Genomic DNA, 136014 nt, shown 5'->3' on the forward strand with positions numbered 1-136014 from the left:
TTTTTCAAAAATGTCATGTAAACCTTCCTGACTGTTGCTGGTCTCCTAACTTAGTCACACTTTCTGAAAACAACAAATATATTCTGTGAAAAAAAAATCACATAACACAATACAAATCTCATATGTTAGTATAGGATGAATGTTGTAATGTACACACAGTTTGTACAAAACCTGACTGTAAACTTTTTATGTACCGTAAATGCTTAATTTTTGATCCCTCTGTTAAATCTCTTTTAGAAAAGCAAGGAAGTATTTATAGCCTTACTTAAGTTCTAATAACACACTTTATAAACACTCTGTTATGCAAAAGTCCTGTGCTGAAAAAGTTCCGTAGGTAAAGTATGTAAGTTCAATCAGGAAGATGTACTTTAAGCCTTAAAAGTAAAAATACTTCATGCATTGAAGTGAAAGCAGGATTTTGGTTGAGGCAGAGCTCATTGGAACGTATTTTGTACAGGACTGCAGATAATGATCATTTTCATCAAGAATTAATCTTCTGATTATTTTCTCCCTTAATTGATTGATTGTTTGGTTTGCAAAACGTTTGGCTTCTGGCATCTCTACTGCAGACAGGAAGAGACTGGACAAAGTCATCAGGAAGGCCAGCTCCATCCTAGGGATCCCCCTCAACCCAGTACAGGTGGTGGGAGAGAGAAGGATGATAGCCAAGCTATCCTCTCTGATGGAGAACGACTCCCCCCTGCATGAGACTCTGACAGCACTGAGCAGCTCCTTCAGTAGAAGGCTGCTTCACCCCAAGTGTGTGAAGGAGCCTTACCACAGGTCCTTCCTCCCTGCTGCTGTGAGGCTGTACAACCAGCACTGCTCCCGGCAGACCCCATGCACTCCACCACAAACTGAATCTCAGTAAATCACTGTGCAATAATCCCCCCTCCTAGTGCAATGCAGTAACTTTTTACTGCTAACTATTTAAAAATTGTGAAATTCTGTAAACATCATGTGGATGTATCATGTGTTTTGCTTTTCTTTAGAAAAGGGTGTAAATATCCTTGTATTTGTATATCATTTTTACTAGACCTACCTGTGCCTTTATTTTCTCTATCCTTGTGGTGCTGTGACAATGTGAATTTCCTCAGTGCTGGACCGATAAAGGCCTATTCTATCTTATCTTATCTTATCTTATCGATTGAGGGGCTGGAATCATGAAATACAAACTTTGAGGATCACCAAAGTTCTTGTGTTTATCCGGTAATCATGTCAGATGTACTTGTAGCAGTTTAATTTGTAAATTTGTATAAATCTGAATATTATAAGCCTTTATTTTGTATGCAAAAATCTTAAAGGACAAATGACGTGAAGTAAAAAATGTAATATTTTTCTCAGAAGAGTAGAAGTAGATCTGATCAACATAACTCCAGAGAAAACTCTGATTAATAGATCAGTTTGCTGAAGCATATTAACATTTGATTCAGCCTGAGTCAGTGTTGAGTAGCTGACTGAGGGGTTGTTTTACATGAAGCCGTGATGACTAATGTGTTTTTGACACGTCCTCCAGATGGGAAGAAGAGCATTTTCTAAAATCACACTGGAAACCCAGCCGAGAAACTGAAAGATGTAAAACTTCTGAAGGTCAGTACATGTCTGTGCTTGTGCTAAAAACAGAGATTCCAGCAGCTGTTTTGTTTCACCATCATTATTTCCGTTAGGAGAGTGCAGCGTGCCATATTTCATGACAATAGTTCTACCACATGTTGCTGGGGATCCCACCACAGTTCTGGGCGGGGACCAAAATCCCAGCCACACTCTTAACCTCACCATAACCACATCAAATCTTTACCTAACCCCAGCCATCACCAAAGATAGCCACTTTCAAGGTAAAAGCTGGTCAAAGCTGACATTTAAACACGATTGCTTTTAATTCTCATGCTAAACTTAACATTTTCGACAACAAGATTCATCACTTCTGTATCTGAAATTGCACCGTTGACGTTTACAGCCTTCTGCGATGGAGAGAATTGCTTTTTAAAAAGTTTGCAGGCAGAGGTTGAAGTTGGCACATTTAGGTTTCTGATTTTAAGTTGAGATTGAGTTGGATGGTGGGAACTTGTGTTATTTTCTTTATTTTGCACCATTTTAGGATGCAACAAGTTGCAAATACAGCAAATGAAAAAGTAGGTGGAAAAAGTACAGAGTAAAAATAATGAATATTGCTGTAAGAATTCTGCTGTGATGGTGGGCGAAACAACAACATCTGACAATTTAATCCTAAGAATAAAGTGTTTTTTTTCAATCTTTTTCATCTTTTTTCCAGATAACTTTAATACACAGACTTTAATATCTCACTGTGCAGCATCATATCTTGGCTCAGTATGAAAAATTTCAAAAGACACTGAATGATAAATTTGTACAGATATTAACAATAATATTGCTAGAGGAGATTGAACTTTTCCCTGAATGTAATTTTGTCCTCACATTTTTACTAAATTAATGATTTATGAATATTTTTTATTTATTTATTAGTGTAGACACAACATCGACCAGGTAACCTCCTTAAAATTAATAATGAATGACACACTCAACGGATCAATGTTGAAATTATTAGCTGCACTCAACCCCCAGCCCCCCCCCGCGAAAAAAAATCTCCCACCATCTCCCCCTCCACCTCCGCCGAGCGTTACGCATGCGCAGATCTCCTCCAGGAGTGCTGTTTCGGCCTGTTCCGCGGCCGCTCGGTCATTTTCGCCTCTTTGTTTTACTGATAGTGGATTTAACTCGGATTCAACCCAATATCCAGCGGACTGTGCTGCTCCCAGACAGGTTAGTTCGTCTAACTCCATTTGTTCTCTTTATGTTCTGTCCTCGGCGGGTCTACAGCCGGTTCTCGGTCCCGGTTCGTGCCCCCTCCTCCTCATTTTTCGCACGTCTCTTTCCGCTTGGTGCTACGGGGCATGCTGTACGTGTTGTTTTATGTCTGTGTGGTGGTGTATGGCCGCGCCGGGCCCTGCAGTTGCACACCGGGGATGGGGGGGTTTCTAAGGGGAAACGTGCATTGTAAAGGAAGGTTTAACGCTAGCCGGGATGCACACAGTTAGCCGTACCGGTGAAGAAGCACTGGCAGCCGCCTCTCTGCCTGTCTCGTCATGTTTAAATGCTGTTGTTCCTCTCAGCCAAACACCAATTCTTCTTTCCCTTTGAGCTGGAATGTTCTTTTAAAAAAAACAACCCTCCTGGTCCACCATTAGGCTAACCCCTTCCTTCTGTCGTCCAAAGTTCAGTGTGTATGTGTGTGTGTGGATCCACATGAGGTTTGGATTAAATCAAGACAGAAAGTTGCTGCATTTTTTCTCTTCTGGGTGGATGTCGCCCCTCGCCAGACTGCTGCTGCAGAGCCCCGTGTGACATTGTGGGGGTGGGAAGGCATGCAGGGAGCAGCCAACAAGTCTGCAGTTTTTTGTTTTGTTTTTATGTTTTTGTTTTGTTTTGGAGAGGGGGGGGGTCAAGCTAAAATATCACACAGCGATTAACATGTTTCAGTGTGGTGTGGGTACAACAGAACACAAGCAGATTCTGGGGTTTCCTCAACTTTTTTTCCTCGCAATGGGCTCTGCAGCACAGGAAGCGTGGTGAGGGTGATGGGCAGGTCAAAAGGTGTCCATGGTAAAAGTGGGCTAAATGTGGGTGGCTGTGTAAGCATCGTCTCAGCCACATTTCTAAGGTGTACACTTTCACATCAGGTCGCTTTTTCGTGTCATTAAAGTCCCTCTTCACGTTGGCGCTAGAAGGCTGTTTTCGCATTCATCTGGTGAAGTTTAACACGTGAATGCACCACAAGGATATTAGTTGTGGTCCTGTATGCAAGTTGCACAAGTGTGATGTAATGGACATAGGAAACCGAACTCGAGGTAGAAATAATGCAAATTATCATTTAAAGTGTTGGGATTGTTGGTAGGGGTGTTGTGGATCCTTAAAGTTAATTTTCTTAAAACAAATAGAAGAACAAATTCTCATCCCTCTGGTGCAGCGACCTGTCTTATTCTTCCTGTAAAGTTACAGAGACTCATTTCTCAAAATATACCCTTCCTTTCAACACTTTCTGCAGTTTTTTAAAAAAAGAGAACAAGGACAGAAAGTGCTTGGTAGGATTGCAAGTTTTGTCCTTGTACATTTAACGTCTAAAATCTTTCAGTTTTCTTCCAAATTTAGCCCATTAGAAGTGTAGGCGTCCTGACATGTTTGATCTGCACGGTACCAAATCAGTGCGTGCACTGTAAGCCACACTGAGCAGACTTTTTGTGCTCTATCATGTATATGTTGGCAGCTCCACACAGCAGTTAAGTCAGTGAACTGAACCAGAACCCGACTAACAGGGTGGTTGTTGAAAGCCCTTAACTCACATGTCGCCTGCTAATGAATGAATGAATGAATGAATGAATTTATTTGTGATCTTCGGTGCACCTACTGAACAAGTGTTTCCTCTGCTGTTGGGAACCTCAGTAGCTCTAAATGTGGCAAGCTGCTGCTGCTAAGCTGAACCCAGCATGCTCGTGTTTTAACAGCAGAGGGCTGACATCTGATGTTGATGAGTCCAGCCTTTTGCTGCCATGGGACGTTCACTCACTCTTCATTTGAGTTATTTTTTTTTTTGTCAAACTGGCCAGACAACAGAAAAATCTGTGGAGCCTCAGTCAGAAGTGAAAGGGTGCTTTCTAATTTAAGCTGATAAAACGTAAAGATGGTGCTTCAAATAGCTATAAACTAAACCCCTTCATGCAGGTGTCATTTCTTGGCCCTAACTGACCTGAATGACGTTTCTGGGCCAGCTGAATGTCACTTGGCCTGTACTCAAAAATACCATATGATATGGCTGTTGCATAAGACCGCACATACCTGCCATTTTAGGTTTCTGCTTACTTTGCAGGGAATTGCCACATTACCCACAGCTTTTCTGGACAGCTGAACTCTGACCTGAAATTGATCTTTTGAGTTTGTTTTTTTTTTAAATGCTGCAGCAAGATTTCTAGTTTGCAGTTTCCACAAACTATCAAAAGGACATTTATTTTGACTCCCTCATCCCAACTCATTCATCCATGCTCTGTTTAAACGATGCTAATGGTCCCACTGGGAAGTCAGATAAAACTGTTGGCCCTATAGGACAGGTGAGCAGAATATGGCCTCTTTAGGAGTAGTACTGCTTGATAATGAAAAAACAGTAGTGGCTTAGGCACCAGAAGATGCATTTTTTCTTTTCTTGGACAGGAAATTATCTCAGGCAGCTTTCTAAATGAGCTACTGAGCCACTGTGGTGAATCCCTCGCCTACAGATCGAGCTACAGCTTGCAGAAGCTGCTCAAACCTGATCTCACTTTCTCCTCCGTGAGGGGCCGTACCATTCAGGGCCTGTGAAGTTCGGTCCGAATGAGTTTAAAAGCTTATCAGATGCAGGACTATCCTTGGTCTAAACATGATGTTAAGTTCTGGTCAGACCACCATTTAAATCAGCAAAATATTTCAGTACATTTCAAATTGAGTGATCAGCAGAAACACTCAAAATTGAAGCCATTATCTTTTTTCTTTTTTACAAGTGTACCAGTAGCATGCAGCTGTATGCCCACTTTACACTGGAGAAAAAACCCAGTAACATCTGGCTTTCATCTTCAGTGGGAAAAGGTACAATGAGCATTGATTCCTGGGTCAGATGACTCTGCTGAGGTTATCGGCTCCAGCTCTGATTTGCTGTCATGTACATGCCACTGACTGTCACTGGTCTCCATGCTGTTACTGCTGTTCCCTGCTTTGTAGCTGGGACGTGAAACACCAACAAAAACCTGTCTACTGGCGATGTGAAAGTCACCTATCTTATTTAGCGGCTAATTTTGGCACAAAAAGGCTTTAATGCTGCTGACTTTTGAGGGATTGATGAGCCGGAGGTGTGATGAATTGAGATGTAGACTAGAGGACACACAGTTAAACAATACACCACTAAAGAAAATGGTAAGAAAAATGTTCAAACCAGACAGTTTTTTGGCAGTAGGATGAAAAGTCTTTACCTAGAATTAAATCAGTGCTGATGAGTCAGGTCTGTCCAGATAAGATTCATGTCCTCACTCAGCTTTCAGAGATCATATCTTTTTGTGTCTGCGTTTGAGCAACTGGTCGTCAACAGGTTGTGTGAATTGAAACAGTCTGACTTCATTTGTGTTGACGTTAGAAACGCCAGCCGACAGACACAGAGCCTGATTTAGGTTGGAGAAAACATCAGAAAACAGCCAGTGAGCGTCAGACAGTTTCTCTTTCTCTGTTCCACCTCCTGCGCGCTTTATTCTTCGGGTCTTTTTTGGATGTTTGGGTGTCTTCCAGACTCACTTCACAGCTCAGCCAGTTTAATGAAGATGCTGTATGCTAGGTTTATGGATGCTGAAAGCTGTTTTCTCTCTCTGGTGTAACCTTCAGCCGCTGTTTCACCCACAGCTTGTTCTGTTGAGATGTTTGTGACTTCGCTACCAAACCTGTAAAGCAGGAAATCACCCAAAATGTGTCACTTGAATCAGAATTTTCTTTGTTTAGCATTTTTTCTCTTAAGAATTAAAACAGAACAATAAAATATTGTGCTTTTTTAAAAAAAATATTTTTAACACTAATTGCTGGAGGCCTGCTGCCCACTCCGCTTTTCGGGTGAGTGTTTAGCTTCTTCTCACTGGCATGAACAAAGACCTGAGAGAGAGAGAAATTATGCTTAAAGCTGAATTTGAGATTAAAGATTTGTTAAATGATTATTTCACCTCCGCCGTGCCATTCACCAGCTCCCTTCACACTAAACTGCAACGCTCTGGTTAAGAGCCTCTCTTTAGAGAATCAAGCAGGCAATGATAGAACAGGTCAGCTTTTATTTAATGGTCTGTCAGCTGTTTGATGGTCAAGGGTCAGCAAAGGTCTGCTCCAGCTTCTCTTGAAGAGTGACAGCACTATTTAGCCTCTCTGTCACTTTAACGAGCCCAGATAACCTTTGTAAACGAACATCATGGGACCAAATGAGGGATTAATTACTTGCTCGCCTTGTACTTCAGCCAGGCTTGTACAGTAAATGGGTAATAACTGTCATCTCTGGGTCTGCATGCGACTCGGCCTGAGTCCACAGTTTGTGGTTAAAACTGGAAAAGCGAGATGGCACTTCACTGCTGCGAGCCTGTTTGCCAGCAAACCCCACATAATGGCTCATTGCATCCTCCTTGTTGAGGCAAGTCTTCCCACCACTGCAGATTGAATGGTGTGTTTGAATATGTTAACTTTGAGAAATGGAAAAGGGAAATTCTTATTTGTTTAGTCTAAAAAGCAACAGTTTGGCTGACAGGCGTTTGTGAACTCTCAGCTAAACTACAGTGTGTGTACAGGATGTACCTCATCTGACTTAGACCAGAGATTTAGTGTTGAAGTAAGGTCTGACTGACATTTGCTGACATATTATAAGCTAAATCAGCAATTGGTTAATCAGAAAAACTGCCAACAGGTTGATTCGTGGTAACAAATTTATTTATTTTTGCACTGACATCTGAAAGTATCTTCACAACCAGCTGTTTGTTATCCAGTGAGGTTTATCCTCCATCTTCCTCCCTGATGCCACCATTTGAAGTGACATGACCTTCAGTGACCTTGTAAGGACCAGCCAGAATTACATCAGTGCAGATCTTTCATGAGTTTAAATGTTTTCCACAGTTAACACTGGCAATCTTACAATAAGCCAATCACAAAGCCCGGAAAAACGGTGTGAGACAAGCCCCTAGGAAATGCCAGAGCTGCCGGCGTTTGCTTGGTCAGTGAAGGAGGGACATACCAGCTTCCCCTTGGCATCGTATTGTGTTGTTAAGTCCACATTGCCCAGTCTGAGTGGGACTGTAGGACTTTCACACACACTGCTTTGTTTGCTGGTTTAACACAACTACTGAAACCTGACTTGTGGGGTGGTCTGCTTGTGTTGAAGTGCTGAATTCTGATGGCACACATTGAAGTGTTTGCTTCATTGTTTTCGTATGGTTTGACTAAAACATTTCCTTTCTGTTTTGCATCTATTATCAATGTCACATTTTCTTTTCCTAATTTAAAATTGTCTCCTGACAGAGCTTGTCTCACCGTCATGGCGTCCAGTGCCTTTCCCCTCCCCCAAATGCTCCCTTCCTCTCATGGTCTTTGGTGTTTGTTATCAAGAAGGTCAGCAGGTCAAGAGCTTCAGAGGAGGTCCACTTTGACCTAAACATTTTTCTCTTAACAGTGTGTGTTCTGCGTCAGTGACGGCTTTAAGCTACGAGTGACAGTTTAGTTTCAGAATCCAGACTTGGATGGTAGAAGTCTCTGTGATTTGTGTCAGAAAGCTGGTATATTGTTCCCTGCTGCTCAGGAAGTGAGGTGGGGTTTTTTATGCTGCCAGTTTGTGTTGAATAAATAGAATCAGTGGACTCGCATGAGGAGTGATGAAGTCACCACAGATGAACAGAGAACGAGAGAAACCAGTCATACCTAGAAAGCGATTACAAAAGGTCTCTTTATAGTTGACTTTCACTCTAAAGTTGCTTTACGGCACAAAATGAAAACCAGTTTCACACACCGGTTTCAGTTGCAATACAGTTTTATTTCAGTTCTTTGACTGTTTAACTGCTAATAAAACAACATTTCTGCCTGGAATTAGTTGAAATCAGTAGTTTAGCCATTATTGCCTGTATTTATTATGGATGGACTGATTATCGGATGGGATATTGAGCAGTTTTTCAGTGTTTCTGGGTACCCTGTGTGTTGGAGTTTGACACACACAAGCACAGGACTTCAACTGCGTTCAGGTGCACCTCGTAAACTTTGAAATCAACACTGAAATGACCACAAGGGTTGCTTAAAGGGGGAAAGTTTCAGTGTTTGAAATATATCGGCCTTCACAGTACATTTATACAACAGGTCCCCGTGTACATCTGTGATAATGTTCATGTTTTACTGCAATCTCTTTTAATAGTTAAACATACCAATAAAAAAAATGCTGAACAGATAGATTTTTTTCCATCTGCCAGTCAACTTGGCAAAAAGAAAATATCGGACACTGCAAGTAAAGCACAAGCACCTCAACGACAGTGTAGTTGTAGTTTCACAGTGTCTTCATCGCTGGCTGTCATCAGTTCCTTTCTTGGCTGCTGTAAAATCCATGGTCCCTCAGAAGTGAGGAAATGATAGATGACATCCTCTTTACAACAGGAAGTAAAGCTCTTAAGAGAAATGAGGCTTTTATTTGAAAAAACCTGAGTGCTGCTTACTTGCCTACTGCCTACTTTTAGGATGAATGTCTTCTCTGGTTGAGAAAACTCCTTAACCTGCTGCTGCTCACGTGGATTTAAGAAAAGCAGAGAACTCTCATTCGCATACCAGTGAGGCTGCAAAGTTGCTAATCGTGGGTGAGTGTGGTTTTACTGGGTGTCACCACGAACACAAAGCAGGGTGATGTTTGAAAGGAAATACACTCACCAAGCCCTCCCTGGGCAAACACAGGTTTAAAATACAGTATATTGGCACGGCGTAGTCAGGGTAAGTGTGCACTAAGCGCATTTCGTTAACAAAGTGACATTTCTGACAAAGGCCTTTTGACAGGCAGGGTAAGATAAGTAAATTATGAAACTGACATTCTTTTACAAAGTGATGTGGGCAGTAATGATCAAACTTGTAAACCTTCAGCATTGAAACTTTTGTCACTCTAACCAGATCAGGGTCACATGGAGGCTATTTATGCTTCACAATTTTAATTTTCACAATAAAATCTCAGCCCGATTCATTAAAATAGAATCAGATTTATTAAGAGAATGCTCATCTTTTCATAGCTCAGACTGCTTCAGCTGGAATCCGCTGCCTGCAGTTGTAAAAATCACACTAATAATAACAATATTCAGCATGAAGTTGCAAAATTCTGGCCTTTGTTTTTTGTTGAAACCACATCGACTCTCTTTTATCTGATAAAAGCTAATCCTCTGATTTATTTATTTTCCTCCTCCAACGGACAAATGCTTGTTTCAGTCCTAATCATGCTTTTACACAGATTATTTTGAGCTCCGAGTCTTACGATGCTGTCAGAGAGGGAGAGCGCCCTGTAAAAATCAAACTTGTGTCAGACGGTTAATTTAAACGAGAGTGTTTGTAGGGCTGTAAAAATGCCCCAGGCTTATGCTGTCTGCGCTGATACCACCTCAGTGATGAGCATCATGTTCCATCAGAATCTTTATTTCTTATGACTTCTTACCTCAACTCAGATCTGGGTCTGCTATAGATCAATGACCGTGAAGTGGAATAACAAAGGTTTTCCGTACACTGTCCCACTGGTCCCAATGCTCTGACCTCAACTGTTGATTAGCTAATTTCAGCCAGGTGCCTGACCACACATCACAACCTGTCTGATCTGTTTGTCCCTACTTTTCATAACTTGTCTGCAAAGTGGACCGACAGAGTGACTCATCCATTAATCACTGGCTGTGCTGATTCTCCTCTCTTTGGTGCTCTAAGTGTATCTTGTTTTTGTCTAATGAAATCAAAGGTTTGAGAAATGTTGTGTGGCTGAAAAGTTCCTAAAAAGGCCCCACAGGTTCGTGAAAACTGAGCATGGATGCCAAGTTTAATATTTTTCAATTTTTCACATGACTGACGGTCACATATTGTAGTGCATTATGCTGAAAGGGTTTCAGTAGTTTTTTCTTAATGAGAATTTTTAAAAACCTTTGTTTCATTTTGTACAAGACTTTTAAACTGTGATTTTGGTGGTTATCACAAACTTATGGTTGTATAATTTTTACACTTGTCAATAGAGCCCTGGATCTGGGGCTGATACTGATATTAGGAAGTAAAACAAAGATCCTATATCAATTTATTGGCTGATATTCTTTTATTTATTGTCCGAAAATGACATCAGCTGACTGAAAAAGTAAACTTGAGTGGGATATGTTCTCTTTAAAGGGGCATCCTTGTAGTCATTTGCCAGAATATTTCAACAGACAAGATGCTTTTTACAAGAGATAAAAAGTTGGTTACCCCTCCACTGTGACTGGTGAACCACAGGTGGTGAATACACCATTCACAGCCAAAACAAAGCACCATTTAGGAGTCACTGGTGGGTCAGGGATGAGCACCTGGGATAGAGAAGAGCACTTTGCATCTTTGTGACATGAAGCCAAGATTACGCTGTTACACCAAAGCAACATGGTGACTTGAATAGGAAAGGGAGTATTTTATTCTGTGAAACAACAGACACACGCAGCCTTTTATTTTGTCCACTCATCACAATCGGCTGTCTGTGATGTAGCTGGCTCAGGTTCATCTTAAAACATGCTTTTTAGTTGCTGCTGTCATCCACCTGCTGTACCACGATAAATACTGAACTGTAACACAAGAAATTCATAATAATCCTGCCATAATTTATCCTAATGGATTATGTTAAAAGTACAGAGTGACAGCAGTCCTAATTACTTGTATGTAATGACTTTTTATTGGTATAGGTGCTGTCTGGTGAATTGCGTTCATGCCAAATTAACCGCTGAGTTAACTGGCGTTCTTGGAGCTGATGGTTGTTATGTTTTCTCCTCTGGACCAAAGGGCAGTTGACTTCAGGAGAGGTTATCAGTGTTGGTAGCTGCGATTGGCTGGAGCTAAAAGGTGTGGTTAACCAATGGCTGTGCTGTTATCCAGAGCTTAACAGAGTTGATCAACAGGTCATAATGTAACCCAGTGTTGGTACGGCCTGCAACATTTTCATACATTTGTAGGACCAAATGTAAAATGTGCCTCATGTTTCCAACACTTGATAAGCTGCAGGGGAGTCGTGTGTACTCACCACAGCTAAACTGACAGTGATACCTCTCGAGGTCACTGCAGAAACAACACAGCTGCAAGCACCGATGATGATGCTGAAATTAAGTGTTTTGTGAGAGAACCAGGAGAAGTGAAAACTTTGAAATATCTGGTTCTTTAGCTTCCAAGTTCTCTGTTTTGTTCACAATTTTTCTACTGATGAGAGCAGTGACACTGAGCAAAAATTGTCAAGTTGGCTGAGCTCAAAGAAGCTAAAACGTGAAGATTTTGTAAAAACAGCTGTAACCAATATTTTTATAACAATATATCACATCACTGTGTAAAAACAAAATAAATCTGAACGTGTCACTCTCCTGAATCAAATGCAGTCAAAGCTTTATAACGAGTTTCAGCTCACAACTCACAGCAGACATTCAAAGTCAGAAACTCGTTGGTGATCATAGTGGAGCATTTAGCTGCTAAAGAGCCAGATTTCCCTCAGGGGTTAGTAGAGACCAAAAATGGAGATAAAAAGAACTGAATGTCAGACACAAACATGACTCTTAATGATAATGTGTTAATAAGCAACATTAATATGTGCTCTACTGAATTCCACTGCCGCCTGTGTCGCCAAAGCCATTGCGGGTTTGTGTTATCAGAATATGTCCTCATAGTACTTCAGCAGATGGCTTTAGAGGGAAGTAGAGAGCTCACAGCATGTTTCAGCAGATTTCCTTCAGAGCCTCTCTTCCTCATTTGAAGCTCATCTCTTTTGTCTTCTTGCTGTCGGTGTGGCCAGTGTGTCCTGGGCCTGTGGGTGCTGAGGCTGCTTAGTCTTTGATATCTTCTCCTTATGTTGTGTGTTCTGTGTTTGTGTGTCCGTGTGGACCACCCTTTGCTCAATGACAGTGTCTGTGTTTAAGAACTCGAAGGACCTGGATAACAAGCACATTTGGCCATGGTAATAGCATTTGCCATTTAATGGAATCATTTATCCAAAGCTCCTTACGGTGTCATAAGTGTATGCGCTTTTGTGCTTGTGGCTCTGACGGGAATTCCTAACCATTTTATTGTGAGTGCTGCCTTCAAGTAACATAACGAAACCACTAACTCAGGTAGTATTAGTCCTGTAATCTCCACGTTTTCCCCTTCAAGGATCAGTTTTGCTCACCTCACCTTGAGCCACATATGACTAAAACTAAAACCACCGCTGGACCACACAGATAGTCGTATTGTTCAGTCTGCTCACATGGGACATATACTGAGCTCCTTGTTTCATTTTAGTTCAAGCAGCACCACAACATGTTTTAATGTGGAGAGATGCTGGATTAGTTTTAAACAGATTTCTGATTGTCCGATCTTTTGCTTTATTGAATATAGTAAAGAAGTAAACAGCAGCTGTGTAGAACATCAGGTTCTGCTCACCAACAGGAGGTTTCTGGACATCATAGGTGGCCTGCAGATCCTCCAGCATGAGATTTGTCTTCACTGTAACCTTGGATATGTAACATGCACACAAAGGTTGTGTTTATGATAAAGAGTCAAAAATTGGTGTGAATGAATCCACTGCTGGCCTGAGTTCAGTGCAGTTACCTTTGCCCTCATCACTGTGGCTTAACTGTGATGAAGGGGACAGTTATGAGTGTCTAATTTGCAAATTTGTGTGTGGAAGTACATAGACAGTACATTAACAGATAGAGAGCTTGTGCGAACTGCTTTGACAAGCAAATCACCACTACTGATGTTCATGTTTGTGTGAGTTTAATCCTGTTTTCCTTGTTGAAGTTTTGTTTGTAAAATATTCAAAAAAGGTGTGATGAGAGCTGTTTGATCGTCTTCTTCGAATACCTAGATGATGTCATAGTTTCCACATGTCTTTCATTAAAATAAATTTACCTCTGAACCTTAACACAAACAACCATTTAAGATGGTTTAAAAGCATTAGCTTCACTAACTTCACTCCTTGCCTTCACAACCTGAACTCAAAGCTCAATTATTCAAGTGTTGCTGCTTCTTGGCAGCTCGTACGGCCTCCTGGCTGGCTGCAGCCTGCCTTTCTCTGGGTCCCGTCTATTGTCTGCCTGATTTCCCCAGGCACCGAATCCTGGCTGGAGGATTGAGGGCCATCAGATAGAATTAAGAGGAGACAATAACTGTGCGTGTGACCGTGGATGCGTGTGCTCGTGCATGTGTGATTACTTAAAATTGGGCAAGAGCATGTTTAAGTTTTTGTGTAGCTTGTGTCTGTGTTGCCCTTGGGAGGGAGTGTGTGTGTGTGTGTGTGTTTTTGAAGTGAAGCCAAAGCTTCCACAACAAGAAGAGGCCTCTCCTCCTGGCTCCGTCCACTGATGCAGGCCTTCAGTGTCCGTCGCTCCAGCTGGCAGCAAATTTATACCGAGGCCAAACACTCCAATACCCACAGGCAGGCCAACAGGGGCTCTTTGTGATGCCAGAGTGTGTGTGTGAGTGTGTCTCTGTGCGTACTTATCAGCTACTGGGCCAGTTGTTCAGCTCATGATTGACTGCAAATGTTGTTAATCTCCAGCATCCAGAGGACTTCTGTCTGCGTGTTTCCGTTGGTTAAGGCATAAATTACATTATAGCAGTGGCTTTAAGTCAATGAATGCACTGGGAGCTGTGTGGTTCCTGTGTGGCGGCAGTACTGTGTAGTCACAATACCGCACTGTACACTCTGATACATATTTAAACTACATTAGTGGGAGAGAAATTCTGTCCTGATGGTGGTGTGAAGGAAACAGAGGAAAGGTCATGTGGTCAAGACTGCAATGCCAGATTAAATTTTAATTTCTTTTAATGTTGTTTCTCCTCTGCTTTCCGTGGCGACCTACAAAATTTTTTACCTGTAAACAGCACGGTTGCAGTCTGCAGTACACATTCCACAAGGGCTCAGAGAGGAGGGATACCATGTATGACTTTTAACACAAGAAATCTTATGAGAGCTCTCGAATATTAAATCATCCATCTTCGCTCACTGCTCTCCTCCCGCCGTTAAACTCCTGCAGACACAATCCGGTTGTTTATTCCTCCAGATGCTCCAGCTCTGTCACTGGCTCGAGTTCAATACTTTCAGCTCGAGCGAATACGCCTTAGTACAGAATCGTGGCACATGGAAAGTTTTGCTTCGTGTTTGGCATGAACATAATTGAATTATTATCACCAGACAGCTTTTCCAGGGAATAAAGGTAATTACCAAAGCACGGAAACTCTGGACTGGCTGATAAGGCCAAAATTAGCCATCACAGTATGGACATTGCACTGATATTGTAGGGTGCTTCACAAAATATTACCACCAGTTTTTTTGATAAATAATTGTCAGTAATGTGGATATAACCATAAAATGGGTAAATATGAGAGGGCTGGGTATCGATTCAAATTTCAAGAATCAGTTCTTTTTTTAAATTTATTTTATTAATCCCAAGGTGGGAAATTACTTCTCTCCATTTAACCGATCACTGATTGAAACACACACACACACACAACATGCAGTGAAACACACAGGAGCAGTGGGCTGCATCAAGCGCCCAGGGAGCATATATATTGGGGGTTAAGTGCCTTACTCAAGGGCACATCAGCCGGCTAATGGGGGGTGGGGACATTATCACTCCACCACACTCAAACTTTTCCTGCCCGTCCGGTGGGGGAATCTAACCAGCGACCTTTCATGCGTCAATTCAATGATGCGACTAGTGGGGTTAAAGTTCAATGGGGGAAAATGTATAAAAAAAATCAATCTTTGGAGCTAAGAATCAATCAGTTATTCTACATTATGTTATGTTATGTAAGATTACACCCCTGATCTTTTCCCTGTTTTCTGTATCTACCAGTTTTGAAGTTGCTAGTTAAAATAGCACAAATGTGTTAATATGATGTGTGAAGCTGTGCTTGGCAGACGCTAACTAGGAACATACCACTGCGAAATGTCATTCGATATGCACAGTTCACACTTCTCGAAGATCAGATGGTGCCGCTGACCTCTGACCCTGAAACAGCTCTAACCGCTGAAGTCCTCATCGTCGACCTGCGCTGATATTTCTGCACATCTAAGAGGCAGTCACACTCCACTCTGCTTTCAGGTGGTTACACAAGTTCACCAAACTTAAAATATATTTTAAGGCATTCAGCCGATCCTCTTCTTTTTGAGTGATGGTTGTAACGGCTTTCCATTAGCATTGGTAACCATTTTAAAGCATTTGAGTTTTTGGGTTTTTTTTTGCTTTGACCTCAGAATAATCACACAAAACTTGAAACTAACTGCTGTGTTATGGCAGTGTAGCCACTCGTTAGCACCTCTGATGTCAGTGATCCTCTTTAGCCTTGTAGGACTGTTTCTGGGAGTTTCTGGTAGTTGTATTAAAGAGAAGCTTTTCTCTGCTACAAATCTGTGTGATTGTTTGGGTTTCTATATACTGTTCTATCGCCTGTAATGAGTCAAATGGTTTGGAGGGGAACAGTTCCTTTTGGTAATTTCATCTGGAATGTTTGGGTTAGGGCAGTGACTCTCAAAGTTTTTGGCTTGTGAACCCTTGAAATGAATCCATGTGACACCCTTCATCACGGGTGGTTTAGCTGTGAAGTTGTGTGGATGATTTTCAGAGGTGCAAGTGTCACTCTAAAATAAGTAATAAGTAAAAAAAACAACCTTTTTCCTGTCACAGACAGTCTAGTCCCTTTAATCATTTAGTAACTCATCTTCAAGTCAAACACGTTGCGAACCGCTGGATCAGAGGACGAGCAAGCTGTAACCACTGCAGCTGAGGGTGAAGAGATAGCAGACAGTCAAGCAAACAAGCCCCCATGAGTACTTCTCTTCAAGCATGAATTAATACCCAAAAGTTTGTCTGCAGTCATTACCTGCTTATATTTATGCGCTACGGATTTTGCATCAGATAACATACCGTTAACCACAGGACCCAACACGAGAGGAAATAAAGCAGCTGTGATGTGATATTCGTTGCTGCTGATCGTAGAACCCGAGGAACTGGTTTCTGAACGTGTTGGAGGTGTGAATGGAGAGCGGGAGAGCACGTGTGTGTGTGTGTTTGTGTGCGTGTGTGTGCATGTTGTATGTGGGTTTAGTGGGTTTGTGGAAAACAGTTTCTGCTTGACAGGTTTCAGTAGGAGGATGCGTGATGATGAACCCACAGTCTCACTGTGAGTCAGTCCAGTATGACAAAAAGGCCATCAGTTACCCTTACTTTCATCTAAGCTCCAGACTAAATGTTTTCTGCAGCTCCGCATAGTAAGAGGATTTCATTTCTTAATGTTTGGATTTGATGATTGATGGATTAATGGATTAATTGCCCAGTCTTTTAAAATGTGAGAAGAAGCTGTTGCAGCTCTGGCGACAACTCTCGTGTCAGTTTATGAGTTAAACAGTAAACTGTGTAATGGACTGTATCCCTGTGCCAGTACTGTGTGGCACTTTGGTAGCAGCGGTAAAACATCTGCGGTCTGCTGCTACAGAGATGAATATCTGACATTGTGCTTGGGCTCACTTGTAGTCCTTCAGCAGGCAGCAGAAAGCAGAAGTGAGATAGAGCTTTAAGCACAGTAATGGGGGTTATTTCCACATTTGTCTCCAGGACGAATGAGCCTCATTAAACTTTACTGTTAACCGATGATGTTGACAGACTTGAACGTGATCAGCTGTCCTGTCGAGCAGATAAACCAGCCAGACAAACAGAATAAACATGTGTAAGTCTGCCGTTTACTCTCACATGGTGCTTTGTATGACCGTTGATGAACATATAGAGTGTAAATAAAATAAGCTTATGAGGAATTGCAGAATTTTAATTTTAAGAGCTTGTTCACAAGTAGACATGGAAAATAACGATTATTGCCTCCTACTCCCTGAAGAAAAACAAAGAAACAAATAATATTTGTGGTTATATGTTCTACAAGCTGTTAAATGGATGTTTTCCCATTTACTTTACCTGCGCTGCTGTCTGGTACATTATGGCATTTTTGCCTTCATTGGACAGGAAATGAGGGGTAGGGCAAACAACGAAGATCCTTGGCCAGAACTGAACCTGAGTTGCAGTTTAATAGTTTGCATCTCAGGCACTTGACTAAAAGGACATCTGTAATGTCTGACTGTTAGCGGAGAAAACAGCATTTCCAATATAATGGTGAAAGCAGGTGATCCATTGCAGTGGCTGTAGACTGTCTATTGAATTTATGCGTTCAGCTGGTGTCCTTAAAGGACCCTGAATGCAGCAGCAGCCTCAGTGCAGAACTGATCTGAACGGGTTTGTTGTCTTCAGTGTTTTAGCTTATTTTTCAGGCCAAAAATGTGCTGCTTTGCTCATTTCACGAAGTATCTCACCTTATGTTGACCTGTCCCTGATACCGCCAGTCCAGTGTAAATCCATGTCTGTCCAGACTCATATAATGTATTTATTGACTGATAGAGAGTTATGAATCAGCTGAAACTCAGTATCATCCGAACCAGTGAGCTTGTGCAGACTACCGTGCTTCAAATATGGATGTTGTTGTAAAGAAACTATAGATGCTCAGTGCAGCAGCAAGATCTCTGCAATCAGCACAGTTTCAAGATGCACACTTAAGATTAGTGTCCCCAATTCAATATCAGATTACATGTGAAGTATGGTCACAATCTACCTGTCTAATTCCGAGTTATGCCACAGTGTTCACAGAGCTGGGATGTAAATAAAATTGACGAATAACTGATCAAACATGGGTTTTGTCACGTCCTCAACCTTAAAATGTTTTGAGGTTGTTTTATGTTGTTCCTACAGGCGCTCAGTTTGCTTCAGACTCACTCGACCTCAGCTCAACCCTACCGATGCACAAGTAAAACATTACATCACCAAGGAGTCGCTGGTCGTCGTGCGACAGTAACATCTGTGTGAAGCTCAGCAGTGTGTGACAGCTCTCTAATAGGCAGCAGTACAGTGTGTGTGTCCTCAGCAGCCCCTGCCACATTTCATCTCTGTCGACTAACTGGGCTAATTTCACGGTCTGATGAGCAGACAGAGGCAGGCTGGTAGACTTACCAATGTCAGCAGAGACTTTAAAGGCTGCTTTTTTTAAACATTTTAGAGTGTATGTGTGGCTGCAGGAGGATGAAACGGTGGTGGGTGTTCTCCTGGCGCTCCCTCGCCAGTCGTGACTGGAGTGGTCGGACTCCTAAAATTAAGCAATGAATCACACAAAGCGATGGCAGGACAAGTCACCGCTGCCTGGTTGGTGGACAGAAATGTGTTGCCCTCTGCGGAGGACAGCTTTCAGGAACACTGGCCAGGATTAAACTTGTGTGGTCAGGTGGGAACACGTTCTTCCTGTTCGATCTCTCTCTCAGGCATTTTGGGTTGTCAGTCGAACATAGTGGGTGGCACACTGAACTGTTTGTTCCTTTTATTGCAGTTTGACTCGCTGTTAGTAGCTTTTCTTCAGCTGCACAGTCAAACCTTGGGGCTTTTAATTAACAGTCTGACACATTTTGAACTGTGCTTGTTCACTTTCACTGAGATTTAGAGGAGGCTGTTCACCTCATGTCTGTATGGAGAATAAACCAGAAACAGGACAAACAGCCTGTCTGGCTTGTCTAACAGTAACAAAGCCTGCTTTCCAGATCCTCTGACACTCACAGATTAGCCTACTGTATCCTACCTACTGTATGGCATTGCACCATTTTACAGGATTATATGTGACAAATAAACACGTTGATATCAGGATCAGTAGCTGCAACTGCTGTCTGGTGAGATGCAGAAAGCTGGTTCCACCTGTTTCTACCTGTTTCCAGTCTTTAAGCTAAGCTAAGTTTAGCAGGCCTCATATTTTCTGATGAATCCACCTGAACTGTTGTCCTCTCTGTTTCAGGCTCCAATGAGAGGCTCTTCATGATGAGCTAACGCTGTCGGCCGCAACAACCGCAGGAAGAGACGTGGCCGCTGCACCACCCACAGTCGACGCATGGCGGTATTAGGGGTAAGAACCACACACACAGGTTTGCTTTGTCTCTGTAGCAGCCGTGGAAAAACCCAGAGAAATCCCATCATGGCTTTTTATCCTCAAAACTAGAATCGGTTGATCAACCAGTCGGGTAATGAGCTAATATTTTCAGCTCACATATCAGATTTATGAAATCTTTTTAAAAAGTTATAAGATGACAAAATGCACCAACACATTTCAGACTCTTGTCCTTCAGAGGCGACGATTATGACGTCTCCTTGACGAATGTCTTTATCGTCCTGATATCCACCTCAGTGTTGAGACGCTTTCACCGTGTGAGCAGCCAGAGAGGATTTCAGAACCTCTAAATGATGGATGTCAGCTGTCTCAGTGTCTAATACACCAGGAACAACTGGCCATTATCTGACTTATAGCCGGGTGTAATTTCACATCTAGTCATCTGGCTGCTACCATCTGCTGTTATTGTCTGTTTGGTAGTCAGCCTTATCAGTCAGCTTCTGTATTTTCACTCCATAAGACACCTCATTCAGCTTTATCCTACAGTTAAATCAGTTCACCCTCTGAGCTGCTGCAGCTGGCAGGCTTCCGCATATGCTAAGAAAGTCAGTTTAAATGTGACATTTTGTCAACTTTTAAAGGGAAAAGAACCTACAATAGAAGGGTAATTATTTGGAGGAACATTCAGGATCAAAGCTGCTCTTAAATCCTGGGGAAAACAAGCTGTCGGCAGTGGAGTTGATTTGATGAATGCAGAGACAGCAGCAGTCAGATTCAGAGGAAGAAGAGTGGACAGAAACATGAAATGTATGGTCTGACACAGAGACATGTTTAATGTAAAAATGACTCAGGCAGAGCCCAGCGGAGAACTCCGGGAGTCCAAGCACGAGCGGAGCCAGACAGCCGAGTAGGCTCCTCAGTGTGTTCTCTGTGCTCAGGCCCAACCAGAGGGCTGCCTGTCTCGTTCCATCAAAAGAAAACTTCTCTTAAAAAGCTCAGCTCAGACATTCTCTTTGACTTTGTTGTTTTCGAAGTTATCCCTGCCAGCGATGAGTAGATATTCTCTTTAGGCTCTTCCTAATGAAAAAGTCAGTTAGCTTGTGTACAGCGGGATTTAAAGAGCCATGAACCTTGATTGACTGACCTGAAGTCAGCTGGGATAAATGATAAAGAATGATTTTTACAGATAGAAGCTTGTAGTGGTTGTAGTTTTAGTGCAGTTGTATTCACTTTGATTGAAGTAATATGTCTGTGTTTTTGTCATTACTGCGAGTATGTGGTGGACCTAGACATTTTTCTGGGACATGAGACTGTATTTTTAAAACCAAATCACAATTATATAAGATTAAAAAGGTATGCCAGTGTGTTTTGATTAACTTCTTTATCTGTAAATCTAAATAAAAATTGAGTTTGTCATCTCCCTTAAAACATACAAAAGAGGAAGTGTGTGGTTTTTTTGGGGTTTTTTGCCTGACAGACAAAACTGAGGGCAGATGGGCTCACCTACTCTCTTGGGTAATGAGTCATTTCAGTCATTCCTCTTGTTAATTTTCAGTCCCTGGTGTGTGTTTGTCAGTAAATATTCTAGATGTGAATGACTTGGTCTGACTGAAGTTTATTATGTGAAGTAAAATGAAATTAGCTCTAAATTTTGGTGATCGAAATCAAAAGCAGGATCATTGATTTCATCCACAACTCACATGCAGACACTTAACACAATCAACTGACTGCTGTTGGGTTTATTTCTTCTTTTTCAGGGACTGTTGATTGATTTGTTTGGGATCTTCTCTGGACAGATTTGAGAAACTGAACGTTATAACAGACTGAACTTCTTTCTTTTTGTTTTTGTTTTTTTCTTCGTTGAACTCTGGAATGTGTCTATCTCCGACCTGCAAAAAAATCTACCAAGATAAAGTCAAGCTGTTGTAGAATCCCCACCCCCCACCCTCTTAAAGAAGAATTCGAAAATTTAAATGAACTAATGACCTGCTAATGTTTACAAATTCAGATGCAATGGTTTAATAGGGACACAGCATCAGTGCTGAGAAAAAACACTTGAAATAAAAAATGTAATCAAACCATGACCTTTAAAATCAAAAGTCAAATTGTGGCATCCTGGAAACTCTTTTTGGCACTTTTTTATGTCCCATAATAAGGGAGTGTATTGTAATAATAATAACGCACAGAAAGCTGAGTGTCCCTGTTAGCTCGGCTCTGTGAGAACAGAGGACTCCCAGTCACTTGTTGATGTTACTCACAGAGTGAAACCACAGTTAGTCATTCGGTTACTCAACACACTCAGCTTCTGGATCACAAATCACTGCTTGCGACATGGTTTTCATGCACTTTTTTCTTTTAATTTGCACGTGAATCAGCGGCTGTTAGTCCGCATTGTCTCACTGTGATCTGAAGTGAAGACTCGGCGTACTGCAGCTGATCTTGGTTCACCATGTTCACCATGGTTTAAAGTTAGCAATCACCTAAGCAGTTTCTGCCAGCGAAGTTGATTTATTTTTATGTCTGAGTGTTATTGTGAGTCTTTACTTGATGGTGTCTCTGTCTTCAGTCGTATCACAGCAGCATTAAAAAGGTAACACCGAAACAGGCTGCTGTTGCTGCAGTAGACCAGAGAGGGGGTTTCCTACAAAAAGACACATGAAGAAGAAAACACAGGCGATACAGGACCTGTGGCTGGCAGTAGTGATCGCTAAGTGGCTTCGGAGGCAGAGAAAACGCTGAAGAGCAGCCAGCTGATATGGTGGTATTCAGCTCAGTGTTCCTCGTCGTGATTATCGGGGATATCACTGGTTGTTTGTACTTGCTTTAGCTTTTATTTAATGCTTTTAGTGGTGAAGCACTGATGAAACTGTGCCCGCTGTGTGTTTGATGTACCGCCTTTTTTTGGATTCTGTTCCTATACGCTCATGGATTCCCTGTTTTCGTCCACATCTACCAAAACGTGAAAATGTCACAAAAAATGAAATGTTTTCTTTCTCACTCATATGTTCGAAGTAATACACCAGCAGACACGCAAAGAAAAGCCTGGTAACGTTACATGCAGGTGGTATTTTCTTGTGTACTCACTATGAAATTATGATTATGTAGATGCAGATCAAAACCGTTTTGGATTCATTCTTGTGTCTGCCCTCTTTATAGCTCTGTGATGTGATGCATCACAGCTCACAGTCCTGTGATTGTAGAGCCCAACACAGTGGGTGAGCAGGAAGTGACTGATAGTAGGACAGATTAGTGGTCTCAGAGGTTGAACCTAAAACCTCTACCTGCAGGGCCGTCAAAGACAGACAAACTGAACCTGAGAGCTTCCAGGGTTTCCTTCCAAAATGTTAGAAAGGACACGATAACTGAGAATTAACTGAATAAAGAAGTCGCCTTTTGGTGTTGCTTTGAGCAGCAGAGTCAGAGTGCTGGATTTTGTTACATCAGTTTGTGTTGAGGTTTTTTTTTTTAAAGCTTTAAACTTGACACTTTGTTCTTGTTCTGTTGTTGCAGAACCCCGACATGCTGACGAGGAAGATAAAGCTCTGTCACATCAACGCCCACATCACATGTCGTCTGTGTGAGGGCTACCTGATCGACGCCACCACTGTCACAGAGTGCTTACACACCTGTAAGTCCTTCCTCACACACTCTACTCTCTTTTTCCTGTCTTTATTTGTGACTCACAATATTCTTACCTTTCCAGTTCCGCCTCGCTTGGTTTCCTTCCTGTTTTGGTCTCTCTTCTTGTTTATTTGACACATTGGCTCTGTTTGTCTCTCGAGGGTTTTTTTTTTTTTCAGCTCAGAAGGTGTTGCCTTCAGGTTATCCCCCGATGGCATGACTTGTGGAGGCGGAGCAGTGCCTCCGTGATCGTGCAGCTGTGTTTCACACATTCACGACATTCAGTTTCTTCTGATTTGTGTATAGCAAACCGCTGTCATGCTTTATATGAATGTGATTTTATAAAACTGGATGACTCACAGGATCGGAGGAAATGAGAGTCTTATCTCTTCCAGGTGATCTGCACGTTTATTAGCCCTTATAAAAAGGTATGAAGATGTCATTTCTCACTCACCCTGTGGTATATCATTAGCAGCCTGTTTTCCATAAAGCAGGATAATACTGTGGGTTAGAGCTCCAGTTAGAGTCAGTATACTGTCTGGTCTTATGAAACCTCTTCAGGCTGAAAGCTGATTATTTGAAGTCTGTTTTAAAAGGTCTTTGAAAAACACACTTCCACAAGTTGCATCCTCAAATAACTTCTGGGTTTGTTTTTTGTCTCCTGACCTGAGGAATTTAATGGAATCTGTTTATTTTGCACCAGCATCCCCAACAGGCTAAAGATTATAAAATGTTTTTCATCATGCATAGCCTCCTTTCTCAGTCAGTTTTTGCTCTGTTGATCCTTCTGTGATTTATCCTGTGCTGTTGAGGCATCCTCCCTGCGTGTTAATTAACAAGCTTAGTCTAAACCTGAACAATGAGCTGCAACAGTTCTTGTCGTATAGTTTCAGAAACAAAGTCATGGACAGTGAAAATGCGATGTATGTTTTATTAATTTGGTCTTAATTTGATTCCAAGACGACCACGTTATAATGAAGCTTCTTGTTTGGACTGCAGTCTGTTTGGATTTCACTGAGTGATTTTGGAAAGTAATAGTATTAGCATAAAAATATGAGTATAATATAAGTAATATGAGTACAAAAATAAAAAGTTGATGCAGAGTGGCTGTTTTATCATAATGTATCTCACCAGTATATTATGTAAAGGATAAAACTTGCTGCTCATCACGCAGTTCTGGCCTCGATGGACATTATCCCATCTTGCTCACTTACCAAACTAACAGATATTTCAAAATGAAAGTTTTTCAAAAGCTGTTAACTCTGTCCACGGTAACACCTAAGGGTTTGTGTGTTCTTCAAAGGCAGAGAGGAAATCAAACAAAACCCTCTGTGTCTCAAACAAAAATGGCAAGACCTTATAAAGACCACATGGGCTTAATACTTTAATTAACTTCATCTGGAATATGAATTAAAGGTGTTTTTACTGGGTTTGGAAACTTGAAACAGCAGCTAATTTGGTTGTACTTCGATTTTACTGAGGTCTGTTGGGTTCATTCAAAAGTGGTTTTGTGCTTGGGTCCAGTCATCTAATAAACATGACCAAAGTAAGCAAACTTGGAAGCAAAACAGACAAAATATAAAAAATTAACGTCAAGAAAAAGAAAAATGTTTAAGACTGATGGGACAGTTTGATGTTTGCATCATTTTCCATTCATTTTTCGATCATTAGGATCGAACCTGACTTTAGAGTTTTGCTGTTTTCCAGTGGGTTCACATTTGCAAATTTAAGTTTGAGTAAATTTGCATGTAAGGACGTTTTGGCACTATTCATTGCTCTTTTGAAACAGGAAACGCCTCCTCATGTAACCAGACACTTGCTGTACAGCTGGCGAGGCCTCATTTACTGTTTCTTAAGACCATCCTCTTGCTGGATGTTGTTGAGCAGCTCCTCTACAGGTGAAGCCTCCTGTATTACATGTTGGCTTACTGCCCGCTGGAGTGAAACAGAAGTTTTACGACGTTGGATTAGCCAGTTTCTAAATCCTGGGAGTCACCAGATTGACAGGGTCTGATTGCCTAATCTGCAACCTTAAGTGCCCTTTAATTAAAATGTTTTAAATAACATTTAAAACATCAAGACAAATGCTAGAGGTTAGACAAGTTAATATTCTGCATTTTTTGTTGTGAAACCCTAAATACATGGCAGCTTAAAGTAATGACAGGGTTCTGTGGGTTTTGAGCTTGAAGGTCCTCTCACCCGCCGCTGTGCTTGGCGCAGTTTAATCGAACTTGACACATTTATTCAGAGTACCGTGCATGTGCTTCAGTGAGAGCCATCTGATCAATCTGGAGTGTGGACCAGTCAGTCGCTCTCTCTCGCCTTAAAGACTCACCTTAGTCTCTTTTCTTTGTTTTTTTTTAGCTGACACCTCAGAAGTCTTAACAACTGATTCTGAGTGCCTTCATTTTTTCCCCCAGCTGATGTGTGCAGCATGAAGATGTTCTTGTTTGCTATAAATACTCGAATGGCGATGAGGGCAGGCAGCATGCCAAGCAGTGTAATCCCTCGCCTGTCCACCAGAAGGAGCTCCTTCCCCACAAACGGGAGCTGCTCTGTCCACCGCAAATCAGTCTCGTCCTGTGGAAGAAAAAAATAAACGGTGACTCCAGCGTCGGAGACAAAGACATTCACATCACGTCACCATTGCAGCTGTTCTGACAGCCTTCGCTTCACTGCACTAAAACAATAAAATACTGTCAGGTGGTGCTGGATGTGAACTGATGATTTGATGATTTGAAGTGACTGTGCAGAGTTGCTTCTTAGAATATGTCCCATATTGCACACAGGGAGGTGAAAGGTCAAGTGTTTAGTGGTTAAGTTGTCATTTTTAATCAGACTGTTGTTAGAAAAGCACTTTAGAGAGTCGAGAAATACAGACATTAGAAAAATCCTAAACATTTCCTCACTCCAGCTCCTGAAGTCTGAAGGTTTTATGTCATTTTATATTTATGTTTATAATATCTGGTGCTGATCAGACAGAGCAGTCAGTTTGAACCTGTCACTGTGGGCCTGGGGACACTGTGATGTTTTTAATGATTTCATTGATTAATAGGGAAACAAATGGACTAAACAAATGGCTCAAGAGGATATACAGAATCTTTTGGCGACATTGACAACTTAGTAATAGATTAGCAAACTCAAACTCTTAAATCAGTAATATGAGTAGAACCAATGTTTGTGAATTTAAAAATCTGAAGGCAAATCACCAGCTGGTATTCATTTGTAACATATACACCCAACAGACATTTTTATAAAGGGTCCCTTAACTACATGATCACAAAAAGTCACAAACTTTTTTATGCTTTGGGGAGGAGAACATTTTTTTGTGGTGATTTAAAAGAAAGTGACAAAGTGAAGTGGAAACAGATTCAGCAAATAAGTCATCATAAGTCAAAAAAACAAAAAAAAAAACAACAACTTTGGAGCTCATTTAACTACATCCTCTTTTTCTGCACTGGCAACAACACCTGACTGGAGCATCAGCACCACCTACAATTTATCCTCCTGATATTCACAGGTGGTGGTGGATGCAGATGATTTTTCTGTGGTGTCAAGCGACGGGAAAGCTGCAGCCTGACATGTTGAAGTTACTTTGCCAGCCTTGACACTGCATGTCCTGCAGTGTGACTGCGATGTCTATGCTTGTGGCTAGTTAGTATTTAACAAATAATTAGAATTATGGTTTCACAATCACACAGAATAACTGCTAAAATACCTGGTATATACTGGTATGTACTATACTAAATACCTGGTTTACCTATTCATCAATGGCTTTATTTATTAATCTGTAGCTTGGAGAGTAATCATGAATGTGTGTGTGTGTGTATCCAGTCTGTAGAAGCTGCCTCGTGAAGTATCTGGAAGAAAACAACACGTGCCCCACGTGTAGGATTGTTATTCATCAGAGCCATCCACTGCAGTATATCGGGTGAGTGAGGGAGCGACTGCTGCGCCACACACACACACACACACATAAATACAGTTCCCAACTGTTTTTCAGTTTCATGTTCCTCCATTCTCTTTCCTGTCTACTACAGAACACTCCTCCACTCTCTGGGTTTCTTTCTTCACTCCTCTTTCACAAAGATGGTGTGCACACACCCATGCAAGCTCTCTGTCTCACACACACACATGAATATAATAAGGTTCAGTTAAACTCAATTACAATTCCGTTTCTTACATGAACTAGAAAATACAGTTTATTGTGCAAAAAATTATTTATGCAGCTATTCATTAGAAGTACTATTACACCTTTAAATGGATTGTCTGAGACTGTGCAGATTTTCACATTACTCCAGCATTAATTAACGTGATTTTTCAGATTAATTTCTCTGTAATCAGTTGATGGTAATAAAAACCAGTTCGCTCACAGCCCTGCATGTTAACACTTTATTGCAGTAAAAGAGATGTTCCTCTCAGTGAAAGGCAGGCTGCTTTTAAAGCTACCAGTTACTTCACACTGGACTGAGTTGAACTACAGCACAGCCACCCCAGGGAGAAATCTAGTTTGGTTCATTAAAGTAGTTTAAATTGTAGTTTAAACCAGTTTGATATTCAGCCTAAGGTCAGACCAGACTGCCGCATCATATTTTACCACCAGGTGTCGCTGCTGGCTCAGTAGTGGCACCACAACCATTTCTTCTTCTGAAGCTGGAATCAAAATAATAAAATCAGACTTCAGCTCGGTGCAGCTTGGGAAAAAAATGGCCATTGTTGCATTTAAAGTCTGTGAGTTTTTGCCAACACGTTCTTGAAGTAACAGAAAGTTGGCACAAACACTGAAGTAGGCAACATAAAACTCACATACTTCAACACTGCACACAGATACCTCACCCCTTCTTATTACTGGCGACAGATACTTTGTTGACAGAAATATTGGGACACCTGGCCCTTACACCAAAAGGAACTTCAGTGACATGGGAATTTATGCCCATTCATGTGGCTGACAAATTCTGTTCCATTTCTTCCCAAATGTGTTGGATGGGGTTGAGCTCAGAGCTCTCTGTGGGCCCTCCTAGTTCTTCCACACCAAATTCATCCAACCATGTCTTCATGGACCTTGCTTTGTGAGCTGGGGCACAGTCATGCTGGAATAGAAAGGGGCCTTACCTTAACTTATGCCACAAAGTTGGAAGCATTGTCCAAAATGTCTAACATCACTTTGAGCAGTGATTTTCTCATTAGTTAAACAGTAAAGATGCAGTATTTTCATTGTTCGTGCCGCCTCTGATTAACAACTGATTAATGCAACACAAAAACTTAATGTGCACCAGCAATTTAGTCATTACCGTGTAAACTGCGCTGTCTGCAGACTCACTGTTTTGCAGGAAATGTCCCATTTCAAACACATTAGCTGTCTGCACATCTGTTTTTGCCTCTTTGTATGCAGAAAACTGGAGTTGATGGGAAAACATCACAAGTGATGTGAAGGCTAAACGCCCATCAGCCAGACAGATAAAAACCATCTGCTTGTCAAGAGGATTGATCAAAGTTGATGTTTGCGATTGAACTCAGAAATCACAGTCAGACGTCTCCTCACAGAGAATCAGCTCAGCAGAACTAATCCTGCAACTTGTGATTCTGGTTAAGACAGTAACACATCACTAAAACATGCTTGACACTTAATCTTGACTCCTGCAAAAAGCATCCTTCACATAGTGTTTAGTTCTGTGAAGGAATTACTTAATGTACGTTTAGTAATTTTTCTTGGGTAGATGTTGCATGTAAGCTGTTACATGTAAAAGGTAAATGTAAAGATACCATGTGTTACTTTACTAAATAAGTAAGTGCAAGTACCCGTACAAATACTACTTAAGGCCTGAACATCTTGTTCTGCAACTGGATCCTCAACTCCCTGACCAGGAGACCTCAGGAAGTCTGGATTGGAAACCGCATCTCCAGCACCACCACACTGAGCACTACGGTCCCACAGGGCTGGGTGCTCAGTCCACTACTGTGCAGTAATGCACCGCTCGAACCACACCAACAAGTTTGCTAATGACTGTGGTGGGTCTCATCAGCAATTACAATGAGTCAGCATTACAGAGAGGAGGTGGAACTGCTAACAGCCTGGTGCAGAGCCAACAACCTGTCCCTGAACACAGACAAAACTAAAGTGATGGTTGTTGACTTCAGAGGAGACGGGGGGGGGGGGGGGGCATCGACTGCTCTTGGAGATTCTCACTCAAGAGCACCTGGCAGAGAGATTCACCTCAACCCACAGCACCAAAAAGGCCCTGCAGTGTCTATACTTCCTTGGAAGGCTGAGGAAAGCCCATCCTTCACCCCCTGACTGTCAAGGGTGTTCTGAGCAGCTGCATCACTGCCTGGTTTGGGAACTGCACTGTCCTGGACTACAGTTCCCTGCAGCGGGTAGTGAAGACAGCTGAGAGGATCATCGGAGTCCCTCTGCCCTCCATGACAGACATTGACACCACGCGGTGCATCCGCAAAGCAAACAGAATTGTGGATGACACCACACACCCAGCACACACGCTCTTCAACCTCCTGCCGTCTGGCAGGAGGACCTGTAGCATTCGGACCCTAACATCCAGACTCTGCAACAATTCCTTTCCCCAAGGCATCAGACAGACAGAGAGGCAACTTTATTTGTATAGCCCATTTTTACAAGCAGTTTGTCTCAAAGGGCTTTACATAACATCATAGCAACAACCTCTGCCCAACATCAGACTTTTAAGTAGCATCCTGGAGGAAAATTGATTCATTTTCTCAGTGTACTACAAATACATGGTTGTAATGACAATAAACTCCTTGACCTAAAAGTATCTGATGTTTAACATACATGAGCACTAAAAATAATTTATCAGTGTACTACCAGCACTGTCCAACAGGGGGCAGTGTTTTGCTGCTTTTCGAAGCAAACCTCAGCACTAGGCAGCTTATGTTAGCCCCGGAAACAGTGATTCTCCCAGTGGACGGTAGGGGAGACCAATGTGGTGCAGTTTTCAAGGGTTTTTTTTCCTCCAGAAGGTTACAGCAAACACAGCATGGTGCTTCTGTTAGCTGGCTGTCACAGCTGGTTGTCAAAATGCACCATCAGCATCACTGTGCACCTGTGTCACCTGCGCCGCCTGACAGTGAAACGCTGTTTGACACTGACTGACACAGCATATGCTGCACACTGGCCTCTGAGAGCTGCTGCCACCTGAACACTTCAGTCTATCATAACATGTTTGTTGCGGTCGTCCTTAGTGTCAGTTTGATGTTTTCATGTTTTTATCAGGTAGCTGTGCCCAGAGTCGGACTGTAGATCTATTTGTAACCACTCATCATAGGTTACATACTGCATGTGTGCACTTCAAACGTTTTAGAGACTCAAATAGCTATTGGGACAAGAAAGAAAGACATTTTTGACTCGAGCGTGACTTTAAGCAGTTTTGACTTGACTCTTTGGCTCACATCCCCAGATTTTGTACCAGAACAATTTTATTTTCATTTAGTTTCATTTAATTAGGTGACACAAGACAGTGATCACACACTATGGAGCGCAAACAGGACACACAACAGTGACAAACAGGGCTGTCGCTAAATGATTAATCGACTATCAAAATATTGCGCAACTTTCTTTCAATCAGCTACTCACCGCAGCTCTAATGACAAAACAGTAGCACACAGCATGACCAAAGAACAACAAAACTTAAAAGAAAGGGCATTCTTCAGAAGGGCATTTACAAAGAACCGTGAATGTAAAACACTTATGCTTTTGACCCATATTGTTAACTCCCGCAAGCTAATTGAGGTAACTAATCATTTTCTTGTTCTTTGCAGCCATGACAGAACAATGCAAGACATTGTCTACAAGTTGGTACCGGGACTTCAAGAGGGTAAGTGTCATGTACTTCCTGATGCAACACCTGAGAGATCAGTTAATAACCTTAAAACAGATATCTGGTGTTGATGTCTGTACGCGTTCACAAACTTCTTTGGCAAAATTGAGTAAATGTGAGTCAAATATTCTTGTTGTCATTGGTGGGGGCCTAATGAACACAATACTGAATCTTAAATGTCCAGTGAAAGCAGCGACCTTGAGATAAAGATTTTTCTTTTCCTCTCGTTCTCCTATTCTGCAGCGGAGATAAAGAAGCAGAGAGAGTTCTATCAGAAGTTGGGGATGGAGGTGCCCGGAGACATTAAAGGGGAGCTTTGCAACATGAAGACTCATTTAGATCAGCGCAACGGTACGATCCACCTCACACATGCTAACACTGACTGTTTTTTTTTTTTAAATCAACACCCAGAGGATTGACTTGCAGACTGTGTCTCTGGTTTGTTAAACAAAACTGTCATGGATGAATTCATGCCTTTTGCCAAAGGCTTTGTGAAATGATGGTTATGTTGTACATCCAGCAGTTTCAGTCCTGTGTGGTTATGGAGCTAAATGTCAGTTAGCACTTGGTGCTTAAAAAATGCAAATTTAGTGAGAGCAGCCCCTCTGTGAATCCAGTAATGACCCCTGACAGATTGACTGTAGCAGGTTCTCGCCTGTCCAACTTGACCTGAAGGTAGGACATAACAGACAAACAAACAAAGCCTGTTTATCTTAATCTAGCTGAAGGTTGACCAAACGGCTGCAGGGGTCAGCTTGACTGAGGTGAGCAAACAAACCGAGAAGAAAAAAAAACAACCAAAACGCATCCCCCCCTTGTGACGGAGGATTCACAAATACATTTTGTAAAGTTGTAGATTGAATGTAATAGAATGTGCCTGACGTTGTAGTACATTGTAGCACAGAAAAAGCAGATAAAAAGAGCTGATGATATGAAGCTGAAATTGCATTCATTGGCCTAACAAGAAGTATCTGCAGACCCTGATGCAGTAGGTGGTGGTAAGCTCCTTTAAAGCTGGTCTGTGATCTGCCAATAAACGTGAAGGAGGAGGAGTAGAAAAAGGAGAAGAAGGCTGCTGTCATGCTCATGACATCAGATCGTTGCACCCGGTACACCAAAAATGTCTTCACCTACGCGTGTTCTTTTACAGTTTCAGAGAAGTTTGTAATTTGTAGTACATGTTCTGCAAAGGTTCAGACAGGAGGGAAAAAGTCTGCAAGTTTTAGCACAGCAGATTTTATGAGAGCTCTGGAGTATTAGATCATCCATCATCCTCACTGCATCTTAGCCTTTCATATCCTTAGGTGTTCAAAATCTACAGGTTATGAAATTCTTTCTAAAATACAATGATCTGTTCTAAGTATTGGCCCTGAGAAGTAGAAGTACTATAAAAAGACACATTGCGCATCCGTCTTTAGGAGGTAGATATCCACAGCATTGGATTTGATATTTATTTTTTTTAATCATTATTTTCTTTTTTGTTGGTCATGTGAAATCAAGCAGCCACTGGAAAGTTTTTGTTTCTGTACGTTGGTGAGCAACTCATTAGAGTAGGACTGTAGCTGGAGTCAGTGCCAGAATATTTCAGCAAAGACTCATCGATGCCTACATCGGTTAGGAGTAAGCAAGTATTGGGAGCCCATGTTTTTCGACTTAATCTGCAAGGCTTCGACGAAAGAAAATGCAGTTAGTTCCCTTATACAAACACCAGAAAGCAACTTGTTCTCTCGAAAGTTGAGGGAGAGTTTGTTGACTTTGTGTACAAATTCCAGCAGTTCAGTTGGAGTGAACTCACAGTATGATGTTATGGTGGACATAAAACAGCTGGAAAGAATGAGTATTCAGGATTTACCATCTTTTCACCATGCTGTGTAATGAGCGGTGTAAAGTAAAAGGTTCTATTAACCGTGAAAGAGTGAGATCAGTCTTATTTTGGCTACTCTCATACAAGTTACACTGACTTACTGCAAGCCTGAAAAGTTAGGCTAATGTTTGCTTATTTATTTTTTTTTAGTTGATTAATAGCAACGGCTCTAATGGCAAAACAGTAGCACACAGCACGACCAAAGTACAGCAAAACTTAAAAGAAGGACATTCTTCAAAAAGGCACCTCATTTACAAACGGCCCTGAATGCAAAACTGGCCCATATTGTGAACTCCCACAGGCTACACCACAGGGTCGAGCCACTGTCGTGTAGACTAACAAGCCAAACAAGTCTTTGCCATTGCATTCATTTTTTTTACAGTTTCAGAGGATTTTGTTATTTACAGTACATCTTACTTCCCATCTTACTAAGCATTCAGATGGGAGGGAAAAAGTCTGCAAGTTTTAGCACAGCAGAACTAATGATAGTTCTGGAGTATTAAATCTTCCATCTTTCCTCACTACATATTAGCTTTTCTTACCCTCAGGTGTGCATAAGTTACGTGTTGTGAGCTACTTTTTAAAATACAAAAAAATGAGAGATGATCTGCTATCAGTATTGGTCCCCTGTGCACCCCTCATGAAGGGGTGGATATCCACAGTGTTGGATTTGATTTTTTTTTTTTAAATTACTACTTAAATTGTTTGGCCATTTATGCCATTTAATTGATAGAGTGACAGGAAATGGAGGTGAGAGAGAAGGGAAGGTATGTAAGTCTGCAGGCCAGACTCGAACCCTGGTGGCAGCTGTGAAGGGATTGTAAGCTTCTGTACGTGGGGATAGTGTATGAACCAACTCCATCGTGCATCACCCCATTTTATTTTTCCATTATGTGAAATCAGATGGTGACTGGAAAGTTGTCCTTTGTCATCACTGCACAGGAGCCTACTGCCATGCAACCACATTTGCATTCTTTAGTTCACCGTGATTCAAAGTTTAGATGTGCAGACCTTCCAACCTGTTTGCTTTAGTTATTTCATTCTCAACATTATGGAAACCCTGAAAAGAATTAGTTTTTCTAACCAAAGTGTTTCTTTGCAAAAAGTTTTTGTACATTATTTAAAATTAAAACATACAAACTAAATTATTTCCACACTTCCACTTAAATGATTGAATACAATTCACTTATGGTTATCAGTTTGTGTCAGCGCACATATCAGACAATGAAGTATTAATCGTGGAAAAATGGTTTCAGGCACTCAAAACTTTGACTTTGGTGGTGTAACCCAGTGTTGTGCAAGTGATATTTCAGAATCAGGCCAAGTCATACAATTTTGATTGATTGCCTCAACAGTAAATTTAAAAACATTCTTCAAATCACAGGGGTCATTTGAATTGCTCTGTGGGTACACATTCGTCACTTTTCATATAACACCAAAATACACTGCAAACAGCGTGCACACATATTCTATGAGTGGTCTGAGTCTTGTGCTTCTGCAGCAGCTCATCCAGGTCCTGCAAATACAGACAGGTGGCAACTTGGATGCATATTCCAATCTGAATATTCAGTTGAGCCTCGTGGATCAACATCTGGAGGTGGAAGAAGGCCCCATTAGCCCAAATTTTGAACCCACGACTGCTCACAGGTCCGTCATACAGCAGGGAGTTTCTGAGGATGGGGAGGTGGTTGCTTAGCTACTGTTCTGGGCTGTGGATTTTTTTTTTTTATTTATTTATTTTAAGTTGCTTTATTAATCCCAAGATGGGAAATTACTTCTCTGCATTTAACCCATCACTGATTGAAACACACACACATGCAACATGCAGTGAACCACACTGGGAGCCCGGGGAGCATATTTTTTGGGGGGGTTAAGTGCCTTGCTCAAGGGCACATCAGCCAGCTAAGGAGGGTGGGGACATTATTGCTCCACCACACTCAAATTTTACCTACCCGTCCGGTGGGGGAATCGAACCAGAGACCTTCCGATCACAAGCCGCTTCTCCAACCTCTAGGCCACGGCTGCCCCCAAATTTCCTCCTGTAGTCGCTGATCAGTGCTCATGAATGAACGTTTCTGGTTCACATCAGAACATGCTGTTTTAATTATCAGTTCTTTGAAAGGTGCTCTTGATGCAGATCTCCATGTTCATGGAACTCACCAATGCACGGAATCCAACAGCGTTTGGGGTTTTAGTCATTGGAGCCGCCGATGGTTTTACACTAATGCACACTAATCAACAGGTGGCAGTAACACATTAAGATATCAGCAGCAAAGCCAGGGTAGAGGAATGCTGTAAACTGTGGCTGTGGAAAAACAGCCTATTTTTACAACGCCAATGTGTCGCCATGAAACTGCTAAAATGTCATTAAATTTAATTACAAAATTTCTTTCAAGAAAAGGTGGTCACCTCAGCAGTGTGTCTGGTCTCATTGTAGTACGTAAGACATGAGGGCCCAACGAATCTAATGAGTAACGTTAGAATCCTGGCCACAAGTAACTGCGGAAGCCATCAAGCAGCAGAGATGGAGGCAATTTAGCCAATCTGAAAGAGTCCCTGGCCGGCTTGTTGTGCACTACGGCTTTTCCGTGCCAGCTTACGTCCAGGGGCTGCTGGGAATGTGTGTCCAGAGGGCTTTCATGCCGGCAGGCCTAATCGCTTGCTTAATCCCCCTCTCTGATTTTGGTAATTAAGGCTCAAATGGAAGTAGAACTGCTCCCCGGCTTCCCATGACTTGTGGCTTGAAGACAGGTTTAGCTACAGCGCACACTCACACATTTTATGGACCATTTGCACAGACGACAACAATGCAGACCAGAGGGACTCCTCGATTGCTTTTTACCACCAGTTCCATTCAGAGTGCTAAAAAAGAAAACAAATCTGAGGTCTCAGGTCTTGGGTAGTGGTAAAAAATGTTCAACTTTTGATACACAAGAAAAAAACGTAGAAATCAGATATGCAAATCATTTGGTGGCTCGTTGTCCAGCAGGTTTTTTTTTTTTATTACTATTTATCTTGAATCCTTTTTTTGTGTTTTTTTTTTTGTGAAGTTTTTTTGAGGCCAACACTTTGACCAAACCTCCACTCACCAAAGGCTAAATGATGTGCTAGGTTGAAAGTGTCACATTAGCATCAGTAGAAATATCAGTAATATGCCATGTTGCACACTCAGACATCACTGGATTTTGTTCAGTTTTATCATGATAGAAGGACCAAAGAAGCAGCATTTTGATAATCAGAGATCATCTTTTAAGATTCGCAGTGCTTACTATTCTGATGAAATTGATGCATGGTGCACTGTTTGTAAATTGTTTGGAATAACTCCCACGTTTTAAGTAATGACTTTCCCCTCCCCGAAGGACCGAAGAAACAAATCTTGGTCTGGATGGAATAATGTGACCCAAGTCTAAAAAAAACAAACAAAAAGATTAAGAGCCATGGGATTCTTGGTTTGACTACAAGTTTTTTTGTTTTTTTTTGTTTTAAATCTTCAAAGACCTGAATCTCTGCACACAGATGCAAGGCTATATTCTGATGAGATGCAGTGATTCCACTTCTTCCTAACAACCCTACAGTCCACTCTGAGAAACAAGGGGCAACATCAGCAGTCCTCCAGCCGAAGCTAATGTAGTGTCATCATTTTGGTACAAAGTTCCCCTTCATAATCGCAGTGACTAAGACTATGTTGTAGTGCCAGTTGACACGTTATTGCACATTCTCTTAAAGAGAATTGAGTTCAAATTGTATAGTCTAAAATGCCCAGCTAGCAACCTCTAGAGGTTATTCTGTCCCTTACCATCAGTCAAGAGCAGTTGACCTTGTTTTTAAAATTGTTTACTTTCAAGGCCAAAAAAATCTTTTTGATTATCACATGTTGAGACTTTGATATATTCAACTCCGCCGCAGTGGTTTTAAAGTAACTCTCTACAGTTAAACACACAGCCAGACTCTGGCTTGTTTACTTCCTGTCCACGGTGAGAAAATAGATGCTCCTCATTAGCTCTTATTTAAAAATGGCAAACCAAAGTTAACACATGCTAAAGCAGAGATCACACTCCACTAACTACAGGCGACAGTGGGCACTCTGTTAATGTTGCCCCTGCCAGCCGAGCCGAACTGCATTAATTAAAGGCTCATTTAACCAGAATCCCTCAGAAATAGAAACTTTCTCTGGAGTCCTCTTTAACCAGCTGGGTTAAATGAATTCTTCTGGCATGTTGCTAATGACACAGGACAGAGCAGCACCTACTAATTCCTCAGAGCTGAATTCAAGGCCAGAAATGTTAATGCTGGAAACGTTAAGCCCAGTAAATTTAGTTGGTCTTGATGTAACGGAAAGCGTGTCTTCTCTGTTTCTATTCAACATGGAGCTGAAAAGGATTAGTAATTGTATTTCCGCAACCCCCAAATGTCAACGTAAAACTTTGGTGTGGAGAATAGAGGTTGTACTGCAGAGGAATGATAAGAACTGAGGACAGAGAGAGAGAGACGGGGAGATGGCATGCGAAGAACCAATTAATCAGATTACGAAAAAAGAAAATTATACACTGTTATCCAGTTTGAAAAGTTTTTGAAGACATTTTGATTTTTTGCCTTGACTCTTTGTCACCGTTTGATTCAGTTATAATGGCTGTAAGTTAAAGCTAAACGCAGGTGCAGACACAGCAAGCACCTATTTCTTTCTATATATACCAGGGACCGTGCACAAAAAGACTGTTGCATACAACTCAGCAGTGGAACAGGTGTACTGTACATACAGTGTCTGCCAGGAGCTAATTTGGAGCCTCCTGCCCCCTTTTAAAGGCTTTGAAATTCAGGTTACAGAGTTTTCAGAGGCCCTTTACAAAGGCTTCATACTCAAGTGATATGAGAGAAGTTTTCCTAAGGTGTCACAAAGGGGCACAAAAACAAAAGCTCTGACCACTTTGCTTTTAAGTGCACACACTGAGTTTTCTTCCTAGCACGTCTCGACCTGGGCAGAATAAATTGTTGGGCTTCCACCACCACACGACATTCATTTCATTAAATTGCCTGCTATCCTGAGAACTGAACGCAAGAAACTGATGAGTCTGCTCAGTGCACTTTTCTCTTTCTCGGCGATTTCAGCTCATGCGCATACACTTCACTTGTCATTGCGCTTGCCTTTGTGATTTCTCTGCAAGCGAGAGGGACAGAAAAGAAACACTGTAAGAGTCAGCCAGCTCAGTTGTGAAAACCCCCCCAAACACAAACAGCTTCTTCATATCTGTTTGGAGCCACTAATATGCTCTAAGGTAGTTTGAAGGTTGAGACACAGCAATAAGAGCAAGTGCCCCACCCCCACCCTTCTTGGTAAGCAATCAGCGGGGCCCACTCTGGAGACAATCACCACAGAGACACCAGGGCACACTCACACCTTTCTTGGTAATTCTCAGTGGAATTGGTGACAGTTAGCCTGAATGGAAAATGGTCACAGAGGGGTGAACGCAATCCCATTCGCAGTCTGAGCTGAAGTAAACTGTCAACATACACACAAACACACACACACACACACACACACCCACCACGTTATTACCTCCACTGAATCCGGGAAGAATAGACACAGTTTCTTTTGTTTTTAAAGGCTGCAGAAAAGCAATACCCGTCTGTGCAGAATTTTGACTTTGATAACTAAGTTTCACATCTAAAAATTCAATACTACTGCTGTATCACAGCCAACAGGAGGAAAAGTAAAACCATACTTGTCTTGGACAACACTGCAGCAGCTGCTTCACAGTAAACCAGATTAAGGCAGGAAGTCTCTGTATCGAGACAACATGACATTGTGGAAACTCAGATGGATTTTTGTTAAGTTTAGAATAAAAGGATGTCGTTGTCACCACTCGAGGGACACCAGTCCAAACACATTAAACTGTGTTCACCAAAGGTTGCTGTTCTCTCCAGTATTGTTGCATTTTGCTTTGATTCAGGTAGAGCTGATGCCATCCCTCGTGCAGGCTGATAGATTTGGACTATGTGTGTGTGACTGGGTTTCGTTCTGGTTAGAAGTGGTGTATTTGAGACGTACTCAGTCAGCGGATAAGTCACGTTAAAGGATGCTTTGACACCCTCCAATGTGTAATTGCCTTATAAATGGACCTCTGCAGGAGGTGTTTTTACGCTCCAGCAGGCACCAGCTGTTTAAATACTGCACAGAGACAAACATGTTGGACAAGCCTTCAAGACATCACTTAAGCTCAGGCCTCATGACTTAAGGTAACGAGCGTGCTTCTTGATCACTGGGTTGACTGCAGTTTGAGACAGTGGTGTTCATGAACTGTACACTGAAGCAACAGGGAGAAAATATTGTATTCTCAGTCAGGATTTCCAACACAGTAGCTCAATGCTTCTCCTCCCGTTGGTTCTCTCCACAGGAGATGCAAAATCGGAGGACACGGCCAATAAGGAGGCGGGAGAGGAAAAACCAGAAGAGGACAATGACTATCACCGCAGTGATGAGCAGGTAAGTCCTGTCAACAGTTTTTCAATACAGGCTTCTTGTTACTCCCACCAGAAAAGATTTCCATGAACTTTGTACTGTTTACAAACTGACATTAGCACATCTGAGGCACTGTGAGCACCATAACAATGTTATGGATTTAGTAATACAAGTCTGATATCTAAGAATGTGAATAAATAAAATCACAATTCTCTGCACAGATAGGGGTCAGTATGAATATGCTGTTTAAATGCAATTAAGGTGAAGCAGTTTTAGAATTTTTCAGGAAATTTGGCAGGTTGTTTTGTCTTTTAGCAGTGATTAGCAGCAGCAAATTGGATAAAAGAATTATGGGTTTGAGACCAATCAGCCAGGAACAAAAGCACTAAGAGGAAAGAAAAATACTGTTGGTGATAATTGTGGGTACAATTGCCTTAAAAGCCTGCACATCAATTATTGCCTTTATAAAAGTGCCCCCCATGTGATTTATCAGACTGTTTTACAATTACTGCATTCTTTTGTCTTTGGTGTTTGGGCTGTTTGATTTGGGTGTCAGTGCCACACCACCGCCATCTGCTGAACACAATTAAAATGGAAATGGGCTTTTCTTGATTTCATTTGTATTCTGGCACATTCTCAAGTGCTGCATAATGATATTAATAATGCAGAGGGAGCAGAGTTATTGTTGTGCTGGACAGACGATATCAGGAGCACAAAGCGTCTCCCCCGCAATGTGGCACAGGCTGAAGAAAAGCCATTTCAGTTGTTGTTTTTAAGAGGACAAAAAAATCCCAACATGCAGATTTCAAAAAGACAAGCTGGTGGTGTCCCATCAGCCATCTCTTTACTGTCATGTGGGGAAGGCATCCTGCCCTGATGAGGGTGAGGATCTTGCCCTTTAGATGTTCAGCAGTGGTGCAGAGCATGTTTAGAATAGCTAATACAGCAGTGTGTGTGTCAAATGTCAGGAGGAGGAGGAAAACCAGAGATTCGTAGGACTGGGAGAGAAAAAGACCAGCTGATGAAAACAAGTCACCATGCAGGGTGAAAAATTATTCGTGTTGGACTGAACAAAAAGAAAACGGCTGTGCTGGAAAAGGATGTTGAAACAGACAACAGCACCATGTCAACAAAAGCTTTATTACAATGAGGCCACTGCTGTGAGGTTTAGGAAAAAACTCTAGAAGATGGTTGGATATTATTTTGCACACTGCAGGGGTCCAAAATCTTACTGCTTGAAATGTTGGATACCACTTTATTGTTTGCTTAGACTTTCATTAAGCCTTAAAACAATGACGAGATATTTGAGGTCTGAAAACTTGATGCTGTAAAAGTCAGTAAGATCCACTTATTTTCCAAAATGTAGCAACCAGCCCTGACTGTAGAGGCCAGAGGATGTCATTTCATCATGAAAGATGAACTGCATTGTAAAGGCAGAATTATGGCGAAATGCAGAACGAGATTGAAGGGGGTTCACAGTCACATGTGATAAGTTTGAACAAAAGCACAGGAAAGAGAGAGAGGAGCATCACTGGTGTCAGCTGAGGATGTAGAAGCCACTTGGATGTAAGAACCGGCAGGCTAACTGGCACGCATGGCCGACTTCCAGAACACTTCCCCGCTGTCTTCTGGACGACCTTTCAGAGAATAACCTTGGGGCGTGAGGCAGTGCCAGAGAAAGCTAATGAAATCAGTGACAGTTACAATGGAGCCACGGAGAAAAACCTACATTTTAAGCAGAGCATGAAGTAGTGGAGTTTCAGAGGTGAGTATTTTCGGATAAGGTCCGAGGACGGGATGTCCGTGGGGAGAGAAAAAGATTTGGACTCAAAGTTTCTAGTTTGGAGAATTTGCAGAATGCAGCTTTGCTCTGAATTATTAATCCATCCTTAAAATTCCAAAGTCAGTGCTCACACAGAGAGGCTCCAGCTTTCTTTTACACACAACTGCACACACACAGAGAGATTTAAGAAAAACAATAGCAGGAGACGTATTGCCTCAGACCTCGTCAAGCATTCAGGACTCGGTAATGAGCTGGTGAAATGGCATTAAGCTTTCTCTGCGTGATGTTTTTTCTTGATATGCCTCACTCTTGCATCAGTCACGTCTGTGAGTAGCTTCGCGCAGGCCTCTTTGGCACCGCTAATGTAATGTAAGTGCTGTGGAGCCGCTGTGGAGTCCAGATCGCTACAGAAGCTTTTATTTAACGTTATGAGCCTCCCTCATTGCCAGCGCCACCGGAAAGCAGATATTACGATGTTGCTCTCTGCTTGTGAGAGGACGGACGGCGGGTGCGCTGACGTGCTGCCAGTGTTTACTTGAGAAGAGAGATGACTTCCATGTTCAAGTAGAAAGGGTTGTGTTGCTTTTTCCTGTCTCAAAAGAGAGAGATAAAAATGAGACAGAGTGTGACAGGAGGACACCCACAAAATGAAGAAATACGAAGCTTCCGTCTTCCTTCTTCTGTCTTTTGATATGTGGGGGCAGGAGCTCAGTGGCTGTAACACATTCTGACTCCCGCAAGCATCGACTAACAAAACCACCCACCGTTTCACCTCAGGGTGGAGGGACAGTGCGCAGGCCAACACAAACACTAGTTCAGAGGAACGTGCAGTACCAGCAGGGCTGGAAATCCGCACCGACCACCATCTTATAATCCTGAACTCTGCTTTCAGGAGAAAGACGTTACTCAGGAGATGTTGGCTATATCCAAATTCTCATGTTTAGCTGCAAGCCCAGAGGCAGGTTTTAGAAGCGGGGCCACTGCTCCTGCTGTTTTCTCACTTTTGAAGAGCATTCAAATTTTCACTATCTGCACTATCAGCAACCGACCACAAACCGGTTCAATTTGCACCCTTTTATTAAACCAGAAAAGTCGTTTACAAAGCAGCCTCCGTTTCAGGCTACTTGGTGTTGACCTCTGAGGGTGTGGTCACTGTGACGGCTTCTTATTGGTCAACCATGCGGAAACATGCCATAGTTCACCAAATCTAAGCTCCACTGGATAGTTTTGTGCACACAATCCTGTACGTAAACACTGAAATGTTTCCTCAAAAATGATCGTTCAGTCGTTATCTACTCATGCTCCTGTTGATGGAAAGTCACCCATTTGATGTTTTTTGGGCATCCCCAGCTTTTCAGTTGTTATTGTCGACATTCTTTGTTGTCATTTGTTACCTTACTGATGTTATCCTGTTTTGTATCTCCACGAACAGGTCAGCATCTGCTTGGAGTGCAACAGCAGCAAGCTCAGAGGCCTGAAGCGCAAATGGATCCGCTGCTCAGCACAAGCCACAGTCCTGCACCTCAAGAAGTTCATTGCCAAAAAGCTTAACCTGACATCATTTAATGAGGTACAGACTCCATCCACCCACCCAGGAGATGTGCTGACAGAAGGCATCTCATGCCAAAGATTTTCACAAGAGAAATTTCTGTACAAGTTAATAACATTTAAAGAGACATTTGGTGTCAGTGTTTGCACAAAGCTGGCTTTGACCTGCTTAGATCCTGGAAAGGTCATGCAGCGTGGGGCATTTTGAAGTTTTACATCAGACTGTTTCACAATATAAAATTTATCAAAGAGGTGAAATATTGGAGAACCACCTCAGCTCATGAATTATTGTTATTAAGAATCCTGAATGAGTGATGGGACAAGATGAGAGCAACCTCGATGGCATGATGGAGTGTCCGTCACAGCACCTACTTACCGATTGTTCTCGCTTGTCTTAATTCATATACTTAACACATAATGCAGATAAAATCATCTGTGCTTGTTAACTTTGTTTGGAACAAATCTTTTTAATTCTTTGCATTTGTTTAAACTTGTTTGGAGCACCAGCTGGACAGTGTAGGCCAGAAAGTTTAGTTATTCACAAGAAATTACCAAAAGGTCAGCATAATCCTCTGCACTGACTCATTATGTTTGTTATATTTAGCAGGAAGCCAGGCCTGTTTGATATAATTTTTTCTATTTATTGTCTTTACCGCCCCGTTCAGAGCAGCAGGAGGGAACGGTGGGCGATAAGTCGACAGATGGATTTTTAGAACGCCGTGAATAATCATCACAGACGCCTTTGTGTCCTCTATTTGTTTATTTTCTGTCTCCTCTTTCACTGGCTGTCACAGAGATGAGTGGGTAGGCTCCATCATATCATCGGCCTCGTTTGCACAACTTTGGCGAAGCAGCCGGTCTCCCCAGCAGCCTTTGTTGTCCTTCCTGTTGACTGTCCAAAGCTGTTGTTCGAACTGAGTTGGTTTGCAGCAGCGAGGCAGGGCGGGGAGCTTTGTCAGAGAACAGTGCGCTATTTACTCATTCCTCATGTTTGTAAACCCATCCAAATGTTGCTGAATAAAGGAGGAGGTGAAAATTACAAACCTCTTTTTACTTAATCTTCCAAAACGACCAAATATATTAAAATGCAGCATAAAAAAGACTTTGGTTTATCTGAGAAATTCAAAACCACCATGTGTGGATGTTCTGTTTTCACTGGACAGACGAGTCTCGTGCTTTTTTAATAGCTTGATAATGCCTGAGGGGGTAAACCTTTCCAGACCGTCACAAGAAAGAAGAAAAAGACTTGAGAACAGTTTGAAAATGTTTGTTCTTCCTCTTTATTTCCTTGTTAATCATCCTGTCTTGATCCTGAGCCACAGTTTGGGAACTAGTTTTACTGAACTCTTCATATAATGCCCAGTCAGTCTATTTGTTGTCTGTAGGCCTGCACATGCTGATTGTCTTCAGTGTTTGTTAATCTTCAAATTATTTTCTCAGCTAACACAGTAGTTAAGCGTCAGAAAACATAGGAAATGCCCCCAGAGGTTTCCCGCAGCTCGTATTGAAATTCAGATTGGGTGTTTTGTGCTGACAAACCCTGAAGGTATTCAAATTACAATCAGAGACAACAAAGAAAACAAGCAAATATTCACTTTAGAAAAGCTAAAAAGTGACCTTTGTGGTATTTTGACTTAAAAATGACTAAATGAAGAAGTTCTACTGCAAGTCTATTATGATGAAGGTTTTGATTCTTTTCCCAAAGCTGTGGTGCATGGCTCCCTTGTTTGTCAGGTTTTCTTCCCTCAAATTTCTTTTATTGTGACACAAAAGCCCTCACCGACTTTCAAGATGAAACTACAGCTCTCTAGCCATCCTTCTGGATTATGTTGGGTTTCTTCCTAATCACAGACCTGGACTGTTTCCTCCTCTCTGTTGGTGCTGATAAAGGCTGGCTGGTGTTTATCCATCAGAGCTTCTTTCCAGTCAGAGCCAGCAGGTGGCGCTGTGGCTGTTTTTGTTCCCGGCTGTCTCTGTCTCACAGTATAGATGCGGATGTGAGGAGCTGCTTCATACAGTAGCAGTGTTGACCTCACAGGAGGAGCGGCAGATTTAGCCTTGGGTTCAGGATTGAACTTAAATGTTTTACCTAAAATCCTCACTGCTGCAAAGGAGCCAGGGAGACCGTGTGCTCAAAAAAGCTTTCCCAAGCTGTAAGCAGTGATGTTAGAGCTGAAAAATGAGAGCAGAGGGCAGCATATGGGTGCTGGAAGTTTTATGTGCTGACCTATCAGGAGATATTTCTATTCGAACAGGTCAGAAACTGTCCACTAATTTGCTCTTTTGTTATCTCTTCACAGCTGGATATTTTATGCAACGAAGAAATCTTGGGAAAGGACCACACTTTGAAATTTGTTGTTGTGACAAGATGGAGATTTAAGGTGACTCCTCTTCTTTGAGTTGTAGGCCTAATGTGATTGAGTTCATTCTGACAAATTCAGTAAGTCTGGGTGTATCAGACTCTGGACTTGGACTGGGATTCAGTTTTGACTGGTTATTAAAAGTTTATGTTTTCTTAACAAATCACAGATAAAGCAGAGACGGAGAGCTCAGTAATCATGTGTTTATAATGTCATGCTTAGTGTTTTGACTGTGTCGGCCAGCGGAGTTTAAGCGATTTAACTGAACTGCTTTATTGGTAGACTAGACTGTACCTCTGCTACCTTTGCTACGCCTGTCGAGCTTTACATCCCAGCGCTGCTTTGTAACGATAACCGGCTGATTTACCGCTCAGCTTGGGTTCATTTTTGAAACGGTTCAGTCCTAGATTTCAGACATAATTAAGACGAGAACAGTTTCTAAATTATTAATTGTCAGCCGTCAGACTGCGTGCTGCAGAGGCGTATCTCAGCTGGGGTTAGCCTGCTAATTAGCGCCAGGTTAGCTCTGCATGCAAACGATCACCCAGTGCAAACGAGCACCCAGTGGAGGATAGGGTGCAGGAGACAAGAAACTGAACCAGAACACTAAAAAGAACCGGCACGGTTGAAGCTCATCACTGCAGTGCTTTTTAATAATCCAGCCCTGTGTCGTATGTAATACTGCGTTTATTTGAACTAAAACCCAATTCTGAGAATACTTTAGTCATTCAACATTCATGCAGATGTTTGTATTTCAAATGCAGTGGAGTAAATGTAATACATCCCCCCCCCCCAAAAAAAGGAAAGAAAACTCTAGCAAACGTACTGTTACTGTCTGCCCCTGCAGCTGAAGGCTTCACGCATGGTGTAAAGATAACTCTGCACCATGTAATGGTGCAAAATGACAGGAAGTCAGCAGGCTTATCAGTTGATGATCCACGTAGAAAACACATCAGTATTAATGTTGTAGTATTACGTTGTACAACTTTTTGTTTAGGAAATTACTTTGAAGAACAACCTAAACGCCTGCTAATTCAGAGTTACGCCGGCTGCTTTGGGGTGGAGGTAGACAACGTTTAGCCTCGACAGTAACTTTACTTTTCAGTCAGACATGCTGCCGTTTGTGGCTGTTAAATCAACTGACAGTTATCCTCACATATTCAAGGTTTTGGAAGGTGAAAAAAGCACACTGCCCTCTAGACCCTGTGGGTTCAGAGGATTTCTCTGACCTCCACTCTGCTGCAGCGTGAGCAGCAGCGCAGAGCTCGACAGGCGCAGCGTGGTACAGCTGATTAGCCAAGGTGTTTGGAGGAGGGGTTTGGTGGCAGCCCTGTTGATGGCGTTCACAAAAACTGCTCACACTGAGGTTGTGGTTTTTTTTTCTCCCCTTCCAGAAATCCCCCCTACTGCTCCATTACAGACCCAAGATGGATCTGCTGTAGCTAAAATGGACACAACGGTTGTTTTGTTTGTTTTTTGGACCAGTGGCCGCGGACTGTGCCGAAACCTTTTTATTTATGCAAAAGACGATCCACCAACACCAAGCAAACACCTGATGGTCAAAGTCAACACCAGCCAGCAAAATTGGGATCTCAAGGGAAGGGAGGGGGACAAGAACAACAAAAACTGGCAACCTCCAGCACAGATACTGCACACTGGTGTGTTTTTAGGAACTGAAACAACCTTTTTTTTGTCCGCTACATCCTAGATATGTGAACAAAAATCAAAAATGAAAAAAAAAATGGAGAGAAAGCATATATTTATACTTTTGTACAGAAGAGACACATGGAACCAAGACACTACTGGTGCTCTGTTTACACGCAAACAAGATGTCGGGAATCACATCTTTTTGAGCTTGGTGCAGATTTCGTCCTCCTGAGACAAAGACTGAGAGGAGAGGAGGACATGTTTTTTTTTTAGTAAAAGATGTCCCCCCCCACCCCACTCCCCCAATACACTCAACATGTCTTGGGAGCACAGAAACCATATGGAAAAAGTTATATAACATCAAGCATCAATTTTAAGCTGTTTATCAAGTAAATTGTCTCTTTTTATTTTCATTTTGTTGACTTTGTCTATTTTGCTATTGGGTTCTTGATGATTGTCAATTGTGAATAGGCTAAAATGTTTTGTGTAGTAATTTATGTTCTATATACCGATATTGTACATAAAATGTCATTACAGAGAGACAGAGAGAGACAGATTGAAGAGAGACTTAAGACTGTTAAAAGGAAAAAGAGAGTGGATCCCAGAAGTGCTATCTATATTTTGGGCGTTAAGTGTCCAGAGGTGATAAATTAGGATTTTTCTTTAAAGACAGACTCATTATCACTATCAAAATATATAAATGCATCTTTATATCGTCTGCGAAAGACACAAAACAAATATATCAGAATCCTCTGCCGTTTGTGTGTACGTGGGGTCAAAGTACGTTATGCTGCGCTCATAGCATTGCAAGAGTTTAAGGCAGATGAGAAGAAAGCTTCAGCCCTCCTCCCACATCCTGCTCCCACATCCTCCTCGTCCCTCCCTCCCTCCCTCCCGCCTGCTGTGGAACATGGCTGACGTTGTCTCTTTTTATTTTTTGATTAATCGGTCAGTTCTGTCTTGGCAATAATGCCACACAAAAACGCTCAAAAATGCCTGCAAGACATAGAAAGGCAATATTTGGGTAGTTTGTTGTTGTTGATTTGAATCTGTTTTCACACCATGCACATCCTTAAAATGCAAACACAGATACACACACACGTTCAGAGCTTTTGGGTCGAGCTGCTAGCGGCACATGTTGGCGTTTCCTCCTGCCTCCATCAAAGCTACATCACAAATGGTTTCTGTAAGGGTAAAAGTGGTGCTGTAGATCATCTTATCCCATCTGCCCACATGACATTCTGGTGTTACGTACGGACATTTTCTCACCCAGGGGACTTCCTGAGTATGAAGCGTGACAGGCGAGTGAAGGTTACTGAAGTGACAATGTTGTTGTTTATGGGCTGTTCCTCAGTGTCTTGTCCCTGCTGGGTGGGGCTGCAAATGTGCAGAGCTGCACAGATAGTCAAGTGGATACTGTTTTTGTCAAAAAAAAAAATTCTAGCAGGATAGCCAGTGTTCAGTATAATACAAATTTACACAAATTTCCGAGTCTTTTCGGAAAATAAGTCCTAAGGTCTTTGGGAATGAGGTTTTTGAACATTTTGATAATGAAATTCTGGATAAAATGACTACTCTTTTGTCATTTGGTGCTTATCGATGTGTGTATTAATCCTGAGGAGGACTGTTTCTCGGGAACCCGCTGCTCTTACAGTACCTGTGCGACGCAGCAAACCAGCATTCTGTTAAACAGCAAAATGTCTTAACTCACAACATGCTAAACTGTCCTTAAGGTTACCACAACTGGATCCCAAAACGCCATGTCAGACCTCAAGTCGTATTACCTCGCTGACCTGTCCTGTCGGTAAATGACAGTTATTTACCCTTTCTATTTTATTTTGCCTGTGTGTTCACATACGGGCTTCAAATCCATCAGTAGGTTTCAGAAGTCTGGGAAAGTAGAGCAAAATCGTCTTGAAATCAGGGAGGAGGTATTAACCTTTAATAAAGAAAAAACTTTGTCCATTAAAGAGAAATTCCTGTAGTTTTAAACCCCATATTTACTTGAAGTTTTTGGAATTGGTCCAGCAGTTCACCTCAGCCGGCAGCTGCGATGCATCTGCAATCACTGCAATGTAATCTTGTGGGGCAACTCCGACCATCAAAGTTACGTCCAGTAAAAAACGATTATTTTTAGCCGCTCTCAGGCTGAGGTTGTTACTCTGAGTGTCTGACAACGAAGGAAGTCTCTCTCTGAAATCTTGCAAGAGGTGACCTGCTGCAGGAAGTTGACCGCGGGAAGTCAAAGCTGGAGAGAGATGTTGGGGTTTACCGAGAGGAGTATTCAGCTTACTTCACCAATCTACAGGAGAAAACAACTGCAACAACTCACCTCATGAGATTTCAAAGTGAGACTTAAATACTTTAAAGTTTATTTTAACCTTTAAATCCAAAATGTGGGGAAATTGGAATTTGGAAATGGAAAAATGTACAGGAACCCTGCCACATGAGGACCTATGATGTGTGTATTAAATGGTTTTCATAGTGTTCGGGTGTGTAACTCTCCGGCTCAACCGTAACTGCTCCTGCGGTCTTTGAGACCACTTCTTATGGTAACTTTTATGTTTCCAGACTCTTTATGTGTTCATTGTTTTTGGTTTTTAGTTTTTGCATGGGAGTAAAAGCAGGTTAAAAAGCCACAGGCCTCCTATGTGCACGGAGTCGAGCTGCATTTAGCTCGGCGTTAAATTATGATTTACAGTGCAAACATTCTACATGTTTCAGCCATTCATTCTTCAGTTATTTTCAGTATGCCCCCCCCTCCCCCATTTTTTCTTTGCTTTTAACTCTTGATTGAAAAACGACTTCTTGATGAATAAAACTGAATCAGGTAAATTAAAATACCCCACTCTTGATTTGAAATGATTTAAAACCAAAAACAATGAGCCGTGCCAGTTTGCTGTAAAGTCCCTGCAGGAATAACGTAATAAGCTTTGGTGTGTTTTTTTAAGGCTTACAAACAAGACAAATGTCAAAGAAGCTCCTCCAGGTGTCCGACCTGGAGGTTGATGTTACAGTGAGCTGGTTTCTGTGATGTTTGACACCAGGGTCCAGTGTTGTTTTGCCAGTCATCTCCCTGTAACTTCAGTCTTTGCTGTTGGCTTCACCCAAGCCGTCCTCCTTGTCATGTTTAAAGTGTTGTCACCTCTTGCTTCTGCTGTCACAGCTCAGTCTGTCTATGATAAATGTGCATAAGCTTTTTCCTCAGGTGACGAAGCTGTAAACCCCCACAACAAGGTGCTATTACACAGATAACTAGAAACGGAAAAACATTCTCAACACACACGTTCATGTATTATGCAGAACACTGCAGATAAACTGCTCTGTACCGTTTAAGGACTGGCAATGAAACAGGTTACATCTGTATCTGTGTTCCTTTTTCCCTCCATATTGTTTGATGTGGTTGCGTTCACACTGCACCTCACGTTATTTTTGCTCAGTGCTGTTCAGAGGAACACATTCACACCCTGTGCACGTTGATTGTTAGGAGAGTCTAACATCTCAGTCGCCTTGTGTTTTACCTCTGTTGACCATAACTCAAAGTGTATTTTTACGCTTTCAGGTTTACAGTGATTTTGTGTTGGTCCTGGATGCTAAAAAAACAAAAAAAAAAAATCAAATAATACTGATAACCAACACTCAAAACTGTGCCTGAACGCATCCTGTGTAGACACAGAGTGAGCAGGTGCTGCTGAACCTAGACCACCGTGTCTCAAACTAAAGTAATTCCACAAAAAGCACCAATAAAATTCCAACTGATGGTAAAACGCAAAAAAAACAAAAATTTGTTTGAATGAAGGTAAAACACAGCTAAGTTAACATCTGTTTTAAAGGCTGCACTTTCCATTTCTTTGCTGTTACAACCCTGATTCCAAGAGGTTTGGGACATTGTGTAAATAAAAAACAGAAGCAATCATTTGCAAACAAGCTGTGTTTACTCGCAGTGTTCCCGAGCCTGTGTAGTTTCATATCGTTTGTTTGACAAAGCGGTGAATCGTCCCATCCCTGCCTTTGGAGGACGCTCCTTTCCCGCCCAGTCGTGATCTTATCGCCTGCTCCCAGTGAAGCTGTTTACCTGTGGACTGGTCCATACTAGTGACAGCTTGTCAAATTCAGAATAAGCAGATATTCGTGGAAATATTCGCGTATTGGAGTGATTGCTTGGAAAATGAGCCGTCTTTTGTGTGGGCCCCCTTAACTTGAGTCGCTTGCTTACTTTCCTCTAGCAAAACCACATGATAATTAGCGAATAATCTGTTTTTATCTATGACTTATACAGCATCCCAGCATTTTAAGAATCAGGGTTGTACAACGCAGTCGACACAAAATTAAAATAAACCCCAAATTTGAGCACTAAAGGCTGCAGTGTGAACAAACCCCCTTCACTTTTTGAGTATTGTTCCCTGTGATGTGTGTGACAGAAGGGGAACCTGACGTAAAGGGTGGGTCCTGCTTTCTGGCAGGCGGTGTGCTCTCTATGGTGCTAACAACTCCTGCTTTCAAACTTCTTCAAGAGAGATCCAGTCAGACGAAAGCACTGCCTGCCACCTTGTTTCACACGCCCTCACACATTCTGTACGTGAACGTGCGCGAGTCCTCGGGTGTCTTGTCAGAGCTGTCTCACAGTGCAGACAAAGAAAAGGTGCTGGGATTTTGGTTTTTTTTTTTTGTCTTTTTCACTGGTTTGTTGGCTGGGCTTGCTTCAGAAAGCAGAGGGGAATTTAAATAAGTCATAGACTGTGACGGGGCTGATGCTGTGAAAAATAAAAAGAAAACTGGTTAGAAATTGGGTGTGCCAGCTGCAATTTCCTGCCTCAAAGAGAAACTCACACTTATTACAGGCTTCTCTAGTGAGGTGTGTGCGCCTCTGCGGAGCCTCCATCTGAAACATCTCTGCAAGCATTAAGAAATCACATCCAAGTTCTCCTGAGCTGAGATTTGACCTCCTCAGTGCCACAGAGTGTGTGTGTGTGTGTAACTGAATACTGAGCCCCAGAATGGATCAATGTTCACGCTTTTCTTTTTTAAATCAGCACCAATATTGAGACATCAGCTATGCTCGACAGCCGAGCTAAGAGGCTTACAGGAGGCTTGACCGTGCTTCGCTGCAGACTGGGATCGGTATCAGCTCTGAAAGGTCTCCAAGGCGGAGGGAGGCCCTGATCTGTCATAGCTCCGGCTCTCGGACTCATCTTCTCTGCTTTGACCTTGAACACCTGTCATCTGCTTGTTATCTCCTGAGATCTGTGGGCGTTCTGGGTTGACATTTTGATTTGAGCTGGACTGTCAGCAGATCGTAGCCCACACCACCACTACCACCACAACACGAAGATGAGAAAAATTCATTTGGGCTGCTGTCTCTGAGCTCAGAAGCCTTCATTTCAGGCTTGCAGAATCATCCCTGGCAACCTAAAATGGTTCTCGTATGTTTACTGTGCTGTAATAAGGGTCCACTGCGAGAGTGTGAAAGCTTTCTTTGTTGCCCAGCTCACTCTCTTCCTCATTTCTGAGTTCTCTGTAAAGCTCAGTAATCTCACAGGCAGGCTTTGTGTGTGACGGAGAGGGAGACCTCGAGGGTCACTCAGATGGCTACATGGACTAAAACACACTTCAAAGTACATGTTGCCTGGCCTGGCCGGCTCTGCACTGCCTGCTCTAAAAAGCTGCTGCACTCTGAAAAATGTGGCGCAGTTTTAAGAGCAAATGACTGCTTAAATCATGCTTTGCCCTTTCTGGATGCCGGCTGTTGCTTTTAAAGATGGCGTCTGTCAACAGCATCAGCAGAGACGACGAAAACGGCTCCCCTCCACTCCTGTGTACGAGGGTTAGATTGAGGCTGGTTTCAGTAAATCCCAAATAAATTGGGTCCAAACCTCACAGAGATGTGCCCCCATGAGCCATAGCAGATGTTGTTGATAAATCTGTCCATTTTTTTAAAAAATATTATTATTTATTGATGCTGCAAAAGTGACTTCTGCGTTAGTTTTTTTTGGTTGAAATTTTTTAAGAGTTGCCCTCCTTTTTTGCTTAAATTTTATATTTTTTTGTGCAACCTTAAAGCAAACTCATTCATAAAAAAAGGCTTAAATTATGGATTTTGCAATTGAATTCCCTTTTTTGTATTATTCTAAGTGTGTTAATGTCTACGCAATGCTCTGTCTGTGTATAACAAACACATAGGTGTCTTCTTTTTTAGGTCAAGCTAAAAAAAAAACAAAAAAAAACTAAATTGTGTGAATCTGGCAATGTGGTTATTGTATTTGCAAGGAAAATGTGCAATATACGGTTCTCAGATGGTTCCAGGTTTCAGCATAGAACTCCAAGATTTCATTGTTTAGTGCTTTTCCAGTCAGTTCCTCAGGTCACTAAATGCCTTCTGGTCCTGAGGGTGACCAGGAAATCTCAGAACACACACTAATGCACCCAAAATACAAAAGCGACTGGATTTTAATTTAGTCTCGTCTCTTTTCTTTCCTCCCCCTTTTTGTCTGTGACAGATTTCTCAAACGTTTATTTTCAGGTTAATGCAGGCACTTCTTCGTGTGTCCTTTTCCTTGCCTCCTTCTGTATTATTGTTATTTATTGCACATGTAGTGAACTGGTTTCCTTTGCCACATTTAATTCAAGGAGTTTTGGGTCTAGAACAGGGCTGGAATTTCTTTCGTACAAAACTACAGAAGCTTTTGTCAAAAATCTAAGTGTGTATTTCATCAATAAATGCCTTTAAAAGTGCTCATGGTGCTGCAGTGACTCATTTGTTTGTGATGCATATTTAACGCCAATCTTCCTTTTTACTATATAGTTGGATGTTTCCATCTTCCAGTATTGTACAAACAGTATTGTATTAACATTTCATTTAAAAGCTCCATCGGTGAAAATTATATTGATATTAATGAATCAAATGACCTTGTATGATAGATAGATAGATACTTTATTGATCCCGAACTTGTTTGGAGCTTTTTGGAGTTTTTCAGTCTGAGGATGTTTCTAATGACTAATTTCCCTGACAGTTCGCACAGGAAGTTTGAACTTGCACTAATCTAAAAGTACGCTCTGAAAACAATTTAAATGTATTTAAATATAATGTTTATCAGTCACTACATACGAGTCCTGACAGACATGGATGGAAAATGGGACTCGTGAGTGGAGGTTGCGTGGATGTTTGCCACATAGTATTTGGAACTCTGGCATGTGATGCATTTGAAGCTGTGTTGAATCTGTTACCCTCTGAAGATTAAAATAACAGATTGTTTTTCAAACACAATTTCACACATAACTGCGCTCATGCTGTTTGGAGCTGCAGCTGATAGATTTCTCTGCTTTGCCATTAGATGGAGAAAACCGAATAAGGGTTTTGAATGTGCAGGTGATGGATGGAGCCTCATAAAAAAACATGTGGAATACTAGACAAGCTTGCTGTAAATACGGTACTTGACTTACAAAGCTGCCAATGTTCAGTCGTTGTTCAGACAATCTGAACCAGCGGTATGAATAAAGTGATCACAGGCATGAACATTAAACATAAATGCTCATCTTTAATCGTGTGCCGTTAATACTTGATTATTCCTTTGAAGGGACAGATATTACTTCATGTCCTGTCAGTGGCTTCTCCTGCGGTGCAGGGACGGAGTCCAGCTCTTGTTCACTGCTCACAGTCTGAGTAATTACTTTCAGAAGACAACAGGATGCAATGTGTTGGTTTTCTCAGAACCATTAGATGGCAGCTATTTCAGTCGGTCTGTGGGCAGATTGCTCATACGTGAAAAAAAGAAGAGCAAAACCATATTATGGACTCATTAACCGAGTCTGTGGTGTGGAGGTTGTGGATGATTTTCTAACATCGGTGTTTTACTTCATGGTGGCGTTAGCACAGCAGCAGGGGCATCACGCGTCAAACTCCGGGCAGGTAATCGGCTGCTTCAGCTGTCAGCTGTCTTCACTACCCGCTGCAGGGAGCTGTGGTCCAGGACAGTGCAGTTCCCAAACCAGGCAGTGATGCAGCTGCTCAGAATCCCCTCGACAGTCCCTCTGTAAAACGTGGTCAAGACAGGGGGTGGACGATGGGCTTTCCTCATCCCCTTCTCAGACAGTAGAGGTGCTGACCAGCTCTTCTGGTGATGGGGCTGGAGTTGAGAGACAAGGTGAGGTTCTCCACCAGGTGAACACCTTGAGGAACTTGGTGCTCTTGACGATCTCAACAGAGGTGCTGTCAGTGGTCAGCGGACCATGCCATGTCCCCGTCCCAGTCAACAACCATCACTTTAGTTTTGTCTGTGTTCAGGGACAGGTTGTTGGCAGTTCCACCTCCTCTCTGTATGTTGACTCATCGTTATCGCTGATGAGACCCACCACGGTCGTATCATCAGAGATAAATGAATTGAAATGAATGTGTATTTTTCTGGTAAAGTAATTGTAAACTAATAGCTATGATGGGACTGTACAGGACTGTATTGTAGCAAACTCAGTGTACCTAAACAGACTTGAAGCACAGCATTATCACACCACAAAATTTAAAACTAAAATCTAGGTTCTACTCTGGGATTGAGCTGACGATGGCTTAAGACGGAGATTAAAATCTTCCCTCCTCATGAGCTTCCTGCTACATCCAAATATTGAATTTTATATGCAATACACAATAATTTGGACTGAAAACCATGTTCGGGAACATGGTGGAATGACTACCAAAGTGTATTTTACAAAATGGGACCAGTGACTAATACCAGAACCCAGTGGTGGAAGAATCATTCAGATCCTTTACTTCAAACACATGACTCAGCCAGGAGATTGGAGTTTGTGTCCTTTGTGAAACCAAACTTCACAAACTTTTTCCTAAATCTGATCAAGCGACCAAGATTTGTGGCAGGAGGCCTTTGTGCATCACACACAGTTTCCTACAAGCTAGGATGAAATTGGGTTGGTCCTGCTGCCATCAAAACTAGTGCACCAAATGTGGATCCATTTGCAGCTGACAGTAGGCCCCTAACAAAGTATCTACTCCTGTTTGCTAAATAAATAGAATGAACAATTGTTTTAGGAGATCATTTTTATTACAAATTGAAGACAAATTGTTGTGTAAAGATGAAAGGATTCAGTTGTAGCAATATTTTTTTTAAGTCATCATCAAGTCAAATATATAATAAGAGCATGGGATGCACCGCTGTCTGCTGTTTAAACCCAGTGATAATTAATCATTTAAAATGATAAAATCCAGCTGTGAGGTTATAGCAGAACAGGGATCAGTCTCAGCCAGCACCACAGATTTCCTTCATACCACACGACCAAGCAGATGTGGTTCGAGGCTTGAAGGAGTTCAGGGAAAGGATTGGTGAGTGTCACGGCTGCTCCAGTGCTCAGATCTCTTGATGTGTCCAGACAGCCATAGGTGGAATGACAGTAAGAGCAGTCCTGTGCTACACAACATCCTCAGTGCTGCTGGGTTTGACTGAAGAATCAAAGCCTGCTATCTGCAGTTAGCATGACTTAACCTTGTCAGTATGTCGGCTCCAGGACAAACAGGTCCTCAAAGGTTGGTCTGTACCATTACATCACATTTGTTTTGAACGCAATGAGTGCTTAATGACATTGGTTGGCTGTAATTGCGTTCAGCCACAAAACTGATCCTTTGGTGTTTGAGAATATTACACCTCAGAGATGAAAACTGTGCAGGCTTACAGCAGTTTTACAGTCTTGTCTTTCATAAATTCATTCTCTTATTTATTTCTTTTCATTTACTTTCAATTCTTCTTTATGACTTTGGCAATATTGTTGCTTCAGGTTATTACTGCTCTGTGTGACACGAGCCAGAGAGACCGGTGGAGAAGGGAAAGGTCAATAACTCATCAAAATCATCTCTAGAGCGAAGACACATTTGGATGCCACAGAAAAAAGCTAAAAAGGTACAACTTCTCCAGGTATTTTGTGTGACCACATTGACTCATTCTCATCTTCAGGGGAAGAGCTGTCCAGAAACACCTCACCAGGAACCCACAAATAGCAGCAAACTTGGGTTCCTCTTGTGTTTGGACATCCTCCATTTGACACTACCACCTTGACACCACCGCCTTATTGACATCGCTACTGTTGCTAGCAGTAGACGCTACATTTTCCAAGGCTCGAACAGTGTTTTGTAGCCAACAAACTTGGTGCATTTTTATTTTTCTATTTTACTGAACCGTTTCTTTTTTCTCTGGTGTCAGTACGAGGCCAACTGCAGTTTTGGATATTCAGAAACACAAGTAGTTCGTCGTCCGTCTTTCAGTGCGAGCTGGGGTCAAAAGCGATAGTTTCCAACGGTCTGACACCCCTGGGAGAAGCTATGTCTTTGTGCTGCTTTGAGCTTGTTTGAATCTGAACAGACATGAATTTTTTTCACCCAAACTTCACCAGCAACTTTCAAAAGTATTCAAACCTCTACAGTTTTTTAAATCCACTGTTTCTTGAGAAAAACAAATTTGAATGTAAAATGACAAGAAATTAAAAGAAAAAAAAAACACAGCATGAGAAAAGACACTGCTCTTATTAGACACAGGGCCAAAGGAAAAGAAGTAGACAGAGCAAACTGTGATCCATGTCAGCTGGATCTAAGGCTGCAGATGGTGTCAACACTCGTGAACTGGGAGTAATGACCCTCAGAGGAGCATCTCCCAAAGCCCCAGCATTAGTCGTCCCTATGGCAACAGCTGTCAGCACCCCCCCCCCCCACACACTCACTCAAACTCATATCACGCAGACAAAAATCATAAACACCCACAAAGCATGGAGCGCACATTCATCACAGTGCCAATTAGCAGCGTCACAGAGTTGTTCATAAGATAAGTTGTTCATAAGATAATAAGGTAAACTGTGGTGCAAATCTGTAAACATCACCACCTCCCCTGAGACCAACATGGGCTGTTTGGGTGCTGTGTGACCGCTGGAGAAACTGCAGTCGCTCTCACACTCTTATGGATTAGAAACAAACACCAGCGAATGGCTCAGCGCTCAGCGTGCAGCTATGGAAACAGTAGAAGTTTGGGATCTGGGGGTGTCACCCATAGTTCAAAGCTAATGTGGCCACTGATACTAAAAAAAGGCTATACTGAACTTAAGCATGCCACTTCCTGATCTCGGAAATAGTTTGACAAAAAAAAAAAAATTAACCCAAAAGCATCAAACATAATAATTTCTTTATATTTTTATGCAGACATTAAAAAGTGAGCACTTCTCCTTTGCCACTTGCCACTTTCATCCACCTGACAGGTGTGGCACTTCAAGAAGCTGATTAAACTCTCTAAGAGATCTAATACATGTAACAAATGTAAAACAAGAAGCCTCCTGTGAAAGTATTTCTGGCTACATGTGATGAAACCTCTGTGGGTTTCCTGGTCTGAGTCTCACTGTAGCCTCTGGTCTGTCACTGCCCTTGGAAACAGACAGGAGGAAAACCTGAGCTTTCTGGTTAGTGATACAGACACACACACACACACACACACACACACCTCTCTTAATTCAGCACTCTGCAGGTTTCTGTGCTGTCAGGCCTCCTGAGGTTTAAACAAACTAATTCTTTGTCTGAATGGGCTCATTATCACAGCTCATCTGTCAGTCTGTGTGTGTTGTACAGTGCAGCGATGACATGCCGTTAGATTACACACCACAATATTACATCCTCAGATTTGTGCACTCTGTCAAACATATCATGTGCACAGAGAACCTATAAACTGGTTATCAGGTTATTTTCACATTCTCGCAGTTTCTTGGGAGAAGGCAGACTCTCGGTTTCCCACCAAAGGACTTAGTCTCCGCTTTTCAACCCATAATCCCTGCCTTCAGGTCACTTCTTCAGGCCGTTCAGATGAAGTGAAAGACATCAGTGCAAAAAATCATTCTCTCCTTCCTCTATTGACATGTGTGATCCTAACAGCTCCTCATCGATCTGCCTCTCCATGACCTCATCTGATCTGCTCCTCCACACCTCAGGTTTAAACCAATCAGGCTCCACTCTCCTAAAGCCTTCTGTTCAACTGTGCAGGCAGCAACAGAAACAACCAAGGAGCAAGATTATTCATTTCACCCTGATCACCCTGCTTGGATAAAAAAAAAATTTCCACAGTGCAACTCTAAAATTCTTTGCATAGTAAAAGTTTTAGAAAGTAGAAAGTGGAAAGATGCAAGGAGCTGCAATTTCAATATGACATCAACGTTTCAGGACATGACAGCTTCCACAAAGCTACACAACCCGACAGCTGTGACTCAGCCGCGATTTTGACGGCATTCAATCAGTTCTCTTCCTCCAGATGCTTGTAAGTTCAGTCTAAGGTGTGAATTGTGACAGATATGAAAATGATCACACACAGGCATTTACAATATCAGGCTACATTCAAACATGGAGAAGAGAGACAACACCCCACACTGTACAAAAATTTCCGATAGACATTGTGGATCTGCTTGCTTCACTAAAGCTATGTTGTCATTTTGTATATCGACTGAAGACACCTTTTTATGTTTCTATCATGACTGCGTAGAAAAATAAACGTATTTTCATTTCATAATTCAGCAGGGCGTCTCAGCCAGTCTGTTCAGACTAAAATAAAAATCATTAAAAATATATATATAAAGCATAAAAAATATAAAACAATAAAACATGATGGATTTCCATAAAATCTGATTCAGACATTTTATTTTCCCCTCAGGATGAAACATAACTCTGGTGACTATCAGATCAGAATATTTTGTCCCCGTAAGGGATCTTGTGCGATATGCCTTACTGTCTGTCAATTTGTACAAGTATTTTGTTTCTACCAAAATAAGCTGCATCACCACACAAAAGGCAATGTGCATCTTGTGGGCAAGAGGCTTGGTGCCAAATTGGTGGTGTCTGCCTCGGCTGAGCTTTAACGTTAGCTATCCTCTACAGATGATGCTTACAAGACTGCAGCTCACACCAGAACTATCTAGATGGATAAACAGCAGTACAGGTAAGAGAGAGAGGAAAAAAAGAAGGCATTTTTGATTTTGGGGTGAACTGTCCCTTTAAGAAAACAAAAATGAGGTAACACTGAAGACATTAAATTCAAAATGTTTCTCTGCTGGCTGGTTCATCATTTCTGTTCCAGTGTGGATTTATTTTCCCCTTTTCTTTGCTGCTTGCACTGGACTGAATGTTTAACTTGGATATTTGGTTATTTCCATTCATCCGTTATTTGTTTTATTTTGATCATACACATGGTAGTATAAATATACAAGTTCAATTTGTAACTTTTCTTTTTAGTTTTTTTTTTGGGGGGGGTGGGGGGGAGGAGTGTTTTTGTGCCTTGACCCCTCACTGACTCTTATTAAATCAGACAATTTAAGACTGCAAGAATAATGGTGCAAAAGTAATGGTGCTCAGCATATTTAATGCTAAAATTCATTGAATGAATACATTAAAGAGGCGATATTGTAGATTAATACTTCTAGCTGCTGCCTTATTTCTTTCATTCTTTTTGTTGGGGCCTTTGTCAGTCAAGATTTTGATCAAATGGTTTCCTTGGAAAGCTGCTGAAGCAATTTTCTCCACACTGCAATTTAGAGAGTGAGATGCACAAACAATCTCAGCTGAAGTGGAGAGGAAAACAAGGAAGTCGTGCCCTCACTGCGATTTCAGCACAGACGTTGAAGGGGGTGGAGGGGGGAGTATTCTCCTCCTCTTCAGTGCCAAGTCAAACAAGAGTGTGCAACAGCAGCATTCATCTACTTTCTCAAGTCCACAGGAACAGGTAACGAAATCACCTGAGGCTCGATTCAGCTGCTGTTTAATCACTCAGGTGCAGCGAAAAATGAAGCAGCTTCCTGCTGAGGTCTCCTGAAAAAACCAAATAAGTCAGAGCACCTCACAGAGCGGGATGTGTGGTCCTGTGGAGTCTGAAGTGTACAAGAAGGCACTTTCACCAGCAGGCCTGATGCTTTCTGCCACTGCAGACCCTGCAGATAAACCCACAGACGGTGGGCTTCACCTCACTGTCTCACTACTGTTTATTCTGCATACGTGGAGGGCAATTACAACTGATTAGAAAGGCAGTCGAATGACAGCACAGGTTGTTGGTTCAATCCCCATTTCAGGAAATTATTTCTCACTATGATTTTTTTTTTTTTTTTTAAACAGTATGTATATTAACATATCAATTTAATTTTTTTGTAACATGGTTATTGTCAGTACTGGTATATCATCACACCCTGTGAGTGGCATAAAATTTCAAACACATAGATAAGAACATTTCCTGCCAAAATAAGTTTCTCCTTGAGCAAAGGTTTCTGCCCTTCATTTCATTGGCGCACTTTATAAAATGTGGTCCCAGGGGTGAAAGTTTAAACACAAGTGAAAACATAAACCTGTGTCAAAAATAAAATAAAACAAAACAAAAAAAGAGCTTCTCAGTGTTTTCGTGTAGGAGCTTCATCAGTGTGAGAAGCCAGATGCACACAGACAGAAGCAGATGGATGCCCCACAGCTTTACCCTCACGTGCAGGTTTTCTAACACAACCAAACAGACTTACAAACCTCACTGCAATGCCACACAGTGAGTGAAGCAGGGGGAAAATAAGAAGAACAAAACAAGTGCCTCCTGTCTATCTGAGTGAAGAACTGACCAATAGAACCAAAGTGCCAAACACAGGAGCTTTAAGAGGCAGAGCACAGGTGCAAACCATAAGAGCAATCAGCACAGGTGAAAGCACCTGAGCTGATTAATACACAGTCGGACTGGGATAAAGTGTCCATCTTTAGAGGGCACAGTGAGCCTGTGCTCAGGTGCAAATTCAGAGAGAAATTTCATCTCACATTTCTCTGTCAAATTAGGCTTTTGTGTGTGACTTTAACAGTCCCTGACAGCGCAGATGTTTCCTGTGTCAACACACTCCCACTGTGTGTGTGTGTGTGTGTCTGACAACTCAGACAGACTGATTTCTTAACTTCCAGGGAGCTTTGCAGCTTTCTTGTATTTTCCTCCATACTTTATTGCTCCATTGTCTCTGTATACAATAAAACGGAGTCATAAAACATCTGAGAACAGCAATGTTTTGCTCATGTTAAAATATTTCACACGTCATTGCCTCAGTGTCTGGTGCGTGTGCTTCCGATTGTTGTTTGTCTCAGTTTTTGCCTCTTTTAAATTTCACTTTGCTTTGCATAATGCAACTCAAGGGGGGATTTTTAACAGAGCGCTTTAAGCAGGGACTAGAAACCGCTGCCTGTACAGCTCACTCAAACTGGGCATCACATTTTTTCCATGTAACGATGTATTAGAAAACTGAGTGTTTCTGTGCTATGGAAACAAGAGAGCTAAAATCTTCCAAAACATTTTAAAATCACCTCATGATGTTATTTCTTTTATGGAAGTTATTAATTAATTTGTGACATTTAGCTGTGTATTTTAATATGGATTTTGGAGACAAAAGATGCAAAAATTGAGAATATGCCCTTAAGACCCCCAAAAGATCTAAAAAAGATTAATTATAATAATTCATATAATAATCATAACTTATAATGTCTTTGACAGACAGTACAAGTCCTACTGACCAGTTCATATACAGGAATTAAGTTTTAAACAATTTACAATGAATAAACATTTGTTTGGTTTTGAATGGAGCTTTTAAATGCAACACAACTAACGAAACAATTGAAACTAGCAGTCTCAGAACCATGTTCTTTTTGTACTGATTTAGTGACTTTTGTCCTATAATCCTTGTTAAACACCCATCCTGTGCTGTTAACATTCATTCTTTTTTATTGTTGTGCTCATATATATTTTCATGGCTTAGTGGTGGCAATTACTAGGTTGCTTAATCGTGTTCTCCCTCTCCCCATAGTCACAGCGAGCCAACGGTGGTGGTGGTGTCCCAGGTGGTGGTTTCCCCTTCGTGTGCTGTGACCCCAGGATTTGATTTCTTTTGTATTTCACCTTTTTGCTGTGTGTGCCATGTATGAATGGGGTGCTCCTGTTATTTTGGATTCCTTCACTTCATATTCCCCTCACCGTTGGTAAGCCTCAGTCATGAGAGTAATGTTATTTCCCTAAAATTCCCGGGGTGAAATTCCCCAGGTGGCGTTGTCGGTTTTCCTTCCAGGTTTCATGAGTATAAATTGCTACAATAAATTGTTATCCCCCCTCGTACCGCCACATTTTCATAGAATAATATCAACTAACAGTTGCGTTAAATGTCAGGGTTTAAGGGTTTAAGGTTTGAAGGTGCAGTACCAATACCATACCTATACTCTACATTCCCAGCCCCTCCATGAACAAATTCCCTACAATTTCCTTGACCATTAAAAATAACCATGTCACCAGTATACAAACAAAATGAAAAATCTATTAATACAATAATATCAACACAGTATACAATACAGAAAGAAGTGTCGGACAGTGATGACTATGAAAAGACTGTACATCTGATTTTCTCTAATTTAAGAACTGACATTACCTCACATGTCCAGTGTGAATGGGGGAGTGGGGTATTTCAAGTTCCAAAGAATAAGCCGAGGGGTTAATAATGTTGAAAATACAATTGGATCGGAATGATATTTTGATAACCCACTGTTACTAGAGATTACCCCAAATGTTGCAACTAGGATCAGTCTTTTTCTTGCAGATATAGGAGAATATGTTGAATATTTCTGACCAGAAAGGTTCTTGGACATGTTCAAAACATATGTCCTAGGGGCAGGGGCTCGATGGCATCAGATACAATTTAGGTAAGAGCCAGGAGTCTGGGCCAGTTTGGCTCTGCAGAGGTGCAGGTGGTTGACTACTTTAAACTGTATGAATCTATATCTTATACAAAATGAGGTTGCATGTATTCTTTCTTTGTTCTCCATTTTGAGTTTGATTGGATTTAGATCAGGAAAGAATGAGTGCACAGCACTAGCAATTTGGTAGTACCATGTTCGGCTTGGTTTTTCTTGGTGTAATGAATGGCTGTCTTGGAGATCTTGGTTTTTTTGACTACTTGTCTCTCACTCATGCCAATTTCCAGCAGTGCTAAGATGGCTGCCTTTGTGGCTTCACATAATTCTTTTGTTCTAGGCATTATGTGAGAGCAGACAACTTCTGGGTTGTGCTATGGCTTGAATGTAAGCAGGAAACCACTCTGCCTTTGCATGTGCAGTGCTGCTTATGACATGAAATGGCCTCTTATATACTCTGGGAATACAATTAAGCTTAAGCATGTCAAATAGGACATAAAGTACATGTATTATGTATTATTATGGATTCAGTTGCATTTTTTGTCATGTTCATTGTATTCTTCAGGTAATATACCTTACGTGGTACCAGGCATTAAAATGAACAAGAAATTGAAGAAAACAAGGGTGGTCTAATAACTTTTTCCATGATTGTAGGGGCCAGCCTAGGCCAGCCCTAACTATAAGCTTTATCAAAAGGAAGGTTTTAAGTCTGCTCTTAAACATAGAGAGGGTGTCCGCCTCCTGGACCAAAACCGGAAGATGAATCCACGGCAGAGGAGCCTGATAACTAAAGGCTCTGGTTCCCATTCAACTTTTGAAAACTCTGGGAACCACAAGTAACCCTGCATCTTGGGAATGTAAAGCTCTGGTGGGATAAAAGGGTACATTGAGCTTTTTGAGATAAGATGGTGCTTGACAATTTAGGACTTTGTATGTGAGGAGGAGAATTTTAAAGTCTATTCTGAATTTTACAGGCAGCCAATGTAGAGAAGCCAGTACAGGGGAAATATGATCTCTAATATGTCTTTTTGGCTGAAAGAAGGCAGTCCTTGAAATTTGAGCTATGTGTGAGTTAAAGGACATGTCCTGTTCAAAAATAACTCCCAGATGTCTTACGGTGGGGATGGATGCCAAGGTAATGCCATCTAAGGTAGGTATATGACAAAATAATTTTTTTGATTATTTTGATTTTTAGGGCCTAGCACAACAACTTCAGTTTTGTTTTAGTTTAGAAGTAGAAAATTGCAAATCATCCAGGTTTTCATGTCTTTAAGGTATGCCTGAAGTGTGGCTAGCTGATTGGCTTCATCTGGTTTTTATTGATAAATGTAATTAAATATTAAAGATGAGTATCACTTAGTTGAAATATCCTCCAGAAATGCACCAGGCTACATAGATTGTTTCCTTGGGCCCTGACGAGCTTTCCAGTGCAGCTCTTTAATTTGTTTTCTTTTCTTTCTTTTTTTTTTACACGCATGTTATCACAGTCCTCAAACAAATGAGGTCACCCCAGAGTGCTTTTGCACTGCGAGTGCTATCTTTGCTGTGCTTCTGCCTCTAGATAGTTATTTATTTATTTAGTTTAAATTCTCACTCCATGCAGGAATGCATCTTCTCTTTGTGTGAGCAGACTTGAGATAAATGCAGGGAGCTGAAGTACAGTATGGAGAGCCAGAGTGAGGGAAGGAAATGGACTGAAATTGGCAGCAAGAGAAAGGCAGCCCCAGTGTTGTCAATTGAGAACCATTCATTTGCACCTGTGGGCACTCATAGCTCCCACAACTAGTTTAATTTCATTGATTTTATTCAGGGGAATGTGCATTGGATTTACACACACTTACGCACATGCTATTAGATGACTGTGAATCACTCTTGGAAAGAACTGCAGATCATACTTTCAGAATAGAATAGAGTTTTCAGTTCCTTCCACAGCAACCACACTGACATGTCTAAGTTTAGGCACCTAAAACTATTGAACTTAAAACCAAGAAAACATCAGTCATGGATATGCCCCACCAATACATGATGCTGGAAGCGTGGTGATGTGGTGACTACTTGCAGGTGCAGACCTTGACTTGTAATAGCAGGAAAAGTGCAGGTGGAGCTGATAACAGTAACAATGGCACAGTGCCCACAACTTTTTAAAGCTGCTGCTGCAAGTTTAAGGCCATCAGAATTCATAATCAGTACGCTCATTTTCCACAGCCTTGAAGCTCTCATGACCTCTTTAACCTCTTCATCTTTGCATTAAAATAACGCAATCAGGAAACGGATTTTGAATAGCTTAAAAGAAATTAGTGCTCCTACTGCCTGCAATGAAATGCATACATTAAAGCCTGTCCTCAAAACAGACCCATCTCTGAACTTCTGAGCCAATGTCTCACATGTTGTACTGCACGTGTGCATGTGAGTAGACAGTGTTTAATCAAAGTGCTTCATTCATATTGATTGTATGTCTTCATTCTGATTGTGGACTGTTAAAAAATAAAGGCACCCACATGCTGTAGAGTTCTGCAGCTTGTGGGTGCACTTTTCTTGAAAGCAGGTGGTGGCTTATTTATCAACTTGGATTAAAAGAAAAGTTAAAAGATGGATGAAAGTTAAAGTTCATTAAAACGTCCATTTTGATTTATTTGAATGATAGGAAGACGGCTTCCCCGAGACTCTTAATGAAATTATATGCAGATAAGTTTCCAGATTTGCGGATTGCTGATGTGATTGTCTTCTTTCATTGTTTCACTTTGAGCCTGAGCTGCTTAAAATTCTGCCTTCATGTGAATGGGGGGTCTGGACTTCACTCTAAAAGCATCAACAGATTATGACAGAATTGGAGATTTACGAGGAGAAGTTATTCTCTCAATATCCTGAGATGTTTGCTTCAAACCCTCCAGCAATTACACAGGAGATGACAAAGCATTAGAAGTTGCCGATGAACTGAATGAAGCTTTCAGCTGCTTTTGGTTCTGCATGTTATTTCAGACTTATCATTGCAAAGACAGAAGAAAGCTTGTTTACTTTGGGTCTTCAGGCGCCTGATCATGTAGTTGCATAGCAACCACTTGAAATGGAAAATGAGTTGACCTGTTCATCGTGAGCCTCCAGCTCACCAGTCAGCACCGACTCCCACAATTCCATTGGTGATGAACGATGAGTTAGGAAAACACTGAGAGCCATTTGGTGGGATGCTGCACATTAGTTAATGTGAAAAGATTAACATTATTGATCCTTGTGTTCTTGTGGAAAATGTTATGTAAATGAAGCAGCCAAAGTAAGAACAAGAACAGTATTAACCATGCTTTTGAAACCCAACAAGTGCTAGAAATAAGCCCATGGGTGCAATGTGGGTGAGGGTTATGGAAACAAAACTGCAACATCTTTTTAAAATTTAAAAAATCTTCAACATTCAGGTTCTGCTTACTTTTCTGGAGCTTTCAATCCCATCTTTTCAATTTATAAGATATGGTCAGAATTTTAGTATAAACAGAGATGATGTAATGTCAAACATGTTCATGTATAGCAGAGATATCTTTGTTGTCATCTTGAATTTAGCATGCTAACCAGCTACCCCTGGGCTGGCTTCTCTCGTAATGCTACTTTGTATCTTTGGAGATGCTAGTCCAATTGCTCCCTTTGGAGCATTTTGGCATTTTGGACATATTTGAATATTGGTGGGGCTGCTGCAGCCATCATTGTCACAACAAATCCTATCAAAATCCTATCATATCCATCCAATCCAACATCATTAAAAAGGAAATTAAAGTATAGAGCATCACAAAGTTTCAGCATATCACTGGTTTGCAGAAATGTACAGTGTCAACTTTTATTTTGGCAATCAGGTTGCTTGAAACACAACATTAAAAAGCATATTAGGACTTCAGTTCTGATCTGATAAGTAGGACAAGTCAGAGCATCGGACTGTATTCTTTTTCACCTGGTTCAAGTTAAAAACTTCACTGTTATCTGAACACCTTTAGAAATGTTTTGAACATGTCTGAGAACTTTCGTCTCAAAGAACTTGAATCTTTCATCCCATAAATATGACAACACCATCTAGAGATTTAAAGATGCATTTGATCTACAATAAAACATTTTTATGTTAAAATAACTTACTGTGTGTAAAATAGCTTACCATTTCAGGCAGTTCTTTTTGTGATACATTGAAGAAGAAGAAGAAGAAGAAGAAGAAGAAGAAGAAGAAGAAGAAGAAGAAGAAGAAGAAGAATCAGCTTTATTGACAGTATATATATTTTTACATACACACACTGAACTGGGAACTTTTGTCCCCTGAGTTAGACTCCTCTGGCAAACTTTACATTCAGGCAGGTAACAAATCCTGCCTCACTCTCTTCAGCATGACTCTAACCACAGAGACTTACTTAAAATGCCTCCTGTCTTCCTGATAAACTGGTTGAGGCTAAAACATGGAGGCCACAAACAAGGGGAGTGATGATAACAGGCAAAGCAGACGAGCAGCAAAGAAATGTGAAGCAAATACTATGAAGGTGCACTTTAAAACCCTCTTGAATCTTGCCCTCAGTAATAACAGGATGGCAAGAACTTTCAGTTGTTCCTGTGGACTTGTACCCCCTAAAAGTAGGTGTCACTTAGCTGCATATCATCATCAAACCTCTTTAATTACAGTTGAATGAGTTTGACCTGCAGAGGTGGTGAGCTGGATAAAACTACACCCAGAATTCTCCACTCGACTGATTTGGTATAAGTATTACTGTAATTATCTCATCCATGTCTCTTCTCAGAATGGATCACTGCTCAGCTTCACCTAACTGGCTGGCACTGAGATATATACAGTAAGAAAGGTCCAGAGTTATCACTCATCTGTTTTGAAATCCTGATCTACTTCATGCATGTGTGCACCTCTTTGCTTCTGAGGTCTTTCAAAGGTAATGGGCTGTGATTTTCCCCAAAGCACAACATCCATCCATTTTCTATACCGCTTATCCGTCAGGGTCGCGGGGGAGCTGGAGCCTATCCCAGCTGACTACGGGCGAGAGGCGGGGTTCACCCTGGACTGGTCGCCAGTCAATCGCAGGGCCAACACACAAAGACAAACAACCACACACTCTCACACTCACACCTATGGGCAATTTAGAGTAGCCAATTAACCTAATGTGCATGTTTTTTGGTATTGTGGGAGGAAGCCGGAGAACCCGGAGAAAACCCACGCAGGCACAGGGAGAACATGCAAACTCCACATAGAAGGGCCCAGACCGGGATTCGAACCTGGAACCCTCTTGCTATGAGGCGACAGTGCTAACCACTGCACCACCGTGCCGCCCCCAAAGCACAACATGTAGAATTTAAATAGTTCCAACACCAGTGCACTCCAGTGGTAATGTAAAAACCTTGTGGCAGTCCAGTCTGCTATAGAACCACAATCTCATAGCTAGCTGAGCTAAGGGTAGCTGTAGCTACAGCCAAAGATAACCACAGCAAACAGTACAGTGAGCAGCAGCTGGCGGTACTGTGGTGATGTGGCACCATCTGCATTTTTGCTACCTTCAAATTCTGGCCACATTTTACAGCTTGCCCCTTTAAAGACCATTTTGATAACAAACTGTAACAAACTGTTTAGTTCATATTTGCCCTTTTCATGACTTGAGTTTTTTGTAAAACACAAAAGCTGAAGTTTAAAAGATAAATAAACCTAATATATACACTCCATACACAGAAATCGAGTTGGTAATATATGATACCAGTTGGTAATCATACCTTTAATAACAATGGCTGTATTAGACCTTTCAGGGCAATGCTGCAAAACAATTAGTGGCTTAATAGTTGAAATGATAGCCGATGCATTTATATGATTTTTACATCAATACCATGTATTGCATTTATTTGTCAGTTACTGATTTGCCAAGCTAACAAAAAGCAGACATTTCAGTCTAGTTATTGAATTCCCATAAAATGCACTATATAATGATATAAAATTACATAACACACTTAAAGAATGTTTTTGCAATCATATCAAGAGGGTCTGAGAGAGCGGATAAGCTTCAATTTTAATCAATACAGCTCGCTCATCTTGATGTATGTAGATGGCACCTGAAGTACAGTACAGAGACCGGAGTATACTTTATTACTGGAGAGTGAGCTCTGCTAAAATGTGTCTGGAGCTCAGCAACAGCAGCTTCAGTCCTGCATCAGTGTGTGCAGTGGACTCAGTCAGCCACAGAACTGCTGCTCTCTGAGGCTGGTGTAGAGGTTCAGTTTACACCTACACAAACATAAAACACACACATAAACACAGATGTATAAATAATGTCCTGTGTGGGGGGCGGCTTAAACCGCATATAAAGGCCTAGGAAACTCATAGGATAAACAGATTACATGAATTATGAATAATAAGGAAAGGAAAAAAAGCAATTAGCGCACAAATTACTTTTCCGCGACTGAGCCCTAAAGATTTAAAGGTTGCTGAAGTTCTTACTTGATTCCTGCCAAAGAATGTTGTGCAATGCTTTCCAGAAGATGAAATGAAAGATGAACCAGTAGATGAAAATGAAAAATAGCTCAAAGGCTGATTGAGCTAAAGGCTAAACTTTGAAAGCAGCAGCCCAAACATTAACTGGAAATAGGAATCTCTGGCTGAAGTGATTCAAGGTCTATTCAACCACACTGAACTCTAGTCCACGGGATGACACTGAGCACAATGCAAACTCACACAGTTTCCTGGTTGTTAGCCAGCAGCAGTTCCATTAAATCATTTTGTATTGTGCTTCATGGGATTTCCTTCTTGCAATTAACCACTACAATGCAAAGTCAGTAGAAGACAAATACAAAGGGCCAGAGCGGTTATTATGAAAACTTTTTAAATAATTCTCCACCTTTAGCCATGATTTCACCCATTTTCCTCTCCCTTCGGTTATTCTTACAGTGGTACTGTTATTAAACAAGGATTTTAGTTTAGACGAATGTGAGAGGGAAATGTGGTTTTATGCCTTGTAAGATAACAGCATCACTTTCTGACTGATATGGCACAGCTGACAGCCAGAACAGGGCATATATTATATAACTGTTACAAATCTGGTTACCCATGGCAGATAGCGCAACATTTCACCAGGATTAGCAAATGACAGAAGCCTTGGGGAGCAATTATTTCATGAGAGGTCGTTCTTCAGAAGTCGACAGCACGTTTTAGTTTAGTAATTCATTTTTAGTTAGTCAATATTGTTGCATGACCTCTCTCATGTGCCTGATGTGGACTGAAGGGTGTCAGTTTTTGATCAAAGCAGCCACCTATGTTAAACAAACCCAATTTTATTACCTGCCAGAAACTTGGCTGCATCTTCCAAACAGTTGCATCATCCTGCTCACAGCATCTCCTATGCATTCTTTGATTTTCTCTGTGTGTGTCTTGTGTTGGAAGTGTAAAACCCCTCATGATGATTTGCATAAGATGTAGGACTGGAGCAGTGCACGCATGCTAAGCTTTTGATGTTGTTGTTGTCCCCTCCCACAGTAAATCTCTGCCTGCATGATAATTATGCATGCTCACATGTGATGTGATTGCAACACAGCTTAGAAAAAGACACATTTTTAAAAAATACTTACATAATGTTTGATCACTGAAGCTTGGTGAAACTTGAGCTATAAAAAACTCTCAGCTGCAAATTGTTGCAAAATGGGTGTTTTTTTCCCCCCTTGAATCGGGTTTATGGAGAGATTTCTGCTACCAACCCGACACAAGTTGTACTCAAAGTGCAGTCAAGTCATGTTGTCAAGTTTTGAAAGTGAGTCTCTGTTATTAAGATTGAAGTTCTCATGTCCAAGTCTTGTGTTTTGAGTCTACAGGCAGAGAAATGTATTTATTACCACAAAATCAACATCATAACTTTTTAAAGCAAAATCATCAGGTGCATGTTGACATGTTAGTTTGCTCCACAATGAACGGTTGGCAAACCTGGAAAAAGTAAAATGTCATTTTCTAATAGCTGCCACAGCAGATTTTGTGTCTTCAGTGTTTATTATCTTATATTATGAATTGTATTTACATTTATTTGACATGTAGGATATGTGAGCTTCATGCAGCAGCTTTCAGTCCAAATCACATTTTCTCTTCAGGGCAGTACATTGAGCATCAATGTAACTAAGCAAAAAGGATGCAGTGCAATATCTGGTGATGAAATTGTGGATTCATGGTTCAATGAGAGATAAAATAGAAGGTTAGTGGTAGAACACACAGACCACGGCCTCTCTCAGGGCCTCTTAGGATGGGAGAATTCGCCATGCATCAGGGTGATTTGTCATAAGCTGAGCAGGGTGTAGGCGGATTATGTCTTTGAGAATTCGTATGCAAGAGATGTGAGAGGAGAATATAGAGCAGGTTTGTTCTGGAGTGGAAAAATTGAAACTCCACTTGTTGTGAAATGAAATAGTCCTGCGAAATCCTTGACTTTTTGCATATTTATGGAAATGTCTGCTTCACCTCAAAGTGGTTTCAATTCACATGTGCATATAGGAAGGGGGGATCTTTACATAGCAAAGAATAAAATACATATTTAATGAAAAGCACTCATTGTGTGGTATTAAAGAACATTCTCTCAGTGGTGTCACAGTCTCAGTTTGATTGAGTGGCAGAGAATGCGCCTTCATCTCCTGTCAGACGAATACGTTGGGGCTGAAACTCTGTGCTATATTTAGCTCAAAGGTGACAGCCCAGAATGAATGAGTTGTGGAATTGGACTGTCACTGTCAGAGCTGTACCGGCACGATAGGTTTTAAATTTAAATCATAATTTCACACCAAGCAGTATGAGACGGTTACATATGTAACCATAGTTCTCTGAATGAAGTGACCTTAGGGGTTCTGATGCAGACTATTACTAGGTCTCTGTTTGGCCTTGAACTTGTTCATAGAACCACCATGTAACCACTAAAGGAATAAACATAACTGAGTTTAATAAATACGTTTCTATGTTACAATAGACACAAATCTCCTACAGGTGCTTGCAATATTCTACATATTTTTGCTTTATATACTGAAAAAAGTGTTATTGCATGTATAATTCCCATTTAATTCTTTAACATAAATTCTTTTTAAAGGATAACATTTAATGCAGCATTTTTCCATCATGTCTATTATGACTTAATGCAAATACATAAATTAATGCAAACATATACATAAGTTTTATGCATAAGGTTAAGGGGAATTTCTATGTGAACGTAATGTAAATTCAACTCAATAACATTATCAAAATACATATGATATTTTGGTTTTTTAATACCTTATGTATAGCTTCAGTCAGTGCAGTAATATTAATATATTGATCTATTGTTCATGCTGTACGTACACCGTACAGTCATTCATCTTCACACTCAGCTGACATCTTTTGGTGAACCTGCCAAAAACTAAAGCAGTCTAATACAGCAAATCCAACCTTCATGAATGTTATATTAATTTTTTGTTAAAACTGTTCAGTGAGACAAATCTAATCTGATTGAATTTAAATACTACCAATCAATTTCTTTTCAATCAATTCATTATTATAAAGCAATCAGTCCTTTAAGGGACATACCTGTAGCCTATACCTTCATTAATTTAATTCATTTCATACTGGCATATTTTCCTCAGATATTCAGTATCTTTCATTGTTTCTGCCAAATTTTGATATGTGAAGTATTTGTGCTTCACCTTTCCAGCTGTGTGGAGAAACAACAATCCAGTATCTGAGAGGGATATATCAATCCATCCCTACGAACAGCTGCTTTTCACCTGTGACTTCTCTCAGTGTCCCAGGAACAAAGAAAAAGCCCACATGGTCCCTCGCACACAGAGCAGACGACTGAGTCAGAATGAAGAGAAACAACTCTACACTTATTGGTGGTGGCGTCCAATTGATGTGGAATAAGGCTGGGTAATTGCACTTTCCTTTCATGTTGGGTCTGTTTGGATTCTGAGGCCAAGGAGGATTACTCCGCCTCCAGCAGACGCCCACACTTGGAAGGCTCACTTGCTGTGATGAAAAAAAAAATCCTCCAATACATCAAACATTCCTGTGACTGTGCTGGCTACAGAAAGAAAAGGGTAGGGTGGAGGATTTAGGACTCTGGGTTATTACTGATGTCAGTGCTAAGAGCCTCAAACCTTCAGTAAAAGTCTGATTCTATTCAGCTCCTCTTCTACATGTTTGTGGCATGGAGTTGCAGAGTCAGTATCAGCATGTCCCTCTAAGACCACTTTCCGTGGGTGTACAATAAAAGGTTTTTTTGTTTGTTGTTGTTTTTTCTTTTAGATTCACATATTTGCAAGACAGGCTCCAAATGTCACCCCTCCAACTGTTTTCATAGTCTGCAGATGTTTCAAATGGGTTTCCTGTCAGAAAATATTGACACATACATTTGGAGTATACAGATAAACAAAAACAATAAAAAAATTGAATTACAGATAATCAAAATTGTATCTACACATTTTCTTATGTTATTGGAGGGTCTACAGAAATCCAAAATAAACTTGATATCTAAAATAACTGTGTTTCAGTCCGTGGTTTAATTTAAGCAAAAGGTTTTTGGTGGAGGTTGGTGTGTTGATACAAAACAAAATGTGACAAAGTACAGTGCAAACAGACTCAAGGAGTAACTCGGTACGCACCTGTGGATGATTTGTCAGGCAAGGTCGGCATAGCAAAGAAAACCACGATGCACCATACTTCATGCAGAGCATTTCAGTAACATCTCTATCTGCAGAATCCACCCAGAGAAGGCACCACCTCTTAAACATGGTGGTTACATTTATTAACAAATAACTAGAAATGGTTAATAAGGCGAATACTCAGCAAAGCCTCTGTGAAATGAAAAGATTAGTGAGTCGAGTGCGTGCAGGAGAGAGGAGAGAAGTTCAGTGCTGCTGCTGAACTAGTAGATAAAAATGGAAGGTTAAAGAGCTGTTTCGACTTCAGAGAGTCCATCCAAGCAGTTATGAACAGAGGTGAATCACACCAATGTAAACAAAACTGTCTGGGAAAAGTTCTGGGAGGGCAGCAGGGCTGCAGGCATCCTGGTGCTTCAGTATATAAATCAATCCCCAGCAAACTGCGGGGGGCTTGGCCACAATGTGGGCTCCTTCACAACAAAACCTGTGGCTTGTGCTCCTCTCAAAATGAGTTTGACCTCACAAAAGTCTGAACCTCACACTGTTGCAGAGGAAAATCCACATGGCACCACAATTGCTGCTGAAGCAGGAAAGTGGCTGACAATAAACCTTTACTAGCCTGGAATCGTGTGACCACGTGTCTCTTTGTGCAGAGTTCATAGGAGATTTTTCACACTCTTTCTTTTTTCTGCTGTGTGCCATTGAGATGGCAGGATTCAGATATGACTGCAGATAGCTGCTGTTAACCTAGCCCTCGCCTTTTGCTTATTATTAGTCTGCCGATTCAAGTAAGCTGACGAGAAACACACGGTTATGGTTGTATTGGGAGTATTTGCAGTTTGTTTGCTGTCAAACCGTTTTCTCGCTTGTATTTTGTCTATTTGTGTTTTCTTAAGCTGCAGCTCTTTCAGCCACAGTTAAGGTCATGTAATTTGTCAGTACACCAAAATATCATGTTAGAATGGCCACATGTGGTAGATTTTCCTTCCCTGTTACAACATGCAGTAACAACCTCAGGCCTGCACTACAAAGGTTAGCTCCCATGAACATTATAAAAAAAGCATGGCGATGTGTTTTGAATCTTGAATCTTATGTGGCTGCAAGTTTCATCCCCGCACATCTGAACATTGTCTGAACTGTTGTCAGGAGGCAAAGTCTCACTTCCGTGAGTGACTGCAGATCAGTCGAGTGGCTTTTCAAGTAGCAGGAGCCTGCTTGAGCTCTGAGGAGGCCAGCTGATCGCACCATCTGGCCTCCTCGGAGCTCGGCACGAATGTGGCTTGTCCTCACTCAGATCCCTTTGTCGTCTAATGCCTGCTTGGAGCTCAGTCAACCTGTGCCAGGCTGGCTGGATCAGAGAGAATATTCACAAGGCGCTTCTGTGCTCCTCCAGCTCCTCCTAGAATTTCGTCCTCTCTTGCACTTCTAGACTTAACGGTGGGACACCTGGAAACCAACCTTGAGGACGTGACAGAGCTGCTGATATATGGAGCCTTGATCTTTGTGTTGTTTCTTGTGCTTTGACATGGCTGATTAGCAGCTCATGAATCATCGCTTTGCATCAAGGTAGAGACAGAGTTTTTCCACACAGCTCCATCACATTACAAATAGGTTGCTGAGCTGCTCAGTGACGATTCTTGATATATGGGCCCCTGTGGCTGTTCTCGGGTTGTTGGTATTCATTGTGTGAGGAGGACTTTCAACACAACACCAGAGATGTCTTAAAGGCCCAATCTGTAATGTTACTAACAAGATAGCAGCTGATGTATGGCTCCGATCAGGGCCAGACAACCTGTGGTGGCTGTGGCCGGTTTTCCCAGAGAGTGAGAACAGTGTCATATAGGTGGCTTCCAGGAAACACCAGGCCTCATCCTCTGATGTCAGTATTCCCCTCCAGGCTGGTGAGGATGGCTGTGCTCTCATGGTGTTTTATTGTGCAGCATGTGATCTGTATTCATTTTTTGTTTTTGTTTGGATTCAGTTGCTGCAGTTTTGCAATTTTTGTGTTCTTTTCGCTCTAGCCGTGGCCTAGAGGTTGGAGAAGTGGCTTGTGATCGGAAGGTCGCTGGTTCGATTCCCCCACCGGACGGGCAGGAAAAATTTGAGTGTGGTGGAGTGATAATGTCCCCACCCCCATTAGCTGGCTGATGTGCCCTTGAGCAAGGCACTTAACCCTCAATATATGCTCCCCGGGCACTTGATGCAGCCCACTGCTCCTGTGTGTTTCACAGCATGTTGCATGTGTGTGTGTGTGTTTCAATCAGTGATGGGTTAAATGCAGAGAAGTAGTTTCCCAGCTTGGAATTAATAAAGTAACTTAAATTTTAAAAAATTAAATTAAATTTCCTGTCCTGTCTTGTAGTTTAGCTTTATTTCTACATTTTGGTCATTTTTGGCTTACATCGGTTTTGTTAAATTTTGTTTTACATTTTGCTCAGCCAGTTTAGTGTAGTTTTGTTGCTTATGGTTATATTTACTAGTTTGTTTGGTTATTTAGCTTAGTTAGTCAAAATTACTTTGTTTGTTCACCAACTGGATTTTGCAGTTTTGTTTCTGATTGTTAACCTTTTGTCTTGTTTAGTGTTTTCCATTTTCTTTCAGATAGCTGGGTGCCATTAGGTTGAAGGGCTAGCACCCATGGTTAGCTCTCCTCACTCATGGATAAATGCACTGGGTCATGAGATATAGGTTTGATTTTGCTGTGAGGTTTGCCGTGTTCACGAGGTGAGTGTGTGGCGGCACCCTGGTGCAAGTGCAATTGCAAATTAAAAGCAGTCAAGATGAAATAAAAACACTAAAAAAAACATATCGTCAGCAGCCTCACAGGAACACGAGCGAGGCAGCACCACCAACATCTTGGTATCAACATCAAGGACATGAAAATATTCAGTGATTAGAATGTTCTACATTCAAATATCCAGGCTTAAATATGCAAAGATATGCACAGGCATAATTCTCACCTGCAGGTTGACTGTTGAGCTCTGAGTAATCACTGGAACTGAGTCTAATCCTGTGACAAAGGAGAGAAATTCCCTTCCGAGAGAGCCAGCAGCGTTTAATACAGCAGCAGGCTGAGAGTGGCGTGTGAAAGCTTTGGACAGTTGTTATTTTGTATCCAATCTGCAAGATTTAGTCACATTTAATGTTGAAATACATTTCGTTCATGTGCAGTAAGACAGTCACAGCTTTCACAAAGACACTTGCTTATTGGAGGATTTTGCAGTTTTTACACTGTTCTAATATCGAGTCAAATGTTCTGATGCCAGCATTGGTGGTGTGTTGTACCAGTTCAAAACTTTTGTGCACTGGCTTCACTTCTGGAAGATCATATGGAAAAAATGTCACAGAGACTTTCCCAAATGCTTCTCTGTTTGCTGTTTTAAACATGGCGATATTTGATCGTTCCCACTGAAAATCCTCTGCTTTGTCTACAGTCGCTAAATGAACAAAATGTTTTGTGTCTTTACCATCTCGCATAAATCAGTGGTGTGGTGGAATCAGACTTCTGTGAAGATAACATGCTTTTATCCCATGAAGTACAAAGACAGTTTTTCACACGTTCAAATTATTTGCAGTGTGACCAAAGTCACTTGTTATGTGTACAGAATCCTTTTCAACAAGTTGTTCAAATATTGTGAGTCCAGTTAAAACACGGACTGTAGCTGAGGGGTTATTACCTGCTTCCCGGTTGTTGGGCAAAGAAATTATGTTAAAAACATTTTTAGTTTATTCTCCTTGGCCAGCTCAACCTCTTTTTGAGACATTTTTAAACTTTTGATCGATTTAAATCTGTTGCTCTCTGTGTAATCAGATTCTTTTTTTGTGGAGGAATAAAATCTCAAAAGGCGGATGTCTTGTTCATCAATGAACTCCTCACACCCTCAGTTTTATTTCGGATCACCACTTCCGTCAAGAACACGTCCTCCGCAGCCTCTCAGTCTTCAGAGTGAAACCTTCTGTGCAGGCCGGGGATAATGTCTTTATCATATGAATAAATGACGACGGACTCTTTCTTCTCGCTCACCTTGGGAGGATGTGAGAGTCCTGTCTCAGTGCTCGTCCTGGAGCACACAGTCCAGACTGTAATGAGTGCCGGCCGCTGGTGACGATGTTATCATCCGGCTCCAGGGGAGACTGCCGAGCAGTAAAAACATCTAGGTCTGTGCACCTCCTGCCCTCTTTCATCCTTGCTGATGATTAATTAGGCCCCGCAGGTGAAGGAATTACCAGCATCTTAGGAGGAAGCTGGCGGCGCTGGAAAACCCGAGGATATCCATCTAGCTTTGTCTCCTTTTTGACCTTTACCAGTTGTTGTTTTGAGTTACACACCATCCAGGCAGCTAATTTGTCGGTAAATGGGAGAGTCATGTATTTTTCACATGTACGTGCTTCGCTCTCATTATCTCTGCTCCTGCGAACCCTAATTGGCTTGCAGGAGGTCAGCACACCTCTGTGGTGTGAAACAATGCTGGGATTCACTTCACTGGATCTGCCTCAACACACCCACACACACTCTTAGATAAGCATACACAAGCATATACACTCGCACATAAACACACAGAGTGAACAACAGAAACATGAAAATAAAATGTTGTTTATTAAGGACACTGTGGCCATGTGCAGGGATATGACTGGATGTTACTGATCAGCTGGGAGTCAGGCTCATGAATGAGCCAGCGGTGGCGAAGCATGAATACAAACAGCTGATGCCGCTGTGAAAGTCAGCGCAGCTGACCACATATCAATTATCAATTCAAAATATGATCACTGTATCATCTTTAATTTTTAAAGTATATTCACTCGCTTACCTGAAATCAGCTGTCAGTTTATTCAGGGCACTTAGCTGAAAACAATCCAGACTTTAGAGCATCGACTAAATGACACATGATAAAGTGCAACAGAAACACAGACTCACCATACAGCAGAATCAAACAGTTTCTACTAAAACAAAACACTGTAACCTTCATGAAAGGAGGATTTAGTGCAAGACTGCTGTATTAGACCAGTGGTTTTCAAAGTGGGATCCAGGGACCCTCAGGGGTCCTTCACGAGGTCCCAAGGGGTCCCCAGCAAAATGGGGAATCATTTATTTCTACTATAATTCCATCCATAAATAATCCAGCTTCTTAAATGTCAGGATTTTCTGTCATAAATGGCAGTAAATGAAGAGTCTTTCAGTTTTATACTGTTGGTTGCACATTAGAAGGAACCTGGACTCAGGGAAACTGTGATGAGCCTTTTCCCAGTTTATTTTGTAGTCATACATTTAATCAATAATGCTTTTTGTGACTGCCGGTTTTAAGAAACACAGCAGCCTGAAAATGTCACCAGGAGGACACCAGCTCTGCCATATGTGATTTATGATCTTCTTGAATGATTCTATTCTCGCTCATTAGTTTTTTAGCATCTCCATTTAGTTGAATTTCTGATATAATCATCCACAAGAGAGCGAGAAATTCTGCTGTGATAAATCAGCTGGCTGCAGTGCGACTGTATGCTGGGGAAAGTCATTAATGCCATACCAGAACAACATCGTTGCTGCTGTCCCACAGCTCTATCACTGCTTTTACTTCTTGTCCCGCTGGGCATTCTTTGTAACTGAGAACAGGATTTCTGCACTGCATGGAGACATTTTTGGACAGATACACTGGGACACACTTTGGTTACAGCAGTGGCATCCTAATGTGTGATTTTAATGAAGTTATGGGATGATGGGACACTTGGGAACTTTAAATATCTTTTAATGAAAACAGCTGCAGTTTGAGTGTGGTTTTAATTTATTTTTGCAGGAGTCAGACCTCTCATGGGACACAGTGTTACATTTGCTATATTGTAAGTCCTGATGTATTTATGGCGTCAGAGAAAAGGACTGCAGTCCTTGTTGAAGCTTTTTGTTCTACCGCTTCCCACCAACCAGCAGCAGGAAAGATAAATTAAATCTCTGTGTTTGTTTTCTCTTGCACAGAGATTGTACAGACAAGAGATGCACTTGGCTTCTTTAATGAGTAACACTTGGGTGGAGCAGAGGCAGCAGGATGATGAATGGTGCTGTTTATCAGAATCATCACCTTACCGTGTGCGTGGGTTTGTGTGGAAAACATTATGTATGCCTTTTATGACTCTGGTCTGTACAGGCACTACAGTATGAAGCTGAGGAGATGCATCAGATTAGCTGCAGAGGTGAATGAAAGAATAGGAAGGAACAAAGATTTACTTGTGTATATGAGTTGAGATTGTCAAGGCTGGAGACACACACTGACTGTGAGATGAGATAGTACGTACACAGACAACATGTTGTAGACTTATAACATCCATTGTTACCTCAATGTTTTGTCTTTCAGTTTTTTTCAATCATTAGGTGATAAAATCATAACAATATCTGATTCACTTGTTCTAAAATCAAATAAAATTATTATCTGCAAATTATACAACAATCTTAACCATGCTTTTCTTTTCTTTGTCATTGAATATTCTAAAGAGCAAAACTCTTCACTGAGCAGGTGTTCTTTCTGTGGCATGACTTACACATCACAATCTATTATTATTAGCATTTTTGTGCTAAAATAACCTACAAGAATCAAATTACAGTTGACCAAAAGGAAAGTTGAATAATGAACAGCCATTTCTCTGAGGTCAGCAGCTGATTTCCACATATGAATATGTAGGACGGAGGGATAATGTACTGTAAAATGAAATATAACAAAGAGAAAATATGACAATGAAACTGCATGTGACAGGAACATTTACAGGCATAGGAAACAAAGGAACATTTCGACGAAAATGTTGCTTCAGCAAGTCGTGATCAGCTCGGTACATCTAATTTGTTGGCATTCAGCCTCCTGCAAGGAAATCCTCAGGGAGCAAGCGCAGTAAATTAATGGTGTTTTCCTAAGATGGGGACTTGCATGTGGTACACTGACTTTCCAGGCAATTATGACAAAATTTGATGTATATCCCCCCAACTTTAATAATATGTAAAGGACTGGTGTCACTGCATGTACTGAATATAATCCCTAAATCCTCTTAATGTTCCCTCTTTGACAGGAAACATAACAAGAAAGACATGCACTGGGAGCTTTTCCCTGCAATGAAAATTATCATTTCAGTTTAATTCAATCAATTCAGTTTATTTATATAGCGCCAAATCACCACAAAAGTTGTTTCATGACAATTTCAATTAGATTTCCAATTAGAGCAGGTCTAGACCAAACTCTTCCTACCATTAGGTACTGTCAGAGTTGATGAGGGATTTATCTAAACTGTCTACTGGTACCAGAATCTCATCTTTACTCATTCAGGATTTCAGGTCAGTTTGAAGCTTAAAAAAAATCCCATTTTGAACGTTGAAAGTTAATATCTTCCAATACGTCAATTCAAGCTGCTTATAGTCTTAAATTGTCACAAATACAAAGCAAAAAAGGGCACATTAACAATTTCAGCCATTTTCAAACAATAATTATATTCCCTGACTGTTCAGGTGCCTTTGTCGAGTGGACCTTTGTGGTTAAAAATATCTTAACTACTGGACGGATTTCCTGGATATTCGTGTTTCCCAATACGTATTCAGAGCTATCTAATCTATCTAAGAAAGAGAGAGAGAGAGAGAGAGAGTGTTATGCATGTGTGTGAGATAGAGAGTTATCCCAGGATCAGCTCCTCCTTAAGGATATGCAGTGTTAAAGAAGCCTTTATAATGGTCACTATGCTCAACTTTATATCTGCTGAGGACATGTTGACAAAGTCCTGAGCTGCTGTCATGGCTGTATTCTCATTGTGTCATTCACACTTCCACTGGTTTGTAGCACTTCTGTCTTATGAGTCCTTCTCATAATTTTTCACCATCACTGTGGTCAGCTGCATTAACGTTCAGTTACAAATGCTGGACTGGCAAGCAGGAGGAAATGCCACAATAGCTCAGAAATGCACTCTTTAGAAACTTAGTGTGAAAGAAGCTTGTTTTCTTTTCTGTATCAAAAAGAAAACATTGCGTCTGCACACTAAATGCTGTATATGTTTTCAGACTTTACAGAGAGCAATTATAGTCCCCTGGCAACCTGTCTAAGACGAGCAATTACAGCATAGCATGAAGAAGAATGCAAAAGATGGACAAAGTGCACAAGCAATTATGCTTTGCTACTTTGCACAACACCCATACATGCATACACACACTCACACTCATCTGTGAGGTCACCAGGCTTAGCAATCACACATCACACCAGTTCTCCTATTCAGAGGCGTTGAAGCATGGAAATGCTGGTGTTTTTTTTGCCTTGAGAAGCACTGAAACGCACCAGGAAAAATACAGGCTTGTGGAGTTTGTGTGGAGCAGCTGTGACCTTTAGCTTCATCATGTAATGCACCTGTAGGAGCTGAATCTGTAATTAACAAGTGGCCCTCTTCAGCTCCGCGGGTGGATATTATAAACAAGAAAAGCCTATGACAGGGTTAACAGTAGTGCTTTACATCCACCACTCTGACCACTGACAGACACTGATTTTCATCTTTCTCAGAGTTACACGATGCTAATGGTTCCATCCTGTCGGGGCCTCCAATGAAGTGAGATTAGCTCTTCATTGCTAGGCTAAACCTTCTCAGCTAACTTCCTCTGTGAAAAATGTTCCTTTAAAAAGGACAGTAAGCGGTTGTCCAGAAACCTTCAAACTCTCTCACACTTGTAAACTCTTCTCTCTGTGTTTTCTTTCAGTCTTCAAAGGGACATTTCACTCCACAATCAAAAATACTTTTTTTGTCCACCTTACCTGTAGTTATGTTCATACTGGATGAATCTGCATGATTTATGCCCAGCAGTACTGTTCCAGTGTCTCTGAATTGTGCCGGCTGCCAAAAACAGAGACAGTCATCCATTTTAATGCGGCAGAACTCATTTGTTTCTTGTCACTCACCTGCAGTTAATGTGAATGTCTGTTTTTTTCCCCTCACCTCAACAGCCCTGTATCTACCACGTGAACTTGCATTGAAAAATGTGTTTGTTGGCGTTGAACGTAAGGAGAGTTTTACAAATCTCTCCAGACAACATGATCACTTTGAAATAACATCCAGAATATTCCAAAATAGAACTAAACACTTCGGTGTTTCAGCTTCATGTTGCAGAATGTTGAGCAGGTGATGTCTGGGAAATTTATTATAAATAAGATGTACAGCTTGGCAGTTGTCTGCACACGTTCTACTGCAGCTACTTTAAAAATAGCAGAAAACTCACAACATCGGATGTCAGTAACAGCAGCAGCGTCAGAGAGCTGGTGGCAGCACTGTGTGTTGATTAGTTCACATGTAAATATGCTGCTGGATGAGTCAACTCAGCTGTTCCCTGATGGAGCTTATTTTATTATCTAACAGATTAACCAGGCATGAATACAACACACCGAGATGTGAGAAATTTGAATGTGATTACTTCAACACAGGTAGAATACTGCATTACTCCCTCCATGTACAGCTCAGGGGAACCTAAGCGAGTAATATCAGAATGATTTTTGTTCAGAGTAAGGATGTGTTTTTTTTTCTTATTTTACTTAAAATAATTATTTGATTTTTAATGTTTATGCTCATTTTTAAAATGATCAAACTTAACAGTCTATTAAAAGACTATCTTTGTCCCCCTGCAGCTTAAATCGTAATATTAAATGTTAAAATTCATTAAATGTGAATGCTGTTTTTTATCTGCCTTCCTACACTTGTGTTTTGCCTGTAATTCATTTGCCAAAAAAAATCCCACACAAAACACACAATAAACACAGTTAAAGATTTTCTTGGTAAGATAGGCTACCTGGAAAGACTGAGAAAAACAACAAGAACAAAAACAGTTCGACTGGGCCAATAGTATTAAACGTTATGGATAGTGATAGCTGAAGACAGACAGGTGGGGAATAAGACGGGATGATTGCTCGGGGTGCTCGTGCTCCACCAGGTGAACCATTGAGGCTCGCCAGCTGGTCCAGTTTTGATCTATGAATGCATCCTTTTTCAAAACTTTAATTAACTTTACGGTGCAGCTGTGCAATTACCGAGCTGCCCACACTATCTAAATAAAAAGTGATTACTGGGAAGGAAAGTAAAAGAACAACACACAGACACACACACACACTCTCGACACATTTCAAAATCCAAAACTGTTGTGTGTCAACACCAGCTACTATTTAACTCATCAAGCAGCTGCATATGCAGAATGGGCTCTTTGTTACAGAGCAGCGACAGACGATATGGCCTGACGAGTGAGTCAGCAGCTCGTGTGCTGACAGGGTACCCTGCAGTAAAGGCCGTAATCAAGTTCAGAGAAACTTTGCACTGGATTTGGCAGGTTGTCCCGACTCTGGGGAGGGAACAAGGGCGCCTGGACTGATCCATCTGTGTCTGGATTGGGTCATCCAATAAAATCTGAGGGAAAGATGGTGGATGAGCTGACAGGAAAGCAGGCATGGGGGCCTTTGCTGGCTGTCAACTTGGCTAACCACAGCAGCACTGGAGAGAAACGCATCTGTGTATCCATGTGGCCATTTTTACTGCTTCATGATGAAATCAACAGCATTCAGGGCTTAACTTGCAGCCTGGTTGCGTTCTTGGAAGTAAAAAAAACATAGCGTTGCGCTGCATCAAAAAGCATTTTGAATATTAAATATAGATGAGATGATTAATGCATATGCTTGCTGTTTGTGAGCGAGGGCTCCATTAATTAACCCCCACCCCCGTTAGCAAGTGTATTGGCTGCTGGTGGGTGTTGAGATGCAGATGGCAGGGGAGCCTTCAGGGATCCGATGCCAGCTATATGGAGCTGCTGCGTTGGCGATGTTACGCTTCCACTGTCTTCATGAGAGCTCTGTGTTTTCACAGGAAGCCAATGAACAGGTGCTAAATATAAGAGCAAGCAAGCCTCGGAAAGTTTCCACAGAAAACGAAGAACATTTCTTTGGTGTGGAGTTTGGATTCATGTTGTCGCAGAAGACCTTTTCATTATCTAATGCAGATCAAAGGGTCAGTGTTCACCCGCTGCTGTGATAGCTCGAGGACCATTTGGTGTAAATGCTCAAGGGTGCAAAAGGCTGGTGTAACTGGTCAGACTGTTTCAGGTCAGCACGAGCAGGCTGACAGCTTAGGTGGTGATGAAAAGACAGTGGTAGGTATGTCTTCTGCTGATGCAACAATTCCCTGAAGCTGCATGCCTCCTAAATCTGAATGAAATATTCAGCTGTCTATAATTGCCCCAAACATAAAGGATAAAAAGGTGTTCAAACATGTTTTATTGTATGAGAAGCTATGTTCAGCCCTTCATCTCAGCTAACTTCCTCTGTGAAAAATGTTCCTTTAAAAAGGACAGTAAGAGGTTGTCCAGAAACCTTCAAGCTCTCTCACACGTTTGCATGTACAGTCATATTTCTTTTAACATTTTCTTTCAACTGCAGGTCCAGTGAACAGCTTCTCTTCCAGCCTTTGAGGTGGCTTCTCACCTTTTGTTTGTCCCACTGAAGAAAAGGCAGCATGCTGTTTCAAGATCTTGAAGCAGCAAGATCACAGTCCTCCTCTGGGGACCATGAATGTCTGGACAAATTTATTGCTGGAATACATCCAGTAGTTGTTCAGTGGCTCATGGACAAACAGACTGACACTGCCCTGTGTAAAGCCAGGCTGTATTAGGTTTCCCCAAAACCACTACAAAGTAGAGTTCGTAAACATAATTTATAGGTGACAGGATTGTAATATGTCAATCTTTAGAGTTTAGTTAGTATTAAGTCAGCGAGCACAAAGTTTATCCATCATCATCTTTTAGCTTGTCTCCTCCAGGGCACAGATCAAGCCTCTATTGTTCGGCTATATCCCGAATGTTCACAGAAAATGTGCAGACAGCCGGTGATTCATAGGCTGGGTGGTCTGACAAAATGAAGGGAAGCATCTCCTAGCATTGTGTTGCCGGGCAGAATGCAATTAGAGACAAGGATGCTGAACATAATCGGGTGTGACACATGTTAATAGCCTTTCATTTGGACAAATTTGCATCTACATTCTAAAGCTGGACAAGCGGGTAGGAACCAGAGTGGATGCTCTTGGAAAACAACAAGTCATTATGTTTCAGCGAGAACACCGACTGCCAAGCATTTGTGAAGTCACCGCCAAAGGAGCTTGATTGCTCCCTTGCAAACATATGAACCCGATTTTTACCAGAGCACCTGCATCTCTGTCAGGGCTTGGAAACCGCATTTGTTTAAAATTTGAAGGGAGCGCTCTCCATGAATTACAGCTATTCTTTGTCGCTTGTCAGACAGCAGAGGTTTGATGAATGAGGGATGGCTTTTACAGGATAAACTGCAGAGGCATTTACAGAGCCAATCCTGAGAGGAAATTATCTGAGTGTTGAATAGCTTTTGATTTGAGCAATGAAGCAAACAGGAAGAGAGGAGCAGATCATTTCAAAGGGCTGATGAGCTTTCACCCGGGAACAGAAAGAGCTGTGCAAACAAAACAGAGAGCACATGTGGAATGTATTCAAAGTGAAAAAGACAGCAGAAAAGAACATTTCAAGATGACAACAGGTTAAAGGAGGGAAGAAAACTACTGGTATGAGCATTCACGCTGAGCTGGAAAATGATGTCAGACCCAGTGAGGCTCCCTGAATGGGGAGCAACAGTAAAGGCAGTTGTTCTCACTGCTGACTTTGTCCATGCAGGGAGCACTAATCTTTCCCTGTGCTCTTATCTCTTGGATTTCACGGATGTTACATGTGTCACTCCGACAGAGAAAATGTCATTGAAGTCACACCAGTTGTTGATCCACAGCAGTAAAAATGACTTGATCATGATTCATGCCCAAAGGTACAAGAAGGAAGATGTAAGGCGGAGAAAAGTAGTTTATCTTACAAGGATTGTTGTGCTTATTCTGTACAAACACGCAATTCAAATAGTCAGAACTATAATGATGATTCTTTGTGGAACTTATCATGTCCAAAAATGTACTTTTACTTGTAATAGATCGTTTTGTTTTTTTTTTTAAATTACACTTTTGCTGTAGTAAACCAACTGAGTGCTTTTCCCACCAATGATTATCCAGCAGTCATCAGCTGGGTATGCACCATTTATCAAATGAGTTACAGCTGTCGACGGACCTGTTAACTAACTCTTAAAATGTGATTCAATTATGATACATGCTTTCCCATTATGGTCCTCTTAGCAACATGCAGGACCACAAGGTTTCAGATTAGGTGCTAACTTTAACAACTTTGACATGAGAAACATCCAAGATGTATTTTTGTCCGTGGAGCCATTCAGCGGGATAATGAACTATGATCAGGCCATGATAGTTGGATTGCAGTTGGATTATAGGTTTTATACATGTCTATGACAATACAACACAGCACCAGCAGCCTGTTGATTGGTTCTAAGATATGTCACTAATTGAATATTGCGAGTTTTGGCCTCTCCCACTGTGGTGCTAATGTACTGTCATAATCAAGTTCACACCACCAGTCCCCTGTCTATGATATAGGGACGGAGGCCAAACTGTTTTCTCCCCTGCAGATGAAAAAGTGAACCGTTCTTTATGACCACATATCCCAGTGTATCTAACATAACAGCTGCTGTTTCCTACCTGTGAGAAAGTTTTGTCTGGTACCACAGATTCACAACCAGAGCTCTGTGAATTAACAAGATTGATAATAATCATTTCAACCCGTCTCTGATGGCCGGGTGCAAAGATTCAAGTCAAAAACAGTCACTTTCCACTCTGATTTGGAAGAAAAATATCCCATTTTCTGCCAGCTGGGCTGAATTTTATGTTTATGAACAGAGCACCAGTCAAACAGTCTTTAAAAAAGTGGGACAAAGTAGGAATAGGAAAAAAAGAAGGCATAAACTTAGTGTGACCGGGGCAGCTCTAAACCCCTGACAATACGACAACGCCACTCTGTGAATTTCACCCAGAGAATACCACACAGGTCCTTTGATTTGAGAAAAGGAAGCAGAGCGGTGGATTTCCAGTTTCACAATATTCAAGTTTTATTTAAACAGAATTTCCCATATCACATACCGACTTGGCTTAAAATCCCACGACTAAAAGTATACTCTCTTAAAAAAAAAAAGGTATCACTGTACTGGAGCAGTGGTATCAAAGAGACCAACAGGGAGGGGGGGGGGGGGGGGGGGGGGGTGACACACACACACACACACACACACACACACACACTGCAAAACAAAAAGACAGGTTAGAACACAACACAAAATTAAGCATGCAGATAAACTCAGGGGTAGGCGGGGGGCCCTCCACCTAGTGAGCCACCACCTGTAAGCCTCTGACTGACCCACCTACACTGGGATTAAGAGAATTCCAGAATAGAGTGCAAACTCGGCAGAAAAAAAAAAAACTAATAGCTACAACAACTTATACAAAAACACTTAATCAACAAAGTTACCATAAACACACCAAACATATTTGACAAATGGGCAAAAACAGCAGTGCCTAGAGCTCAGCTACTGCACCAGGAGCCGACATCACTTCCTCGTTCCTAATATGAAAAACATGCATCATATACAAGATGTTAGGATAATGTGACTACTGGGTACTGGGTGTCTAAGTAACATATCCAACCAAAAAAACGATTTACTCAAAACGCCAAGAGCAGGCATACCCGGGAACTCCACACGATACAGCCACACATACACACATGATGAGCACGGTGACCAGCAGCTTAAGTGCTCCGTCCTGCACCTGTACAAATGTAAAGGAAGTGCTAAGTGCATATACCAAAACTATTTTCAACCAAAACAACAGAGAAACACACCTCAACTAGACACCGTTCCCAGCAGTATAGGATCAGGAAAGAATGAGGGGAACCTACCACTGGCTGTCTGCAGCTACATTTAAAGGTGACCAGGAAGTGATCTAACCTCGGCTGTTATGAATCGGTGCTGATTAGAGGGGCGTGACCGAGCTGCCAGTGGGAGGGGGAGGAGCTCTACCTATCACATTAGGAACTGACAAAAAGTTGACTAAAAATAGATATCCTTTAAAAAAATACACATGCACCTGAAGCAAGCCTGTCACGCAAATGATTTTAAAACTGAATAATACACACAAAAAAGTTTCCATCACGGCCTTTTTAGGGCAAATAGAAATGTTTGTGTTAGTGCAAATCAACCACAATGATTCTCACATGCAATCATGCGAAACTCATTAAAATGAAAGAAAACCACTCAAACAACAACATTAATTAAAACTTTTTTGTTAACCTATATCTAAAAATGATGTTACTGAATCTGAAAACCTTCCAGAGGACAGACAGCAAAAGCTCAGAGCGAAACTCACGCACTCTGCAACAAGTCCACTGCATGGACAACCCTGATAGTGCTCGCCTCTACACAACAACCCAGGACATCTCAGATTTTTAAATTGATTTTTAAATGTGTGAACAATCCTATCCCTATAGGAGCACTGCAAGAGGATCAGCCAATTGCAAGGTTACCCGTGAGGGAAAAAAAACAACAACCAAAAAGCAAAAAAATACTTTTTATGTAAAATTAAGAGAAACACCACACCAAAAGAAATACAAACTGATCTGATGATGTTTAGTGAAAACGTGAAACACTGGTTGATCGCTGTTGACTCATACTATCCTGCACCAGTGAGTGAAAACGACAGCAATATGATCTAAATATTTATGAAATGGTGACTATGTATTTAATTTCTGTTCAAATGTTATGACTTTGTTTTTTATTAGAAAAGCCTGACCAGGGGATCCTCTATGCAGCACATCCATACTTTATTACTTTTTTCTGCTATGTATTCTTCTGCATTGTCCCTGACAAATATGGTAATAAATCAAAGTCAAAAATAAACCTTTGTTCACAAGCCAAAATGGAAGAAAACTGTTTTGCTATTCCTTTATCTAACACAGGAAATGTTTCCTTCTTCCTAAATGTTTCTGCTGTCTCATTATTCTGTGATGCTGTGGTAATTCCTGCTGGTCCAGTAGAAGTCACAGACCACTTAAAGGCCCTTTAAGATGGCTTCCAGACTGTATTTACAGCAGCAGCCCGGGAGGAAAAAACAATGCGTGCACACATTCGACGCCCTCATCCTGGCTGCTCCGCATTTAAAAATGACTACAAACTGTGATTTGTTTTTTCTAGCCTTTATTCAACCATGAGGTCTGCCAGGCAGGCACGCTTGTTCCGCTTCGTGCACATGATTTACATTTGCTCAGTGGGAGCTGTGGGCCAGTTCAGCACCAGTATTGATTTAAGTCAGTACTGGTAACAGCTTATCTGACAACACTGAGCCTGCAGCAGTAATTTAAATGTGATGTCTTCACCTCATCATATCATCAAATCCCTCTGCTGAACTGCAACTTCACATTGGTTTCCTGCTGACATTAAAACACATGGAAACAGTGATTTTGTTTGTTTTGTTGTCTAAGGCCGTGGGCTACATGAGTGCAGACTGCAAACACTTACATGATTTTTGTGTTGAAAAATGAATAAAATCTTTATAAATTTTCATTTCATTTTGGTTATTCTTTCGACTTTATGGTCTTATAACTACTTATAAAATCATGTGGCTCTCAGTGCTCAGTTTATACAGTTATTTAAATGGTAAGAAATGTGAAGCAGTAGGACAGTGAAAGAAGCATTAAGAATTGTTTATGTGACTCATTCAGTTTATTTTTCCACTTCAGACTCATGATCAAAGTGTTACCTTTTAGAGAGTGAAACCTCATCCTAATGTGATGCACCACAGAAGTAACCAACCAGACACAGAGACATATTGTCTCATACATATACATATAAACATACTAATGAATGGGAAACAAGACTCATACTACAGCCGCAAAGCCTTTATCAAACACTGAATGGAAGAGATACACTGAGAATAGCTGGAGGTCTGGAGGAGGAAGTGAGGCACAAACAAGCTGGAGTTTTTCAGCTTGGCCAGTCTTTGTGACTCCAAAGAGCTCGCTTTATGTGAAGCAAGAAAATGAATCCTTTAATTATCAGCAAACACAGCGGGTTTGCTTTCTTCATGCTGGTTGACATTTTGGTTTGAGAGGAAAAAATGAAAGCAATGAGGAACACACACTGGTTCTCCCACTGGACTCACAACCCATTTGTGACATGTTTGCCCTTGGCTTTGAAGACCTTCGTGTTTCTCTTTGGCTTTGTGTCCACTCTCAGCCCCCGTCACCATCATTACAATTAAAAATGTGTGAAATTTCATTGGTCATAACTCTGCAGGTGTCTGTTGTTCATGTTGTTCACGGTGTTGATAGTGTCTCAACAAGACCTCAGATCATGTTAACCTTCAACCAGTTATTCGCCCACTAAACCCTCAAATTTCAGTTAAATTCTAGTATTTTAATTAGTTTGTTTAGCTCTTTCCTGTGTTTTCTAAAAAGTAGACAGCACTTGAGATATCTAAAGTTCATTAAGTCAACAAAGAACAATCAGGCAGCAGGGCTGATTTCTCTGCTGGAGAGAGAAAAATATGTTTCTGTTTCTTGTGTACCGTGTGACCCAGAGGTGGCCTTTTGATTTCAGGTTTGTTTGAACCGAATTATGAACAAAGAGCCACTGCAGATAATAATACCTTAATTTGATGTTGAACTGAGTGTTTGACTGAGGTTTTGTGCGTGTCCCAGAATTCTTTCATTGTTTTTCCCCTGCCCTGTGTCACCTACCAGCTCTCCTCTCTCACCTTTTCTGCATTCTGCACTCAACTCCACCCTCTTCCTGCAACCCTTTAAAAACCTTTATCACCAAATCCTCACCACATTGTTCAGTTTTACAGCACACGGTACCAGTTTTGCCCTGCTCTGCTCCGGAGTTTTCCTGTGGACCCAGCCAATACCTTCACTTAGTTTGGACTCAGCTTTGGACTCCTGAGATGCACATGCACTCCCCTGCTGCCCCAGCCATAGTAGGACCTTGTTTGAGCTAGAAACTTGGTGTTATCCAGACCTCCCTGAATTTTTGTAAATTATGTGTTGTCTGGAAGACGCTCAGTAAAGTCATTGTTTTTACCTAATCGCTCGTCTCGAGTGTTCTGCTTTGGGGATCCCATTTTTGAACTCTTAACACCGAGCATGTCTTCTCTTGTAATCATACCTTTTGTTTTCTTTGCATTTCTTCTTAGCCTACAGCCAGCCGGACTGAGCTATCTGATTATGTCCTGATACAATTTGAATTCTCCATGCAAGTGCATTGAAGCGTAAGTGACGTTCATGACGTCAACCTGTGCAACGAGCAAGGAAACATTAAAGCTCCAGGTAGCTTTATTAGTAAGTATATTACTTTTTTCTATTGTTAGGAAACGTTAACTAGTAAAGATGAAAAGGGAGCAATATCATTTCATACATCATTCAGTGTTACGACGGTTTCTTCTTGAGTGATGGAAGGACCATCTCAAAACCAACCTATTAAAGTTGGCAGCCTCTGGGCAGCCTGCAGGACATCAAAGCTAGCTTAGCTGTGTTAACAAGGCCCGTTCTGTAGCTTGTGTAATTGTGCATGACATAAGATACAAGCAAAAACATGACAGCAGGGGTCAAAAACTTCACTGGCCAGCTTTGGTAAATGGATCACAAGCACACAGTATTTTTAGGTATTTTTCCTAATCTTGTTTTATTGCAAAAAAAGTGTTCCTATGTCTAAATCCCAATCTTCGATAGCCCGAGTGCTGAACACACTGCTGGCCCTGGTGTCACTATTGTTTGTGGCCGATCCATCACATGCATACATGGCTTCGAGAGGCATTTTACAGGACTGTCACGTACATGCAGTGGCAACGTAAATAAACAAACACTAATGGGAATTTCCTGGCATGTTCAAAGCGACACAGAGATAGCGGCCCAGATGAGAAAGAAACCAATCAGACTGAGCATAATAACATGTTAGATAGGATGGTCACGGCTGTGGTTGTTCTCACTGGATATGCTGCTGCTGCTGCTGCTGCGGCTGCTCAGCTCTGCGCTCATGGATGCGCAAGCTGATAAAGAAAAGTGTTTGAGAGGAGCTCAATGGTGTTGACAGATGAAGGAATCAATGTGAAAAATGTGGAAAATCCACATTTTCTCATACTTGTCATAATGCAGATCACAGTATGTTGTATTGAATGTCTGTAACACATGGATGGGCAGAAAACTGGATTCTGACTGGCTCAGGGCAATCATCAGCCTTGTATAAAAACACACATGCAGCAGACCTGTCTTATCACTAACTCTCTGAAATGTGATCTTTATCGGGAAGAAGATAATTTGCAATTCCTCTGATGCTATCACCAAATAGTCAGAGGATTAAATGTTGAAATGATTGCCTGCTGGCTTAGTCACTGCTGTAATTTACACCATCTTTTTGTGTGTGTTCAGGCACAGGAATACTTGGAGTGCAGCCCACACATCAGGCAATGTGGATCTCAACCGAATCCACGATCGCAAACAGGGCCAGCATGGAAGGCTTAAAAGGGCTCTTAGGAGCTAAATGTTGTGGTGTGGTGTGTGTGTGTGAGAGAGAGAGAGAGAGCGAGAGAGAGAGAGAGAGAGAGAGAGAGAGAGAGAGAGAGAGAATGAACCTGTCAAGTGGAACTAAGCTCCCAAAACATGATGCACTGACACGTCAGGAATCTTATGAATTCAAGCCAGTTCAATTATGACAAAGAAGCCGGAACCATTAGTTCACGTCAGTGGGAGCAGATGGTTAATGTGCAGCCATGTTTGAGTTTGTTTCTGTTTATTCTGGGTCATGCATTCAGTCACAGCACACTCATTAATATGAGGATACTGTGGGTGTAATCTACTTAAAGCCCAATTTTATGATAGCATCTTAGCATTTGATATTTGCAGAGAGGGTCCTAATGGTTACAGGGGAACTTAAGCTAAAAGTGTTACAAAACATCAACAATAGGCGTGAAATGGCAGATAATAATGTTCAAATCAAATTTTTTACATTTTTCTTTTGTTCTCCAGTAAATTTGTTTACTGCAGGTGTTCCTCTTCTACCTGCTTGGCCACGTTGGTTATCGCTGCGCATGCTAACTACTCAGTTCTGCTGTTTATCACGTCTGCCAAGAAGGTTTTGTTTGCACTCCAGTTCAGAATCAGAATCAGAATTCCTTTGTTTATCCCTGAGAGGAAATTCTTTTTTGTACTGACATTGCACTTGGAGTTTTCCCGACCAAGAAAGAAAGTGAAAGATATAAAATAGGATAAAAAACAAGATAAGTATATCTAAAAATATATAAGTATAAGACAAGTATAAATCTAAAAATATAGGTATATAGGTAGGTATACATGTGTACAGTTTGTTAGTATTTTGGCAGGATTATGGAAAAAATACAGCACTGACTTTCATGAAACGTTTTGGAATTGGAGTTGGATATACAAATGATTCTTTTTTCTGAATGAATAGGATTCAGGTGTGGATTGTCTCCTAATTTTCATTTAATTATTTTGTTTCCATTAACTTGTTCTTCATCGAGGGAGGAGGTCAGCCCATGTGTTGCAATGTTTACATGCTACCTCTGACCAAAAGTCAGCACTGGGTTCCCTTAACTCTGAATGTGATCTTTTATTAACCAAATAGTTTTAGTTGCCTGAATGTTACCAAACCCCACTCACTGTGGAGTCAGATCAGATAAATGTCAAATGATTCATTTTTTAATGTTCTGATGTAAAGAATAACCTCTGAGGGATTCGTTTAATTTTGACTGAACACGCACTCCAGTATGTTGCTCCTTAGACCACAGGATCAGACAAGGAATAAATGTGGCCCAGCCTGAGACATCTAAAGTGAAAAATGCTTCTCCACAGGCAACAAAATGACACTAAGACTACTTTGTATTTTTGTGTTTCAACTACCAGACAAGAGCAGTCCAGGTGCAGCTGTACAGCAGTGTTGTGTAGTGGGCAGCTCCCTGTGAGGTTTAATTAAACAAGCGTCCAGCAGGGTTGTGAAAGAGCCGGAAAGAGCACGCTCAGCAAACCTTCTCTTGTAAAAAATAATGACCAGAAAAAATAACAACAACAGTTTGTAATGATGTTTAATGCAGAGCAGCCACCATGAAAGTAACAAATGTGTTTAATGTGCTCATCCTCCATTCCCCTTTGGTTTAAAGGAGTTGCTCAGTACAAAATTGCTGCTGTAAATAAGAGCTCTGTTTTTCAAAAGGGGTTTGCATCGGTGAGTTTTATCAAACCAGCAGCATTAGCACAACATTTCTTCCTACTTTAATCAGCTTTACGACCTGAGAAAACACTCCCGCTTCTTTGTTGAAATTTAAAACCCATTAGTTTATCTGAGTAATATGCTGCAAAAAGTGAAAAAACAAGGTCAAAATGAAAAACTGGAATCTTGGAGATACATGGTTTTCAGTGAACTCAGATATAAAGATGTCAGCATGCAAACTACACATGTTAAAATACTATTATTCATCACTTATCACACGTGTGATGAAAAAAATAAAAATCAGTGGTGGAAGAAGCCATATCACGGTGCAGAAATTACAAATAAAAGTCTTGCATTCATGTTTTTGCTTAAGTTTAAAAGTATTAGCATCAAGATATACTTGAAGTACCAAAAACAAAAGTACACATTCTGTAGATGTAGGTTGTTATTATATCACTGGATTCTAATTATTGATCCACTGATGTGTTCATCACTTAGTTGAAGCTGTTGTTGAAGCTGGTGAAGGTGGTCGATCTTATCTTTTCCTGATGATCAATAAAGTTTCACACCATCAACTACATCTTACACTTAATCTGCAGGTACTAGCTAGTAACTAAAGTTGTCAAATAAATGTAAGAAATGTGGAGTAAAACAAGCACAATATTTGCCTCTGAACTGTAGTGGAAAATACCAGTAATGGACATATGTGCAAACGAGTGTGCCGACACACATGCACTTATGAACACGCTCAGCGATAGGTGCCGTGCGTGGCCCCCATCCAGGTAAATTGAGGCCATTTGTTAGCGTTCCTATCGTGCTGAGCAGCTGGATAATTAGCAATCATAATTCAGACACAAAGACCTGGACTCCAGCTGCCCAGCACAACTCCCCCCGGGTGCTGGGCAGGATGAGATGAACGGCCCCATTCACTGGCTCCACGCTGTCAACAGCACCCGTGGGTGAAGCTGAAAGCCCCCAGGTGACAGTTTCAGTTTGTTATGAAGTGACAGTGAGTTACTCACTGGGTAACGACTGGTAACTAATTAATACGCTCCAACATTATCATTATGTAATGAAGTACAGCCTTAGTGTTGAGAGAAGTGGCCGCTGAGATGGTGGAAACCTACTGAACAAAACCCAATAACTCCAGTGAAGTGACGTTTCTCATTAGGTACAGTATTGCAGTACTGCTGTACACACAGAGCAGTATTGTTACTAATATTTAAATCAATCAAACATGATCATTTTATGTTACCTTCTGTCATTGCTTGCAGTAATTCAGTGTTTTTATTTTGGGATTCTGATTCTTGTCATTACATGTCAGATGTGCCAAATTTGATTTAACTTCACTCCAAATGAGACTGAAAATGAATAAGGATACGAATATGAACAAGCCCTTCCAACTAGAAAATTTCTATTACAGGATAAAGATTATAAATGATAAGAATGCTGACAACACTAAGAACAACATACAGATTTTAAACAGAAAGTAAATGGCCAGAAACAGAAACAGAAACTAAAAATGACAGAATATTCTTTTAAGTAACAAACTTCAAGAGGGGTTTCACATCTTTTAGCAGCTACAGATTTGATAAAGTGGCTGTAGCTTTGTGCGCCACATGCACCCACCCACACCCACACCCACACACACACACACACACACACACACACACACAAACACACAATGACTGGGGCAGCTTGCAGTGTCTTGTTCAAAGGGACTGAAGCAGCTTCCCCTGTGACAAATAAAAATACTGCAAAATTATCCTCTTCGAAGTAAACACAAAGACTTGAAGGGCTGCCTGATCGATGACCTCAGCGATACAGACGAGTGGCTCAGAAGGGATCACTGCAATCTGCATCAGCTTCGAATAAAATCGATAGAATAATAATAATTTTTCAGTTTTTCCTCTGTAAGTTGGAAAATCAGATATTTAACAACCAGCACACAGTTTTCAGATTTAACTGTGCTGCATTTCATTTTCTTTTAAGACTAAAGACTATAAAGCATTAGTACAAGCTTAAAGGTGCAGTTTCCTAATAAAGGAAATGAATCATTGTATACAGTCATTCACATGTGATTTCTCTCAGTCACAGAGACAAACAGGAGCAGAGAGACAGGACGGAGCCTGCACTTCAGCACCCACAGGCAGAAAGGAATTAACGCCTTTGCTGTGTAGCTCACTTGACCATCACTGCTTTCTCTCGACCGTTAAGCCACAAAGGAGCAGCTACCTTTGCAAACAGAAGCTGAAATAATCTGCATATTATCTCTTTAATTTTCTGGATCACCTGAGGCTAGGAAATGGATTAGAACAATCCATTAATACAATTATCATCATGTTTTCTAAAGGTCACTGCAGGGGGGCTGGCCGGTATCAGGCCACCGAGGTCAGCTCACAAAACATTTTTTAGCCATTGGTTCTGATGATATTGAGCTTCGGGTGATTGTTGCTGCATCACGTGATGAAGATCAGTCACTGCATGTAGTCTGAACAGACATGGATGTTTCAACTGTAGCTCGACTGGTGGTCAATTTTAGTTTAATATTACAGTTATCATCGATGTCAATACGCACAAAGTAGCAAAACCTTGCATAAAACTTGGTCATTTGTATGAACAACACAATGATGAAACGTGAAATCATCATCTTCTTCATCACATTCTGATTTCTGACAGAATGACATGTTTAAAAACAAAGTGGAGAAATATTTGACATCAGTATCAGTTATTTTGTTAACTTTAGTTGGACCTTGAGGTAGTCTGCAATCCCTCCATGTACCGCTTGAGCAGTAGCACAATGTCAGTCGTTGGCCTCTCAAACATTTCTGTCATCATTTTCTGTCAACGTTTTTGCATTTCATTTCCTAAATGCTTCACATGTGTTATCAGATTGATGAGGATGCTTTCTCAATTAGCTTTGGTTTTGTGTGTTTGCATGTACTTTCTGTAGGAATCTTTTTAACTGAATTCAGGAGCCTTCAATGCAATGCAGCATATTATACAGAACAGAGGTGGAAGAGAAACAATATCAAGAGTCAGACTGAGATTTGGTTTCACTTTTCCTGTCATCCAGGTCTGTCTTTAAGTTGCTCATGGCGTCAAACGACCTGATTCAAGTGATCCTCCTAAATATTTGCAGTTGCTGTTCAGTGTGCTCTGAGTGCCGAAGGCTGAAACAGCACATCCTTTTCTGTAAGTTTTCCTCCCGAGTTAACCACTTGACACTGAAAACTCAGCTGAAATATTTAGCAGCCGTTTTCTATTCCAACTCTTGTAGACACAGAAAAAAGTTCCAGTTAGAACAAAAGATTTCATTCAGACTGAGGCCATGGAGATGCGAGTGCTTGGTTTTCAGAAGAAAAAACAGGCTGATATTCTCAGCAGAGTGAGTTCATTGGCAGTCGACTTAATATAAAAACAAACCCAGACGTCTGCCCTCCTGGAGGCCTCAGTTTCAAATGTAGCGCAAATGTAATATATGCTAATGTGATCTTACACTCTAAAAGTAGTCCTGGACCCTCAAGTCTTCTCAGAACTATTTGAACTTCTCATTTGTAATGAGTCCCTCCTAACCACTTCAATAATAATCTCTCATTTCTGATTCTCTTTTGATTGTTGAGCCAATATGAGTATACTGTTTACACGCAGCCTTGTCAGCTTTAACACTTAAGATCTGGAACACACATGAAGTGCCACTGGTGCCCTCTCGCAGCACCCACGACACCAGCGAATCATTAAAAGGAGGTTTGGCTTTGATGCTCATCTGCGACAGTGTGATGACTCCTGCTGTACATTTCCCACTGGGACGGAGAACCTCTTTGCTTCCAGATGTGACTGTAACCTGACGAGACCTGTCGCTTTCATGTGCTTGTAGCCAACAGATCGGGACATCGCCACAGTTTGGGTCTCAGTCACTGAAGCTGCATCTGGTGGCTCTGGGAAAAAGTAAATGAAGCAATGCAGTGTGTGGAGTCCTTTGCATGAAAAGAAGTTTTTCCTGTAATATCGAAGTGATGAATCCAAGTTCACGAATAGTTTCCAGACGTTTATAACAACATGTCATTGAAGATCACTTTTTCCATCAGCGACTTGGACACTGACAAGGCCATTGGAGCTCCAGTAGTGACCTTACTTTCACTTTTCAGTAACCAAGACCCGACCTACGACATGAAACAGGCTGGATCCAAATGATTTCATCACGTCAAGCTTGGTTAGGGCATCACTGACACGCCATGAGACTGTGACAGTGCATCCAAGCTGACTTGCATTCCGTTCCCTTTCATTCAGGCAGACAGAGTGTACTGTTCTGTTTGGGTTGACCACATTTTAGATCTGATTACAGCCTCAGGTCATAGACCCCTGTTGCTATAATTAGTAAATGAATTCAAATGAATGCCAAATATGAAGACAGGCCGTTGCTGAGATACTGCAATTACAAGAATGGGATTGATGGACAGACAGACAACCCAAAAATATAAATTAAAATGATAATGATTTGAGAAAAACCAGCAAATAAGCCACCCCCACCCCCATTTTCTTGACAGAACAGAACAGACTGAAACATTTATCTCATATGAACACATTTTACATGATTCCATTGTTCAGAGCAGTTAAAAGGCTTTCATGGAAGGAAGATTTTTCACATGAAGACATTTCTCAAGAGAAACTTCATTGTGAAACTAACTTGTCAGACATCCCTAGAATGACTGCAAAAGCAGTTCCACTTTTGGAGGAATGTGTTTTTAATTAGTTTTGAATTCATATTTGGCTCCATAAAAATAAGACAAAAGTGGTTTTGAAATTGATACAATTTTTTTTTTGTCTTGCTGCAAAACGACCTGAAAGTCATTTTTCCTCAGTTGCAGTGTTCTGTCTTTGCAGTGAAATGATGCACTAAAGCAACTGCCAAATAAAGGCTGTCAGATGCCATTTGTGGAGGACTATTTACTTAATGCCACTTCGTCAAGGTAAGTGTGCGACAGCAGGCTTGGCACACACACACACACACACACACACACACACACTGATGTAATATCACATGGAAAGAGAAAAGTATTTTCAACTGGACATTATCTACTGTTGTCCATAATGCTAACACTAAGACGTTGACCTTTCGTTTGAGTTTCTGCTTGCGTTTGCATTTTTCACATTTTCCCTTTGTATGAACAGAATGAGCTGCCAGCCGGAGTCCAGATTCAGGAATCCATGGTGGTGGACTTCAAATTAATGGTACTGACCCAGAGAAACAATCAATAATCACAAGGGTGCTAATAATGGGGGGAAAAGCCTCTGAGCCAAGCCAGGAGTTCCTGTTTGCTGTACACAGCCCATTCTGCAAGAGAATATGCAGCTTTGCAGAGCCTCAAGCTTCTGTTTATGACCCAATTATTTGTACTTTTTAAAAAAGGACCCCATTGGCAATTTAATTTACTTACTAAGAGAATAATAAAGACACAGCCTTGCATAGCCACCCAGCATTAGTCTCAGGTGCATATAAACATTATCACAGCTTTGAAGAAAAAATGTTCAAATGGCAAATCTTTTTCATGTGCAGAATTCACAATCGGAAAAAAAATTTGCATCTTCAGGTTCAAAGTTCATTGTTGAGCTTGGAAACAGCAGCTGCAAAAACAATCTCATCTCTTTGAGGCCAAGATGAGAGACAAAGGAAATCAATGTGAACACGTGCAACTCTGGCAAACGCCCTCTGCTTGACTGATGTTAAGATTACGGAGACTTCAGGCTAACTTGAGTGGAAATGAAAAGTGCAACATTACGAAACCCCTATTTCAAAATGTTTCCCATAATTCAGGAAAATGTACTGAAAAATGAACAAATGTATAGACTTTCTGTTCTGTTGTTTTGTTGCTTTCTAAAATTAGGCTCTCTGTCAGTTCTACCTAAATTTAATAAATAGAAGCCACAGCTATTCTAATTCTGGATGGAAATGTGGTGAACTTTTACACAATAGCTGCCAGGAGTCCGATAAAAATGTTTTTCACAACAGCCTAAAGGCTGAAATATCCTTTGTGTTTTCATTAAAACCTGACAAACAGCAGTAAAAATATTGCTTGGAAACAATTTGCTGCATACATGCATCTGCTGTAACAACTGGAGGCAATGAAAGGCCCGTGGAGGTGGCTGACACACACTCCAGATGGGGATGTTCATGGATATCAGATTTATAGCTTTCTTCTCTCAAATTATAAGCATTATTTTGGCAAAGCAAAATGTTTTAGTTATCAGAGTGATTTGGCAAAGTGCTGTGATTTCAGGCCACCAGCCATTAAATAAGGGAAGATATCCTATCCTCTCATTTACAATGAATGAATCACATAAGCCGATGACACCTCTGGGTCTTCATAGTGAAGCTCATCCTGTGATGAGACACATATAGGTGCATCATGGCTGCTGGGCCCCCTCCTTAACCCCCCTCCTCCTCCACCTCCTCGTCCATTGGCTCTGCATGTCGGTGCCCGTCCACGAGTTTGATGCCAGAAAAACATGGCAGCAGAGCGAGACGGCAGAAATCAAACAGGAAAAATAAAGGGGTTTAATGTGGCACCATGCCCTGCTGTGACAGTTCAATCGAAAGCGTTTTTGGAACAAGCCTCAGATGAGTTACACAGCCTCTGTGTTTATCTGTCCCTTTGTAAATGTCATAGACAAAGCAGAAATGCCAGGCTTTTGTGTTTGCCTGGCTGTCTCGTGTCCTGCATCAGAACAAAAGGAGATATTTACATAAACACTGTGCCAATGTCCGTCACACATGTGACTTGGCAGCATTCAGCCTCACGCAGGAAGGATCACATGTGTCACTTTATGGATTTGTTACAGTTTTAGAGGCAGATTTGTGCCAAGGGAAACCTGTCATCACGTGTTACTCAATGTGTTGTCCAGGTGTCTGTACTATACTCTGTACTGGGCCTTAATGCACTTTACTGCACTGTGTATAATCACAGAGCTGCAGTCAACGTACCGCTCAGTACGCCTTCTCTGGAAATACATTTGATGGGTCATAAAGGTCTGTTCACACTGAGGCTCAGTGCAGCTGAGCCCTGAAAAGGCTGTGTGGTCCTTTTGTTTGTTTTATAATTTTGACCTTACATGGTGCTTTTACAGAAAATAAATCATTTCAACAGCTGATTTTTGTTTTGTGTTAATGAGTTTGATTAGGAACTGGCAGCAGACTACAGTACAGTGGATATATAAGTAGTTCCTTTACGAATCCTTCTGGAAGGTAAAGCATATTTAAGCTTCTAAATTGCAAGGCTACTTGTTCCGAGGTTGATTAAACCATGAGCAAGTGTGTGTGTCCTGGAAGCCACTTGAAAGCTGCTTTAGAGAACAGTCTGTTCCGGAGATGATACAGCCTTGTACACCCTTTTTACTGTGTTGAAAGGATCGATTATCTGCTGTTGATGTATAACAGGCCACCTTGGAGGAAACTTGTTGGAAGAGCTTCCCTTCATCATTAAGATTTTCTGACAGGAAACAAATGAATAATTCAGATGGAGGAACAATGCAAAGTCCCAGATGAGTGAGGAGGAGAAATATCCAAATTATATCCAATATCCATTTATATTGAGCATCGTTTAATACTGAGCACGCTGAGTGCACTGAACAAATTAAATTAATCACTGGCACTGGTTACATTGAAAAGCTCCAGTCTAAATGTTTCAGAACCCCTGGAAAAAGCTCTGAAATTAATTTGTCTCCAATGGCAGACACCTACAAATTATAGAATAGAAATGCATTTGTTTCACACACACGACATCATCTACTGCTACTCTTTTTTTTTTTTTTTTTTAAGCCTTGAGTTTGGCATTAAATCTTATTTTTTGGAGCCAGAAGTGGCCCTATTTGGATGGTGGAGTGAAGGAGGACATTAGGATTGGAGCAGACTGAGAATGCAAGCACACACTGTGGTAGCAACTTGTCAACCATCACCAAGTTAGTCCCGCCCCAAAGCATCTCCTACATTATGGTCTGTTTGACTCTAAGTGGGACCACAAAGTGCAAAATGAACATCATGCTTTACTGAAGAAGACCTGAAACTGGTGAACTCATCAGGAAACTGTATGCTGAGGTCATAAATCAACTGACACATAGACTCATTTTCTCATAAGCCCACATAAAATCAAACTTCTTTCTGAAACCAGTGGAGTCACCCCCTGCTGGACATCAGAAAGAAAATTCCGCCAGTGTCAGCACTGAAAACATTCACAGTTAAGCAGTAGATTTACACCTCTGTAAATCTAAAGTGATTATTCCAAAATGCTGTTTTTGTCTTGAAATGCTACTGAACAACATTTATTGTATGAAGACACTTCTTAATGGCTACAACAGTGAAAGGAGATGAAGTGATTTAGATTTTTTAAAAAGTGGTTCATCTTTCCTTTGAAGGAATATTCAGAGGTTTTTAATTCTAAATGCACAACTGTCTCCAAAGTCTGTTTGCCTCCACAAAACCAATCTGTCTTCAAATGTGATGGCTGCCTCTACAATAACATACAAACAAACAAACCTTACTAAAGATTGGTCTCCACTGGGCCACAATGGTGAACCTGCTAAAAAGGTATTTCCTACCAAACCAGACCAAACCCAGTCAAGCCTTTCACACACAGACACACAGTTGTGCTCTACTTAGAGGACCCACGTTGATATGTGATATAATGCATTCTTTAGCTCCTATAGGCCTCATAATTTTAGCTATGCAAACACAAGTAGAGTGAACATAAGCAGCCGAGGCACATCGCCCTTCACACCTGTGTTTACACGGGAGCCAGCAGACATGAATGGAAAATGAGAGCAGGACAGAGGATGGTATACAAACACTGGGGCTTGATGTTGGAATGAGGAGCAGGTGTGCAGGGAGGAGGATTATGGGGAGCAAAAAGAGAGCCAGGCAAAAGTTGGACCACTAAGTCAGAAACTCAACATCCACTAAGTGTGAGTTCACTGAAATAAGCCAGTTGAAACCATGTGATTTGTGCTCTTCATCTGCCCTGAGATTCAGGTCATTTTGCCTTCAGTGTGAACACAGTCTTGGGAATACCATATCAAAACAAATCAGTCAATAAGTAAACAGATAAATAAAACAAGAGCAAGTTTAAAAGGGGCCAGAGGATTGTCAGACCTGATGGAAACAGACCTGAGGACAAACAGGCTGCACAGAGATTTAAAGTGACTGACACTTAATGTATACCCTTTACACAGGTACCACTCAACTACATGCGACTCCAGTAAACATTTGCATGTAGAGCCTGAGGGGTCGACACACTCTGTTATTAATGTGCGCATGTGTGTTGGCGTCAGTACAGGAGCTGGTTCATTTAAGCTTTAGGTTGCTGGGCTGACAGTAAGGAGAAAGAGAAGCTAGAGCTACACATACTGTATAAGTGTGAGCATGTGAGCACACACTGCCAAAGGGCTCAGCACACATGAACGCATTTCTCACAACATGGTATCACAAGGTTTCAGAATCACTTTGGGGGTTGGGGAAAGATTATGATGTTGGATGAATGTTAATTCAAAAAATCAGTTCATGAAATACTGATAAGACTTGATCAGTTTGTGCCCGTGTGCACAAGGTGTGTGGTTACATTTCATCAGTATTACACAAACTGCTGTGATGCTGGGCTGACATTCAGTATTGGCAGCTTTTTTTTTGAGATACATGCAGTTATTAAGTCTGAATTAAACTCCTTTGTAAGCTTCAGCAGATTTTTGTGACTCTCCTGAGAGCTTCGGTTGAAGCAGGTCTGAAATTTCACTGAGCTGAGCTTTACATCAAAGACAAAGTTTTCTGTACCGGAGGGGAAATATTTTCACATTTTATGAATGCTGTTCATTTCAAGTTTAAGTTAGAACTGACGAGTGCAAATTGTGTAATTTGCACAATATGATAAGGAGGTGAGAATAGTTTCCAACCTGATCATATTTGGGACAGTTCTTTGAATATTTTTCACTTTTTTCAACTGCATTACACTCAACTGACAGGTGTGAAACTGAGTGTCACGTAAGTAACAAGAGTCATTGTTTAACTGAGTACCTTCATCTTTCTTAAATTCATGTATAAATCATTTGTAATCCATCAAGGAATCGAGGTAAAAACTTTGCAAAGTTTGTATTGTGCAGCAGTGAGAATTATATCACTATTTCCTATAACTGAGCCCTGTGTTCAAACAGGTGAAGTCAGTAAGATATTCTCTTTAGCTTGTTTTACCTGCACAAATGTGTGCTCTATAAACCAAAAAGAAAACCTAAATGTGACAGGAGTTCCTCCCTTCAGCCAATATCCCACACAGCAAGAATGTCAAAAGTTCAAATGCTTCAATAAAACCCAGGGTCTCTTTCATCTCCCTCTTCTTGCTCCGTCCTTGAAGTGAAGATGGTGGGATTTTTCTTTTGGAAAGCCCAGAAGGCAGCCGGGCTTGTGTCTTTGATGTTATTCTCTCCGTCTCACATCTGAGACACCCTGAGCTCAGAGAAAATGGCTGGAGAGATGGCAGATGAGACACGTGAAAAGACAAGTCAAGAGTCTCGTCAATAGGATAATAAGGCTGCATTTAAGAAAGGAAATTACAGCACAAGTAGATGGAAAATTAGTGACCCAAATTTAAAGAAGACTGATGAGAACTGCACTGATTTATTACCAAATAAAATCACCATTTCAAGAAAAAAAATCAAATCCTACCAACTCTCACCGCCACACACCTGGACAATCTCTATGTGATGTGGCTGCTGTATTGTCAACTTCAGGAAGTTACTTGAACTGTCAGATGCAGACCCTCCTGATGTGAAAAAGGAGTGGAGTGAAGGGGTCTTCAGGCGCTGTTTGATAAAACTTAACCCAAACCCTAACCCAATCCACAAATGGGGAAGTGTGACACAGCAACATTACCATCTGTTTTACATGCCTTCTAATACCAGCGTAACATGGTGACTTGGTAACATCGCTGCTCAACGTGTAATGAGCTCTCTGAACTCGGGTCTTTCCAGGTTGCAGACATTTTTGTTTGCTGTTCTTCTTTGCATTAGCTGCAAGCTGCTGCAAACTGCTTTTCAAATCTGCACGTTAAGTCCTGTTGCTAACACTACTGCAGGCTCAGAGGAAGAGCAGCAGCGACCTTGTGCATCCAAATACTGTTTAAAGCAGGTGCTGGACCAGTAGAAGCTGGTCCAGTAAAATCTGCTTTCTTAAAGATGCATAAAAGATGATAAAATGCATAAAGTATAATGAAACCATCAACAAATAGGAGTTTACATCAAATGACAACGTAACATAAAACCTTCATCCATCAACATCCACCATCAGTGGTTCAAATAATTCATCACATCTGCTCTTGATTCCTCAGTGAATTCAGAACTATAAACAGCTGATCCATCATGTCTTCCCGTCAGCTGAGAGACCCGTAGTCTTTCAGTTGATCCCTCATCCTGTGTGTGTGTGTGTGTGTGGACTTGTATTCCTGTAGTTGTGGGGACAAAGATCTGTTTACACAGTCACATTGTGAGCACCTGCCTTATGGGACTTATGGGGACAAAATGCAAGTCCCCACAATGTCAATCATTAAATAATAGTGTGAAGACTGGCTTTAAGGTTAGCTTGAGGTTAGGGTTAGGTTAAGGTCAGGGTTAGGATAAGACAAGTAATGTTTATTGTTATGGTTAGGTGGTGTTTACGTCTCCAGGAAATGAATGTAAGTCTATGAATGTCCCCAGAAGGGATGAAAACATGACTTTGTGTGTGTGTGTGGCACCGCATTCTGCTTTGGCTAAGACTTACAGCAACGTGTGCAAAATGAATTTGTTCCATTACCGAGCAAACATGTGAGTGTTTGTGTGTCAAGTCTCTTTGTCCCCAGTCTATTGTCTGTGATAATGAACTGTTTTGTTCCCAGTGTGTTTGTCATCACTCATCCATCAGCCGTGTCCCCGTTCATCTCACAGCTATTCATCATTATGAAGAAATCCTTCCTAATACTTTATATTTGGTGACATTTCCATCAGAAAACGGATAGCGACGTGTTCACATTGTTTGACGTACTGTCCTGAGACCCAAACTCTCTTTTACATTAACATTTGTAAACGTGTTTATTAATTTATTAATAAGAGTTCTCCTGGTTAGTGGCAGAAACTCATCTTTTACCTCATCCTAGTTTGTGATTAAGTCTCAGAACTCATCAGCGACAGTTTAAGACTTCATTAAAACATTTTTTTTTATCCATAAAGCCAAATTTTTCTCTTGCTTCCATATCTCACTAATGTTCCCGGTGAAACTGAAAAGCACCACCGCAAAGATCTGTCGCCAGCCTGTTTATTGTGCAGAAAAATCAGGCATGTGTACATGGCAGGGCAGAAGTAGGAAGCTCTGCAGTGGAGAACGCTCTCAGCGTGGAGGCGGCAGGAAAGCTGCGCACTATTTGGCAAGAACATAACGTCTTCTCTTGCTCCTCTGCTAGCAGTGGACTGATCACATAATTTGTTTTTCCCTGCATCCAAAAGGCATTAGTTGAGCTTTAAGTTCATTTGTCCTGCACATTTTGAGAAAAAGGCAACTGAAAGTGCTTTACATAACACACACAAGACAAGAAATAAAACACAAGACAATATAAAATGACACATACAGTGTATATATACAATTGACTGTATACAAAGATGGATACCATCAGGGCCAAAAGTCAAACCAATTCCATACATTCAAATACAGATAAATTATTGCAACACAAATACAGTAAGAAATAGCAAGGCCTTCAGGTATGATTTAAGTTCATTTATATTAAAGCAGTCCTTGTGATGAATGTGTGTAAATCCACGGCACCACACTGTTATCTCTTTGTGGGGGTAGGCTGTTTTTCATTCAGGATTTCTTCAATATAATGAATGTATGTTCCCTGAACAATCGTTTCATCTGTACACACACACACAGCATGGACGTATTCTGCTGTTTCTGATATTTTTTTGCTCCTACATTTACTCTCTCTCCTCCCACTCTGCCTCCTTTTTTTCTATGCGGAAGGGAAGCTGTAAAAGCAGCCACAGCAGGGGAAAAAAAAGGAAAAGAGCACAGTGCTCTTTAGTCGGGGCAAAATACATCAAGAATATACGTGACTAAGAATCAGCTAAAGCTGCTGCAGCATTTCAACGTTCATCTAAGTGATTCTGAATGTTTCCACCACCTGCAACAGCTCAAACACAGGGCCAAAAGACTGAGTCACACAAGAAAAAAGAAAAAATGATGTTTTCTATCAGTTATGAGCTTAGATCTCCATGTAATGGATGAAAGACTGTCAGCTCTTTGGGGCCCAAAAGCTTGAGGAAAGAGGAAAAATCCCAAAAATAACGTATGGCAGCTCTGTCCAGGTTTGACAGAAAACAGCAACCACAGACGCTTGCTCAAACACCAAATAGCATACGGCAAGTGGTGCTAAATGGATAGAGCGTTGTGCAATAACAGCATCTGACATGCTGTAGGGCTCGGCTGCTCGACCGAGGGTAATGGCTTCGGAGGCGTACAGAATGTGGAGGTGTCGTTGCTGGTAATCCCGTTGGGAATTGGGGTCATTATGGAGATGTAGTCAGCGGCGCCCTTGGCCAGCTCTGCAACGTGGTGAGTGACCTCTAAAGCGCAGGAAAGGCAATTAACAGCAAATGAAATCCATGGAAGAGACGTGATTGGATTATTTTGGTCATCTCTGCACTGCGATTTTTTGGCAGTGTGAAATGAGGAGGGAGCTATGGCTTAGGGAGCCATATAACACACAGAGGGAAACCTATTTTTGCCCCAATTACTGCGCTGTTACTGCCTGTGTCTTTTATTGAACAGATGGGAGGGAGTACACCGTGATAAAGCTCTTAGGATAAGCACAGACTCATCGTGGACCTGGCTCGGTAAGCTTTGGACTGCTGCAACATCAAACTGTCAACAGACTTCAAAGGTCTGTGTCGTCATCAGAGAGAATTCCCTACCAGGTGTACTGCCTCTGAAAGGTCCACACATAGTAAACAGTCTCATTCTCGTCCAGGTGCACTCTAATGGCTTCACCCGATTCAACACATGTTCTTCCTCAGCTGTGGCGATAAAGCAAAAAAAAAGTGAAAGGCCAAAATTTATTTCACTATTTGGGCTGAAAGAAAAGGCATCTCTGCATGCAAACACGAGCTTATTCTAGCAGCTCCTGTGACACTGGCAGAACGATCAGGGTCAACACTTCAACACAGCCTCCCTCCTGTTCTCCATCTGTAGCCTTTGGCTCACAATTTTCCCTTGGTTAGATTTAAGAGTTCACCTACTGAATATGTATGTCTCTTTAGTTGGAGGTATGTCCTCAAGGCATTTATTCAAAGCCCTGTGCACTTCAAAAGCATGCATATATAGTATGTTCTTTACTTGGACAAACCTATTTGCATAGGTCCTGCTGTGTGTATTAATATAGCATTTGATTCATATAGATCAGAGTGTTTTGCATTTCATTAGACTGGTAGTAGTTTTCATTAATCAGGGGTGTTGAAGGTGCAGGCAGTGAATTATTTATCCTTTGAATGCTGATGAAAATGGGTGTTTGTCATATGATGAAATCATGTCACGGTCACCCAAACACATTTGAATTCTGTGCAGATCTTTACACATTGAGTGCTGTCTACCTTGAATGTCACAGGAGATTTATTCTAAATGATGAACACCATATTTAACACAGGCCCTGGCATCTCTGTGTAGCTCTGTCATTTGCATAATGCAGGTTTCGAATGTCAGTTCTGCTGAGGGAGCTTGAGATCCTCATGAAGTGGTGACCGGATGAGGCAACATCTCGACGTCTCAAAGGAAGTACAGATGAGGAATTCTCTCGACTTTCCAAATGACAATTTGTACACTAAAAAAGGTTTTATTTTGAAACAGTTCATCACCTGCTCCATCTGACCAACTGGTCCAGAGATTCAAACTGGCACCCTTCCAGTAACAAATCACTGTCTGGTACCTTCAGGGTCCAGGTGAACCTCGAGTCATTCGGGAGCAGAGTGACTATTCCTGTAGAGGTCCCTGAAAAGATTTTGTCAGAGACAGCCATCAAGACTTAAAAAAAATAGAGTTAGAGAAGACCCCGCACACAGACACACATGCAGTGGAAGACCAGTGGAAGAAAAAATGCTATGCTATAAAACTACCAAGCTTTCTTTTGACAAAAACTGTCAACAAATCACATGGTATGTGATGGACCAACAGCAGAGACTATATTTAATCACAAGACAAGACAAGACATCTTTATTTGTATAGCCCATTTTTACAAGCAGTTTGTCTCAAAGGGCTTAACATAACATCAGCAACATCCTCTGCCCTTCGACCCTCACATCGACTAAGGAAAAACTCCCAGAAAAACCTTTAACAGGAAAAAATGGGAGAAACCTCAGGGTGAGCAACAATCAAATAAGAGAATTGGTCATGTCTATTTAGGTAGACAAAAGGGCAAAAAAAGCTATAAAAATTTCAAGGTCCAGGAAAGTTAAAGCTCAGCTCAAAGATTCAGCACACAAAAAAACATTTTTCAGTGTGCACTTGGTGTCTTGAAAGACTGAACTTGTTAAGTCGAAGGAGGAGAGTTAAAGCGTATGCATCAGGGCTGTAATTATGTTTCTACAACCCATCAGTGCTCTGCATGATGCCCTGGGACGTAGATGTGAGAAAGTGATGAAGGACAGTCCTTCCCCTGTCGCTTGTTCAGTGCATAAATTTGAATATGGAACCTCTCTTACTCATTGTGACTCCCCAGTTTTAAGCCGCAGAGTTTGTTTTCATCTTTGCAATTCATTATGCTAACTTCTGCAGACAGCCTCAGACCTCACCAATCAGGAAAGAGAATTAGACACACCAGAAAGAGCTAAAGTCATGGGAGCTGTGAACAACATTTATACTTTGTTTTGATGTTAATTAGTCAGTTTCAGGAGGAGTTTTTGGTAGTTTCTGTGTCACTATACATGTATGAGTTAAACACAACATTTGTTTTGTATTTCTTGGAAAAAAAAAAAAATCAATGCCCTGAGCAAGCTTCTCATGTTGGGCAGCGATGCATGAAGGAACATCCTCTGCTATTTGAACATCACCTCCTTTAGAAACACACGTTGAGGCCACTCTAAGATTTTAATTGGCAGATGCTTTTGAGTTGGTTTTATGTATTTTATAAGACTGGAAGTGAATTCATGGTCACAGTTTTAGTCATTTCAGACCAAAGGTAACAAATTTATGTATCCAATCACAACATGTCTCAAGTTACCTGAAAACTTTGATGTTAAGTGATGTAAATTCTTGTTTGATCTCACATGTTTTTGACCATGACACTCTTCTTTTATCAGTACTAACACAGGTATGTGAACACAGACGCTTCAAGCTATTCAAGACTCATTTCATATAACATAGCATTCTGTAGTGCAAACTGCAGCCTGAGCGTTGCAGCCTGTGGGCACTGTGACAAACAACAAGAGAAAGCCCCCATTTGGGTTTTCTTCTGTTCAAAACAACCTGGTCTGAACAGTTTAGCGAAGCTGTAGCTGAACATGTCAGACTCTGAACGCACCAGCACATTTATCGAACTTTGTCACCTCTTCTCCTCTCTACTTCTTCTTTCTTTTTCTTCCTTCGATCAGTAAGGAAGGCAGCAGACGCTTCTCTGCAGATGCCATGTTTGTTCACTACTGCGGTCACGGGAACACCATGACAGTGACTGGTGATAAATGTGTTGAAGAAGTGAGATGTGACAGAGTTTAGGGCTCAACACATCAAAGTAAGTAATGAAATTTAATGTGTAAATATACTGTAACACTTTACTGCTACATTCTGTTGGGATTATATTGTTAGGCTGAGAGCTTTATTATTAATACATGCTTGCAATATTGTCATTGCAATCAAACATGAAATAATACATGGTGCTCAAATGATCAGCGTGCTGCAGCAAATAGAGTGAAAAAGAGTTTAATTTCACCATGGAATGAACCTGTTCTGTTTATGAGCTCATAACATAAATTTGCCATGCAAACAACAACTTCTGAAGTTAAATGTGGAGTGAAAACAGAGAAGGAGATGGAGACAATAACAAAAAAAGGTAATCAAAGCCCAATTGACTTTAAAGTCAATATAGAAGCTTTGTATTTGCGTTCCATCAAATTAACTGTCTTGAAGTTTTACATGCCAAGTGCGGAGCTGTTTATTGATGACAGAAATTAAAGTGATGTGATTAGCTCTGCAGGCTAATGACAAGCCATCAGGAGAATTCCTCCAGGTAGTTAGTTTCCAACTACAGTCCATCATTCTGTAGGTGCACTATGTAGTATAAATAAAGACAGTACATGTGTAGTTTTTACTATATAGTATACAGTTAGTGTAAATTAATTAACATTAACATTAGGTCGTTTGTATTTTTGAGATCTGTCTCAAAAATATGCTTTGACACCCAGAAATATTAACTGGTTTTGATGTGCAGTAATTGTTGAGCCAGGTTTGAACAGTGCCCTCAGTATTCCATCATACTTATTTATTAAAACAATTTTTTTTTTTTTTTTTTTTTTGTTATTATTGTTGCAGAACGTCAAAAACATGCACCCTGGGTGACTAGCCACATGATCTGATCTGAGAACTGATAGCTACGGGCTAACATTGGAGTGAATTTCCTTGATATGCTGGGAACTGCACAAAAATTGTGATGACAGAAAAGAAAAGATAATTTCAAAAAGGAGCTGAATGATAAGGAGGAGGTTTTGTCTGTCAACATGTAGCTGGTGTCTGTGAAGGAGCCACCACCACCACCTGTGAAAAAGAGGATGATGTGCATAACAGTGAAGGCATTTTCCAAGGCTATTTCTGTGGCCAGGCCTGCATTCAGATATGTCATCATGGGGTGGTAAACATAGTCCTTATAGCCCCTGGCCCTTCTATACGGTTACGATTTGTAAGATTGCCTTGTTTAAAAAAGCCACTGTTTTCAGAATTGTGTCATGAATTCGACCCTCATGACCTGCTTGGTCCCTGCAGGATGAAAATAACTAATGGTGGACACTGAGTGAGATATAGAAAAGATCATTTTCCTTATCGCTGACTGTGATTTCTGCTTCACTCGTCTTGGCAGCTGGATAAGAATTTAGAGGCAGAAGCCCATAAATCAATCCACCTGGGAGTGTGCCTCAAGACAATGCTTTCATGGCACACTGCAGTCACAATGCTAAATTGGCTGGATGAGGACAAAGGCACGAGAAGATTCAATACTTTTCATGTAGCCTGGAGTGGAGAACAATGCCAACGACACAAGCTCGTGCAAAGCAAAATCCCTTGGAGCGAATGTAAGTCGATATCTAAGACTTTTACTTTCAAGTCACAGTACCCACCCTAATAACAAGATAACATGTCTTCACCTGGACATGAAGTCATTCAAGAGCAGTTCTGATGATCTAACTCCAAGAAAAGCTGCCGTTGATCAATATGATCTCATAGGATGGTGTATAAATGAAATACCACTTCTAAGAATATTTCGCCTGTCATTTTGAGCTTTTTGTTCTTTCATGCCACATTTTCTGAGTTTTACACATGTAGAATATAGGATAGGAGTTCAGGTTGCAGATGTGAAATGAATTAAGACATTGGCTTGATATTCATCCACCTTTTGGCGAGACCAGGCAGGCATAAACAATTTAAAAAGCACTGGATTAATTTTTCATTTGTTTATGATTATAATATTTAAAAATGGGTGTGGCCCAAAGAAGAATAAACATGGGATATAAAGATAAAAAAAATCCACTAGTAATACTTTTCTCATCTTGAGAATCTGTATCTGTGGCAGCACGGTGGTGCAGTGGTTAGCGCTGTCGCCTCACAGCAAGAGGGTTCCAGGTTCTGGTCTGGGAACTGGGAAACTGGTGGAGTTTGCATGTTCTCCCTGTGCCTGCATGGATTTTCTTCAGCTTCCTCCCACAATCCCATAAACATGTGCATTGGGTAACCCTTTTAAAATGACGGGGATCACCGGTGACACTGCAGCGCATGTGTATTTCAAATTATATGACACAATTATTGACAAAAATAGACATAAAAGACTAGGCGTTTTAATAAATACATCTATTATTATGGTGCTAAAAGGGGTAACTGGCTACTCTACATTGCCCCTAGGTGTGAGTGTGTGCGTCTGTCATTGTGTGTCAGCCCTGTGATTGACTGGCGACCAGTACAGTGTGTACCCCGCCTCTCGCCCATAGTCAGCTGGGATAGGCTGCAGCCCCCCTGCAACCCTGACAGATAAGTGGTATACAAAATAGGTGGATCTTTGTATCTGAGCCCTCCAGCAAAATGCTGCAGTTCCCATCTGAGTCCCGAGCTGTAAAGGTTAAAGAGGTTTTGCCTCAGGGGCCAAGCCAGCAGGGTGATGGCTTGAAGGTTAACTGCTGACCTAAAGTGCTTCCACAGCACTTTAGGTTGACTGTGAAGTCTCAGAAGCTTCAGTCCAGCTGCTCAGCAGGCAGCTCTGCTCAAAGCAATATTGTAATACAGTAGGGGTGGCAGTAATGTTAAACAGTGTAAATGTGAGTAACTCATTCTCCTTACTTCATTACTGACAAATACTGTCAGTAATGAAGTAAGGAGTCGTCAGTCAGTAGTCAGTAAAACAATGATCTCTGGCATTGTTTATATTATGGATTTAAATCTTTATTGATATTTGTTTAGATTCCATTTTATCTTCTATTTGCTCCCCTTTGTACTACAACTGCTGCACAGAAATGTCCCTGGAAAGAATCAAGCTCTGTCTTATCTCATCATATCTTATCTCATCTTATTTATCTTATCTTATTTTATCTTATCTTATCTTACCTTGGCTCAGCTTAGCTTAGCGTAAGCTATAACATCGATAATAAAATAACAGCCAGCTCCAAGGCATCAATCCCAACCACAAGTAGGATACAAGCAGCGACTGAACAGAGCCAAGAAATCATCTCACAGCACAACTTTCCAAGCTGTGATGAAACGATTATTCCTCCACAGGCCTTCCTGGAGGCACATAACAAGATTATTGGCAGCAGCTGCACAGCTCAAACAATTTTAAATATACTATATAGACAAAAGTGTTGTGAAAGGGCTGTATTGCAAGGGGTTGGGCTTGGCCCCTGACTTCCAGTGAAGGCAAATCTTAATGCTTCAGCATACCAAGACATTTTGAACAATGCTATACTTCCAACTTTGTGGCAACAGTTTGGAGAAGACCCATTTCTGTTTAAGCATAACTGTGCCTCAGTACACAAAGCAAAGTCCATAAAGACATGGTTAAATGAGTTTGGTGTGGAAGAGCTTGATTTTGGAAATCTTCTCAGTATCTTATAGCCCAGGCTGTATTGCTCTGCTTGAATGTCCTAAAATCCAGATTGATTTGGAGCCAAACGACATGTATTATTACGTGATGTCCTACAGTGAAAACATGAAATGATTCTTTGTCTTCAGTCTATGTCCATGTTTGATGATTCTGCAAGATTATGACTGGTGCTATTGTTGGATGTTGAGTGCATAGCATTGAGGCTGTGAATGCAGATGGGTATATACCACACAGTAGTTCGTATTGCCTACTTCTAATCATGACCACAGTCTTTCCATAACTTTAATCATACTGTTGTTGCCATGGACAGTAGATACAAGAAGAATGAATAATAAAAATAAAATAAATCTTGCTGAATCTGACTTCTCTTCTGTTGTGTCCTAATTTTCTCCATACTGAACAATGGAGCAGTTAGAGAGCTAACAAATGAGAAATGCCTCATTAACAAATGACAGTATGATTTTTTGGTTTCCAACAGCTGAATTTCAAATTCATTCTTTGGCTCTAACCACAGTTGTAGTGACAAATGACCCTGGACCACCCACTTTTCAATTTAATGCCTCAAAAGTTTTCATAGCATGCTAGATTAAACAAATAATAATAAGGAGTTTAAATCAATCTCCTGGGTCTCTGTTAGTCTTCCACTGGGATCAGACTAAGGCTAAAATCTCTCACTAATGTACATCTCAAACATTTTCTAATGAACTTTGTTATTCTGAGACATTTCACTCATATGCAAAGAGTTAACTTATAATATCTTTTTGAGTCATGGTTCTTTCAGAATTATTTTTACACATGAAGAAAGATTGTATATAAATTCTAATAAAAAGGTTAATCAGACATTTTGTTGTCATTCGTTTTAGAATCTGTTTGGTTTTGACAGCCACATATTCATGTAATCTAATCTAGAGCCAGTCTAGATTAGGACCTTCACCTTCCAGATGAAATTCACCACAGCCCACACAACTATGCCAGCCAAGATACTGTATGTGTTACTGTCAACTTGAACTCCAAACTGGATGGTTAATGTGAGCTCAGGCCTCCAGGGGACATCTGTGTTGGGAAGCTACTGGGGTAGATAGTCCTCACTCCACAGGATATCTTAGAACTCTTCTTTTTGCCTCCATCATTTTCTGAATTCCTAATTGGTGTAGCCTCCAGCATGAGGTGGACTTTTTTGCCTCTTCTTTGTCTTTCCATCAAAATGCTATCAAGAGGGAAAAAATGTATTACTCCCTCAGAGCATAGAAGTACAATAAAGTAATGAGGTGTGAAAACAGATAAATCAGAATTAGCTCTCATGGGTTCCAGCTAAAAATGCTGAGATTTGATTGGGTGGCTTTTCAGACACTTTCTGCATAGACTCCTGGGCTTTCAGACAGCAGCAGCAATATTCTGTGTTGTTCCGGAAGGCTGGTCTCCACATGACATAAGTGATGCAGCTAGCCACACCAAATCAGAGGTCTTGGTGTATGTCGACTGTCATCACAAGGTCTGAAGGCAGAAAAAGCCTGGAGAGGGCAATAACTGTGGATTGGCAAGAATAAAGAGTGGGAGAGGGGGTGGAGCATGTGTCTTCGGTGTATTGACTTATTTCTAACCCCAGTTCATGAATGCACCTGGCAAGTTTTATATGTGAAAGTCCACGAGAAGGCTCATTAACTTCAATTACAATGTGTCTATTTATACCTGTAGGTGCAACCTTAAGACTTGGTTTAACCCACAGAGCATTATTTTTGGGTGGTAAAGGCCCTGTTTGGTGGCTGATCCAAGCTGCCTCCTGACCACAGTTGCCCCAAGGTGCTAAGTTTTAACAGGTGTCACATACAGTATGTCAGGCTAATTTAGGAGGAAAAGACACTAACAGGGGACAGACCAAAGTACTGTAAGTTGTTTCAATGACTTTACTCATTCATATTGCTCTCATTATCACTTTTGACCTTACTTTGTCACTGACCGCAGCCCAGGCCAAAGATTTGTGCATCTTGCCTAAATCTACATTACATTCTGACACAAATGGTTCACTTGATACTCATTTTATTTTGACTGGTCCAATCCAACTGTCAAAGACTCGATATCAAAGAGGAAACAACAAGTAGAACCTTAAAAGTTGGTACACTGGCTAACAGGTTGCCATGGTCCAGACCTCAGAATGAGCAAAATGCTCAACTGGAAAAATGTTGTTGCCTTTTTCAGTGCACCCGCTCTTCTCACTAACTCATTTAAATATGCAATTAACTGGGGTCATTGTCCATGACCAGTAGTGTCAGTCAACAGTGCCAGTCTGCCACAAATAAATTAGTCCTCGAGGTACCTCTGCACTCCCCCACATCAAACATCACACAATTAATTGGGCACTTAAAAGGCAATGAAAAGACAATGTAAGTTGAATGCTGTCTCTCAAAAGTGAAATTGCACAATTAGAATGCAAAATAGAAGCCCCAGAAGAGCCATCTGCACCTGAGTGCCTTCCTGGTATTTTTATTAACCTTTATCACATCAACAGATGATGAACATGAACTTCTCAGATGACCTTTAAGCGTTATCTGTTAACTATGCGTGAGGAAGTCAGGGCCAATAGAGTTCACCAACAGCTATAAGAACATTGGCGAGAAGGTCACAAGTTAAATGTCAGAAAGTTTGAAAGTTATCAGCTGCCTGGTTGTCAGGTGTGGATAATGGCACGTCAGATATCCTTTCGCACAACGTCAGAGCTTTTGGGTACTCAGCTCAAATTGATGAGGCTCTGTGGGCTCCACTCTGCGTGGATGGAAGGCAGGGAAGATTGATGCACCCCCTGTCCTTCATGTATCACTGCCTCACATGCCTGAATGATAATCCTGCCCATCAAAAGCAGAGCTGGACAGCAGAGCAGCTGCACCCGATTTCTAAATGAGCATGTTTCCTCTCTTGCTGAGTCTTTGATGTCTGAACAACTTCACTGTCAGTCTGATGAAATGAGTCAGACATACTTCAGTGAACTGAGCTGCTGCTGTTGTACTAATAACTGGGCATGACTGATTTTAGGGCAGACATGGACTGTTTCAAATAGTCCTAAGGTTTCTGTGTTACATTTGTTACATTTTCAACATACTTTAACAATAATTCACTACAGACGATAAAGCGTCAGAGAGGTGAGTGACAGAAAAAAGCAAGCTTCAAATTTTATTTACATTTGCACATTTGTGTTCACAGAAAACACATTCACAGATCACAGAAAACACACTGGATGATTATGTTCCAGTCAATAAGGGCCCAACAACAAAATAATTAGTTTCAGTGTTGTAAAATGATCACAGCCACAATTTCAGTCAATCAATCATTATGATTTCTGATTAGGTTCTGGTTAACTTTGGTAACTAAGACTACGAGACTATGATTAATAGAAACTAAGCTTTTCATACCCACCCATCCATCCTAACCTACTCCTTAAACAGCTGATGAGTCTTGAGAAGGATGTGCCTGCTCAGTGCCTTGTTTGAGGTGCTAAACAAAAACAAAACAAAAACCACTGCATACCTAAAGGAAAAGGGGTAGCGCACACACAGATCCTGCCAAGCCCTATAATGTAGAGTCTAGACTCATCAGTTTCGCCAACTCATTGTGGCCATGTCATCAGACATGCTAACATTTTAGCCTGGTGGCCTTCATCAGAATGGAAAGCAGGTGATTGGCTTGAAATGTCAATTAACTTCCTGAGGTCCCATATGTGTGTGACAATGACTGAAAAACAGGTGAGATGGTAAATCCCACCCAATTTTACAGCTCTACCTGAGGTAACAGGGTCTGTAATGTTCATTCTAATGTTTCTGGAGGAAGCATTTGAATCTGAACTCATTATTCAGTCCAGCTGGTGTCATTGTGAGTGTTAAAATCCGGAATCTTTCTCTCTGAGAGGGCTTTGTTTGATCACCCCCTTTGGTTGGAGAAGTTACATGTTGAAGTCCAATAAAATGTGAAGTGTGTGGAGAGAGAAACTAAGATTCTTAAAATGGTTGTCCTAAAACCAATGAGTGACTTCAGGTAGGTTTATATATACAACTGGAACCGAAGAAGGCTAGAGGAAGAAGTAGAAGAAGAGGAAGAAAAAGAGGAATTATTGTACAGCTGCTTCGGGGACCCTTCCACAATGAGACAACATATATTTTAAGAGCCTTGGTACATTAATTTCCCATTTCCTCTTAATCATGTCTCCCTGCCTATGTTTGGAGTGAGTGTGCTCCACAGGGAATCGATTAAATTATACATGGGGACAAATTGATACTCTGAGCTAAAGGTGGTCCTTATCATTAATTTTTCTCCTCTTCATTATGCTGTTATGATTCAAATGAATAATTGAAAATTCAATATCGTCACTGTCACCCAAAATGTCTCTGAGCCCAGTGTCAGCCCATAATTTTTAGGCATTATGGGACTTCATGGCTGAAGTGGACTCTGGTGAAGGTTTAGACAGACAGAGCTGCATTTCTGTTTTTTTTTCCATCTCATTACTAATTCGCTCAAATCTTATTTTTTAATTGCTGCTTCCGTTGCCAGTGTAGAGGAGACACTGATCAAATGATAGGATCTTGATTAAAAGAAATCCCAGGCTTGCATGAGGATTTTTGCCAGCCTCATAAAAATGTGCATTAATTCTGTGTTTTTAAGATCTGTTATTTTATGTCGCTTCATTTCAAATATTCGGACTTGTTTAATGACATAATGTAAATTCAGGTTGTTGGGAATACACGGTGGCAGCTACAGAGAAATATACAGTTTTCCGCCGACCCTGGCATTTTATTGTGTTGTTTACTTCTGCATACAGTGTGACATATTTTCTTTACATAAGAATCTTTAGTTCAGCCTTACCAGATACAGTAGATGGAGAAATTGTGGTGATCTATTTATCTTGCTGAGGACTGCACACGTGGCATCTCAAGTGACTGCTGATTTTTTTTTTTCTGTAATAAAACAGATCATGATCTTCTACCATGAAATATGCTGTTACTGAACCGTTTAGTATCAACATTTTTTCCTGGTATGTTAATTAACAACATTTCCTCATTAAGTGATATATTGTTCATAGAAATTCAGAGTTCCCTCAGAACGAATTTGCTGCACGTTAAACACATTTGTCAGAGACAGAGCTGCATTAATCAAACTCATGTGTGAGGACAGTATTGTAGCGATACTGAAAAGTGTCACAGGCAGCACAAACACTGCTGAAGGGGACTGATGGATGGCAGAGAGGATGAGTGGGCGGTGGTCAACAGGGGGGGTCACATGCTGCACTGCACTGCACCAATCCATTATTTTGGTTTTTCAAATCTATCCCACACTCACTGTATATTGACTTACTGGGTGATACATGAACACGAGGTACTCAGGTTGTGTGATTTCAAAACAAAACGTATGGATTTTTTTCTTCATAGACAGCAGCACACGTGCCCTTTCTGCCACTCCTAGTAGTCTTGTAAATAATTTATCTACCTTCTTTCCTGCCGGAGCTCAAGCACAAGTAGGCCAACATGTCTGACAGTGTAGTGAAAGACCTCCTTCTGCCTGATGGTGGTAATTCTGTGCATTACAACTTCATAGCATATTAAACAGCTCTTTTTCGGTTCCTCAGTTTCAGCCTTGATGCCAGGTCTGCCCAGCGTTTTCATCTCAGAACAGAGAAGCAGTCACGTGGTTTGGCAGTACTGTTCAGTTCAGATGGTGGATCAGAAGAAAAAAACACCCCTGATGTGAAGACCTAGAAAAAACAACACTTATCACAAATTAGAAGATAATCTGCCACTTGCATTCAGGAGTGAACTTTGACTTTAACTTCAATTTCTTTTGCTTTTTTATTCATATGTGGGTTTTGTTCAATAAAAGTAGTATGGTGATTATTTTAATGACATTAAAAGCATTCAATGCCCACTAATGTCATTATGATTGCCTTGACCTTGTGAGTTTAGTCCAAAATTATACAGCATGATGTGCAACAAAATTCCTGAGCAACTAATGAACATAATCATCTCCCCAATGTGGCATTCAAAAAGCACAGGCTTTATCTGCTGAACAACTAAGATTATGATTTAGAGTTGCATAGATATCCTCACATTTCATCATCTTTACAACAGAAATCAAGTTGTTTCAAGAAATGTTGTATTTTTTTCAAAAAGAATACACTTACTGCACTAGAATCAAGAAAAACGTAGACTTTAGAACTAGTGAAAATGTGGATATAAATGTATTCCTTATTCTTTTGAAAGAAAAAATATCAACAAAGTAGGTGCTGTGATCAGCTAAAAATAGTAAAATAAAATTCTGTAGCTGGTTTTCCACAGGTAATTATGGTTCTTGAAGAACATATTGTAGTTTAACTAGAAGAGTGTGCACAGAGTGCAGATCTCCATCAGGTGTACCTCACCCAATTTTAGTGGATCATAACATATTGGAAGATGGATGTCACTTTTTTAGTTCAGTCAGATAACTTGTGTTTGAAATGTTTATTAAGGCAGCAGAACATATTAGAGTTTGGCATCTAGGCTCCAACCTCATCACTACCCTTACATGAGACATTGGGGGGGTGATGAGAAAACATTTTGAACCCCCCACTGGAGCCTGCAGGTGGCTGCTGGTTTGGTGGTGGTGCTGAGAGAACAGGCGGCAGTGCTGATACAGGGTGGCAGTACGCTGACAGCCAGAGGGTGACATAGGAATTTTTACATCTTAAATATACAACCAACTTGGAATGGTGTGTTTAAGTGACCAAAGTTGGGCATGTCACATGTGCTTATAGCAGAGCAGCTTGAGTTGACTGCCTGAACTAGCTCGCTGGCTTCGCTCCATTTAAGATGAAAATGGCTTTTGCTGTGACGTCCCTTGCAGAAACAAGATTCCACACTGGAGCAGCTGTTCATCACTTCTGGTCCTTACAGGCCAGATAAGAGGAGTGAGGAGTGAGTATATTGTCAGTTATGATATAGTGTAAAACAGAGCAGTGAATAAAGGTTTTTCAGAAATAATAAATAAATAATAGTAAATAATCTCAACTATGAAAGGTCCTTGAGCATACAGTCATAAGTGTGCATAAAAGATATTAAGGATGATGGATCCAGCAGGCAGGTCAAGTCGAAGGTCACTTGACATTTCTTATTTAGACCCAGTGCAGTTGCTTTCCACTGGATCAGTGTGCCACTTCCTTCAAAAACTGTTGATTTTCTTTTGCTCAACAATAATTCTTCAATCGATGTGTGACAAGAGGGAAGAAAAAAACACTTGGCAGCTGTCACACATCATCAGGGGGAGTGAACCAGACATCTTTAAGAGTCCATGATAGAAAATTAATGAGATTTTCCCTATATGCCTTCACAGTTTTGTCACAGCTGGAGTCGGAGAGGTTCATTGCCCTCGTGTTGGATCTATCACTATAAATCTTGTTATTTGTGCATTTATAGCTAACTATGGCACACCACATGACTGCAGTTAGCCATATGCTTCGATAGCTGAATCTAAGCAAAATCACAGTGCTCTGCTTAGAGGAGCTGCTATTCTGATTTTATTCCAGAACATCCACCTATCCTTTTTACTATAACCAGATAAATGGTAAATACAGAGCTATGACTTATTCAGCATGACAGTATCTCATTCTGACAGATTATACTATGCTGGTGTTTGCTGGAGGTGACTGAAAAGCTGTGTAGTACTAGGGAACAAGTACATGTGTGTCCTTCGCATCAGTGTTTCAGGATCTGATCACTTGGCCCCAGCAGAGGCCAAGGCTCTGCTGTCTGCTGCCTCATTGCTTCAGGCCACCAGCAGACACATGGTACTGTATGGAGGCACACTGTAGCGATCTAAAGCTGGTGGGAAACAAACGGCCAGTCCTTCACATTCTGCACACACACAAAAAAAATGCAAATAATGACTTTAACGATATTAAGAGAGAGAATTTAAATACAACTAATTAGGCGTACCAATTGACTCAGAAAAGAACATCTATTTACATAAAGTGTCAAAGCTGGAGAAGCAGATTTGTTCTGCTGATTCTCATCAGCTCGTCCGTTTCTGTCAGTTGTTAAATTTGAATTTTTCTATACATGCAAATTAGGTAGATCTCCTCCCAAAAATATAAACCCTAAACAGGCTCTCAGTTTCCAAAAATCTGCTGGTTAACAAATCAACACACATGTTTCATTTCAGCCATTTGAAATATATATATAAATAAATTCAGCTGAAGAAGAACCTGTGATGTGCTCAGCAGCTCGAGGATCAATACTAAATGGACCTTGTGGTGATGTTGTTTTGTTAGCAGCTGTTTTCAAGGTCAACTTTGAAAGACCTTAAAGAAACAGTTCATCCAAAAAGGAAAATTAGATTAAGAGCAATGCAGAGGCGTCACTGCACAACATCTATGAGAATTTGTGATCTTCCCACAACACAGTGCTTTCCTGCTACCCTGAAGCATGCATCACACACAGCAGAGCTAGAGCTCTGCTGAAGTCATTCTACAGTGAGCCATGCCATAAACCTGCCCAAAAACCAGAGGTTATGATAGTAACCAACGATCTCGTCTGGTGTGCACGTATACGTGTTCAGGCTTACGCGCTAACAGTTTTAGCTTAGCGGTTACAATGAAGATTTTAGCGTAGAAAGGGCGTAAATAATATCTTTTCAAATCAGTTTGGGATCCTGGAAGCTTTTTCAGTTGCTCAGGAGAATGCTGCAACACTATTCTGCTGTGAAGAAGAAACTACACCCAACTTTCCCATTGGCATGTAAAGATGAACTGCTACAAATACACAACAGCTGCTCCATCTGCTTAGTACAATCATGTGAAAATTGAAAGCAATAAAACAAGAAACATTAAGGTGGAACAAAATTTTTGTCATTTATTAAAACACATTTCACATTTAATCAATTATTGAATACTTTAAAGTGTTTAGAGGCCTGACAGGATACTGTAAGTACATTATGAAGAAGGATGGATTTCATGACCCCTCCTGCATTTAATTACACAATTGTTAAACACTTTATTTTAATCAAGATAATTATGGATGAACTGAATTATTTATGAGTTCTAAGAATAGGCCACCATGGAAAGATATTGGTACTAAATGAGATTTAGATTATCAGGCTAATTAAATATCTAAAAGGACTGTCTTCATGGGGCCACAGAGTAAGGTCCACCTTTGTGGGAACAATATTACACAATACTGCATTTTTTTTTCTCTGTAACGTTCACGCCTAAAATAACACGAAAAGCTTAACGTGGAAACAATCAATCCAAAGCAAGTCTAGACATGATGAATAGCAGCCCCAAGAAACTAGGAGCGATTTAATCAGCCTCATGGAGGGGCAGGTTGAAGCTGGGTGTCAGACCACAACCGGAGACAGAGGCCCCCTTGAGGTTAATCTGAACTTTCAAAGAAATCCAATTAAAATGGAGGCGCACAAGAGACAAACACTTGCAGGGCATCTTTTGTGTAACACTGCTTCTGTACAAGAAGAAATTAGGTATTTTCTCACTGTGACATCTGGGGAAATAGAGCCCAGCTGCAGTCGCTGTTACAGAAGGCAGCGTTTCCTTTTGTGCAGTGGAAATGTTGAGTCTGCACTGACACAAAGACTTCTGGGGTCACACTGCAATCTTTCTCTTGAGGCAGCAGAAAGGAAAGATAAGACCACAACTGAACTGTAACACAACTAGACCTGAGCTGTGCTGAGTATCCGGCAAATACCAAAAGTCCTGTTACTGCCTTCCATTGAAGAGAGAAAATTCAAAACTTTTAAAATGATTTCTTTTATGAACTGAAGTACTTTTCTTGCAGTCATCTGGTGCTTATTGAACAGCATGTGTGAAGAGCTTCACTCCAAAATGAGACATCAGAGCTTTGACAAATGTGCTCCCAATGTGTATGTATTTATTAGCAACTGTATTTCAGATGGATTATGTAATAACGGGCTATAATATACTTTTCAGTGAACTGTTTTAACATCAAAATTAATGTAGGCTATAGGCTTATATTTGTTTGTTTTTTTGAATGCAGGCAAACCCACTTACAGTAGAAGAAGGCGAGTGAAATTTCAATAATGCTGCCACAAAAGTCTGTACAACTAACAGTCCTGACAAGAAGCCTAAACTGTACGGGTGAACCATGGCTGTATAATGATAACACAACTGCTTTAGCCTTTAATATAGAAATAATCTTGTCCACGTGCAGTTCATACAGTCAAACATGTTAAACAAAACAAGATAAAATAAACCAGGCCTTAACTTTGATCTTCTCACCACTCCTTATTTCCACTTTGCTGACAATTTGGTTTGCTCTTACCCCATCATATTATACATGCTCAGCTCGCATGTTGCACGGCAGTTCACTTAACCCTAGAACACTAATGTCGGGTGATTTTCACCCACACAATTCTTGTCATGTGATTTTCATTGTGTTGCTGATGTCTGAGTTGCATGGGTCCTTGGGTAGCTTCAAGCTGCTCACTGATGTCATTAATGGTATGTTTGTTTCCCTCCTTCCATCTATGGTTTTTTCAAGAGGCATGCATTGGGGTGATTTTCACCCTACGTTAGTGATAGAGAGTAACATATTTTACGAGTGGAATTTACCTGATGTTAGTGTTTGTGTGTTTAAATCAGGCGCTCTTTGCACACACAACCAAGTATTGGAACCACTCACAAGCCTGAAGTGATCGAATTTTACAACCAAACAAAGGGAGGTGTGTATACTTTTGACCAGATGTGTGCTCAGTACGGCTGTGGAAGAAAAACCAAGAGGTGGCCACTGTCTGTGCTATATGGCATGATGAACACTGGTGTGATAAACTCATGGATCATACACAAGGAGAATGCCATGAAGAGAGCTGACGCACAAATGAAGAGGAGGCAGTATATGCAGGCTTTGGCAATGGCACTCATCAAGACATGGGCTGTCACAATTTGGCATACAGTGTTGTACTTTTACATAAATTGATGAAAACTGTATTTTATCCGGGATATTATATCGGGTAAAATATACTCAACGTTAGTGATGGTGTTACTAATTTTAACATTAGTGTTCTAGGGTTAATAATTTGGTGCAGTGCTCACCTAGTTTACCTCAACCTCTCTGTTTTCACTTTTAGGTCCAATGTGAGCTGTGAGAATTTCCATTGCTTGAGAGTCTGATGAGAATACTGTTTTAGGTTCACTACTAGTAAGTCATGGCTCTGTGCCTATTTGAGACTTAACACTCATCATATCATCTCCATTTCATCTGCTCTATCATTTCTGGGTCAGAAAATCCTCCCCTATAACCAGCAAATCCTACTGAACATCAGCAGAGCCATCTTCTGCACCTTTGCCAGCTGATTCTTACCAGAGTTAAACATCCATATGGTGTCACAGATAAGGAGCGTGGCAGGAAAAAATTAAATTAATAATAAGATCCTGTTGTTCCATTTTCATCTCCAGCTGGAAAAGTTAAAAGTGTTTGCTAATTGTGAGCGGACTGTCCTAGTTTATAATGTGATATCTGTCTGTTCATGCTTCAGAAAGTAGCAGGTTTATGGTTATAACAAAACTTTTGAGTGCTTGAACTTTTCTAATGATTCATTTTGTGATCAATGATTCAAGGATTTTCATCTTCAATAGAGATGTGCTGTAGATCAAAGAGAGGTATTTTTTCTCCTCTGTGGAAAATGTTCATTAACGTTGAGATGCCCGACAGCATACAAATGAAATATTATATCTGAATGTTAAAACTGAATTTGGTTAACCATTTGGGGCAGAGCTGTGGCACATTACACCATTTAAACTAATTGGGAATCAGTATTTTAAGCACATAAATCTCTTAGAATACCAAACGCTGACAAGGCTCTCAAATTAAATGACCTTCTCTTTAAGCCACTGACTTTAAATAAATATTACGAGTTACCCGGTGCTTCTTACACAAGAGCCAGCATTTCAATTTCAAAGCTGCCCATTTGAAGCAGAACAGGGCCTCTCTGCATACATCTTGGCCCATCTCTTGACTATGGAACAAATGAGTGTCTTAAATTAAATTTGAGACAATTAGGCTGCCTGCTACATGTAATTGGTTTTCTGGATGGATCAAACGGTCACAACTCAGGCATGGATGAGAGGAAATGTGGGCGGATTAAGAGATGCAACAAGGGAACTTGGGCTGAGGAGTCCCAGATGTTTCATCAAACAGTTTGGTAATAAGATATCACAGTGCTTCCACTGGAACCCAGCATAGTAGCTCAGGCTTGCAGCTCCTCCTTTTCTCTTTTCCCCTCCCCGCTACATGGCCAGAGCCTTGATAGCCACAGAGAGAATGATTTATTTTACATCACTCTGCCAAAGCTGCTTCAGAGTCAAAATTCAGATGTCAGAGGCTCAGAGCATTACCCTCCGTTATCAAATTGCTACGGACGACTGGCAGTTCAATTTTGCAGCTCAGCAGAGCTTAATCCAAACGAGCGCTTTCTGGGAACTAAGGATGCAGATTTAGCCCGGCGAAATGTGCTGTAATATTTAATGCATTGTGTTTGAAAGTAATAAGACCATGCAAGACCCAAACTGAGCTGGTGATGTCATGCTAGGTGATGCAGAGCTGAGAGATAAGCAGATAAGCAGTTAACAAGCTAGGAAGACCACTCCCTGTTCCCCGTGGAGGTCTGCACCTTGGCCCATTCAACCCGCTCTCATCCCAGGCCATCACAGACCGAGGCTTGATCACACCCTTCTGGGTCTTATCCAGAAGCACAGGGTTAGTTTCTGTGGAGAATTGGGTTCCTGCTACAAACCCTTTCTAAAATGTGCTGAACATGATATGCCACTTTGGTTAAGTTTGAACACAAAAAAGACCTGGTTAGGGTTAGGAAATGATATATGACACATTTCCCTTTAGCATGGAACACGAGGTTCTGGTTTCCTGGGTGAAAGTCACTGAGGGACATGCCAAAGCGACAGTATTTGACACCCTGGAGACTGGGCTAACCCATTATTGCTTTCAAACTGCACAACTGGGTCACACCTTAAATATTTATAATGAATAGATATATTTAAACAGTAATCATGTGTGTCATAAAATCTTAAAATTTCTGACTTTGTCACCACAGTTTGGTAGTTTGCAGCTAATGATGTCTACAATGAATGATGGTGAATGACCATAATAAATTCCTTTTTTAATGAAGCTTCAACCAATCAGATTTTTGTGAGTCAGTCATCTTGTTCAGTCTGTTAGTTCCTGTGTTGTGTTTGGCTGTCATTTCAGTGTCCAGTTGATGCCACCATCCTCCAACTGCCACTCAGTAGTCATACCTGGACACAAGAATGAAGAATAAAACAACAATGCATTTCAGAGCTGGTGCTCTGAGTTGGACCACTAATATTCTGAGGCACACTGCTGTATCTGAATCTGCACCACACACGGACAGAAGGCTGGTTGATGAAATGTAGGATGATGTCTTTTTTGCAGGCAGCAGAAGCAGCACATCAGAACAGCGAGGCAGTGACAGCTTCCCTGAAGGAGAGGTTTTTGAAGCACAGCAGTATTTATAGACAGAGCAAAACATCCTGTTTATTCCCTTCAAATCCTTATGGAGAAACATGCAGTATTCATACTACATCTTCTATTTGTGGGGGAAGTTTTATGTATAATGCAGGTCTCTACATGGGATTAGACATCTCGGTGTGTGGCCAAGACTTATCATCATCATATGGCAGCTAGCGCTTCAGACTCCAGAGGAGAAATGCTTACTAATTGAGGTCAGGAGTGCTCTTTAATCAAACATTTTTCAAAAAAAAAAATCCTTTTCAGCCCATTTGTCTGCTTCTTTTAAGTGAAATTGAGGAATGTCCCCCTGGCATCCTGTGCTGAAATTAAATGCCTTTTAAGACCTCTTGTCACTGAGGTGGATGGTGAAGTAGCTTCCACATCTGTCACCGATATGGGTAGGGAAGGTCTCTGGGCTACTTTGTTCATTAAATAGACCTATTATAGCTTCATCTGGGCTGCTGCGGCTGCTGCGATCTCATGTCAATGGACTTGTCAATCAGAGTCTTCCCAGGATGCTGTCAGTCAGAGCCTTCCCAGGATATCTATCCCCTGAACTTAAAGTTGAACTGTGGAGAAAGAGCACAGACACTTTGAATGATGGCAGCCAAATGATAGTCTGATGGATTTGAAATGAATCATATTTCCCTCTCAAGAGTTCATTTGCATATAATCAAAATATGCAAAACAGAAGAGAATCTCAAGGGAAATCCGTTAAGAGCATATGGTGAACCCATCCGATCTATTTTGATGAGAAAATAAACAAAGTCTTTTCAGTGTGGTTGTCTGTCTCTGCATAATAGTCTCTCTTTGTGGAGATTCAGCACTGCTGGTCATGCACTATTGATCATACTGTACATTTCAGTCTGTGTCTGTGAGTCCCTAATGTGCATCAGACATCTCTTACCCTTAAAACTATGTGATATGTAAGCATACTGCATGTGATCGTGGAGTTCAGAGACTCCAGAAAGGTTAATAACACTTAGCTCTTAGCTGTACACATATCTGATCTAGTTGAAAAAGGTAGCTGTCTACGAGTGAAATGGCTTCTCAGAGCCTGACTTATTAAAATGTTGCAACGAATAAAATATTAACAAAATTTCATTTGATTCATTTACTTATGGATTCAATCATCTTAGTAGCTCAGCACATTTTTTGGACAATGTGTTCAGGGAATAAGGGAGGCGCACTTGGTTGATTTATGTGTGGCAAAAACTATAAAACCGCATTTGAAATGGACACCAGGGAGCAGGGTTAACATACTAATCATGCATCCTAATAATGCATCTCCTCTTCCTCCCACTGTACAAAAGTGAAGCCAAAATATCCCTGATATGAGTGCTGCCATCTTGTTCGGGTGATGTCATTTGAGTCAGAGTCTGTGCAGTAGTGATTGGGAGGTGGAGCCATGGTATCAAGTTCTCGCCCATGCACCCATCTGACCCAATCATGAGCGGCACTCAGGTGTCAGTTATGACATTTCAGCTCCCTTATTAAAGCTACAACTAATTAAAACCAAATTGATCAGCAAAATGAACACTTGAACGAACATTGGTGTGATAAGAACTACCTAAAATGACAGAAACCATCTTTGGGAAAAATTGATTTGCTCTATACTTTAAGTTTTTAATTTGGCTCACCTGTTAATATGGAGGGGGAGGAGTTTATGAGCTGTACTGCAGTCATTGGGCCATCCAGGTATTTGAGCTTTACTTTTGGGGAGTTGTCATGTCGAGCATCTTTATGTAAGGTCAAAGTATTTACTGTCTAATTGGACTTGATTGCTCCTCTTTACTGTGACACCTTCATTTAATATCTACTATTATCCTGCAGTTTTCATTGTGGCTACAGTGACTGCTGACTCATACTGTAGAAGGACACCACACTATTTCATTCCCAATTGCTAGTGCCATTGAATGTGATTCAGGGAGGTTGCAGAATAATCCAGTGTCAACATTGTGTTTGGTGAGTGGATTGAGTTCGGCTACGTAAATACTGTAATTTAGATAACAACCTGAATTTATTCAGTTTGGCTCCATTGTGCTATGATTCATAACATGTTCTTCTTCCTCTGTTTTCACCGGTGCATTTCTTAGGGTTCAGGCTAATGTTACTTTATACAGCCCAGCTAACATTTCTACAGTACTTGTCACATTACGTCACAATAACATGAGCTGATTTTCTAGGGGATGAGGGAGTGGTAGTGGCATAAAACAGTGTTCAAGACCACTTCAACCTACCAAACAGTAATTTTGGCAACAGCCTGGACACTTTGCAACCATGTTTGTGGTAACAAAATCATCTTTCCCTAACCATACCCAAGTGGGATTTTTTGTGCCTAACCCTAAACAGAGCTTAAACACATCAATGAAACTGGAAACTGAAAATGAAATATATCTGTAGTTTGCAGAAATGTACAGTGCCAGCGTTTATTGTGGCGACTGAATTGGTACTTGGTCAGATGGTCACTGATAACAGTCATTCTATCTATGTTCTCATGAAGGAAAATATCTCATTCACCCTCAAGAAAAAAAAATCCTTTGTCCAGATTCCAGTTCCAGTCTGTGCACAATGGATGGTTTATGGGTCCTGTGCCCAGTGGAGAGCAGTTAATTGACATTGACTGTAGCATGTCTACAGGACACCAATTGAGCCGTGGCTCCCCTGCAGGCTGAGTGCTGCTCAGAGAGCACAAAGGCAGCTCAGTATGAAAGGCCTACCTCAGAGCATGAATACTAATAGAATTGATTTATACCTCCATTTCCTGCAGGGAGACTCATGGTCTTTTATTGCCAAGGAGGAGCCAAGACTCTTGTGCGTGCTCAACAGCCTGAAGTGGTGGAAAAGCAGCTGCACAGTGAGACCCACAGAGGCTCTGCGGTTCTGTCACAAACTGAGCAACTTGGTCTGATAGCGTTATGGAACTCCATTGGAGAAACAGCTGTGTGAACATAATGACACAAAAGTATAGTGGGTGAGGAAAAACCTAATCAAGATGTTGGTGGAGTGTGTGAACATTTTATTTCACCCTCAACAAATTTTGATGAATGGGTTGGTTAAGTAAATCTGTGTGGTTGTTCCTGTTTGTATGAAAAACAAAGCTGCCTTATACTACGGTTTGTCACTGAATGTTTTAGCCAGAGAACTATAAGCTCAGTTACTCTGACCAAACCTCACAATAGTTCATTAAGTAGTCCAGTAGAAGTCTGGTTATTTAGTGGTCAATAGTGCAGTGCCCATGTCGGATGTACCTGTGTGTGTACAGTATGTATGTGTGTGTGTGTGTGTGTTTTTAACTGTATCAAGTGACAAACAAATCAAGTAAAATGATAAGAAATTCAGAATTGAAATGGTTTAAATTCAGACAGAAACTGTGCCTGTGAGACTAAACTGAGGTTGAACCATATAGCAACCTCCTATTGGTTGACTCTGCAGTCAGGCAAACGTATCTGCTCTCCTATTGGTTAGCTTTACTACCTTCCCTGTTTTCTGTTTGTGTGCACTTGTTCTTCTCTCTGGGGCAGTTTGCAGAGTCCTGTGGTGTGATGGTGTTTATATGGTGTTTATATCAAACAGCCCTGCGCAGTCAGACAGAGCTGAGCGGCTTCCTGTTGGCTTGTTCATTCAAAGTTTGTTAAACATGTCTCACTTCCAAACAACTTCACATTCATCACTACACTTTTTCAGGTTCTCAGCAATACACCCAGAAGTCAGACGAATGATTGCAGAGACTAAATGACACCTGATTGGCTGCTGCTATGTCACAGCTGTGTGGCCTGTGCAGCCACCGTACTGGAGAGGTCAAGATTTGCTAAACGTTCGCTTTTAATTATATCTTTAACACCATCCTAGTGATGCCATCAGGTTGACTTATAGCAGAAAGCACAGTTAGGAGACTGTACTGCATAGTTAAACCTACTGCAACTGCCTCTGGTACTATTCTAATAATAACAACCTGTCTGTGGGTTAGCGATACCTCTGAAGAGGAGCTGGCGGAGCGTAAATCACTCAACATCTGCTGCAACAGACAGTGAAAAAAGGTTTTATCTCCCCCTACTCTGCAAACAACATGAGCTTACTGAAGCACGGTAGCACACCACCAAGTTGTCTGATGTCTCAAGTGAATGAATTTATTTATGTACCAACTGAACCACTAAATGAATGAATCTGTTCAGTTATCCCTGGAAAAACAAACTGGTAGTCCCTCTTTTGTGAAAACACAGCTGCAAATATGGCAGCTAACCTTTAAAAGTGAGTTTGACTGATGTAAGAGCGGAATGTAAGTAAAATGACGAGCTCCACACTGCTGAAAGGTGATGCCATCAACCCTTTGAAAGAAACTCATTTGAAATCAAAACCAAAAACTCCAACAAGCGATAAACCCAAAATGTCAAAGCATCGCAGTCATTTTTTTCCCTTACTGTAGGCCTCCTTTTTGTGCTGCAATTAAACCCAACTCTGAAGTCATTGTCATCCCTAATTCTCGCTTGGCGTCCCTCATTTATCTATTAGCATATTTGTTTGATGTAAAACATTTAGATATCACAGACACGCTGCTCTGACAGAGATGCCATTTGCATCACTTTGATAGTTTTTGAAAAGCCCTCCAATTATGATTTGAACAACACAGTGCATTCTGTTTAGAGCCCTTTTCGCTTTTATTGAAGAGATGCTGAAATTCCTTCTGAGGAAAAAATAAAATGTTAAAAAATGCACAACAGCCAGGCTTGAGATGAGAAACAGGATTGACTGACAGAAACAGTAACATATGATATACATTGAAGGTATTTGCACAAATACTTCCTTTAACAAATGCCATGCAATAGGATATGATCCTATAGATATGACATCTCAGTCTCACAAGTCAGGGATGAAGTTACCTACAGTACGTCACTGCCACTGCGTCCATATACTCTTCTTTATTTTACACAGAAGGAGCAGTAGCCAAAGGCCGACTGCAGTGCTGTTTGAATGCAGAAACACAAGACAATGAAAAATTATATGAAATCACTTTATTCTCAGTATGTGCGGTGATTCCATTTTTGCAGGAAAGTTACAGACTGAAATATCTGTCTAAAATGGCATGCAGTGAGGCTACCAGGTGGGGCTTTGAAACACAGAGGAGACACAAAACGATTTTTTATCAACAACCTAGCCAACATTGCACACCATAAGCATGCATACATTTTGTCAACAAATAGGGAGATAGAGAGAGAAGGAAGGAGAAGGGTAAGAAGAATTTACAGTGCAAATAAATGCACCAAATTAACTTTTTTTTTTCTTTTTTTCAAAATACCAACCACCAGAGGACAGAAACAGGACTGGCTACAGACAAGAAAGAAAACATTACCGCACGAAAGTAAGCATCTTCTCAACATGTACAGTACAGAGAAAGACGGATGCAAGGAGAGAGAAACATCAGACAGGTACATTCAAGTTACATCAAAGGTGTATTTTCTTTTAACTGGAATATTTTCAGGCAGTTTCTTAATCATATTAATGACTGTATGAGCGGCACAAATGAGTCTACAGGACAGCTAAATATTGATTACGCATGACTTGGGCAGTTAGTTTGGGCAGTGGTCTATAAGCCATTTAGAGTGCAATCAATTGGCAATTGCAAGATGATGAATGGGTCTGTGATGGCGGTGATGGATGAGATGCAAAGGGTGGTTTGATTTCAGAGCAAACCAGTTTGGAAGAGCCCCACTGGTGGTCTGAGGAACTGCTCACACCGATGATGTTTGCTAAGGTTTTGTTGCTGCAAAGGTGTCATACATGGGCTGACTGGGCAGTAATTGTAGCTCGCTGGAATATATACTTGGGCCTAACAAGAGATAATTAAAAGTTGGCGTAGGCTTGCTAGGCAATAAAAAATTTTAGCAGAGAAGGCTAGTTATGCTAAGAGAAAGCTGGTCGTGGTTTAAACTTCTGCTAAAACTTAAAGAAGAATACCTGAGAATTTCAAAATAAATCAGATATGCAGTAAAGTAATCGAATGAAACTTCATTTGTAAATCTACGACTACCAGCGCTACTCTTTGGTTTGATTGGATGACTGCTCTGATGACGCGTTGTTGATGCAAGGTTCCATAACTGTAAACATCGGTCTCTAACTAAATGCTAACACACTGTTTAGAGGCTTGCGAAGGCATGATTACACAGCTCACAAAGTGTTGATAGAAGGTAAATTCCGTCGTCTATGCCACAGGAATGCACAAGTTTAGAATTACTTCATGTTTAGCTAGCTTAGTAACAAAAACTGGCTAAAAAGCATGTTTAATTATGCCTACAGCTGCTGAATCACAAATACATTTTTCTAACAGTTTAATCACAAGATTTTACGGATTTCTGCTAAAAGCACATTTATGCTTTCCCTTAAACTTCTTGTGGGAGTTTTTTTCTGTACATGGCAGCTAAAATAACTCTTTTCTCTGTCGAGTCATGATTCATTTCATATGTATTTGATTGATTCTTGTGTGTATTTTCTGGTTATAACAACATCAAATATAGGTTATTTGTTGTGATGAAGCTGTAGGCCAACAAAGGCATCGACTCTGGTCTATTGTAAATATCCAAGTTTGAGAGTTACCAGCACAAGTCTGGTGGAATGTCTGAAATATCTGGAATGTTTTAAAACGACACTGTGGAATGGAAGAACATGGAAAAAAAGGTTTGATTTTATCCCCTTAAATTTGTGCCTTTGTGTTCACCAGCAGGACAGACTCAGACCCTAAACAGCAGGCAGACATGTTCTGTTGTATGGCCACGGAGCCTTTGTGCACAGCTTTCCAAAATGTCCCTCATTATTTCATCTCATTTCTCTGCATGTCTTGTCTACC

At 41.0% G+C, this 136014-nt stretch overlaps 1 protein-coding gene across 3 annotated transcripts; it reads left to right on the plus strand.

The window, feature by feature from the left end:
* The first annotated feature begins 2625 nt into the window (after positions 1-2625).
* On the plus strand, positions 2626-53575 carry LOC124067876 (polycomb group RING finger protein 3). 3 transcript variants are annotated; one of them, XM_046405610.1, is made up of 10 exons: positions 2626-2778; positions 19624-19731; positions 23224-23341; positions 27169-27265; positions 31126-31181; positions 31428-31535; positions 39441-39529; positions 42721-42858; positions 45137-45217; positions 46591-53575. In XM_046405610.1, the coding sequence occupies exons 2-10, from the start codon at positions 19717-19719 to the stop codon at positions 46636-46638; spliced, it is 750 nt and encodes a 249-aa protein (XP_046261566.1). In that variant the 5' UTR covers positions 2626-2778; positions 19624-19716; the 3' UTR covers positions 46639-53575. The 3 variants fall into 3 exon arrangements, with proteins under 3 accessions (XP_046261566.1, XP_046261569.1, XP_046261567.1); XM_046405611.1 differs by lacking the exon at positions 2626-2778 and adding an exon at positions 8984-9386; XM_046405613.1 differs by lacking the exons at positions 45137-45217; positions 46591-53575 and adding an exon at positions 43631-43875.
* The last annotated feature ends 82439 nt before the right edge of the window (positions 53576-136014 follow it).

This window comes from Scatophagus argus, chromosome 12 (genome assembly GCF_020382885.2).
Source record: "Scatophagus argus isolate fScaArg1 chromosome 12, fScaArg1.pri, whole genome shotgun sequence".
In the NCBI taxonomy this organism is placed as follows: domain Eukaryota; kingdom Metazoa; phylum Chordata; class Actinopteri; family Scatophagidae; genus Scatophagus; species Scatophagus argus.

Coding starts and splice junctions, on each gene's coding strand:
- LOC124067876 (XM_046405610.1), top strand. Junction 23,342..27,168: donor CACAGAGTGCTTACACACCT/GTAAGTCCTTCC, acceptor GTGTGTATCCAG/TCTGTAGAAGCTGCCTCGTG. Junction 42,859..45,136: donor ACCTGACATCATTTAATGAG/GTACAGACTCCA, acceptor ATCTCTTCACAG/CTGGATATTTTATGCAACGA.